Below are 144,179 nucleotides of genomic sequence, written 5' to 3'. Positions count from 1 at the left end.
AATTAGATATAACAAAATCCATATCGAAGGGGAAAGCCAAGGAAACATAAGAAAATGTGGTTCCTAACAATCATGTAAGATCTGGTAGACCACCAAAACTGTCACCATCAGGTCATCAATATGTAAAGCTTTCATCTTTAAGAGAGAGGAAAACAAACTGAAAAATCCATAGGTGTTTCTGTCCATCCTTCCACTGTGAGAAGACAGCTCAACACTGTGGGGCTGAAAGGGTGTGTAGATGTCAAGATTCCCCTTAATGAGAAAAGTAAATTAAAAAAGTAAAGACAAACTGACTGATAAACCCATTTGTAATTGGGATTACTTGGATTATGAGCTGCAGAAAATGCAACCAACTTCTAAGCCTGAACTTGGAGGTATGCAAAAATATTCTGGCAGATATCTTGAAAAAATGGAAAGCAAGTCTGCTGAAAAGAATTGTTATAGTTGTAATAAAGGCAAAGGGTGAAAGAAAATCAAATTATATGTGTTTTATGATATGATATTATATATTTTAGGATACCACATTACATTATTTTTAGCAATTTCTTCTTAAATATGTTTTATGTTTTTTTTATTGCACAATGAAAAATGAATGTTTTTTTTGACTGGTAATGATATAAAATAAAGGATCGTCTCTGATTTTTTGCATAGTATATAGTTACACTATATACAAGTGTAATGAATTACACTTAAATTCCACTTACTTTCTGTATCAACAGCTTTGAGTCTACACATTATCTAATTGTTTTAATGTCATGATATTAAAAAACATGGCAAAATGTAGTTAATGGTGGCAAAAATAAAGGATTTTAAAGGATGTTTCAATTCTGTATGGACAAGAAGTGTGGTATCAACTGAAAGAATCTGTACTTTCCACAGAATTTCTTATCTTTTTTCAATTCAGAAACACTCAATAAATCATTTCACTATAAGTCATGAGCATACTAATATGCGTACGGACGGTGCTTACGCTGACTCATGTGCTGCATGAGTATTCAGCACAGACTGATGAGAAACGTTAAAGTCCCTCCCTGCCAAAGATCCATCAGAGAGTTATTTATTTACATTCATTACATGAGTTCTATTTATTTATTCTAATTACATATGAATTTTGAATCCAAAACTATCCTGATTCACAGAAACATAAAAATGAGTTAACTGAACTGTAAAAGATGTGGTAAACCACTTCACTGTGACAAATGGCTGGAAACATGCACAGGCACAACAGTCGGACTGGGTGTCCCAAGGGGAGATAGACGGTCCGGAGAGAAAAAGCTGAGAATGAGACTCCACTGAATCTTCACTCTAACCAGTCAGGTCACTGGATGCGGGCTGGAGGGCATGTGTGTGTGTGAGGAATGGAGGGATGGAGGGAGGGGTGGATAAGCAGCAGTACTTGGGGCTGTGTTTACATGGAGCTGCCTCCCTATGGAAGCGAAGCAGACCACCGGGTCAGACCCCCCATGGAGGGGACAGTCAGAGAGAAGGAGCCCAGAGAGAGAGCAGGGCAGCTTGGCCAGGAGACACACAGAAGCCTGGAGGCCAGAACGTATTACTGTATATTGGTGTGAATGAGACTGCCGTACTATTTTAGGTGTATCTATTACAACTGTTTAATGACTGCATTGTCTGAGTGCAAAGTAAATGATCAGTTGCAGAATATTTGTATATGTTGTTATTAACACTGTGGACAGTCTTGATCTTACCAATAATAAGTTTCACTGTGGACTTTAAGCAACTGCACTGTGAAGAGAAACAAAATGAAATCAAGAATGAATTGTTCCATGAACAATAAGGGCAGACAAAGCCTGATAATACTGAACACTATCATCATATGCTATATTTTATGAGTCATCATTTCTTTCTTCTTCATGAAGTAAAACTTATTGCGTTATGGAGGGGCAAGAGCAAAGATTCCACATTATTAGTACATACTTAAATTTGAGAATATCATATAGGAAAGAAAACAACCTCACAGTTAAAATGGCATCAGGAAAGTAAAAGAACATTAGCTTTCATTCTAACTAATAACATTTCTAAACTAAATGTAGATTAAAGTGTAGTATAGTACAGTATATAGACCTAAACAGACCTATGAAGTGTAGTATAAACAGACCTGTAAAGTATTCAACTGTAAAGTACACACACAAATAAATTAAATATACTGTACTGCGCAAAAGTAAGACACCACCAATCATTTATTTGGTTTCCAGTTAAAACAGCTATTACGTACAAGTAACTAATTCTTATATCTATCTTATATCTAATCTCTTCAGATACCTCTGAAGAGAATAGATATAAGACAAGCCATTCACATAAGAATAAGGAATGATAAAGAAAAATAAGGAGTTTCTAAAAGTGAAGTTCCAAAAAATTATTTAAATATATATACAGAAAATGAGATTCCTAAGAACCATGCAAGACCTTTAAGCTTTCATTTTTGAGAGTAAATCAAGCTACATTCTAAAATAATACACAGCTGTTTCTGTCCTTCTGTCCTTCTGTCCTTCCTTCCACTGTAAGAAGAAACTCAACACGAAAAGACGTATAGCCACCAAGAAGTTGTTACTGAGTAAAAGAAATCTGACAAATAAGAATACAAATGCAAATCAAACAAAGACATTGCTGGTGTTTTCAGAATAATGGGTTGGCCACCTCAGAGTCCAGATCTCAACAGCTCCTAATTTGTTTGTGATTACTAGCATCTTGGGCTGAACAATTAATCGTTTTAATTGAAATCACAATTTGGAAGAGTGTGATTTTCCTTGAATCATATCCTACATTATTCAAAGTCAGACATTTTTAAGTCAAGAAATCTAACCTAATAATGCAGAGCTCATAAACTGGCAGTCTGGCACATAGTCTGACGGACTAGTAAAAAAAATGTCTGGAAAATTAGATTAGATAAGTTAGATTTTTCCTTCAAATGGTTCAGAAATGGAACCTAAAAGGGACTTTGGAGGTGCAGAAATAATATCCCTGCAGATTTCTTTGAAAAACTGAAAGCAAATCCCCTGAAAAAATGGAAGCTGTAATAAATGCAAAGGTTTGACACACTAAATACTGACAAATATTACTGACAAAGGCTTCTGTGAATTAGATTTTTTTTCTCCTCCTGAAAATTAAGAACTTCTGACTGAAAATGAAATAATGAAGGGTGCTCTCGATAGATAGATAGATAGATAGATAGATAGATAGATAGATAGATAGATAGATAGATAGATAGATAGATAGATAGATAGATAGACAGACAGACAGACAGGCAGAAAGAATAAGCTATATCTAAGTTGTACATCACTTCCACATACATTCTACCACAGAAAACACAGTTCAAAGCAGCTCAAACACAGTTGAAAGACAAATGTGTTAACATATTTCATTAGCACATAAAACACGATTCAAAGCATGTATACTGAAAAACAAGCTTGCGCTAATGTAGTGCGTTTCATTTATGTGGAAGTGATGTACACACATATGAACATGTCTTTGTAACTGATGCCTAATGAAAACCAAATAGATCTAACTTTATATATGAAGTATTGTGACTATACAAATAATGAAATATTAAACAAAGACTACATAAAAAAGCTTGCAAAGTTCTGGGACAAAGTTATAGCCCATGAAACCTTATTGCTTATGAAGATTAAAGTTAAGATGTACCAGAGCAAATGGAAAGGGTAAAAAGTAGAGAAGTGCTCATGATCCAAAAGGTACAATTTCATCCGTGAAACATGGTGTGATTGGTATGTTGGGTTATCAAGAGAATCAGAAGAATGATTTCCAAAGTGAAAAGAAATGTCTTATTCTACATGGATCCAAATAATTGCCTCAATGGGATGGCAATTCAGCTTGCAGTGAGCTACGGCCAATGACCATACTACTAAAGCAACTATGGTGTTTTTTGTAAATCACTTGACCTGAACCACTCAGAGAATCCATTTCTCTTTATAAAGATAAGAGGGTAAGCAAAAAGACCTTTTGAACAACCAGGAACCAGGAACAGCAATACTACAGGCTGCATCTGGTGATCCACGTGGTGCTCTATAGGTCACACACCTGGGGTAATCAATTACAATGGATTTTCAATCAATCAGTTACCATCATTTTAATTAGGATTAAATACAATTGTGAATCATGCAAGGTTCACCGCCAAATATAATTGCAAATACCCTCAAATTAAAACTGCCATTGTACACTTTAAATAAATCTTGTGCTGGAAACAAGTTACACTATTATCTGCTTCTTTATTTCTTCAAATAATTCTAATTCTAGTGATGATTACGTATAAAACAGTAGGAATGCCATGTACCTATTTTCATAGCATAACAGCCAAGTTGCAACCCCATTATAACAATTAGAGTTCCCATGCCCATTTATTGTAATTGCACTTTTAAATGGCAGCTGTCAAAACAGGCATTCTGGCTGGAGTCGGAACGATCCATGCCATGGACCATAAACGTGAGGTTGACCACAGCATACTCAGATATCATTCTTCACTGCACCTGACCTTGCTATACAGCAATGAATGGCATGCTCAGCTCAAACAAAGAGAGAGTTAGGAGGCAGCTCACTGAAATGGCTACTCTCCCAACTTTCTCCACAGTCATCATCATACTTGGCCTTCAGCAGGCTGAGGCCTCCAGACCAGAGAGGACCAGATGAGACCAGACAGAGGCACTCAAAATAGTGACGCTCATGAGACGAAGGGGGAGAGAGAAAGACACAGAGAGAGGATATGTTCTCTTTGTATGCCAGCACATGACATCAGAGCACTCACAACCTCCATTAGTGTCTAATAAATGAAGGGCTAACGAGGTAGGCGTGGGCGAAGTAGGTCGGGGGGGTCTCGTCTCCATCAGCTCCATCAGGAACTCTTTCAGGAGGGGCGTTGAGGGAGGGGACATGTAGGAGAAGCCCTCGCGGCCCATTAGAAAAATCAGCCAAAAAACTCTAAAAACACACAGCAGAGAGGGGCCAAATCTCCCTGGTGTAAACAAAAGGTGGGTGGCAGCCCCCAGAGCGGAGCCCTGACAGCCAGGGGCGGCAGTGATGAATTTGTGGAGTTATCTAATTTTCCACTGTTTTAATTAGAGGCCAGGTTCCATGAGGCCCGACAGCTGGCTTCTTTGTAGCGACTCCTGCGAGCCTGACAGAGAAAAATGTCTGCCGCCACTGCTGCCAAGCTCTGCTCCGACCTGGGCCCAAGCGAACTGCTGGGATCCATAAACTGCGGTCTCTCTCCAAGCAGATTGAGAGTTTTTTTTTCTTTTTTTGCTTCGCTCATTCTTTCAGCAAGTCGTTTCAAACATCTCACTCAGTCACTCTCACAATACGTTTCATTTGCTTTCTTTTTCCAACCGTGCTAGGACAGTCCAGCTAGTCTCATTAGCTGAGGTGTGATTAACTCCCCGCTCAGGCTAAGTATAGAAGAGGCACTGAGGGACAATAACAAGTTCTCCAAACCCCTAGCAGGTGTCTCATACAGTAACTCTACTTATGAATACTGTAATTAGGATGGTACAGTACAGCACTACAGAGCAGAAAAAGAATGGAATTGAAAGCGCAGGGAGTAATGACAGGGGACGGGGCAGTAGATGGTGGCATTCCCAGCACACTGGAACAGTGAGCGTGTCACGCAGAAGACGACCTACCAGAGAGCACAAACACAGGGTGTCGGCTGAACAGGGAAACACCCTGATGCCCACAGAGAACGTTTTCAGAGTCATGTCTCGGATCTTTCATCGTCTGTCCCTGTTCTTAATCCTTTTCTTTCTAGACTTTGAGTATTTCACTGTATTATATGTCTTATTTAGTTTTCTAGATATGCCAAAATAATAAAACAAATAAAAACTATATTATTTTGTGATATTTTTGGCATAGAAAATTGTCAAAAAAACATGTTACTGGACATAAAATTATAATTTGCTTCCACCTTTAAGACACAGTCAGAGGACAAATTGAAGAAGTTATGCGATATCATCAGGCTCTGGGGTCCAGATACTTTGTAGGCCAAACAAATTCCAGAGCAGGATGGCTTATGAGACTCCCACCACTTCAGTGCATGAGCTGAAAGAGGAAAAAAGGTAGAAGTTCAACCTGAACACTGACATAAATATTTGGTTTCTCCCTGCTTTTTATTTGAGAGGTCTGCATAATGAGAGAGACTGGAGAAAGAGAGAGCCTAGTCTCTTTTATTAGGCACCTCGATAAATAATTTTGTATCTGAAAATGACATCTAGCAAACATAAAATCTTAACCATCACTTTTATAATGTCACAAAAATTCTTATTTTCAATTTTCAATAATGTGGGTTTGTACGTACTGCTGTGATAGGCTCCAGCATCCCCCCGCGACCCTGACGGAAAAGCAGCTTAGAAAATGGATGGATGGATGGATGGGTTTGTACGTGGTTTAAACAGTTGAAATGAGTTGTTCTGACATAAACAAAAGCACAAAACATCACAGAAACATGGCTAATATGTAGAGAAACTCATGTACTTCAAGGAAACTGCAGTTTACAAAACCTGCGCAGCACCGGACATACAAAATACTGAAATTTGCTGTTAGCAAAAACTGTTGAAATTTCATATTTGTAATATTCACACCACATTTGTGGAAGGAGTTTATCACAAAAATGTATCTTTTTTTAAAAAAATAATTTTTTATTTGATACAAGCATTTGAACATGAACAAAGGTGAGATTTAAGTGATGTTTACATTAGTAGTTACATATGCTCATATGAATAAAAATTCAGTGATTCACAATTCAGTTATCCACAAGTAAAATAATCTAATTCGTAGGAAACCTTTGCTAATTTTGCTGTCCTAAGAAATCCATGTATCTACTGGTCTATTCATCATGAAATGTCAACACAATGTAAGGGCAAAATAATAAAAAATGGACAGCAACAATATTCTACTGGAGGTGTGGCAGAGTTTATCAGTTTCACAAAAATACATTACATACAGACTGAGTCTGCATTGCACATATACAGAAGATCATGATTACTGCTCATTATAACCTACTCAAAATTAAACTTTTTTTCTTTATTTCATGTTCATTTAGCCACAGTTCTGTCCTCTCGCCCAGTTTCACTCGCTTTATCATGATCTGCCTTGTCTCACTTAAATAAGTTCACTGAGCCATTTGACAGGGTGCACACCTACTGCAAATTACTCTGAATGATTTGCTTTACTTGTGGCTTATTTTGCAGCCATGGATAACTTATACAATATAAACAATAACAAACATATAAAGAATATGTTTCCAGTAAATTATACCTAAGCCATATTTTGGAAGAAATAAATCTGAAATGCAGAACAAAATGTACAGTATTTGTTGGCCATATTAAGTAAGCTGTGAATGTTCTCACATCTATTTTTCTGTTCTTTTTGCTCAGTCCTCCAAATAAATCCCTTAATAAGTGACTGAGGTTAATGAATTTAACTGAACTGAATGGAAAACTAAAACTGTATATAATGTAGTTATAACTGAACATAATATTATTATTATTAATAATAATAATAATGCCACAAATGAGAATTTCTTTTATAACTTTAGTCCAGAGCTGTAATTTAACTACCCCTTTTCTGGAATATGGGGTTTCTGAGAGACAGGGAATTTTATCCATGTCTCTCATATCAGTGGATATTATGTCTCTGAACACTACTTCAGACAATTTCCAGAGCACTGTATTGGAAATATTTTATGCGAGCCAGTCGTTTCATTTCTTTGGTGAAAAAAAATGGCAGATGATAAATGATAATCGTTTAGATGAAATGGTAGTTATATGTTTTCTCCTTACCTTTTTCTATTTGTTAAGTAATAAGAAAACATAAATAAGAAAGAAAATATTTAAGTTTTCTGTAAAAACATGCATGATTTTTGCTAATATGCAAACACTTATAAGCATTCCAATAATAACCATTACCAAAACCATAATGTATGCATAAATTTAAACATATTTAGATATATTAAATATTAACAGATATCAATGTGTTTTCTTTAAACTGTTGCACTAGTATTTAACTGTTGCACTAAATTGACCACATATATTTGACGCAGAATATACACATTTAGTATTTTCAGTACAGTAAATTGCATTAAGTTAAAGGAAAATTGTGTTAAAAGCCATGATGAATAAAGAAAGATTCTTATGAGCTTGTGCAACCTCAGACAGGTGCTTTATGACCTCAGGGGAGTAATTAATGTTGCTTTCAGCCTTCACCTTACACTGCCCTTCCTGCCCGCCTGGCTCAGGAACTTGCCTTTCCTCCACAATAGAATTACAGGACTTATGCTATGGTCCAAGGCCCTTCCAATTCCTCCTTATCACTGCTTCACATTGCATGAGCAAGCACCCCCTCATTCTCTCTCCACTCTCCCTCCCACCAAAGGACTCTTATCGTTGACGAAGTGGGAGAATACTGCAGGCAGCTTTGTCTATTGCATTCCTCCTACGCATAACGCAGGCCACGGCAGCTAACTAACTTCGACCTCCCAAGACTTTAACATGCTCAGGGGGGGCAAAAAAAGAGCTGTTAAGATATACAGTGCTATTCCATAGCGGACGCATTTCACTTTACTTATCTATCACACTCTTGCATACGCGGGTACATGCACACTTGCATACAGCAACAGACACTGAGCTTGTCTTGAGATGAACTATGGAATTCCACACAGTTGTGTGTTATGAAAGAGGATTACTGATGAATGTTTTCAGACTGGGAAAAATACACACAGGCAGAACACCCAAAGATGATGTCTTCATCCCTATCTGCGGTCTGAGACGGCACATATGGGCTTTGTCCTTTATTCCCCTCCTTGTTTTTTGGCGGTATGAGGTGATTGCCGAGGTTTTTTATTTTTTTTATAATGCTCTATAAATAGAGTATTCGCTGTATGGAGGATCAGGCGGCTGTGGGCCTAAGGGTGCTGTAGTCAGGTCATCTTGGAGTTTTCAAAGGAAACTGAAACCGCTGGACAGTGCAGGTGTTCCTGGCCGCTCCCCATGGCGTGCAGAGCTCCAGTCATCTGTTAGTACACATGAGGAGTTAGTGGCAGCAGCCAAAGGATGTTTAGTGAGAACTTGCCAGAGGTACAGCCTACGTTTCTCTCTACATGTTTATATTAACCTAGAGTAATGAGTGAGAAAGGATGGCCTCTGTCTACCTCTCTCCCTCTCTGCCTCTCTATCTCACCCTTTTTCGCTCTCATACTCCGCAACATGTGCAGTCTGCAGGAGGAAAACATGTAAACAGAAATAACTTAATTTCTGTCCCTGTCAGTGGTTCCTAAAACTTTTAGGTCATGCACCCTTTCCACTCAGTGACAAAGTCCGTGCACCCCATCACTTTTGTCGTACACACTTCCAGGGCCATTCATGGGGCTGGAAGCATAACTCCACAATAAGGTTGTCATGATTTATAGATTTCTTAGCTTTACCTTTTATTTGACAAAGTTTAAGCTTCAGCTCACAGCCATCACTTTGTTCCAATGTCAGCTTCAGAGTTAGGAACAGTTTCAAAATTACTTGAAGAAAATGCTTGCTATTATTATTATATCTGTAAGTACTTCTGTTGTTCCTCACAAGAACAAGGTCATCATCTTCATCTTTTATTTATATAGCACCTTTCTCATGCTTAAGGATGCTTAACAATCCTCAGACATGAACACATTAAACAAGAGGTACATAACTCACAACAAAAAGACAAGACTGTCAGGCATAAGTAGACATTACATTCAATGACACAGAAGAACAAATTAACAGAGATTTAAATGAGGATAAAGAAGATGCATTCCAAATAGACCTGGGAAAAAAATTACAATATTTGCAAGCTACTACAATAAATGACTGACCACCCAGAGAAGTCAATTTAAACCTTGAAAAAAAGAGAAGAATGCCTCATTGTAAGGTATGGGATGGAATATATAAATGGAGGAACTCAGCCAGACAATCAGTACACAGGCTGTGCAGAGCTTTGTATGTAATAGGAAGATCCTTGAATGGAACACGGTATGTAATAGGTAATAAGTGAAAACTCTGGAGGATGGGGGTGATATGGCCAGTCTTCTTAGAACATCACTAATGATTTGCTCAGAAGGATCATATGATGTACTTACAGAGCCACTACTACTGCCAAGAATAAGAATAACAATAACAAGAACACTATTTTTCCAATAATTGTGAGACGGTTTCTAACTACTAACTAGATGCAAGAGCAAACACAAAATTTACTGTCCAGTGTTGTCTGTTTCTCCTTAGCTTAGCCTGATTGTACAAGAGTTGAGACATTATAATGTTTTTCCCAAGAATCAAAGGCGTCTTGTCCATCTGAAACCTGATGCACTGGTATGACAGTGTCAGAAATTGTACACTATAACATGTAGGCAGCCTTTTGCACAGGCATGATATCTGCCCCTGCAACCCTGAGGGAGAAGCGGGTTGGAAAATGGATGGATGGATGGATGATATCTGCCTGCAGTGCCATGTGTTTAATTGGCTCAACAAACATGTTTACCGAAACTCATCTGTGGTAGGGGTCAATGAATGTGGTACTAATAGACCTGAAAAATTAAACATTTTATCTCAAAATCACAATTTGAAAAAGTGTCTTTTTCAGATCTCAAGAGTGGAAATTTGATTTATAGCCTAGTGTTATTAACATTGTCTTAAGTTTTAAAACATAGTGATTGTGCACTGCCTGTAAATAAGTTAGACCAATCACAAGTAACCAAATACCCACATGATGTGACACAACTACCCAGCACAATATGTCCAGCTTTGAAGCCTCAAGCCAGGAAAAAAAGTGCATATTCACGTCTTCATGACTAATATTATAGGCCTGGACCTTTATTTATAGAAACTGGTTGCAATTTAAATCACAGTCACAACATTTACAATAAGAAACAGCTTAACAGACACACCATTTTATATGCACAATTTGCCACATAGTGTTTTTATTTATTTATTTTTTATTGAGGTTTATTAAAGGCTTCTTAGTTGGTCTTGGACTAATAAAGGCTGTGCATGGTTTGTTATTTTTCAGTATTGTTAAGTCCATTTTAATTGCTTTTGAAAAACTTGTTTATGCAATTAACTGATATAATCAACAGTGAATAAACAATAAATCAAAAGCCCTATCGTACACATGTAAAAAATAAAAAATAACAGTGAACCAACCTCCAGTGGAAACAACTCTGAATCTGCAGAATGCCTTACGCCAGATCAGCTGAATGAGTACAGCAACCATCTGGGTCCCTCTGTAGAAAAGGGGGAAGTGTGCTTCTGGAGTGTTGCATAGTTGGGGTGCATCAGAGTTTGGTAACCACTGTTATACAGATAGTCAAGCAAAAAGAAAAATGTAATTATTGATTGTGGTACAAAAACATCATTCACATGATAATAAGCATGATGATAAGCTCAGGGGGGAGAATAATGTGCATGGGAGGAGTAAGCTAAAAGCCAGACCAATTTCACCACTTTCTTGCAATCCACATTCAAATTTTCCACATTTACCAGAGCCCCACTTTGATGCTCATATGAGGAATGCTGGGTGAGCATTTACACAAAGAGAGAAAGAGAGAAAAAGCAAGACAGAGCAAGAGAGAAAGAACAAGAGAGAGAGAGACCGAGAGAGAGACAGAGAGAGACCGAGAGAGAGACAGAGAGAGAGAGAGAGAGAGAGAGAGAGAGAGACAGAGAGAGAGAGAGAGAGAGAGAGAGAGAGAGAGAGAGAGAGAGAGAGAGAGAGAGAGAGAGAGAGAGACAGAGAGAGAGAGAGAGAAAGAGAGAGAGAGAGAGAGAGAGAGAGAGAGAGAGACAGAGAGAGAGAGAGAGAGAGCATGCTTCGTGGGCGTCCTTCCTCCGCGTGCCATCATTTTAACTGATTTGGATTAATGCTTTAATTGGGAAACACACACAGACCGTGAACATCTGCAGCCCATAGTGGAAGGGGAAGAACAGGGCCAAAACAAACCTCCACAGAATCAGGCCTCCGGATCCCTCAGAGAGTTCAGGGGCTTTAAAATGCCCTGGCTGAGACGAGCACAGGCTTAATGGTATAATATTGGAAATATATTTCTGCAAGGCCGCAGCTTGTTTGTGCAACAGTGCCACTGCCAAGCCGCAGTTAAACTCACATGGTGTACTGAGTCCAGCTCGCAGTGCCCACACAACCAGGCCCACATCAGCTTTCACAATGCCATTAACGTCCACTCACACAAAGGGAATCCAACACTGATCTCAGTTACAGTGCCCCTATGTAACATTAGCTTGTTAAAGGCATTAACCGTTAAAACTTTATAGGTACTGAGAGAATCAAGTGGTCCATCTGAATTACTCTATTCATCCATGGGACCTGGCAAAAAAAGAATTTTGTAGGGAAGTGAGAGTTCAAAGGTCATGCAAGCAGTGATTTTCAAGATGGCTAACCTTGACAGCAGGACATTTGAGCATGGTAGGAATCAGAGGGTCCTATAGCTCAGCACACAACTTAACACAGAGCACCCTGCAGTTTTTCACATGTGCCACAATGTATGGTCACATGGTGGGACTTAAAATTTTACAACAGAAATTTATACAGGTCAAATTAACTTAGATGGAGTCCAATAAAACAATCTTTAAACTAGCCTTGAAGTGCACATAAAACACTGGCCTCTGCTACTTGCTGAACATATGTGGAATATGTGCAATACTTTCAGGAAAGGTGACTTTTTTTTTTTGTTTTTTTAATCTGTTTTTTACTTTCATTACCCCAGTTATTTTACTATCACGATTCTGAATTTTTAAAGGACATCTCCAAATGCTAGGCTAGTAAATACTGAAGAATTATTTTTAATCTTTGATCTTACATTTAAAAGCAAGAACATTGTAACCCCCAATTACAATGTAATTTGAATGTTGTCTTGCAAATAATGTGCAGAATGCCTTTGAGAAACACACCATTAAAAATGTAAATACCTTAATATAAAAAAGCAACAATATGTTGTGCTGTTAAATGCACTTTTTCCGTATTCATGAAGAATGCTGCTATGTAGGAGTAAATGACTAAAAGATCTTTGGCTCCCAGAGACCACACTGCTGCAGACAACACAAACTATTTTCCTATCATTTTTTTTGCAAAACTTCAGCTCTAAACGTTATGGTGAAAAATATGATTAGTGACTCATTTGTACCTTTGCAAGTCTGTAACTGAGATGACTGAGGTTGAGACTTTATAAAGATCTGAAACCGAAGGAAACCTGTTTAAGAAAGTCGCTTGTTTTTCTCCCTTCATCTTGTTGAGCACTGCCATGTGAAAGTTCATTACTCTTTGCATTTCAGTAACTTCCCTACCACCAACATATTATAATATTATTAAGCCAAGAGGGTCCTATAGAGAGGACCCCATACATTTTTAAATGGAAAAAATGTGCCCAGTCTCTACACTCGCCCAATTACTATCCCAAAGATGAGCTGTACTTTTACTTTTTGTCGTTTTATGACTGGGCTGCTTTACAAATCCTATTTGGCAGAATTACTTAAACAGGGGAATGCTTTAGTGTGCTCAGTCTCTATCTCTAACACCCACATAATGTAAGCAAATTCAACAGAAATAGAACTGTAAGAAAAAAAATATTGCTTAAAATGTTGAATACTGAGCAAATCCTGGCACGTGTAACAAAGCAACTACTGCCAAGTGTGGCACAAGACATCTGGACAGACACACATGTGCATATTTGCAAACACATACATACAATAGTGGGAAAAGAAATAAAATAGTGCATGTTGTAGCATTCCACCTGTGTGAATTAGCTGCCCCTTGGACCCAATGCTCCAGTATATGTAAGAGAACAACCGGGTGGGTGACTTTCATTCTTCAGAGTGACCTTCCTTTGCCTGCCCATCTAAGATTTTCTAAAACACACACACACACAGAGTACAAGGAAGAGAAGGTCCCGATCCTACACAGAGAAAGAGGACAGAGAAGAGAGAGAGAGAAAGATGTAGTGGGGGTGGGGGGTGGGGGGGTGCTATCAGCTGTGTCCATGTGTCTACATAGAGAGGGGAAGCATGTTAATTACAAGCACAAGCGGTAACAGGAGACTCACAGGAAAATGAAACCATCAAGGCCCAAGCTGCTAAACGACAGGCCAAAAAATCAGACATCTTGGCATTGATTAATAGAGAAGAAGTCCTGGGCTTAGACTCTGACCACACAATCCAAAATGTATTACATCTAACCTTGGAAGAGTGAGGGAAAGAGAAAAACTCCTTGCTCTGGTAGTTTGACTGCCAAGCCTGGTCATGTGTTTCCCTGTGCTCTCCCAGTGTGGGTTCATATTCACCCCTTTGATCAACCACGGCCATAACATACTCACATCGTCATATCTAATCAACAGGCAAACACCACCCTACACCACACACACAACTCCCACTCTCTTTCACACACACACACACACACACACACACACACACACACACACACACACACACACACACACACACACACACACACACACACACACACAGAGAGAGACATCTCAAAGCCATCTGCTTTAGCAACACAGCACCCATAGATTTGAAAACTGCTGTTAATGACTGCTAAAAATAACTAAACTTAAAAACTCAGTTAGATTTTAAAGACCTGCGTGATAGTTGCTAGGGTGAAGTTTTTAGTTTATATTCTAATTTATTTCTATTTAATTATATTAGTGATCCACCGATTTTTTTTTTTGCTCTTGGTCTTCTTCTACAGTTGCAAGTGAATTTCACTTTTATACTTCACTGTTGTAAATACAAATAGTGTTGCATCGATACTGATACCATATCAGTACTGGTGCCAATATTGGCACTTAAGTTCAATATTGATATTGGCGATGGGGATACCGATACCTATGACCGACAACATGAAGCAATTTCTAATGCACACAGCTGACACGTCCATGCACTCAGAACAGAACTTAACACGCCAGTGGTGTGGAATGATAAGCGGCAGTAGAAATGCTCAAAGGAGAATCTGTAACGGCAGTATTTCATGGGAAAAACACGCTAATAGAGCCGCTTAACTGAATGGCTGAACCGATACTTTCAGTAATCACTTATCTGCTGCTGTGTGGTCACGTACAATCTGAGTTAATGTTAGTTCAGAATGCTATTATAGGAACTTAATGAACCACTGGACTCTCTGCATAATGATAGCCTTTAGCTTTAATTTAGCCTCCAGCAAAGCAGCCTGCTAGCTGGACCTGTGTGTCCATCAGCCCCAACTGTGGTGCACCTCGGTCAATCAGTTGTATTGCTCAGAGAGTGAGTATCAGTATCAGTATTGGTATCAGTCTGTATTTTAAGGATCAGGTATCAGGAACGTGTTGACTTACAAGGTAGAGTAATATTACAGGAGGTTGCACACTTTTAAGGCTTATTTGGTGTGAGATTGACAAAAACCAACCAAACTTTCTGGCTGAGATGAATTTACATATTTGTATGCAAGCCTGAAACAGGATAGTAGTTATATGACTGGTATCTGGAAAAGCTAGAAAACTCCTTTTGACATGGATGACACAGATAAGGTTATAGCCTATGTCACAATCTTTCATAAATAACACATCTGATTAGTCACCGCTTAGCTTATTTGCATGAAGTTCATCCAGAAGGAGAAAGCATCAGCAGTCTGATGAGGCAGTTATACTGTATGTGATCATTTTTTTCCAATCACTACTTAGGTCTCCCCCAATCACACGACACCACCAGAACAGGCATCGTCCAAATCATGTGAAGCCAGCTATTGCATCTTTTTGAACTGCTGCTAAAGTAATGTCATACGACAGCTGAGAGGAGGAGAACACTAATCGCTAGTTCTGTCGTCTCAGCTAACACACATTTACACTGGCTAGCATCATGCTGAGTGATTTGGAAACAGGGAGGACCATCCCACCCAGAGGCCAATTGTGCTGTCTTGGACTCCATGTCACAGATAACTGTAGCATCACTGGGGATCAACTTGCAGTCTCCTAATGATAAGGTCAATGCTAGTTACAAATGTACATTGTCATCTTTTATCACAATATGTATTCATCACAATTATGTATTACCTTAAAATTTCAGTACCCTTAAAGCACCTTTCTGGATATAGCTGAAAGATGAATAGTTTTTACAACAATATCACAATTTGAAAGTGTGCAATTTTCAAATCACAAAAGCTTCAGTTTTTATTGCAGCTTTCATTATCTTAATAACACTTAGTTAGTTAACTGCCTGTAGATCCATCTGACCAATCAGAAGCAACCAATCCCCTATGTGCTGTGAACATGGCAACACAACCACAATTAACAAGGGGTCTGGCACAGTGTTCAACGTTCAGGCCTCAAGCCAGAAAAAGTGGATACTCTAGTCCAGCTTCTCTTGGCCAAAAAACAGCCATGGACCTTAATTTATAGAAATTATTTCCATACTCAGGAGGCTATTAGTTAATAGAGAGGGCCACTCTGTTCATATAAAATGTTAAATCACTTAAAAACGTAATTTGCTTGCCCTCTCCTCAACCATCACATAAATGCAAAATCACCATCTCTAATGTTAAAAAAGCAGCATCTTCAGACATCTTCAGTCAGTGATGGTGTATGATTTACTCTAAGACAGTGGTCACTAACCATTATCCTGGAGATCTAGGCTGCATTATAAATAGCTTACTACATACTGCTCACTTACTAACTATGCCCAAAAGTAATACGTTGTATGCAGTATGTGACCAATGTAAATTTCCCCAGAATACATTCTGCATTCAATGCAATGCTGAAGTCACATCAGTCTTCTCTCTGATTTTAAGTTTGCTTGCTTTATCTATTTAAAGTTAGCTAGTTTACTGCACAGAATACCAAACCCACACTAATGCATCTGATACAACAAAGCATAGACCTCTGAAGAAGTTAATTAGCTGGAGCAGATTGTGGTTGGAATCAGCCTTTGCAGGAAGGTAGATCTACAGGACCAGGACTGGTGACCACTGTTGACAAAATATAGCAAAACGTGTCTTCTGGAGCACATCCTCCCCTGTCTAAACATCTACCCTAATAAAATAATACTGTTCTGTACATGAAATAATAGAGCACATTAAGTGCTCAGGCAGGAGATGTGTTTAAGATCTTACTTTAGGTTATTCATCATTTTCCTATTAATAGTGTTCAAGTGCAGTTTTTCTGAGATATTTTGGAGAATTCTGTTTTGGATTATTGTCTTTAGCTTAGCTAAAACTAAATTCTTTGTTGGCTAGCTAGCTGTTATTTTCTGTAATTTATGCCCTGTCCTCCCTAAATTTTTAGTCTCCAACTACTGCTGCTCAGAGCCTGCTGTTTCTCTCTCACACACACATACACCTAAGCCTTCATCCACTACTTTTAGAATGCACAGAAAACCCAAGTGAGTCATTCTGAAGCTTTTCACTTTTCGCTTTTTTTGCTGACCTTGTCTCAGCTATACTGCTGCTCTTCTCAAGGCACAACCTGAAAGTTCAAGTCCTGGTAGGTCTGCCAATCATCTCACCACCCAGCAGTACATGCTTTATAAAAGCACAACACTTTATTAGCAGTGGAGGTCAGGCCAATTAGAGCAGTCAGTTCTGAGCCTGATGGAAATCAGCTCAACAGCAAACATGTCAAAACCTCTCACACAAGTATCCAACACCAGCCTTAAGAGACATCTACAAAAGGTCAAATATTCACCATTCCACAAGACTATCTCTGTTTGTCCAAGTCATAATACAGCCTGCAGCACAACGTCCCTGAGTGTTTTACAGAAAAGGATCCCCCTGAGCCTCTGTAAAAAGAAGTCAATATACATCATGTGGTCTTATGTCAATGCCTGTAAATTAAGACTGCACAGTGAACAGTGAGGCAATTCTGTCGTCATACTCACAAGTGAACCAAACCATTCTAACCACATTAGTTAAATTCTCAGGAATTCCACAAAATAAGATGTAAAACTTTCCATAGTGTGTATTATATCTTTACTATGCCTTTTCCACTATCTTTACTATATCCGCTAACCCAAACTGATGTAAAAAATACAGATTAAGGACACCGCTATGACAGATTATTAATAATTCAGTTTTTTTTTATGTAGATTTTTTGTGAAACATACTACTTTACATATTTATTAAGCTTAAATGTTAAACATTCCCATACTCATGTGTGAGTTTTTGCTTGTCATAAATAGTAAATTGAGAGGCACCATATCCTACATCAATGTTTCTGGTTGTTTACATTATGTAAAGTATTATTCTTCTTTCAGGAGCCATCTGCATAATGAAAGTATCCCAGTAGAATCCAGAATAGCCCCGTCATATTTAGTGAACTGAATTTAGTAATTGAAATGGCTGAGATCTGGTCTGGTTTATTTCCTCTTGGGGAGTGAGCGACAGAGCTGCAAGTACTTCTCAGGCCCTAAGCTGCCACAATGCTTGATTAGGACAATAATTATGCTTAATGGATTCATTTATTTGCCCTGAAGCCACCATGCTGCAAAATAACATATAAGGATGCAGGGAAAATACACATACAGACTCCCTCTGAGACATTTTGCACATTTCTACAGGCTTCAAATCAGTGTCCTCGTCATCCATCTTCTGCAGAGTACAATGAAGGAAAATACCAGCATGTGGAAATGCAGGGCGGGTGAAATTATGGGTGTTAAAAAGTGGCAGGCAGAGGCGGTCTCTTGATGCCCATTTCCTGCCTAAAAATAATCTGCCAACATGGGCCGATGTAATAGGGGCACTGGTGCCAATTTAAGAAAATGAAGCCCGTTCAATGTATGGGTCTAGTAACCAAGCAACAACATTAAAGTAGCTACTGCTACTCATGGCTAGACAAATTTTGTCATGAAATACAGAATTTTCTCTACCTAAGTAGTCAGTCTAATCAGCATCCTTGAGCCAATAAGCATTCTTGTTTTAAAATCTTGACCGGTGATTGGCTGTCTTAACTGCTTGCTGTAAACACGTTATTAACATCAGCACTTCTTGATTAGTCTGCACTCAGATTCGTCAGTAAATATACCCACTTTCTTCACCTCACACTCATTGCTATTTTAAGTCACACCCACTTTTGGTTTGTAATTTAAAAGAAGGCATCAAAAAAAGAGAATCATTCAGGAATCTTTATCAAAATTAAGGTGCCAGTGCCTGTACAATTATTTAAAAAATAGTGATTCCCAGCCTTGTTCGTGGCTGTTGTAAGCTTATGAAGTTAATCTTTCTAAAAAATACTATGTATATTATTATCAGCATCCAATCTGGTACTGATAGACTCAAATTTAATTTTAAAATGTATGAGCTACAAGATCTTTAGTAACCTCTGACCTTTATTTAGGGTACATTGTTGGAGTGATGCATGGAAACAGACTCCGGATAAGTGACCTAGAAAATGTGTGTGTGTACTTTATTGATATGTTGATTAACATATAAATAATTTCATAAAAAAATATGAACTATGAACGGCCAAATTTGGTGATTTTTAAAATTACATAATAACATGTTATTTTCATGCTAAATGTTGATTTATTGCCATAAAGTGAGCAACTGCTCAGTGGCAATTTAACCATGTCTACAAAGAGTGCTATAAGAACATAAGATCATAAGAACATAAGACCTTGAATGTCTTCATAAATAATTTTTTTAGAAGTGTTCATTACAATATAAAAGACAAGCAAATTAAAACAAGCAGTTTCAAAGCAGTAATGATATATTATCAGCAGGATTTTCACAGATATTGGATGATTTTAACCAGCCAACTGATATACAACTTGAGCCTTAATTTGAACCAAACAACGTCTAGTTTCTGGCTTGAACTCAAGTCTCATCCTTCTTTCTATGTGCTTAAGCCATATTAAATCTCTACGAATGAGTCCTGTGACACTCCCATATTAATCTTTGCATTTATGTACATGGGTACTCAGGGCTGGTGTATACAGCAACACTAGCAGTATAAATTACGTGTTGATGTATTAGAGAAGACTGACTCAGGTGTTTATCTGGCCTTGTTGTGATTATGTGACCTCTGACCCCTGTTTATGGGCAAAATTAGACAAGAGGAGGAGAGAGGGAATAATGAGTATGAAACAAGCAGCAAACGGATAAACAGAATGAAGTTGTATCTAGTACTCAGGGGAAAGGCCAGAGCAAAGATGAGTCATTACACAGCTATTTCCCTAAGTAACACACTGCTTGTGGGCTCACCATTACACAGACACACACGCACACAAATGGACACATACCTATGACTTAAACATAAGGACGAGAAGGCAGCAGCTAGCTCCAGACCAGGAACCAATGTGGCTGGCTCAAATACAAACACATACAAAAGTAATCCTTTATTCATTCTCTCTCTCTCTTCCCCATTTCTGTCATTCACACACACACACATACAAATGCAAAAGGATCCTCTTTCCCTTCTCTCACACACATTTTCCTTAGCCCAAAGTGCACTATGAACAGTGCAGGGTCTCTGGTGAGCAAGGGGAAGCGATGTGTGGGGTCTCGCGTGCAGTGCTTGGCCTGCTTATTGATTTTCAAGCATGAAGCAGGAATATTGTCCAGGGTTTACTTTGCAGCGCTTGCCAATGGTTTCCTCAGCCTCCTCCCTTTTCACTCCAGAATCGTTTGCCGGCTTCTCTGCGAAAGCGGCCACAAGTGGAAGGTTGACCTCGAGAGGCTTTTTGAATGACAGCAATGTGCACACAAGAGCTTAAACCCAGGCACCACCAATATATAAATACATAACCACATATGCAATTTTGCACAGATACACATAGCATAGATTGCAAACTAATCAAGATTTCTCTACAGTGAAATTCTCCATCTGCCCTTTAGATACATTAAATTGTCTTTTCCTCCCTCTACCACATAAGGCTTTGAACAAACAAACACACAAACATACATACATTTTGTTAGTGTGATGTTATGTTAGAAAGTATATCAATGCAAGGAAAGCACTAGAAGACCGAAGGTCTGATGTCAGTCTAATGAAAGCCGGTGTTTTGGCATGCAAGCAAATGCAGATGTGTCTGAGGAGCACGGTTTTGATTTGAAAGAGAACAAGCTGCAGTCTGACGCAGCTCATGACCTGCAATACAGCTGCACAAAGAGCGCTCTTGTAAGCCTGTTCATATTGTAAAACAGCCTATGTGCAGTTTATTCACTAGAAAATTTCCATTGTGTAATTATATATCTGAGAATTGGCTGAAAATTCTTTGAGTTCAAAATCTTTAAAAATTGCAAAATGGAGTGCTCCCAAAGGACAGACATACTGGCAATTTTTCTTTTTGTGGCCTCTTTCAGCTTTTAAATTCACCATAATTTCTCCAGGATACCATCAAAGCCAATGTGTGTCTACATATATTTATGACACTGGGATATATTTAATAACACTAGAAGACAGTGGTCCAGTTACTAAAACCCTCTTACGGCAGACATGAAAGCAAGACTAAAGAAAACAGCGGTTGGCTAGACCACTGAAAGAACCTGCTGAAAAATGTGTGGAGGTGCCTCAGATTCCATGGGCCAGGAATAATACTCCTCTGCCCAGTGAAAGTGAAAAAAAAAGAATAAAAAAAAGTCTCATATTCATACATCACACTTCAGAGACTCACAGCCACTGAGGGCTATAAGACTGTCTACACACGTCACTCTGAGAGGGCGCCAAAATTAGGCAGGAGCTCTGAAGACTGACAAGCAGCTCAAGCTTGGCTGTAATTAAATATAGAATAATACAGTTTCATTGATTTATGCTCCCATAAGAGCTTATGTTTTACTTCTGCTCTTAATTCAGTTTGACACCAGGCTGTGCTGCATGTTTAGAAGTTAGTGTTACTGGTTACACTACATATATTTAGAGATGGCACAATACCACCTGAAACCTTGGATACTGGTTCCGATGCTGAGTATATAATTCCTCTTTAACACGTACTAAGCTTGTTATTCAGTTTTTAACTGAAGCACTTCAGATAACAATGAAACAGTGTGCTATTTCAGGCTAGATTTTTTACAGGATTTGATCAAACTGATTCTTCATTTCTTCCATCTAGTATCCAAACCAGCATTTTCTCCTAGTACCAATACCATTGATAAACCAATATGCTTACATATATCTACATATATTACATCTACACATTGTTCCTTCTACAATGTTCACTGCAGCTTGTTCTACAATCAGTTGCATAGTAAAATGTGATGAACATCAGGCAAATATTTTTGCTATTGTCTTTTTTCTTGACACCAGTGGCATTAATGTTTAATTTTGTAAATGTATCTAATAAAACTGTCTACATGCCATAAACCTGAATATATGGCAAAATTAAGACTAGCTTTAACTTTTAATTTGATGATTTGGCAGAACAAAAAATACAAATGCACCTGGGTACATTCATATTCACAAACCACAAATGGATGTGTGAATGCACTCACTCTTGGCCTCGAAAGCTAATCACCCAAATTAGCCTGAGAAGACAGAAAACACTAGCGAGTGTGAATCACCTCCGGAATGGCAAAAACCCTTCAGTATTCCCAACACACACGCAGGCCGTCTGCTGGGGTGCCAACTCAAACAGGTTGCCGGCACCATGCCTGTTTACCCACCCCTTAACAGAACCCTCAGCAGGACCGTGACTGTTTCGCAATTAGGTTCTGGCCATGGCACCTACATTCCCACAAGAGCCACACATCCCTGCTAGATACTAGCTCAATTAAAAAAGCACCATTCTTTCTTTCTCAGCCCTCTCCCTCTCTCTGCCAGTTCCCCTCACTCCCTCATTCATCTCTCCAAACCATGGCCAGAGAAGCAAGTGCTTTTTCTCCTCCACTTTCTTTACTTTTCACTAAACCTTCAAGTCTTCTATTGAGAGACGCGTCAGTGGACAAAGCTCTAATTTGGACAAGCGCACAAAGGAAAACAGAGTGAACGAAAGCACATTAAATGAGGGACGGTTTGTGAACACATTGTTTTGGAGTGTTTGAGTAAGACATCATGAGTCAAACCAGGATTGTCTTACAATTACTATTCTTATGTGCAATACGATACTGTGACGCAAACTGATGGAAAAGACTAATTGTTAGATGCTAAAGAGACATTTGATATACATGGGGATTGATGTAATGAATAGTTATAATGACGAGAAACAAAGTCCTAATGATTCTATGGCATAACCAATTCTGCCTGTACAAATCTGCATGACACACAGAATAAAAAATTGCAAATGAACACAATCGGTAGGTCGTTGGTGTCCACACCACAAACATGCTAATTACTGCACAGACAGCCAAGTATGATACCAAAATCCCATACGTTTCCCCACAGCCATTCAGGAATATCCATACAAATACAGACATTCTAGCTTTGAAGCGGGTTAGTACTGTTACTGTGTAGCTGCGTGGAAATGACCTATGTGAGACCAGCTGCGCTGCCAGACTTACCCCTGTGCGTCTGCGTCTGTATGAGTCAGTGTTTACATGCTGATGCCAGCAGCGGTGGGGCTTGTTGCTGTCCATGTGTTCTAGGTGGGCTAGGAGGGAGGCAGAACAATACGAATCAAGACCAATTACATTTCCAGTGAAAGGGGCTTTTTCCAAATTTGCCTCAAATCAAAGGCTGTGTCAATGGACAACATAGGCCCTGCTTTGATGAATTACAGAGCACACTGCCCACAACCACTTTTATTTATTTATTCTTTTTTGTTACAAAGTTGTATTTTTCATGAGAGTAAAGCCGTGTAACCCTTGAGAAATATACTGTTTTCCTCTGAACTGTGCTAGATAAGCATAATGTGTAGCCTGTGTTCGGCAATTGCATTTAACAAATTACATATAAAAAAAAAAACAACAACAGGTGACATCCAAAATATTAGACATGCTGGATTATTAGATGTGTATATGCTAAGCACCTTAACTGATAATAATCTCAGGATTTTTGTAAAATAATTGAGACATACAGTTTGAGAGTTTGAGTCACTTTGTTTCAACTAAGGACTCCTGTTATTTTAACTCAGATCCCACCACTGATAGGTAACAACACTGTAAACCCAGGGGGGCGTTGTCAGCACACAGACTCACTCACAGACAGTCTGTGACTGTGAGACACAATCAACCTGACCGTTTCTGAGCTATGTTTGAGACATTTCTCACCTCAAGTCTCTAACCTAGGTTGGTCTCGAATTAACCTCGATAGCCTGTCTACATAAAACAGCACAGAGATGTAGAAAGGAAATTAGAGTGAATTACGCGTTCTTTGTCCTTCCTTTTACTCACGGTTTATATTGCAGGAGAATATGTTTCAAATATGAACATTCTGGCATATCTACATTTAATATCAGATAAGAACGGTACACATTTATAACGTTATGGGTACCTAGCTTTAGCTTACCTTTAGCTGACTAATTTTCTCCCTTCTCAAAAATGGTGGCAGTCAGCCGGAAGGGGTGAAACCTAGAGTAAATCAAGTTGCCGGCCATTGTTAAAAATACATACAATTTCATGTCAGCGTAATTTTTAGACGGAGCTTTAGCATTTTCTGCTACTACTGCCTCTCTGTAACCTGTTATCCTTGAGGAAACGCTGCGCCACGTGAGGTTCAGTTCATTGGCCGCACAGCAGCAGGTAACTGGCTGTTTCCCACACACTTCGCTGCTGTGGTCCCGGGTTTTTCCGTGATATTGTGTTCAGTGAATTCACAGAGTATCTGCAAACTGTTCAGTCAGCTCCATATCTCAAAATCCTGTCTTTTCGCAGTCTTCATGTATTGTATTTTAATTCAACGTAAAGGCGAAGTCAGAGAGGAATGAGTGATGCTGATCATTTTCCTTTTGATAAAGTAATAGCCAGGCTGATATGCTGATACCAATAGCAATCACTTTAAAAGTATATTTGTACACTTAAAAGGGGAACCTTATTGATTACTGTAAATGTGGACGTCAGAAATGTATATTTGAAAGGCTTTTGCGTTAGTCTTAAATAAACTGCCACATAAACAGAAAGTTTAGTGGAGTGAAATAACTCATCTGCCATTACTGACCATTCACTCCGTCTCCTGTGCCTGTGTGTCTGTGTAAGAAGCAGGGAGCAGAAGGAAATGTAGTTCTTGTCCTGCAGTTATTTGCTTATTTTTTACTCTTTCACCATCAAAAACACATTCATTTTCATAAAAAATATAGATGTTTAGATCACCATTTTAAAAAACCCCAAAACAATGTTCTCAGTATTTCACTTCATTGATCACACTCACTCTCAGTGTCAGGAGCCTTTCTAGAAGCCTTAGTTTCGGATCAAGCTATAGACATAGATTTATATATACATGGATTTATACAACTATTTTATGTCTATTTTTTATTTGTTTGTTTATGTAGATTTTTTGCCACATATTATGCTTCATATGATAAAATGCATAATTTACTCTCTTCTTCCATATTTTTGGTTTCTTCCAAAAACAGTATAACACATATAGTCATATACAAAAGTTTTGGTGCCCCTGGTAAAACTACTTGTTTTGTTGATTTTATAAGTGAAAATGTCTTAACACATCCTCTGTGTTACTGTGAACACACTTCTGCACATTTTAACATACAGTAACTATTTATTTGATAAATTTAACATACTGGCAAAAAAACAATAAAACAAAAAGGTTCTGGCACGCTTTGTATTTTATGTTTTATTTTTTACAATACGCTAAACTCAGCAAATAAATAGAGTTTATGTACTATAGTTTGCAGAAAAATGCTATGTTTAAGTTTGTTTCTTGGAGTATATGTTTAAACATTTTCCCTTGCAAAACTAACAAAACATAAACAAAACTTTTTGTGTACAACTGTACGTACCCTGAATACAAAGATTAAAATTTAGAATTGTATAGAGCAATTCTTTTTCAGCGCTGACAGGAAATAACCACCCGTAGTTTCACTTGTTCTTTTATTAATTGACTATGATTTGCTCATTCCCACTTATACATGTAACTTCTGCTGGCTGATTAATTCCCATATCAGATCTACCATAGCAGAGAAATGAGCTTCAGCTTTTAAAATCACCATTTGAGTCTAATACATGGCCCATTACCAAATGACCATCCATCACCTGTGTCAGTGTGCAGACATGGAGTGGAAGCTCCATCAGCAGCGTGTCTCGGCCCTCTCAGCCTCTGCACCATCAGGCTTCCCTCACTGCCGCCCGCCATCCATGCCAGTATGCTGTGTTTACCTCAGCTGTGTGCAACGGCGGAATAGCCTCAGACCAAAAGCAGCTCGGCTACAATTGATCCAAGCTGGAGAGATTTATGCAGTATCTCATTGAAAGACTGTGCTTTCTGTGTTTGTTTCATGACTGAAGTGAATTCATATTGTGAAGTAGCACAGAGAACATATGTTCAATGCTGAAGTTTTTTCTGTAATACTGACCACAATTCTTGTTAGTATATGGACTTCGGATAATAAAAAACAGCCTAAATCACTCTGTGTCTGAAGATTTACCTTTTAAGCTGGACTAATCATAAGTTTAATGCCATTCAACAAAGCCAGAAAAGATGTTTCCATGCGAAGTCATCATTATTCAAACCTTCCTGCTGGCTGAAAACTCCCCTAGATATTTGGGTGTAAAGTTTGTTTTGTGTTGGCTTGTGTTTTCATTTAGCCTCACAAGTAGTAATATTCTTATGGCCTGGAGATATTGGTCACAGTTTCACGCACCGTAATCCTCCAAGCCAGTATGCATATAAACATCTTCACAAATTTTATCTATGGGTCACTTTTACCCAACAAGGCACAGGATACAAATATAAACTTTTCACCACATATGAAAAAAAGAGTGACTCCCAAAAAGTAAACAGTGTTCAGGGGTGCCTTTAATTAGAGTTTAATCTCAGACCTTTTGCCCGAATTAAGGAGTTTGAGGAGCTACTGCGGTGTACTCTGATTACTTAATAATATGGTGATAAACACAGCCATCAATCAAGATCCATGACAAACCTTACAATTCAAGAGAATTGGCCCAAATGAGAGCTGCTGGCTCTTTCATTGTGTCAGTACGTTAGTTACAAAGCGGAGTGTTAGGCTGCATTCACAGGTCACTGATGGGCTACTCTACTTATTCTTCAAACGAGGAAGGAACAAACACAGGATAAATTGTCGAATGTCTGTATGTATTTATTTAGTAAAGCTCACTAAGGCTCTCATTCAACACTTATGCAATAACAACTGTCTAAGGCAGGCAGGACATTGCATTTTAATCACAGACACAGACCACTGTGGCTTACTTGTTTTAGTCCCTGAAGTACTGCATATTACTCAAGAGCTAAATTTGAAGGGCTTGAGAACATGCGCTGCTTTGAGAGGGGGCAGGAGTGTAAGTGCTAACAATGGAAGAGTGCACCTTTTACAGATTTGTTTTTCTGTGACTAGTGTAGCAACATGAATGACAGTCACAATTTCAGAAAAGTCAATGGGAAAATTTCTTGAACTTTATTTGAGAATAGCAGAATTTGAAGTACATTACCATGGAAAACAGGATACATAACATTACATTACATATCAAAAGAACACATTTCAAACCTTAAAGGACCCATATCATAAAACTGTCTTTTTCAAATAAAAGAGTTTAATGTAGTGTGTAATAATAGTTAACGTTTCAAAATGCACTGCTGACTCCTGAGCCCATACAGTCAAAATATGGAAAGTAAACATTTTAAATTCATTCTTATGATGTCTGCTCTGTTGGCACAGGGCAGGCAACCAGAACAAAGGTCATATACATATATCACCTATATTACATATACCTATCCATATTTATTTAAAGGCATAGTAAAAACAAAACTGCCTGTGAGGATTCTAAGAGATGGAGATGGTCATGAAATGAACTTTGACTGTTTTTGGTCCATAAACCACCACTGATGTTATAGGTACACTTCGGACAAAATAATAAAATACAAGAGAAATATAGGATATGGGCCCTTCAATACAACACATATTTAAATATATATGTATATAATGTAAATCGTGTACAAGCAGTAATGAGTAAATAAGCTCTCCCTCTTTCACTCTCTTGCTCGCTTTTAGCAGGTCATAGCTCTTTTCCTTCCTTGCGTGACTCTGAAATATAAACACACTTGGGGGTATGACTCATCACTATTTGTCCAATCAATCACAAGATATAAACACATTTGAGGGTCAAGGGTCAATGGCCCAAAGCATGACCTGATGCTATAACCTAGTGTAGGTCCTTACATACCTGTACTTTTTTCACTTTGACTCCCAACATCAGCTCCGTAATGTCTGGAGGGCATTTCAGGCTCATCCAGTACTCATCATCCAACCTAGCAATACAGCAGATGAAAAAAAAAACAAAAGAGCAAAGTTAATTTCAAATGAATGACGCCCCTCACAAGCCTCTGAGTCCCAACAGCATAGCATAAATGAATTTCATCCTTCTCTATAGAGCAGCAAGTTGATTTACAAGTAATGAAAACCCTGTTTATGAGAGTGTGCCAAGTTACCATTTCTGGCCATTGGCAGTTTTTTTTCACAGTGTATAAGGAATTTTGCAGAAAGTAGTGATCAGCACATTGCCCAGGACTAAGCCGTGTGTTAGTGGAGGTGGTGGTAGTGGTGGTGGAGAGGGGAGGGGAAGCGCTTCCCGAGTGGAGCAGATCTGAAGAGGGGCCAAACATAATCCAGCATCAATCCTGGCCCTGTCATACAGCACTCTCCTGGCTTTTCCAGCACCATTGTTATAGAGCAGGCCAACGGAAAGAGGCCTGGAGCAGGTGGAAATAAAAAGCCCTTTGACGGGTTCAAGCTAAGATTCCCCGTGTGCTCCTTGTGACATTTACACAAACCCCAGGGAGCAGGCGCAGGCTGTCGGCAAGTCTGGAGACACATGTGCGTGTGTATGCACATACGCACACATAGGAGACACAGACAGACAAACACTTACAAACTGTCTGATCCTGGCCTCTGAACCTGGAATCTGTTCCAGTGACTAAATCCAAAGCTCCACAACTCCAGGTCTTGCACATGTATAATATGGTTGTGTTATAAAATGGACAACTGGACAATGTACAGACATTGTAACTGTTGTGTGTGTTGAGCATGATCATTTACTTCACTTATTCATTCATTTATGAGTTAGTTAACCTCCCAGCTAACATAGAAAGTCCAGTAGACAGTAAAGCAAGTATTCAAAGTAATGAACCTAATGCCTATGAACATACTACACCTGACATAAAGTCCAGGTAGATGTCTTACAAAAACATTCTGTTCTGAGCAATAACAGTCTTAACAATGTAATTGATGCTGGCTGAACAACTCATGTTAGCTCACAGGTAGAAAACTAAAAAGTTCTCTCTGGGCTTGGAGTGCCATTTAGTACATTCAGCCATGATATCTCCTAAAAAATCTTTGAACACTCTGAGGCCCTGCCTTTCTTCCTCTAATCTAGAAATTGCATCTGACTTGAGTGTAGAAATGAATCTGACTTGCTGTTGTGCCTTCGTTTTTCTCTTTCTGTGGGAGCAGGGTACTGCGTCCTGGCGTGCTTTGCGTCACACGATGCCAGTTTGGTCTGATGCATCACTGGGACCCCCTCTAAGCAGGAAATGCTCCCAGCCCCTTTTCCCACCCTGGCCTTCCGCTGCGGGGAGCACACATTATGGGCTAAGTTACGTTACCATTCTGAGGTATTCCTCAACTCCTGATCACCATATGGCTATAGGTTTCCCATAGACAATAGGGATAGGCCTTTGATTTCAGTGCTATGGATCCTGTACAACTATCATGTTGTGGGCTGCCAAGGCTTATTTGTTAGATATGGGATACGTACCACAAATGAAAACTACACCACAACTCCTCCTCAAAATGGTTTACCCACTGTAGATTCCCACTCCTCACACCATGTTCAATCTGCAGCTATTCTATAGGTGGCTCCTCTATGCAGTTTAAAAATAGCTGAGCCAAGCTGGAGAGGAAAACCTTTGGGAACTGAGAACAGGCATTGCACAACGACATCTTCTATTGTTGTTAACTGTTTGGGAATTCTTAATTGCTTTTTCCGTATCGCCTCCCCACAGGAAAATCCTCCTTCAGAGAGAGAGTGGGGACGAGGCACCATATATATATATATATATATATATATATATATATATATATAGAACACAAGCTAAGCTAGTTCCTGCTGTCATCAAATCATGCTGGCCTAAAGTGGTCTAACCTGCACCACAGAAGTGTGTGGGCTTCTTAGTCTCACGTTCTCTGACTTACAGCCTCTTATAAGTCTTCTTGGTTAGAATAGATGTATCTGTGGTGTGTATGTTGATTTGTAATGACCAAAACACCATGTTTTATTATAGGGGGCAACAAAACGAACACATTAGAGTGGGACTTGTTCAGCTATACTTCTAATCGCCATGTGGAGCGAGGGGAGCTCAGCCCACAGCACAACTTATCCATACACACTCAGTGATCTTCTGCAGTGCATGATAGAGAGAGAGAGAGAGAGAGAGAGAGAGAGAGAGAAATGTCAATTATACAGTGGTTTCTCTGGTATTTTCACCGAGGGATAGATTTCAGTGATATGCTTTTCTTTTCATACGTTTCAATTATCATTAGTGTATAAACTTGACAAGAGGCAGGCAATAAAAATGCTGATGGAACTATGAGATGCAAAAAAATCATTGTTCAGCCCCACTCCTTTTACTCCCTGTACTTAAAGACAATTACAAATACGCACATATCAAAACTATGTATAATGAATACTTAAGAGAATGGTTTGGATATCTAAAAGAGGTCACAGATGTGTGCTTGTATGAGCCTCACCCGCTTGGTATGCTAATGAAAATGTTGCAAAGGTAACCGGCATTGTTGAATCTACTCATGCTGTCATTACATGTACAGATTTTAAGGAGAGTATGCAGCCTTTTCAATGACAGGGTGTACAACAAGAGAATGAACTGTGGTTTTCTTTTACAAAGAGATCCATGACCAATAAATGAACTTAGCCTTTTAAATGAAGTCTCTCTGCTTTTCACAATTAAAAGATTTTTATGTGTGTACCATTGGAAATTATTGCACAGTGAAAAAATGAAGATGACATATTTTGAATGCATTGTTATTTGAAAATGTTAAAGTAACAGAAATTGATAAAATAACTCAGAATTACATGAGAACAATACACTCCAAACCCAGTGGAGACCAACACTGTGAGATTAGCATTAGAGTTTTGTGGAAGGAGTTTGCGTCAGTTTTGAGCAACAATATAATTATGCACTGTAAAAATAAGTCCTAATTTTACAGGAAATAACCCTTAAATATTTATGGTAATTTTCTGTTTTTTTGTTTTTTTTTAATTGAGTACAAAATTCTGTAAAACATCTGTTAATGCACAGCCCAACTACTATTTTAAGGATTCTGCCAATCATTTTTTTTTTACAGAAAAATTACTGTATTATTTATACTGTATTTTTCTGTTTTTTTACATTATATGCACATTTCTGGGAAAAGACACTAATTATCTGTAATTAAATAGGTAGCACATAATATAAAGGTTTATGTCCATACTAACAATTTAATGTTTTTCTTTGTATTTTAAAAGTAAATCTTATTAGTTTTAGATTTTTGTATAATTTTACATTCAAACTCTGTAATAGATACAAACTTAACAGACATGTTTCATTAAATGAAACATAATGCATAGTCTTTTTTAAAAAGTACAAAGCCACAATGCTCTCAAGTTTGCAACTTTCTGGCCACACCCATCCAGTGATGTGATGGGGAGTTTGAGCACATATATGACAATTAATCTGAAAAAAAGTAAAATGAGCAATGCCAAAGTCAGAAAAACTAGGCATTGCAATAGTCCAGGTGGGAAGCAGGAATGACAAGCTCTAAGACCTTTAGAACAGCAACATGCTAGAAAGTTTAAACCTCAAGACAACAGTGAACTTTTTGCACATATTTAGTGTGAACTTATTATCACTTTCTGCTTGTTGATGGTAAAAGCTGATTACCTGTGAGCACATTGCTGAAAAAACAATGATCACTGCACAACAAAAGGTTAAGAGTGGGTTAATATTTACAAAGTCTAATATATCTTAAAAATAATTTCTATTCAATGTGTTGCCTTAAACTGTAATCTGCGGTTCAAAAAATGACAATGCTATGATTTCCAAACTCCAGAACTTGGGAGTAAAAATGTTATAAATGCTTTTGCTATTTTGTATTAGTAAAGTTATGTCGTGGACTTTACTTATATAGCACTTTAAACACAACAAGGTTGATCCACAGTCCTCTGCAGAGGAAATGGTGAACAGAAATGAGAAAATTACTATCAAACATTATTAATTTTTATTCTTACACAGCAATGAAAACCTTATTTCAACAATTAGTTAAATAAAAATATAAAAATACACTTATTTTACTTAGTATACGAAATACACTTATTTTTTACTTATCTTTTCGAAGTCGTATTTTTCTACTGTTGCTATGCTCCCACGCTGTAACAGTTCCTATTGGCTGTCTCACCGCGTTTCTTTGAGCATGATTGGCTAATCTGACTGTCATCCAGGAAACTGGCCAATCACATCTGAGCGCGCCCTTACCCGGTCAAATTTGAAAATCCGTTAGAGCTGCTTCCCACTCGGTTTACCCCCCACTTGGATTATTTTTACATAGCTTGTCAGATTCTGATTTTGAGCGACTTTGAGTTGAGGACTGTCAACACAGAACCAAAAACTGGAATATGGACAGAGAATAAGGTCAGGCGGGATCTGTGGCAGTATCAGGTAAGAAAACCTCCTGTTATTCTCGGTAACGTAGCGTTAGCTGTGTTCAGCCCGTCCTTCAAGTGAAGTTAGCCAGACAGCAGCAGCAACTGTGGCCTCTGCGTGGCTGTGCCCTCTGTGTGATATAAGCAAGACTGTTGGTGGTCTCTGTAAAATTAAAAATATGGTGAAAATGTTAATATCTACACTTAATATCTGTCCGTCTAACGGCTAGCTAGCGTTACCGAGTGGTGTTCATCGCCCTCAGTGAGCTGAGCTCGCTGTCAGTTCACGTTTTATGATATAAACCGCGCCTCTTTGGTTTTCGTTTCATTTTCGTTTAGTTCTCACCTATTCAGTCTGTTGTTCAGTGCAGTGTGAAAGCCGTATACTGATCATATTTGTCGTGAACCGAAAAGCGAGGTCACTTAGCTCGCGGCTAATCGACGTAGCTAGCTAGGTTAGGGGTCTAGTCTAGTGCCTGATTCCTCAGAAGCAGATTCTCAACACGGCAACATGGACCGGTAAACTAGCGAACATCCATCCCACAACCACCGCAGCTAAATAAACCCCTAAAACGCAGATGAACAGTAAAGTCACTTCTGCAGATAAAGTGGAACTGAATCAGGAAATGGAATCAGAAAATTGACTAAAACACATATCAGTCTAGGCCACAGCATTGAGATTGGTTTAGATCCGTATAATTTCAATAAATGTAAATATTTGGTCAACAAACAGATTGACATCAGGAGGGACTGCATCCTAAAAAGCCTTGTCATATGTTTGAACGAAGATCAGTCTTTTTTCAAGCAATAGTTGGTCCATTTATTATAATACAATTTACATGTACATGTTTATTATAATACAGTTTACGTGTATAATTGGTCTGAAGTTATTAGGTATAACTAGATATTCAGGGTATCTCAAGATACCCGTGAAAATTACATCATGTGTTATTTACAGATTAGTAGTAAATTTGCTGCATGTCATGTAATTGGAGAGATTAATAGTTTACCAAAAGATGCACTTTCACTAAATCTGTGCAATGAAGTGAAAGCAGTAGTTTCGTGAAGGTTGTGCTGTGCAAGCTTTAGAACTGACAAAGTGATGTTATGATTCCAATCTAATGATTCAGCTTTATTAATTGCCATGATCAGGTATAACCAGGAGGACTCTTTGATTTACTGACTTGATTAGACTCTGAATTTTGCAGGTAGAACACATAGTGCTGAAATAGCATCTCAAAGTTCATTCTTGGAAGAAAATTGATGTCTAGAGCCATAAATATGTAGTTTACTTAAGGTTTTCGGAGGGACTCAGATGAGGTCAACATGCCACTACATGAAAGTGTGCTTTAAAAATGATCGATTGATGGAGTGCCTGCATGTTCACCTTATTGGAGTCCCATTGGAATATGAGGTGCTACTTCAACATCAGCAATATGCATTGTACCTGCAGTTGATTCAAAATCTAAATCTTATCTAAAGATGGATTACTTTAGGGTTATTGTTGGCAATTGCATCAGTAAATTAGCACTTTAAATTCCTAATATTACTGGTACAAAATGAACATCAGCTAACATCTGATTTTGATTGAATTTGAGCTGATGATGGTGAATAGGTAAGCTAAAGTTGTGTTTTTCGCAAGCCTTGAAAATGCAGATTCTGCTTGTCCACTTCTCTGACCTGTCAGTGATTGTGTTTGCATTTATGTTCAGGTCTGTCATTGGTGATGCAGAGAAGGATGCGTGAGTGAACATTGCGGATTTACACAATTTGAAGAGACAGCAGTGAGGATGATGCTGAGCTATGGGACAATGCCAATGTGATAGGGGTCAACAGTTTTGGAAATGCTTTCATCATGGTATTTGGACTCCTTTATGCCTTTGTTTTCAGCTTTCTGACAACTTGAGTTTGTCTAGAATATCTTGATGAATTTGGATGGACACCAGCTAAACAGAAAAAGTTTCACATGTAACACATTTCTTGTGTTACAGCTCAGGTTAAATTTTTTTAACCGATAAACTGCTTTGAGTCTTTATACTCATGTTGGTTTTTGAAATTGTAGTTGTCTCCGTGCTGTTATTTGAAATGGCATTTTAACAGAGTTGGTTTTGCACTATAAATTCTTGACTAAGCTTAAGGTGGAATGTTAGTGTTAAGATATCAAACCCCTCAACACCAGATAGGACACCACCCACCACATTTATATTACCTAATTTTCCTGTCTCTTGTAGGACTGACAGTCCTTTGTTTTGGATTTGAGCTAATGGCAGTAAATAGCTAAGCTACAGTTCTGTTTTTCAACAAAGCTAAACTTTTTCTTGACACTAATTTTTATATAAATTGAATCTACTGAATCAGTCAACAGTTGGTAAAATTTGCATTCCTTTTCTTACATCATTAGAATGATATAGTTTAATATTTTGTCTGCTTGAATAATTGACAGGTTGTTCAAGTTGTGACTTCTCGTCCATCATATCTTATTTATTTCTAAAGTGCTTTATTTGCTGGGGGCACAAATTTGGCCCATTTTTGAGTGGGTAAAATGAATGTGAGACTTTGCCATTGCTTGAATGTTATTATTGCTGTCAATAAATAATGTCTACAGAACTTGTAGTGCTTTTACTTTGTTACAGGTGTTTGATTGTAGTAATAAAAAAAACATCTGTTAAAGAACTTTTGGTGTGCTATCACTATTGAATGTTTTTGATCATAGTAATTTAGGAAAAATCTGTAAAATAACAGTTTTTATCTTCAGAACCGTTTGTGCTTTCATTTTATTGAAGGTATTTGATCATAATATTATAGGAAAAACCTGTAACATTTCTTTCCTGCAACCCCTTTATTGAAATTGTAAAATGATTGTTTTTGTACTTTTTTTAAATTAAGATATTTTACTTTAGTTTTATGGTTTATGTTTGTCATTTGATCGTTTTTTTTTTTTTTACTTTTTTTTACAGTGTGAGGACGCTGTTTGGGTGGCACAGAATGCGTGCTTTCATAAACACGCAGTAAGGTAAACATGACAGCACTTCTGATTTTTAATGTTTTTTTCATTGACTTTGACATGGAATAAGCCTCGCTCCCACCACAACCTGACATTTGGCTCTGAGGACTGTCTGCAGCGCGCTGAGAATCGGTCGCCACTAGACTGACATTGGCAGCAAGACATGATCAGAATGAAACCACATTTTGAATTATTTTAGATTATCTTACAAGCGCATTTGAAGCTGTCCTGGCTTCATAACGTAAGTCTGACAGCTTTATCCTGTATGATGTGGATTTATGTTGAAACACTTAGGCATGGTGTTGAATTTTGCAGCAGTGAAAAAAACGCTTACTTTTCAAAACTTTCAATGGAAATACTTAGTTATTAATTTACAAATGTTTTTATTTCATTTCAAACGGACATTTATATGTAGAATATAAGATTTGGTGAATACTATATACCAAACATATTTCAAAATTATTAGCATTTTTTTAAAGCGCGTGGTAGAAACCATTTCTAAATGTATGCCAGACAGATGTTTTTACCTTATCGACTAAAAGAAAACAACTCGTTAGGAGATTGAGTGCTTGGTACTTTTTCGGGATGACAAGATAGTGAAGCATCTCAGCCATAGAGATGCTTTTTTGAGGAAACAGGATTCATTGAAATGAATAATTTTGCCCTCTTAGGCTCATCTTCATGAAGGGAGATGCTGGTGGACGGATCTTAAGCTTGGCTCAAAATGAAAGAACTGCGAATCCTTTATTTTGGGCGATATGCTGCACGTGAAGAACCCCCTTCAGATAAAGCATGCAAATAGCCTGTTAAATAGTGCAACCCTGCACCCTGGAATACCATGCCTTAAATTCAGTAAATAACCAATCTACCCAGCGCAGTTAACCATGAGGAACGAACAGCAGACTGTATGTGATCTAACCTATTACATGATGGACATCACGATAAAAAAAAACAAACAAACAAACTGGATTCATTTTTGCAAATGAATGTCAGAATCTACTGCTTATTGGCTGGACAGTCAAACACAAAAGAGATAATCTCTGGCCTAGAACAGGTATCTACACAAGTACAGAACAAAATAAAAATAATACTAAATAATTAAATGTCTGAGAGAGAAAAGCGCAGGCACATGCAGAGAGCGGAGCTTTTTGGGGAATGTGGCTGGGACAGAGGGACACGGGGTCATATCTGCTCTTCTCTATGGCTTTATGGTTTAGCTAACAGTCATATGATCAATGACCATGTCGCCCACTTAAGACCACCCCGAAGATCTCTCCACTCTTGCTACTATTTTTGCATTGTGTACGCTGAAACGCGAGATAAAGAGCGCCCAGTATTGATAAATAAGCTAAACACCCTAAGCATGATCAATTATTATATTATATTATATTATATTATATTATATTATATTATATTATATTATATTATATTACATGCTGTGCACGTGTATTATTATTTAGGGCCATTTAATTACCATAATGACACGGTGCTCTACAGCAAATTAACATCATGCACAGAGCTCTGACAGCTCGAGCCTGTGAAATCCTAATGAAGCTTGGAGAATGGGATGCAGTGCAGAAATCACCAGCCAGAAAGTGCTTTGAAAGTCCAATGGCAAGTTCTCGCCAAGTGAATTAAAAAGTGATCGGGGGTGATTGCGCGGATGGGTGGGAGCCCCAGCTGAGCTCAGTTCAGGCCAGCGCGCGCAATCAGCCTCCTGCCTCTAATCCCGTCCCCTCTGCATTCACATAAACACCACTGCAAGGAAAATATACACGGCCACCTACTGAGCGAGTGAAAGTGATGAGGAGGTGGGCGCCCACTCCAGCTCCATACCAAGCTCAATGGCAGTTCAATGGCAGCGCAGTAGCGACTGAGGGACGCATGAAACCAACACTGAACCGGACTTTCACACCAATAAAGGAGAGACAGGTGGATAATGCAGGTTATTTAAATGTTTTTCTTATAAATCAGTTTGTACCATGAAAGGTTAACAAAATATTTTTCCTGTCATGGAAAAACAACATAATTTCGTAAATATAAAATAAACGTTTTAGTGCATGAAGTAATCATTCCAAATCACAATATCCGAGACTCACCATCCACCTCCTCAGAATCTTCTGCATTTATGCTGTTTTCAGATGTGGGCAAACGTTTGAACACTGATCAAATCAGATTTTTGTTGATTTGAAAGTGAAAATAACATCCTCCACAGAGAACACACTTCTGCTATGTTAATACAATATTACTGTTAATTACCATATTGAGGGAAAAAATAAAACCTAAAATGGGACCTGTGCAAAAGTCATGGGACGTTTTCTTTTCCCCCATATGTGTTAAATGTGTTAAACTTAGCAAATAAATAAGTGCCGTGCAAATGTCATATTCAACTGTTTTCTGTGTGAATTAAGTTAAATTTACCTATTTTCTCTTCATCAACCAAACATGTAATTTGATCAGGAGTGTTCAAACTTTTGTCAGTGCTCTTTTATGGCCGCCTGAACAACCCATGAACAACAGCATCATCACTCCATCTACTTTCAAATTACTTAAACAATCTCGTGGAACTTATAATAAAAATTCATTTAATTTATTATTTTATCTGTTATCTTACACTCTCTTCATTAAAGAATGCATTCTTCCTTTGTCCAATAAAGATCCATGTCCATCTATTTAGTCTGCACAGACCCCCCCACCCATCCACACACACCATTCCCAACGTATATTTGGGTTCATTTAGGTGTCCTCTCACTGAGGATTCTGCTGTTTTAAATTGTCTCTTGGGATGAAAGAATTATACCTAAGAAAAAATGCCAAGCTTCTAAGAACAATAGTCTTATGTATTCCAATATGATTTTTTACCTTGTCCAGGTTTTGCCAATCTTGCGGACATGTGAGCTTGACCACCATGTAGAACAACAATGAACTTGTGGACCTGCACACAAACGTTCAGTTGATTGATCAGTCTGTCACAAGACTTTTCAAACAACTCCACTGCACCCTTTTGGTGAACCTCTCGGCCTCTGAGTGCACAAGAATGATCTCTCGACTCTGTGACCATTTCATTTTTCAGAAACAATTCAAACTATGGCTAATTAATTTCATAACAGCTACACCTCACGGTGACAGAAGTGCAGAAGTGGACAGCTTCTCAGTAGCAAGGAGGGAGCATCTAAACAGATTTTTTTTAAATGTGCACTTTTACATTTTGACATTCATTCTCTCCTCGAGTGCAAGTATGTTTACTCTCTTACGTCTGTCCATTTGCCAGGTTGCAGTCAGTTTGTGTATATTTTGTACTACGCTTGATTCCAGCTTCATCTGCTCTAGATGAAGTGCATCTTCAGTGCCCACAATTAGGGCCAATGCGATCTCTTTAACTTATCTCAAGCAAAGTTTGAATTGCCAGCAGATGTTGCTGGACTGACACAGAGACGTATAGGCAATATGAGCACTCACTTACTGTATTACTCTCAGACAGAGGTGGGTAGAAGCCTAGAACATAAGTAATGATTCCCACAGAAGTAAAAGTAGCTACTTCCAGTAACCTATAGAACTACATTTTATTAGAACATCCAACATATGAGCACAGGTACTGAAGGTTGTTAGGCACTATTATTCTCTTTTTAGGATCCCTTTGATCAAATCTAAAATGCTAAAGCTCGAAAGTGATTGGTGTGAGCAACAGTAAAGCAGTCTGTGTGCTGTTAAAAAAGGAATTAGGAACTAAATGTGAAGGAAAAAAGTCAAATGTATGAGCACAGATAGATTTATTTTTACCTTAGTAATGTACTTTACAAGAAGCAAAAGTATTAATGTTTGAAAACATGAGTGCATGGAAATGAGTGGAACTCAACTCACTCACCTCTGCATTCAGATCTCAGAGGCATTTTCCTTTGTAAATTAATAAGTGTAAGTATTTGGAGGGACCTCCAGTTTATTTTTCAGTTTCTGAGTGCTATTCACCTCTGGAAGGTATAGGCCACAGGTTTTATATATATATATATTTATATATATATATAAATATTTAAGACATTGCCAGAAGTGAGAAGGTCCATTTAGTCAGTAGCATGCAGTTGAGCAAATTTGTTTCTGAACGTTATAAATGATTTTACATCTATTTAAATTCAACTGAGTTAAAATGAATGTATACTTTTTATTTAGTTCCGATTAAATCATCTGGTTTAAGTGACTAAATTCCCTTTTTCCATTCTGTTCTACTGCTTTATCATTTCATATTTGGCCAAAAATATTCCCTGAAGAGAAAAGTACCTTTCAGTCTCCAACTCCTGTGCTGATTGAATAATGAAGGTTAAGGGTTTTCTTCTTTTTCTTTTTATTATTATTATTTTATTTATTGATTTATTTATGTATTGATTTATTTTGGTACGTAATTTTGTGTTTCTCTTTGTATTTTTTTATTTCTCATTTCACTGAAGTAATAATAATTTTACCTGATAATAATTTTAGACTTTAAAAACGTAGTGGACATTGTGAAGTTGTGCGAATATGTGCAACATTTGTTACTGCCACTCTTATTCATATCAGTAAGCTAAATTATCAAAAGTTTAAAAGAACATGTTAGAAGAGTTATGGGAATCCACTAAAAAGCTGATATAAAAAAATCTAGATTCCTGCCATTATAATCTGCTTCAGGTAGTGAACACTGTGAGCTGTAATTCCATAAAGATGTGCAGCATCGTTCTTAACAACGATCCCGTTTTTTTTTTTTTTTGGTCTAAAGGGAGCGTCTGAAATATTTGAGTGCAATGAACTTAAAATACTTTGTTGACAACTTGAAATAACATTATTATGTTAGCTGAAAAAACAACGAACCTAAGATGACCTTAGAAAGTTGTGATAACACAACGATTCTATTATTTTTACAGTGAAAATAGTCAGAATACTTAAATATGTACTGTAAACTGCACGACCTGAGACGTCTTTCGTTTATAACAACAGGAGAAACAACGAGTAGCTCCACAGCATCGAAGCATTTTTATTTCATGTAAAATGTTGCTATTTAAAGTAAAACAAATGAAAAAATGAAGTATTTATCGTCTTACTGTTAAGCCAACACATTGCTCAGTGCTTTAGCACGCAGTGCTGCAGTGTGAGGATGAGCTGAGCTTCATGCTGTCAGATACCTCTCACAAGATACTCCACAGATATTTCACTGCAGGACGTCATGGAAAAAGCGCGCGCACCGATGTAACGTGCACGCGCCTCACACGCTCGGAAAGATGTTAAAGCAAAAATGAACTAATCATCGTCCTCTGTTTTTTATTTCCATTAATGTTGTTTATCGTTATTGCTGTTAGTGTAATTATTTTAAATATCCGCAGTGACACAGACGCTATGTACGCCATGCTATTTACCACAAATACACAACTCATCCACACCATTAATGTCGAACAACACGAATAAGCGTGATGTTTACTGGAGGGATTAGTCGATATCATAACTTACAGCGTTGTCCTGTCAGCTATAGGAGACGCTGGGTTCGTGCCCCTCTTATAAAATAGGTAAACATTAGAGGACCTGTCCACGGACATTAGCTTTTAGTGGGCATGTCAGAGAAGGCCAGCGGGGTTAAAAGAGTGTGAAAGAGGGGCACTGAACTAAGGGGAGTGAGCTGAAGGCTGCCGTGTTTTAATTAAACGCAGGGGACAGGAAGGCCTGGGTGGTCCACTGTGCTTGAAGTCCGGCTGAAGCATTGTTTCTTTCAGTATACATTCACTTACTTGGGTTTCAGACTCAGTCACAGCAGCATCGTGTTTTATTCTTACCTAAGCCTTCATACTATCTCCTTAACGACGGAGGACTGTGTATTTTCCTTTAGGCCTCCAGTGGCACTACGTCACACAAAATTTCTGCCAAAAGGGAAATGTGAAAAAGTAAAGGAAAACAAAAAACGTATCAAACTTTTTTGCCTATTCTCACTGAAAGCAGGCGATACCAGTATTGCAGTGGTATCATAGTGCAGTAGTAACATAATGGACATAACCATGAAGAGTCTGTTATCATATAGGTTATAATATTAACCCATTCATGTCCAACAAGTAAATGCCTATGATGTGAGAAACATGGCAGAAATTGTACATGTGACCGTTTAAAATGACATGTCATTTTCAGATTTTTACTCACCATCAGATTCCGGCCATCTAATGTTTTAGGTCAGTAGTCGTGACCAAAAGGCTGGATTTAAGAAGATAGCATAAAAACTCGCCTTTTAGCCATGTGTCTTGTTAGATTTGAAACGACTCTTGTTGTGCTCAGAGAACATTTAGACCAGATGAAATAAAACAAATAGATATAGACATTAATGGATTATTATTATATTATAAATATTTTAATACACTTTTAGAAATAAAGATGCTGTTCAGGTACATTTTTCGTCCATCAAGTTACAAACAACGTAAATATACGGTTAAAGGTACAGGAGTTGTTTTAACGTCCAGTTGTGAGCCTTAAATACGTGGAAAAGTACATATTTGTAACTTTTCATAACCTAATGTTGCAAAACAGAACTTAGAAGACATAGTGTCTATGCATTATCAATTAGGTTCCCTGACTGAGGGTACTGAGATGTACCCTTGAGGGTACCACCCCAGTGATAAGAGGGGAATTACCCCAGTGTCTGCCTTTATTGCTGGCAGTGTATGTTACAGTCGACTCGGCGTCTTCGACAGAAGAATAACATAAAATAAATTAAAATGAAATGAAGGTGGAATCTCGAGGTGTGAGGGGGTTAAAGCTCAGTTAAGCCCCTGGCCTGATAGAGCACCTATAGACTGTGGACTGGATTAGCCCGAGCTTGGCGCTCTCTCCGGGGAACGAGGCGCTCTTACAGCACATGTCGCACTGAACTATTTTATTCGTGGAAAGATGCATACTTTCAATTTTCTTTTATTATCAAATTTCCTTCCAACTTATCAGTCCTCGTGTTCTCTATTATCATATCCCTGCTTATAAAACAGCAACGCAACGAAATCCCCAATGTTCACTGAACACTTACAGTGATTAATTGACGCCCACAGTGTCCAACCGGACACACACGAGGGCTGTAAGAGTTCGCTCAACGCTGGGCATCATTATCAGTATAAAGCATTTTATTATGTATTATTCTAACGGACCATTTCAGAGCGTGTATTGCATCGCCTTCCGCACCGCGTCTGCACTACACGAGCACCTCCACAGCAGCCGGTACGTCCGCACTCAGCGCTGGAGTCATCCTTCTCAAATCTGATCCTCTAAAATACGAGGAGTTGTCTGAATTCAGGTGACAAGCGGACCTCGCGCGCCTTTAGACTCACCGATGAGTGATGGACGAGAGCTCGGTCAGCGCGGAGCTCTAGCAGTCCTCATCCGAGCTCCGTCTGAGCTCCAAGCTCCGATCCGGGGCTCCGCTCTCAGTTTCAGGTTCTGAAGGCTGAAATCCTCGCGGCTGAAACCCGCACAGCAGCCTCTGCACATTTAGGCTTAAATACCGCTTCAGAAAAACAGCTCTGCGTCAAACGGACCCATTGTATCGGGACGGGTATTAGCAGCTCTTGTGGGGCTTTTGCTTGATTTTTTTATTTAAGGAAGGCCAGGGAAAATGTTTACATTTTGCAGTATAAACATCCTGCCCATGTTCCTGTCTGTCTTAAAAAGAAAATGGGACCATGCTCTCCACTGCATTAGGCTAAGTAGCTGTTTTTCCCTCTCTAAAGTGCTTTTTTGAGATTGCATTTGATGCAGAATACAGATTTTAAGAACTCAGTGAGCGGTCAGAACACACTTTCTCGGCTGGAGCACCAGCACTGACAACGTGCTACACATTTCTACACTGTGGACAACTGAATGGAGCAAATGTTCTAGTTTTAGACCAAACTAGGCCATAAGTAGAAGTGAACTACTTTACCAATATATAATCTACTGGTAGCCCACATAAACTGGCTATGTTGGGTTACTTAAGCCTATCAGAGCGCATAACAACCTGCTCGGTTAATCAGTGCACATTTTCTCCACATTGACATCTTTTGTGTGTGTGTGTATATATACACACACATATATATATATATATATATATATATATATATATATATATATATATATATATATATATATATATATATATATATATATATATATATATATATATATAACCTCAATAAATATAATCAATATAATAAATACTACTAGCCAGTTCGGATATTAATATCAATGTAAATCTACAGAAAACCACACAGCACCCTGATTCGACCCTCCAATACAATATTTTCTATAGATGCGCTTATATGCTGTATGAATTTGTACGCAATTCCAGCTTAAAGAGAAAAAAACAGACAGAATCAGGCAGCCAGATGTTGATGGCTGCTCAACAGCAGGGCTGAAGGAGGAGGACACTTCAGGGACCGCGGGGGGGGGCGGAGCATCGCGCGCGCTTCTGCCCTCCTCCTGCTCAAGAGCGTGCAAGGCGCTCATGGCTACACATAAGTAAAGGGCGATCTCCTGAGGACAAGCTGAGAAGAGAAGAGAGAAGAGAGGAGAAGAGTAGGAGAAGGAGCTGGAGCCCTAAGCAGCCTCCCCCCTACGTTTTTTTCTTCTACTGTTCTTTTTTTTATCCCCCACCCCTTCAATGTGGACTGTGCTATCTGCGAATCTGCCCAGAAGAGAGAAGACACTCCTCGGCGAACTTTCTGTCCTTTTAATCCTCGGCGTGTTCGTTTGGTCGCGCATCTGCAGCATGATACAGAGTAGACTGTAAGGGAGTTTTTCTCTGTCGTTTCTTTTTGGTTCTGCGCTTTCGCTACCCAAGAAACAGTTTCACAGTGAGGGATTTCCGTTCCTGCTGAGCCCTAAATGACGGCCGAGGTCCAGCAGCCCTCCGTGCAGACCCCTGCCCAGAGCAGCCCGATGTCTGCGCCAGAAAAACCGGCGGCCATGGACGCGGCCTCTTCAGCCACGAAGACCAAGAAGACGAACGCGGGGATCCGGCGCCCAGAAAAGCCGCCGTACTCCTACATCGCTCTGATTGTTATGGCCATCCAAAGCTCGCCCACCAAGCGACTGACCCTCAGTGAGATCTACCAGTTCCTCCAGAGCCGCTTCCCTTTTTTCCGCGGCTCCTACCAGGGCTGGAAGAACTCGGTGCGCCACAACCTGTCCCTCAACGAGTGCTTCATCAAGCTGCCCAAGGGCCTGGGCAGACCGGGCAAGGGCCACTACTGGACCATCGACCCGGCAAGCGAGTTCATGTTCGAGGAGGGCTCGTTTAGGCGCAGGCCGCGCGGATTCAGGCGCAAGTGCCAGGCGCTCAAGCCTTCCATGTACAGCATGATGAACGGCCTGGGCTTCAACCATCTCCCCGACTCGTACAACTTCCAGGGCGGCGGCGGGGGACTGTCCTGCCCGCCCAACAGCCTGTCCTTGGAGAGCGGGATTGGGATGATGAACGGACACTTGGCCAGCAACATGGACGGCATGGGCCTGGCCGGGCACTCCATGTCCCATCTGTCAGCCAGCGGCGGACACTCGTACATGGGGAGCTGCACGGGGGCCTCGGCCGGCGACTACCCCCACCACGACAACGCCGCGTCCCCGCTGCTGCCCAGCGGAGGGGTCATGGAGCCCCATCCCGTTTACTCGAGCCCCACGTCAGCCTGGGCCCCCGCCCCGTCCGCCTCGCTCAACAACGGAGCGTCATACATCAAGCAGCAGCCGCTCTCGCCCTGCAACCCCGGGGCGAACCCTCTGCAGCCCAGCTTACCCACGCACTCTCTGGACCAGTCTTATCTGCACCAGAACGGACACAGCACGAGCGAGCTGCAAGGTAACTGTCTCGTTTTGTATGCCTAATATATAAATAATATAAAGATAAACTCTGTAAAAAGAGGAAAGCGCTCTGAGTTTTGAACTGACAAAACGGGTTTTTTTTTCGTCTAAACTAAAACTTTGCATTATGTTACTCAACGTGTTTATTTGAGTTGAATAAAACCAATAAAACCGCCCAGGACATTGTTAAAGTTTAACTGACCCACATTTTTCAGCAAACGTGATATACATATTTTGCCTATTAATAATGAGACGTTAAAATGATGAAATTAAAAATATAATTATATATATTATATAGTCCTTAAAAGTAATGTGCTAACCAGTAGCGAAACACAGGCCTCATGTGATGTAATTCAATGACGTTTACATTTATAGCACAAGTCAATACTTGCATTGAATTAAAAATAATCATTTAAAAAACAAAATGTAATTATTCTTTGCCAATCAGCACCTCCCCACTTAATGCAACAAGCCTGAAACCAGGTATTCAGGTATTACAGGCCAGTCATCACCCACTAAAGCTGACTTTTACACGTGAACGAGTCTATTTACAACTGATTTATTTTTCCTCCTTAAGAAATGATACTCTTTGCAGCAGCTGCTAAAACTCGAATGAATTAATAAAGTGAACCTTATCACATGATGGCTCATATTACCTGAATCTGCTGCTGTCCTACATGGTCAAAGTGTATTTTAATTTCAAGACGATGTTTTATGGCTAATGAAGTCTATATTTTGTTCACGGGAGCAGGTAGAGCTCGGCCTTCTGCCTTGGTTAAACTGGACCACAGTAAAAGCTTAAGATGAACTCGCTCCTTTTTATTCCAAATCTCTGTTTAAAGCGGTTTCAAAATCCGATACAATACCGAACACCAGCAGAGGAGCGCGAACAGCCAATAGGCAGCGAACGGCTCGCGGAGTCCTGCGGGAATCGCGTGCAAGCCGGACAATGTCCATTAAGATACCCCACCCTGGGGGCAGAAATAGATACGGCTCTCATTAGATGCCACATGAATCCAGAGTCTTCACCACAGATCCACTATTATCTGAATCTGCCGCTGATTTTTTTTTATAGTCTAATAGACAGCAGTTGGTCCCAATCTATCAAAGTATCTCTCAGAATAAAATAGACTGACGATGAGTTAGTGTTGAATGTAAGTGTTTTAATGAGCCTGGATATTTGCAATACACTTATACAGATAGTTAGAGCGGACAGCGACATTACTGAGCTTTGTGTCCAGCCAAAAATCCAAAGGTCATTGAGTGTAAATAAACGAATCATGACTTTGGTCTCAGTCTGTTCCTGGACACGCAATCATTAAATTACAAACACGTTGTAATAATAATAATAAGAAGAAGAAGCAGAAGAAGAAGAATACTACTGTTATTAGTATTAGTAGTAGTATTGTTGTTGTAATATTTGTGTTTTTATACATTATTATTCTAAAGCATTAAACATTTTGAAATGACCTACTTTTGCCCAAATTGCTGCCTAGATAAATATTAAATAAATAAGTAAAAACTCATTTTAATTTGGGTGTATTTTACATGTGCATATATAAGAGCCCGTGTAAGTGCACAGGTGACATTAGACACAGAGAAAAATATATAATAACTAATTCAAATTAAATTATACCTTGGGGTTTCTTTTTGGTGCATGTATGTTACATCCAGCTGAGGGTAGGTGAGCACCAGCACAGCCTGTAACGGTAAATCCTCTGTGCGTTGTCCTCCCAGGTATCCCCCGGTACCACTCGCAGTCCCCCAGCATGTGTGACAGGAAGGAGTTCGTCTTCTCCTTCAACGCCATGACTTCCTCCAGCATGCACTCGCCCGGGAGCGGCTCCTACTACCACCATCAGCAGGTCGCTTACCAGGACATCAAACCGTGCGTGATGTGACAGCAGCTGTGAGGGGGAGACGCCAGCCGAGCACTGCTGAAGGAGATCCGCTGGAGGAGGGTCTCAGGCCCCGTTGGAGCGCAGTGAGGCTGAGGGCTCGCTGGAGAGAGACACGGAGCTCCGAACCACTCAGACAAAACACACAAACCCACGACGAGAAACTCGGTACAAGGACAGGACAGAGCGCTTGCGCCCTGTAACCCGGGCGGGTGAAGACGGAGCACGCGGGCCAGACTCTGCAGCAAATAAAGACTAGAACCTGAGACTCTCGCGCCGCCCGGTACCCGCTCTGCTGGCGGATCACTAACACATCAGAGTGTGAGAGAGTGAGGGAGTGTGAGAGAGAGACTGGCCTCAGAACACAAAGCCCCGGACCGGGACGAGCCCATTTCCAGTGGAAAAAAATGGTCTTATGTATTTTTAATGTTATTTTCAATTCAGGACGAGTTGTTCTATATCTGATCATAGACCATTTTTATTATTATTTTTTATTATTTTTTGGTTAATTAGTGTAAGTAAATCCATTAGACTATCATAAATAAGGAAGAAAAATGAATGAAGGCACTTTTAAACGTCAAAGCGCAACTTATTTATTCTGTTTCTATTTTGATTGTATAATTATAGCCATAGTATTGAGAACGCTTTATTGGCAATATTTGTCAAGACGCTGTCTTTATTCAGTGTATAAATGAAGGTTAAAAATGTAAGCACTGTTGTTTCGGTTGGTTGCTGTTTTTCTTAATGTCTGAATATCCGTATTGACACGAGTCATTTTCCAGCACTGTAAAACCTGTCTATAGTGTAGGGAATATGTTTTAGTAGCATAGGCTTCTTTTTCCTGTTTCGATGTCTTTAGACATTCGGTCATGTACGCACCATTTGTATAAAATTGTATAAAAGCAATAATGGCATGCAGTTTGAATTAAACCGTTCAAAAACTTCCATACGCAAACACAGTTACCAGATTAACTGCAGACTCCTTCCTGAATGTGGTTCACTGGTGGAGGTACAGCGCTGACAGGGCAGGAAGATCTTTTTTAAAACGCAAAAACACATTTGTTTCGTCACCTGTTCCTCCGCCAGAGAAGCCGAGCTGAAATCCGTGTATTCATAAAACTAAATTACTTTAAATCGAATAATTTTAACAGCTGTTTAAACAAAATGTGGATTTCAAAGTGATACATTTTGGTAGAAATAACATCATCCTAGAAACATATGTAGTTTCTAATAATTCGTCGTCATTATTATTATTATTATTATTATTATTATTATTATTATTATTATTATTATCATTATAGCCAATACAGCCCTGTAGCCCATATCTGCATTATTCGTAGAAACCTTTTCATCAGTGACAAAGCGAGGATGAGCTGCCTGCGTGTCCAAAACAAAGATGTTTTGTGTTCCTGACCGCCACATGTTTTTTTTTTTTGTTTTTTTTTTTGGCAGTGATATTGCACTTGCATTGGATCCATTAAACTGACCACAAAGCTCGCACTCTTATTATAGGCTATTATAGTCCACCTATTCCAGCCAGTGTCCTGCCCTCTCAGACGTCTCCAGTTGTTGCAGATGGATTGCTATATTTATTTCTCTAAGTAAAGAGCTGCACAGCCAACACAGTATGTCCATATGCAAATTAAACTGTCAAATTCATTACCGGGGGGAGCGCTGACACTGCACCGAAACTTTCCTCTCTCTCTCACCCTCTCTCTCCCCTCTCTCTCTCTCTCCCTCTGACTCTCATATTTAAGAAAGGCTTTTACACTTTCAGGAGAACATCGTTCACGACCTTTGACCAAACAGTTCAGTCCAGCCAAAGGTTTCCATAATGTGATTGTTGGCAGCTGCGTTCACCTTTTGAGTTTGGAGTTTCAAAATGAAGAAAGTCCAGAAGAGCTGAGCAGCCCGACTTTTCAGAGTGGTGAGCGCCACCTAACGGCCGCGCGCTGAAAAGACATAGTGTGAAGACGAAGAAGGACAACAACAACAAGAACTACAACATCAAGAAGCACAACACAACAACACTACAAGACGAAAAAAATGTTATATAGGATTGTGTGAAAGTTGTAGGCACTTATATATGAAATATATAAAATGTTTTATATATGAAAATGTTTTTTGGGCCGCTCGCGTTTATTTGTTAAAAAGAAAACACTAATATTAGAATAAACGCAGTTAAGATTAAGGCAAAATGTAATGATGATGTATGTCAATGTGTTCGTATAACCGTTTTCAAAGATCTCCGGAGGCCCAGTATAAAATGTAGTTACACTCTAAAACGGATGTGTTAAAAAACACAACGCTTATGTCTCCAACTAGACACATCAGTGTATTGAGTCAGAGACACCACACTTTTAACACAGAATATGTTGAAATATTTCTGTGGCACGGAGAACATGATTTGTGTTACTTTTAACTTTGAATGTGTTAAATCAGAAAACAATTTCACACAAAAAGTGTTAAAACAGGTAACGCAAGTCAGTGTGTTGTTATTGACCACCGCACCTTTTACAGTGTATCATCCAGTATCAGCTTTGGCTTCAACACTTCATCATGACCAGTCAGACAAATCCACACAACTGCTGAGAAAGTCGAGGTCAAATCCGGGACCTGTATTTATCACAGCTCACATAATATCAACTACGTTTCTAAAAACAAGAACTGAAGAAATGTTTTTACTTTTACTGCATCAATATTCAGATGTATTAATTATAATGTTATATGCTGTTGTAAAAAGCAAAAATCACACTTTGTTTTTAACTACTCTTAAACAATTGCAGCAAAGTGCCCACAACTTTACCTCAACATTTTGAGCCAACTGAACGTCCAGTAGTTTAAACATTTTGCTTTGCTCACACTACAAAAGCTATATATATATATATATATATATATATATATATATATATATATATATATATATATATATATAGCTTTTTCGAGTGAGAAAATATTGAGGTAAACAGGTTACATTTACAGTGAATGCTTTTTTCAGTCTGTAGATTACGCTAGAACTAAATTATATAGGAATACTGCTGTATTTCGAGATCTTGGAAAATATAGGCTACTATTGCCATACCAGCCTACCGTCAATTTATTGTAATAATAATAATAATAAGAAGAAGAAAGTAACGAAGTTTAAAAGCTTGCCCTGGACAGAGGGGTGACTATAAGATGGACTTTATCCATCGAAACTGATCTAAGTTAAACAAACAAATATAAATAAATAAATAAATCTCAGCTTTCGTCCCTCAGCAGCCCTACAGCGCATTTTGGCTGCTAGAGGCGAATAAAGCTCAGTTAGGCTCATGAGGCTCCCACTCATGTTCCATACACAATGAGACGAAACCCGCCAGCAGACAACTGGACCTTCGCGTTAAGCTTTGGAGGATAAAGGCTTGAAAACAAGCAGCGCGATGTCAGCTCCTCACATCACTCTCACTGCGCTATCTTTACACTAACCGCTGCGCTGGGAGACATTACAGCCCTGTGAGCTGCTGGGGCAGCGAGCCCAAACTGCCCCGCAGCCTGTGGACCACACATTCATCCCCTCCTCAGGACATTAAACAGAGCAGCTCGTCTTGGCTGAATAGCCAAATAAAATTCTTCCGTGATTCACAGCTGTTAGTCAGGGAGGCTTCGCGACGGCACCATAAAAAGCTCGTACTGCAGCTCAACACGCGCGTTAAGCTCACGGCTGCAGCGGAGCTATGAGACACACACAGGCCAGATCCTGATGGAAGGTCCGCACAGCCCCGAAAACATCTCAAACAGGCTTGCGTATAAGCATCGATACAAATGAATAATCCTCCGCGTTGGAGTATTTCCCAACATGTGCTCTGGCATTTTTGAAATGCATTATGTAGCCACAGGCATATGTGACGCAGAACAAACTCAGCCTACTGTTTGAGATGGTTCCAGGCCTAAATGGATCCTCCATCAGGCTTCATAGTGTTTATTCGCTCAGCTGGACATGTCAAAGGCCTTAACATGATTCCTCATGACAGGAAAATGTTGCAGACTGTGATTTACTGGTGTTACTATGACAGCATGAACCTTTTTACTTAACCCTTAAACTCAATGATTATTATTTGGTAATATTAAGGCTTTTTGTGGATCAGATAGAACAAATTACCTAAACTAATACGCAGCATTTGTAGTTATGAGAGTACGGATCCACCAACAAGTCCTTAGAGTTTAGAGATTCAGAACTGCCTTGTCAAAAAAAAAAAAAAAAGTATCACTTAAATTGTAAATATCTGCCTCTTGCAGCCTACAGTCTGAAATGATTTCAGGCCTGTGTGGATCATCTATCAGACTTCAATGTGTTCCTTAGCTCAGCTGGTTATGTCAAAAGCCTTAAAATGATTTCTTGATACAGGAAAAAGTTAGTGTGTGTTTTACTCTTATAGAAAAAGGCATACATTGGCAATGAGAACTCAGAATTTAACCCTGAAACTCTAGGCCAATTATCGGGTTATTAATCTTAAGACCTATTATCCAGCAACTACTTTTGTGACTACTATGAAACTAATATACAACCGTTATAAGAGTGAGGTACTGAAGACGGGATCCACCAACAGGGTGTTAGAGTTTAAGGGGTTAATCAAAGCTGTTCCACCAAAGATTCAAAATTATCTTCCAAAGGTTAAACACAGAAAGCAGGAGGCTTCATCACAGACCACCTTGTAAGCGTATTTTGAATTCAATTTTCACCCCAAAGAGCCTCCCTTGAAGCATACTTAGTCATGATTATCATAAGACTCATAACAAACTGCAGACTGTACACTGATAAAGTAATGAATCTTAAATAACGGATCTTCAGAAGACATTCCTCAGAACTGAATCATTTTTATCAGCCACTAACAATTTCATCAAAGCTCACAGCTTAAACACTATTTACCATAAAAGGATCAGAAATAACACAGTTAAACTTATTTCCAGAATTGCTTTATTTTCACGCCCACATGCAAAAACTCATAAAAAATTACATATTTCTGGAATCACCAATGATCTAAGTAGGTAAATTTGATATTTTTACATATTTACCAGATATTTTCTCCCAAAGAAATCTTGCATTTTCATAATTGGTGTTGACCTTCTCTGAACCTTTACCCTAGCTAACTCCCCTCTTTGCATGGGGCAGTAATGCTGACGACGGTGGCTGTGGCTGTTGGTGGGTGAGCTGCTCCTTTGGCTTCCTTATTCTGGGGCCTCTGCAGTGTTTGGTTAGGCTTGTGGCCGCCCCGCTGGCTCTTAGCTCGCTCAGCCTTCAGGGTGTGGCCGTTGATAGAGAGGTCTTGCAGGGTAGTCAGGGCAAGGTCAGCTCCTGGCCCATCACTGTACTCGAGGAAGGCCCTGTGCTGTGCCCCCTGCCAGGTGAGCCTGAGGGGCACAGCATTCCGCTCTCTCAGCACGCTCTTCAGCTCACTCACTCGTAATCCAGCCGGGATGCCTCCAAGGTAAAGAGTGCTGGAGGAACCATGAGGATGCTCCTGCTCCACAGTGCCTCCCTCAGGTCTCTCAGCTGTATTTTCGATATGCTTATGTTTGGGCTCCTGTTTGGGTTCACGCCTGGGCCTACTTTTTGGGTCACGTTTAGGGTTGGGTTTAGCTTCAGGTTTAGGCTCTGCCATTGGTTTATCGCTTTCAGCGGAGGATACCTTTAGTGTGACGTCCTTGCCAGCCTTCTGCTCCAGATCTTGCAGTTTTTTCAGGATGGGAATTTTCTCCAGCATCTCCGCGTCTAACTGCAGACATAACAATTATATTGTTTGTGGGTTGGAGAAAATGGGGCAGTGGCTTTGATGATGAATTCAGTGAGGTTAGTGAAAAAGCTGGAAATAACAACACCAGACAGAATCATATAAAGAGTAAAAAGACCTCTGTCCCTTCGTATCCTTAAAATTAACGTATCTAATATACTTACAAAACACACATGGACCTTTCTTTTATTTTATACTAAATCAGTTAAAACTTGACAAAATAACTCAAATGGGAGGCACTGACATCATAAAATGCACAAGCATATTTTAGGAAAATGTTGCACATTTGTACATTTTGAACTTTAATAACTACAGCAGTAACTCATCGTTATCAGGAGAAATATTTCACTTCCCCCACAGCTATATTAAGATGTCTTTTCTGATCTCCAGGGGAAAAGTGTTATGACCATAGCCAGTTTTGTACAGGATATACACGTCCTATTGTTCTTACAGTGACCTCTAGACTGCTCCTGTTCCATGCAACAAGAACAGCTATGAATGCCAGAAGAGCAGAACCACAAATCCTTTGTATGATCACATACCCTTTCCTTTATTCAAAAGGCTCCAGACTTTGGCTGACTAAGATTTCTCAAAGCCACCATGGAAAATGTACACGGTCACTGATCCACCCAAACAACAGCCACGATGTACAGACTGCGGCCATATAAAGAGAACAAATATGATTTATGTGAACACCCAAAAACAAAGCGATGAGACACATGAGCAGAATCTAAGGGGTTGTTGTGAGTACACTACAAGCTATAGAGTACTGTAATTCTAGTTGTGAATTCAACAGATTGAACTTAAGTATTAACTTTTTAAGCATTAGTTTGAAGGATTTGTACAGTGTCAAAAAAAACTAACAAACAAAAAAAAAAACTCACAATGCATTGAGTTTTCTCAGCAGCTAGCTTTTTTTGTATCTTTAGTAATTGCAGTCATCTTTTTATGCCATTTGGCAGACACCCTTATCCAGACTGGCTTCCAGAGGTAAGCTAGGGCAACATTAGAAGTCTTGCCCATGGATGCTTATTGATAATCTAATGACCAGATGGCTGATGTTACCATTATCATTTCTATTCCCTGCTCAGGACAGAACCAAGAGCCCACAAGTCTCTGAGAGACTTTTAACACCACAATAGGTACCCAAGTAACATTATTACATTGTAAGTCATAATGAATGATGTGTCTGCCAACTGCCAAGTATCCTCTTTTTTGAAAGAAAAAGAAAAAACATGTTTTATTGGCAGCCTAATGTTGGATGAATAAACACATCTAAGTTGGTTAAACAAATTATCCTCAAGGATAAGGATCACTACAAAAGCAGCTGTTGAGAACACTAAAATTTTTTAATGCGCGTTATCTAGAAATGTTGAGTGTACTTATTACTGAAACTGAATACTTTTACTCTTAATTCAATTAAGAGATGTCAGAAAGAAAAAATATTTGTTACTTTTTGGGTTTTCTTTCAGACTTTCCATTTAGTCTGGCACATTGTATTACTTTTTAAAAATACATTCTTCAAATTCATACGGACATTAAATTGCCCAGAATTAACAAATTCATTTTTGCACAAAGTACCAGTTCTGCCCATTAGTCTTTGCGCCACACACCACCTGTTAGCAGAATATCTTTGTTATTACAGATATCGTAGCAATTTAGTTAGTCATGCAGGGCTGGGTGCCAGTATTGCTGGGTAAGATGGGGAGCAGGACTGCAGTGAGGGAGAATGAGTGAGGATAATGCTGTGCAATGCAATGGTTATAACAATATATATGCAGAGGTTATCATTAACAGAGGGATGTTAATTAGTGTTTAAGTGTACTTGAATTTTAGAATAATGTAAGAGTTTGTTTAAAACAGTAAAAGAAAAAACAAGTTAAAAGTAAAAACAAAGAATATTAACTAATCGGAGTGAATTATAGAGTGATCAGCTCATTACTTTAATGTAAAAAAAGTTTAAATTGAATCTATATGCTTGTATTTGTACTTGTATTAGATACTTTTTTAAAGTTTTGACACAGTATCCATATATTCAATTAGGTATTTTCCCTGGTTGTTAACAACCAAAGTGATTTTAGTTACCTTTGACCAAATGATTCCCTGTGGTTTAGGGAGCTGACACTCAGTCTTGATTATCCTAGTTGGAGTGATGATATAGTCCACAGTGAGGTCATGACTCTCAGTCAGTCCTTCTGGAATGTCCACAACCTGTTGGACATGATAGTTTAGTAATTAGTTTAATATCTTTCTCAGTAAGGTCATGGTCTTTCCAGTGATTCTGTGCACATTTTAAATTCATTTACAAACTCACATACCAGGCAAGAAAGCTAATCAATGTGAAAAACTGGCAGAAAATGTATTTAATTTGTGACAATGTAAAACACTCATTAATATATCTAAATATTTTGCAAATCGTCTGTGTGCTTACATAAACATTTGCTGAGGCAAGCATTTTGCATTATAATATATTATATATTATTAGGGATGTCCCGATCAAGTTTTTCTGCCCCTGATCCCGATCCGAGTCATTTAATATTGACCAACTTCACTTACACTTACAGTATATTTTCCTAGATAATACTATTACACAGTGCACAATTCAAGTACATTACGGTTTGATTAAACTCAATCCAATGTATATGCTTCACAACTGAATAGTTCTGCAGTGCATTAAGAAAAACATTGTCTGCATCCAAGCTATATTTTTATTTATTTACTTTACAAAATAAGTAAACAAACTAAAAGATGTCCTTATAAATAGCTTGGATAATTTCCATTTAGTCCAGCAGTGCAGTAGTAAAGCCAGAACACTCAAAATGAGTAATATAATTATAATTCCACTTTAAAGTGTTGTAATCATGACAAATACCAAAATTCAACCTAGTGCAGCATAATAGTATACAAAAATGAAAATCAGAAATCTCAATTCCCCTTAAGTGGTGTAGCAGCTTAACTTGAACATTTAAAAAACAATATACATTTCCATTTATTTGAGCAACAGCATTACAGCAAAATATCAAAATAATAAAGTTGCATTGTACTTTTCTTTTTTGGTATCTGGGAAGGCCATTTCTTTAAGTGCTTTTATTGGACTGGCTACAGTTTTTCCTTTCTCTTATTCAGTTATGTACACTCCAAATGAAGTGAAGGGTTTTTTGAGGGTTTTTTTTTTAACTCTGCCGTGTTACCGGACAGCCACGGTTCGTCTTCTCAACAATGACGTTTGAGACTGGACTAAAGAGTCGCTCACTGTCCACGCATACAGGGGGCACAGAGAAACGTGTTTGCAATAGCAGCCAGTGAGGGAAATCGAGATGCAACACCGGCTTTTCATCAAACGTCGAGTCAATCCAGTGCACCGTGAGGCTAAGTAATGATGGGGAAACATCAGAACTAACAGCACTACAGCACTCACATCTGATAGAAGACTTCGAACGTGCTCAGGAACCTTGTTGTAAAGCTCCAGTATGGCCGTGTCTGTAGGGCATAGCGTGGCCCCAAAAGACGGCGAAAACTTCTTTTCTACCAAAGCCATAGGCTTGTCATCCAAAGCGATGAGCTCGGTTACTCTCTCAGTAATCTTTTTGGCCACGTCGCTGTCTCGGGAAAACGTCTGTGTTTGCTCTAGTGTGTGTTGCTTTGGTGCAGCCTTTGCCTGAGTTACTCGAGTAAACTCACTGTATTCCGCTAAGTGTTTACTTTTTAGGAGCCATATCAGCTCTGTTACTACTGCCTCACGAAATGCTAGAATTGCATACATTACACATGACTATTGGACTGGTTTCATTCTCCACTTTATTTTATCCACACAGTATTTCCACACGCCACACATTTTAGCAACGTCCTGCGACAAATCGCACTCTTCGCTACGACACCCATGTGACCACTGACGTAAAGCACAGGATTGGGCATAGATTCATGTTCAATTAAGCCGATACCGATCAGTTAAAATGCCTTGATCGGCCCCCATACCGATCTTTAAGATCGAATCAGGACATCCCTACATATTATCCCAACTGTAACCTGGCAGGTAGTGCTGGGTTCAGTTTTCTATACATCGATGCATGGAGCTTCTGTAAATGGGCTAGGGTTTCTGACCTGACAGTCATGAACAATAGTCACAACCACAGTGGATTCATTCACAGCTCCCATGGAGGCCATCATAGCATATTCCATATCTGCATATCCTTCTCCTTTCCCAATTCTGTAACCTAAGAGGAAAGAAATTCTTATTACTGATAAGAAGATATATGATCTAAAATACTTTTATCATAATTGAGAAACAGGCTTACCTTTCTCAGACACAGCTACAGAACCAACCACTACTAGATCCACTTGAACTCTTGCATCTAAACCAATTGGGACACTGAACTTTTTAACCCCCTGGACAAAACAAACTGTATGAGTGACACACTAATTTATCAAGTATACTGAATTGTGAAAAGGTAATAAATAGAAAAGATATAGTATCATTTAAAAAAATAGTATCATTTAAAAAAAGTACAGTGTGAGTTAATGTATAACCTGGGAGGTGGAGCACACTCGCAGATCCTCCTTGGTTGCATTTTGCGGGGGAACAATTTTGTTAAACAGTCCAGTGCGCAGCCGAGGCGTCGGGACCAGCAATGTTTTTCTAGCCTAAAAAATAGACAGAAGCACATTAGCTGAAATGAGAATTACACAAAATATAACCCAGACGAAATGGCACACTTCATATAGTATTCTCTAGAAACCATCTTAATTTAATTATCCATGCAAAACACTCTCATTACAATTACACAAAGGTGTCAAAGGTACCTGCAGGGCAGCTAACCGAGCCCCCTCCAGTGGTTTATCTGGATCCACCTTGACTTCACTGGTTTTGTTGAAGACGTCTAAGGTTACAATCTTATTGCAGGCCCCATAAGCCCCCTGAAGAGAAAGAAGAAAGTGGTGTGAGAAGGTCACTTACAGTGAGTGTGTGAAAGCGGGCCTGCTCCTGTGGCCTGTCCGGGTTTACTTTGACCACCCTGCTGGACTTGAATTCCTGCAGGACAGGGAGCCTGTCACAGGCCTGGGCAGCTGCCTGTCAGCTCAAAACACACAATACACCACATGACTGAGGAAAACAGTTAGACATCACATCAATCAATCAACCATCACATAGACCTCTTTAAAGTACAACTACTTCATAAACACAGGGGCTACCTTGAAGTTTGGAATTCTGTGGTGCACTGGTCTTGGGAAGTTGGCTAGGTTTTTCGCCTCGATGTAATCCCACACTTTTTGGCGAATATCCCACTTCGTAGCCCCTTTAACCAAATGAGTAAAAACAAGTGGACGCATTTTAGCTGCTGGAGGGAAAACCACACGCTCAACAGAGTCCACATACATTCAGATAACAACAGAAACATTGACGGTTACCTTGACTTATATTAACAGCTTGTTCCATACTTTAGTGCGCCTAATCTGTTTTACAACAGGACTACACGAGGATGAAATGCAGACATGTCTGTCTTTCTCTACGTTCGTCCATAATCTAAAAATTCACAACAGCAGCTGCTCGCCTGTCAAATTACAGTCCAGTTCATTCTACGGGACCCTACAAAGGTCAAAACGCGTTTCATTTTTCCCCATCATGGTGCAAGGGTTCTAACCGCTCTCCCTGTTGTTTCTATTCTTCACTGTGTCATTTTTTGAGTTATTAAATTAAAATTGTAATTTCCAAGATAAGAATGAGAGAAAACAAGACTTTCTTACAATGCAACATTTAGAGTGTGGTGACATTACACGGCATTATCTACTTGTTTCCAGTAGGTGGCGCCAAATACAAAATAATCATCATTTATTTGCATCGCGCTGGTCTGTCCTCGGGAATTATTTCGTCACGATTAGCAATGGAACAGTGTCACGCCATCATCTAACGACAGCCTACTGCACGAGACAAATTCTATATAGTTATTTGATGAATGACATGATATTATATTCATTTTCATTTAGGTTTGCATTAATCAAGTAGTCCAAATGATGGCAATCAATCAATCAATCAATCAATCAATCAAACTAACAAACCGGTGAACAGTAATATAAAACAAGGACAGGCAGTACTGAATCGTCTTTAAAGGGTCATAATTTTCCAGCATGACCAAACGTAGAGACAAAGTCAAGCTTTGTGAAAGAAAACCTCATCAACATGATGATATGATCATGTTAGGACAGGTGCAGCCATTCCTGTTTGCATCTCATGTTGAAAATCAATGAATAAATAAACATCTAAAGTCAGAGGCAGAAGTAATTGCAGCACAGATGTCATAAACCAGTAAAACATAATAACATTAAAAAGAAAAAGGAATTAGTGAATGTTAATGACTACAATGTAAAAAGAATATTATGTAATACACTTCATAAAGAAGTGCAATTGTCATTTGCTACCTACATCTGTATATGTGACGGCCTGGTCGCATAGCTTCCTTTATTCCCCTTACAGCAAGGTCACTTATATTTCACTTTAGAAGTGTGTGAAAAAAGTATGTTTACAAGTAATAACTTTTTTTCACACATAACATTTTAATACATGAAATGTGTGCAAGTCACATTTCACATGTGAATTTTATGATTTTTTTGTCAATGCACACAGATCACATTTGTCAATATGAAATCAATATGAAAACTCTCTCATTACACTGACATCCTTCCAGCTTTAAAAAACATCTATAAAATTGAATCAGAAGCTATTTTTTCACTGTTATAATTTGGCTAAGTAGCTAAGCAGGTATTGAAGTAACTAACATCTGTAGTGGATGTTCTTCATTAAAAGAACAGGAACCATATGGAACATAATTAAATTACGAGTGGGTGAATCTTTGCAGCAAGTGATGGTAAAGTGAGTTGTTTTCCCCAGAAACATAACCTGGAATGCATTTTCTTAAAAGCTATCCTTAAATCAGTTCAACCTTATCAAATATCAAAAAACAGTTTAGAATGAGGAATCCATTTCCAAGAGTCCATACAACTGTGTGCTTCAGTAAATCCAACCAAATTACATGCTGGCATGCAATCAGTTCAGCCTTTTTGGCGTTTTCATGTATGCATTTATAGTTGTTTCTCTGTATTGAGTCCATTAGAGGATCTAGAGTCCATTAGAGGACATTTTGCCACTAAGCTGCTCTCCTAGTCATCCTGTGACAGATGATAAGTTTATGCACTAACACCAACACTGTTTTCTTAACATTATATACACACTTGCAATATTATCTACATACATTTCTTTTAATAGGCACAATGTATCCAGGCTAGATTCTTTTCACACATTTGAGGGCCCATATTATGGAAAAAAGTTATCCTTGCTTTTTTTAAATAAAAAAACTTATGTGACACACTATGTGAACATTGCTAAAGTTTCACAAATATACTTATCACTTCACAGTCCATAAAGTCTTTATTTCAACACTAAGCTGCAAAAATAGTCTGTTTTAAATGTGTTTTTGTCACATACCACAATGTATTTACATATATATATATATACACACACACACACACACAATTTGGTAAACAGCAAATTAGCCCCAACCATTCATAAAGTTAAAAGGAATGTTTCAGCCCCAAATTCTTTTTTTAAATTAAGTGCAATGTAGGGCAGACAATCAGAACATAGGTAATTTGCATATACAAGTCTTTCACACTTGTTTTGATTGTAAGGGAAGAAGAAAGTTTGGAAAATAGGTCATGGAAAAATGAATTATGGTCGATTTTGGTACATAAATCCCACACTACTGTCATGAGTGGGCTTGTAAGATACAGCCTCTACAAAAACAGACACAAAAACAAGTAGTATTTATCTCTGGACAATAAAACAACAAAATCCTTTCAAAATCTTTTATTTCGACTGCATTTAAATAAATAAAAGATAGAAAAAAACAGGTGTAAGGGCACTCTGGGTGAGAGAACTGAAAGTGTGTGTGAATAAGAGTTATGCGGCTCATACGGCAGTTTGTCAGAGAGGTGCAGACACCAGGCCTGCTGGACCCTGGCCCAGAGTCTGCCTTGCCACGCTGCTCTCCAGGGGCTTGAAGCCCAGCTCCTCTACAGGAATGCCAAAGGCTTTCAGCTTCGCCTCATATGTCCTCAACAAGTCATTGTGAGCCTATGGGAGAAATGAGGCTATTAGGGTAACAGTCTTTAACCTCTTGAAGACCTATAATGTATGCAGCTTTAGAACTAGGGCAGCCCCTACACTGACAATATTTACTTGACTAATGTAAAAAATATACACTGATTTTATGCAAATTCTACAACAGATGTGTAGTTTAAAAAATGACCCAAAAATAATAAAATTAAAAAAGCAAGGTTGCTGTTGGACCCACCTTGCAGACACGAGCGAGTTCATACTGTAGATCCTTGATAGCAACATTCTTAGAATCCAATACCTCCTATAAGCAAAAGCCAAAGACAATTAATCAGAAACTAAACAGAAAAACACAATTTTACCCATGAAACCTAAACACATAAAGAACAAAAATAAGTTTTTGTTGCTACACAACCAAACTCATAAGTTCATTTTCATGCACAGGAAATTTTGGTAAAGAACTATACCTCAAGCTTACGAGTGACCACGTTGAGGGCAGTGTGGTCTAAATTTGATGCAGAAAGGACTTCATTGAGCTGGGCCTCTTTCTTCTCTAGTGTGTCTGTAAGTGCATCCAGCTTCCTCTCCAGAAGAAGGTTCTTAAAGCCACTCTTCTGCTGCACCTCCTGGATGGCCTTGGTGAACTTCTGGTACAGCTCATCACGCTCCAGCTGTACCTGAGGAGAAAATAATACCTTACAGACTTTGACTCAAATTTTGTAAACTAAAATAAAACACCACATTCAAGCAAAGTCCAGTAAGAATATTATTTTTTTACATTTCTAAAACTGCAAGATTTAACACTAAACAACGTCTTACACTCTTATGCAAGTGAAGAATATGTCCAATAGTGTTCATACATACATGTCAGTATTTTTTCTCACCTTACTGAATCTCTGCTCTAATACTTCATGTTCCCATTTCAGATCCCTCATTTCTTTGTCTGCCACCTTAAGTCGAGCTTTGGCTCCCTAAAGGAATTAAATTAGTCCATTTAGGATTCACTCTCAATACATTTTTAGTACTTTACTACCTGTAAGACAAGCTTAAATGCAAAATTGGCATGCGATTATGCACCAAAAGAATAATATTGAGTTAATGGAAATCAGTTCAATTTTCAGTAGCTTCTATATTGCAAGTGCTACAGAGCTCATAAGAGACTTTGAATTATTGTGTATACCGCCAGTGAAGCTTTGTCTTTATTATAATTGGCAAGCTGTTTCTGGAGCTCTGTAACTTCCTCAGTGGCCTTCTGCAGAGGCTCAGTCAGACGCTTGTTCTGCTGCTGCACCTCTGCCATGTCCTTCTCCAATCTCTCCTCCTTTCTCTTCATTTCATCCACCTGCTCCTGCATGTAGACAGAGGGAAGGCGAGTGAAGCGCAGTTATGGCATGCAACGATCAGGAAGCTACAGAGAAAAGGTAAGCACAGATAAGATTACAGTCATGTTATAATTTTAGTGTTATCATACCTTAAATGAGTTGATGAGGGCTAGGTTGTTGAGAGTGATATCATTATAATAGTTCTTAATATCACTGAAAGCTTTCTCGTGGTTTTTCATCAGTGTGTTAATCTGGCTGTTCTTCCTTTCCTCTATTTCAGAAATTTCAGTCTTGCGTCTCTGATCTTGCTCCTGATGCAGTGCCTGCATTTTCTTCTCATATTTAGCCTCTATTTCTATAAGAGGAAAACAGCATACTTTCTGTTAAAGAGCTGCTAAAATACAGTAAAAGGGTGAGATATGGTAAATAATAATGTCATAGCGAAAAATCATCTACACATAGTTTACATGTGATGGCCTGTCAAAGAAACAGCTACTGTCAACACAGTACCTCGTACTTGTCTCTCAAAATCATTCCTCAGCTTGGTAATTTCTTCATCATGTTTCTGTTGGAAGAAGGCATGATCATGATCATAACATCAACAGAAAAGATTCATAATATATTGGCTTATAAAAGAAGAAAAAGAAACAGCTTGCACTTACGTGTTTGAGGCTCTTTATAAGATTCTCACTGGAAAGCTCCTGTTCTTTGAGGTCCACTTTCAGGGTGCGCATGCCTTTCCGCAGATCGTTCTCCAGGTCTGCGTGTTCTTTTTGCATGAGTTTGGTAGCAACCACTCCCTCTGTCTTGAGCTCTGCAATGCTGTTTTGTTGTTCATACAGCAAGTGTTTTACCTTCTGTTTGTACACCTGAAAATCAATATACCAATAGACACCAACAAGTTAAGATATCTTTCCTATTAGACTGCACACTGCATAGAAACACAAAATCACCACAACATCTTTTTGCCTTACAAATGAATACTCATTATCATTCTTGATACCTTGATCTCAACTTGATGGCGCTCTTCAGCTTCTTCCATTTCTCTATCCCTGTTCCTGAGATCAGCCTTCTTTTCCTCTAGCTGTCTTTTAGTAATCTCCCAGAAGGTATGGATTTTATCCCTTTCGAGTTGGAAATAGTTACGCTCTTCCCTCTCTCTGTCCAGTTCCTCACGCAAGCGGACAATGTGGTCTTCCAGCTAATAAAGCAGTAGTAATAAGTAATTCATTAGTTATGGCACATAAGTGTAATTAATGAAATCAACTGCAAAATTTATTTGGTCAGATGACCACTGGCTTATATTATTCTTATCTTATGTCCAACATCATTGCCCTTTCCTGATGAAATTCCATGTATTTTGAATACGGTCATTAACTGTACCATGACACAAGAAAACATGAAATGTGACAAATACTTTTTTATTGAAGTGGATTTAGAAGCTTGGCATATCGAGTGAACCTTCACAACAGAACATCCAAAACATCTAAATCTTCTGTTTTCCAGGTGTAGAAATGAGGTCTTTTAAATTCCATGTATTTCCAGACTTCCAAAACCTATTTTACTTATCAAAACGCAATGATTAGCATTACTGGATAAATTAATTCCTTGTTTTAATAGCTGGATAATTGTCCTTAGACCCAAAGAGCACTTTGGATACTTTAACATGAGATCAGTTAATGTAACTGTACCTGCTCCTTCGACATGTCCTCTGTGGAAAGGCCATCCACCACTGTAGGGCTCTTGCCCTTCGCTGCCTTCGCGCCTTTCTTTTTTGGAGGCTGAAATATGAATACTTGTAGGCTGAACGTTATAATGACACAGTCACGCATTTAACACTAAAGTAGGCGCTACGAATGTAATGTTGGTAAGTTATATAGCGTTATGTTGTTAACGTTAGCTAACCCAAGCAGGCTTGACTATCTTACACTAACTGCTGTAGACTTACAACGATTAGCTAGTCAGCTAACTAACGCAGGCTATCATAAAAAGCAATACCTAGCAATACTAACGCTATATCTGCGAAGTCCATTCATACTTACCATGATTTTATCTATCTAGTTAAATATCGTCCTTGTAAATGAAGAAAATGTGTAACGACGTAGCTTTTGTGAAAAGTTTGCCAGCGATTTCACTGCTTCGCTGTTCTAGTGGTCTGTACACGACGCGACGGCGTCATGGCAACAAAGGCTCCATTCTCGCGATACGAGAATTGGGTGCGTGGGGTGCATTTCGAGTACTATGCGAATGTGTGCTTGAGCGGTGCGTCGTTAATGTTAAAAGGTCGATGTAATGTCTGGTTGGGTACATTAAAGTATGAATAGAAGGGAAGGGATAATTCATAGTTGACTAGAAACCGGTTTTGGGTGAAGTAGATTTTAAGTCTTCCATTCTAACAGATTAAACAGGTTTGTCCACTAGAGGGCAGTAACAATATATGCTAAGATTTTATCCCAACGCCTTGGACTCGGCCACAGCTTAACTAATTATAAATCGCTATCAAGGTCCTTCCACTGTGCTTTCACGCGTTTTAGTGTTTTCTCTATAAAACCAACGGTAGACAGACTGCCGTTTGCCTTGTAGTTAACGACACACCAGCAAAACGAATGCTGTTCACTATTGACCAAGGGTATTAGCTAAGTGGTAAGGTATTAATGACCAGAGTTGGAAGAGTAGCTTAAATCCATCATCAGGTTTAAAAAAAATATTTCTTTTGTCAAATAATGACTTATTAATGTGAACTTTCACTGAAGAACCATAGAACTGCAGTAGAATTTATTAGTATAGTATTGATCAGCATACAAAGGGGTTTGTTTGGGTCTATACTTCTGTTTTTAATGCGTTTTATGTCTCAAAATCTCAAATCAGAAGTGTGAATAATCACCAAGTACAGACACCGAAGTAGAAAGTGCACTCCTTCATTTACAGATGTAACTAAACAGAAGAAAAGGTACTGTCATTTGTGAGAACTGGAGAGTATAAATTCATCAAAGTATGTAACTGAGTAAATGGAGTTACCAGGAGCTTAGTTTCAACGCACAGCTGGCTTAAACTACTGACCACTGAGAGCATGTGGAAATTTTAAGCTTTTTGTACTATTTAACTTTGACTGACAGGTGAATAAGTCTTATCATAGTTGTAGACAATATAAGCTGTCACTGAAGCAGAGCTGGACTTTTGCAAGCCTTCCTCTACACGGTGAAGGACAGTCATGAAAAAACAGTGTAACCGGTTATAGGATGTAGATACATGATTAGAAGGCAATTCTGCCATTTTTCAAATTGACTGCATATTTCAATCATTAATGTGTGAACAGAGCAATTCAGAGGGATTTGTTGTGAAATATGCCATTCTAGTAAAATCTGAAAGTGTTCATTAAAGGGGGTAGAGGAACAGATATCTGCAGCATTTAATACCTCTAAACGCTACCTCACAGCAACTAATGCACACAATAGTAATGGATATGTTGCCTAATACTGCCTACTAAAATCTTTGGGTAGAGTTGGTGGATGATAGTTTATTTCTTTCTAGACAATGTTTTTTCTTGCATGGTAGAACATTACAATCCTAATGGACAGATGGTACAGATGCTGAAGAGCAGACTTGTTGGCTCAGAGATTTCCCAGTTATCCTGAAGATTTCACTGCAACTGTCATGCTCTGTTGTTTTTTCTCAGTGGTTTTACATTAGACCGTGGTCATTCACACATACCCCTCTAGCCCTACAGTACAGCGAACCGTACCGTATTTAACATCTAACACAACTCCCTCTTTCCCTCCCCTCCTCAGTCTGGGCATTCAGCCAGTGTGTCCTGTATGCTCTTTTTATGTGTGTGTGTTTCTCTTTCTCTCCCTTTCTCTCTAGATCTGTCTGTATTCTGCATTAGCCAACATTCACAATGCACTGCTTACGGAGCAAAGTGGCTCAGTGATTTGCAGAGTTTATCCGGCTCTACCCCCTCATTCGCCCACTCCCTCTCTCTCTCTATCTCTCTCTCTCTCTCTCCCTCTCTCACTTTCTCACTCTCCCCCTTTCTGGCAGGGAGCAGGCTCCGCTCACTGAATGGCTGGGAGTGTTGAGGATAGGAGGATCACTAGGCATAAAGAGCCTCACTGATGCTTTGGTGGGAGTTGGTGCTCATACTTACAGTCTCTCTCTTTGTTTCTTTCTCTCTGTGTGTATTCTGAGTGCTCCACACCCATGTTGCTGCTGTAGACAGCAGCTTCAGACTCTTGGCTTACTGGATGGAGGCGCAGGGAGGGGCAGGTAGCCCAGGTAAAGACTCCTTTTCTGTTTTCTCCTCTTAACTCTTTCTATCCACTGCTGCTTTGCTGAACTTACTGTCTTTGTGTAACAATTCGGGTGGAATTTTGATAGCTGTGGATCAGAATACTGTTTGCTGTATTTTTTCACTGAAAGTCACATGAAGTCGATTGGCAAAGTATGACGGAAGGTAAACTGTGCCATTGCAATTGTGTAGGACATTTGAGAATTTGCTAAAACAGTTTGTGCTTATTCTTTTGTTGCATTCCTTTGTTTATACCTGCTGTGAAATTATAAGTCATTAAAGCAAAAACAGATGTTCAGATATGATGGACATATTGTGGCTATTGTGTTAAGATGTCATAAATTCTTTTTTTTTGTTCTGATCCAAAAATTGGAATAAAGTGTTATATTACATACATTAATATGGGCCTATATTCTAGATTTTTCTTGTACTTAATGTTTTCCTTATGATGTTTGTGTGGTGTTATGCACCAAAACCAGTCATAAATCATTTTAAATGTCTACTACTATTTACTCCTTATAAGTTCAGCATGAATGGGCAGAGGCAAACTGCTGTGGGCTGAAGCAGATATATTTAAATATGTTGTTTTTCTTGACCTTACAGAAACAGTACATTCAAAACAAGCTGGCTTTGTGGCTTAGTTTCCATTTAGAGACTGTATAGACTTGAAAGTGAATGCTATGTCTTAACATTTTAGCAATGTTTACTGTTTTAGCAGTGTTTACTGTTTTTTTCCAACAAAAAAAGTGAGGAAAATTTAGTTTTCTACACTGTTGGCCCTTTAACGGTCAATGTTAGTTTTAACTTCTCCTGTAAAGTGACCATTTTGACGATACAATGTTTTATTATGATAGTGTTGAACATTTTCAGCAGGCATACTTATATTCCATTAATTGGAAATGTCTTCTGAACCCACCTGAAGAATGGCTTTTGGAAGGCATAGGATTTGATTTCTCATTATGAAAAGATTATCATTTTGTATGTGAACAGTAATATAAAACTCTGAAAGTAGTTCCACCGTACACAGCAGAAATGTTAAGCTTGGATGAAGTTGTTTTAGATGCAGAGTTGATTGTGGCCACCGGGAGGGCTGATTCAGTGTCAGTCATGCATGAACAGGGCAGGTCATGCCACTGTTTGCTTCTGTTTGAAAAAGAATTTTGTCTCAGCCCATTTTACTGTAGCTACAGTTACATCCAATAGGTACACACGCACTGTGATCTCTCTGCCACAGCTGAGCGAGGAGCTGGTACAGTCTGCCTGTGATATTCCACATAAAGACAGGTAGACAGGCTCACCTCAGGCAGGTGATGTCAAATATTTGATTTTATTCAGCTGTTTTTCCTAGTTACTGTTAGTACAGTTAGAGTATGGGTTCTTTTTTGGATTGTTCAAGTGGCCATAAACACTGTTCAGCCAACTTACTCTCTTAAAAGTACTTGTTCCAAAAAGTGTTCTTTGGAATGATGCCCAAGAAGAAACCTCTTCAGTGGGTGTTTCAGTGGTTGTTTTTTAGAGAAACATTTGATCAAACAATCAAGCATGTGAGTTTGAAGAATCTGGTAAAGTTTGTAAAGTTACAATTTTTATTACAAATTATACTATCAGCAGAATAATTTAAGCAAAAAATAGAAGCATTGAGATATTGAGATAGCATTTCAGATGATCTCAGTATTTATCCCTCTTTAGCTTTAATGACAACATGACAGTTGAACAGTGGCAGTAAACTGATTGATATATATATATATATATATATATATATATATATATATATATAAACTGATCAGCTGCACCTGCATGGCATCTGAGCACATGCTTCAATGAAAGATATAAGACTAAAAAAATCTGACCTATGCGTACAAAGGCCTTAACATATTTACACATGCTTAAACTTGAACAAGGACCTAAACAACTGTGCAAAATCCTCACCATTTCTTCTTTTTTTCTTAGTTTTTTTTAATAATTCTAAAATATTCTGTTGTTTATTTTTCTAAGTTTAAATAAAAAAAATCCCAGATTTTCAATGTGGCCTCAGACTTTTGAACCCCACTGTAGTTCTATAGGTAACTACTATCTGTTAAGTAAGTACTATCTGATAGATAGTAGACCAATAGAAAGGGTCTAGTGTTACTTAGATCTTAAATCTTGGTATATTTGCTTAATTAAAAATGAAGAATGTGTCCTTTTCCTGTGAATTTACCATTAAGAAGATATAAGGGTTTGTTCTTGCATCAAATAACCTTATTAATGGAAGGAGTAATGAATACCTGGATTCAAATGGAAATAGAGAGAATTTGGTCTCTAAGCTTCGTAGCTACTAACATTTCCTACAGGTGGTCCAATGCTGTTTATTTGTTTATTTGGTTTGTTTATTTGTTTTTTAAATGGGTCATGTGTACACACTTAAAACAGAGGTGCCAAAAGGGGTTCATTGAAATAGAAGAACCACTTCTGGTTCTCTATAGCGGTGGTTCTCAAACGAATCCTCAGGGACCCCCAGACATTTCACATATATTTTTTCTCCAACCCAACTCACAACACATTAGAATAGAATGAATGTGGCCTGGGGGTCCTAGGGTCCAAGAAGACCAGTTTGAGGACCACTGCTCTAAAGAACCTTTTGGTGAATGGTTATTTAAAGAACCATTTTGTACGATGAGGACCTTTTTAAAGGTTAACACATTTGCACACAATGAAAACTTTCCAGATAATGTAATATTAAGTTTTTCCCTAGAACTGTAAGTCCAAGCCATGAACTATTTAAGAACCATTTAAAGTGTATTATCAGCATGGACAGAGACAGAAGGAGTAAAAGTTCAACATATTTATACTAAATAAATTAAGTTAAAATACATTATCTGTTTGCTGGTCAGTCAGGTCATTACCATTATTGACTTTAGGGAATGCTTTAGGATGAGATTAGACATCCCACATTCTCTTGGGAGACTGCAGATTGTAATTGAAATTTAAATTAGGATGTGGTGATGACAGCCCTAAGCATACAGAATATTAATAATTATGATGACCCCTGACTGTCACTCGAGAAGGTTGAAGCAGAAAAGTGGCAGAGTAAAAAAGAAAATATTCATGCAAATATCAAATACATATGAGAATGTATGATCTAGGAAATATGATGAACTGAATGGCAGCAAAATGTGACTTCTGGGTGGAAAATGAAAAAAACAAAGCATAGATTATACTCTATAAGGAGTACATAAGTCTATAAGCCACTACCACACAATGCCCCATACAAGAGGCACTCCTAAAAATAATCATTTCAACTTCGTCATCCATGTTATAACAATTTTCATCCTATGTAAATAACAGTGATGAAATATTTGCATCATTGTAACAGTATTCTTGAAAGCTATTAGCATAGAGTGTCAAGTAGTGAAGGATAACAAGCTGCCGCTTAATCAGAAGACCAAACCGAGGCACTACTCTCTCTATCTGTTTTGATTAAAGCATGTAACAAATCGATAGGCTGTGAGGTGTCTCATATCCACTCTGAAATTGGAATCCATCTTGTTTATTCTGTGTTGGCCCTCTCCCCAGCCCTCTGGAGCAGTGCCTTTCTTCTCTGCATGAGAGCCTTGCTGGGGCACTACACTGTTTCACTCCCGTGATGAGTTATAATTAATTGGAGCTCCACTTGTGCTTGAGCAAGAACTGAGCCCTATGTAATCACACTTAACACGACATTTACCAGTAAGAATTTAGTCTGTTTGTACCATAGGGATGTTAAACATATGTTAGTAGACGCTCCCTCTGATAGAAAGGGATAGAAGCTGCCAGTGAAGGTCAGAGTAAATTACGTATTCCAGAGCAACGGCAACAGAGAAGGCTCAGTTCAGATCTCTTTCCCTTACCCCTTTTCTTCACAGTTCAGTGCAGCAGAACTGCTGAGGTAGAGATGTGAGCATGAGACAGTGGAGAGGGGAGGGAGAGGGGGAAAGCGAGAATAGAGTTTGGCTACATATTTTAAAAAACTCTAATTTCAGGCAAAGCTGTTGTGTGAATGTGGTAAAAGTGTGAGTGTTATAAAGGATTAGCTTGGCTGTTCAATCAGGAGAAACATTTAAAGACCCAGTGAACCTAAATCTTTGTTTTTCTAATTAGGTTAATCCTGTTTTTTTTTTAGGGTAAACAGTAAGTACTTACTAAGATACCCTTAGAATAATGTTGCTGTGACTAGTGAATGACCAGTATAATTTACCACATTTTCTCCTCTCAGTGTAAACTGGGCAGTCCTAATCTTGGGTAATTCTTCCATAATTACCAATCTTTACTAATCAAAAGTCTGACATCTCTTACCCCACCCACACAAAATAGTTTCAGTCAGAGAGAGACTTAGTGAGCTAAAGCCAACCAAGCATATAAGGATAATGTTTGTTTGTCCATTACTTCATTCATGTGTTGCTTCATCCATTTGTTTGTTCATCCATCCACCTGTCCATCTGTAAATGTGTTTGTCAGTGACCAGTTACCATCATATAAAAGATTTTCAGAAAGAATTATTTTAGATCTGTATGAGTGGCAAAGCAGGCTAGGCTAGCCATACACAAACAGTTCTCAAATAGCTCTAGACAGCAGTTTGTAAGCGTCTACACACACACATTTTCTAAGCCTCCTCTCCCTCAGGGTCAAGGGGGGTTGATAGGGGGTGGCGATGGTAGGGGGTGGTGCTGGAGCCTATCCCAGCAGTCATTGGGTGGAAGGCAGGATACACCCTGGACCAGTCCACACCAGTCCATCGCAGGGCAGACAGACAGACATACACATTCACACACACCTAGGGGCAATTTAGCATGTCCAATTGGCCTGACTGCACATCTTTGGATTGTGGGAGGAAAACAGAGAAAGAGGAGGAAACCCATGCAGACACAGGGAGAACATGCAAACTCCACACAGAAAGGACCCTGGGCACCTGGCCGGGGAATCGAACCAAGGCCCTTCTTGCTGTGAGGCGACAGTGTTACCCACCACGCCACCGTGCCAAGCTGCATTTAATAATATTTATATCTTACATTCTCATTCAAGCTCGCTGGAGGTTTAATATAACACTTAGGTTTAGTATTTCTGTTGCTTTTAACTTAGAAATATTACAGCTATAAACCAAGAAAGTGTAAGACAGTGATCCAGAGCACAAAAAAACTGCAAACTCAGTTATCTAATATCTCTTGTTAGACTGAGTACTGTTTAAAGTTTTCAATATCAATACCAGCAAATATTTCAATACTGATACCTTTTTTGTTACTTCACAAACCAGAAGCAGGTGTGGCTTAAAACAGAAATGTGACGTACTGGAAATTGGTATATTTACTATATTACTATTTAAAGGCAGTACTGAATTAAGTAATTTTTTGACACTCTGTAGTACTGAAATAATTTGGTCATTACAATAAAGATATTTAATGCCCAATCTGACTCTCCTATCTAAACTGTAGACTTAAATAGCCTATGAACTCTTAAATATGCTCCCTGACTACTAATATTTTCAAAAATACAGAAAATCTAAAGCTTTATGTTGTTCTGTTTGTTAGTTTGTTTGTTTCTTTGCTTTTCCAACACATATTTTCATGTGTCAATCTTTATGTCTCAACACTCTTAAATGTGTCAAAAAATATTGAAATAGGAGAACTACCTTTGGTTCTCCAAAAGAAACTGGATGTTTTGTAAAGAATTGATTTGTAAATGAGATGTGAGATAATGAAGAAACCAGTTTAGTTAAAGTTACCTCCACATGATATAAAAGTATTTGGAAAGTATTTGGAAAGTATCTATTCCAAGTAATTTTTGATGAACAACAGAAAGTTAGCTATCTGTTGACACCACTCCTCTATTTAAAGGATCATTGTCCAGAGTGCCAGTAAAACTGCATCGTATTTCACCATCCATATTCTATTTAGTCCCGAGTGCCAGTAGAACTGCATCGCATTTCACCACCCATATTCTATTTAGTTCCAGCTTCTTGTGTTACTTCTTGATGTTGCCAACACTTGGGATTGCCACATCTATCACTTCTCTTTCTCCATAGTGCACAAGTGGTATGAAAAAGTGTTCTTCACCTCATTGAGATGTCAGATTGTGTCAGATGGAGAAACAGGGGATCATGGAGATCTGTGATGCAATAAATCAGGGATTATTAACAAACATTCTGTTTTGGCTTCTGAAGCTGCGCTGAAAATTACACTGATTTCTGTCATCCTAAAAGGATATTAAGTGAAAAGAGGATAACCTCAGAAAGAGGATCAACAGATCAAATTCACCTCACCACCCAGCAAAGAATCTTTCACAAGTAGTTCCACTTACAACTAATTACGAGGATCTTTGATACTGGCTTTCTTCAAAACTCTGAACAAAGAGGCATAAATTGTGGCACTGAGACATACTGTGTGCATATATATACTTATATATTGTGTATTATATGCATATTATGTATGTATGTATGTATGTATTTTGTGCATAGTATAGGTTTCAAACCCACCCGTAGAGCAATTATTTACATTTACATTGTCTTTAATGCACACAAACACTTCAGATCCCACATTATATCAGTGCTTTGTATTATATATTTAGTCATATGCAAAAGTTTGGATGCCCCTGGTCAAATTATTGATTGTTAATTAACACATCACCTACAGGGAACACACTTCTGTGCATTTTAATCCACTTTTACTTGCTGAATTTAACATATCACAAAAAATAACAAAGCATATGTGGTTATAATGGTACATTTTAGATTTTTGGTTTATTCATTCCAACTCAACTAAAAAAAAATCCAGAAAGTTTGTTCCCTGAGAATGTGACTTATTTTCACTTACAAAACATGTAATTTGACCAGGATTGTTCAAACTATTGCATGACTGTAAATGTGTAAATCTGTATAATAATGGTGATGCCTCTCAGTTGTGGCACACTGTGTAAATGGTGTTGAAAGGATCCTCTGATGGTTGTTGTAATTCTTCTACAGATCCCAACAAAGATATCCAGAGACTACTGAAGCCCTCCAGCTCAGGAGAACTATCTAAAGAGCCTACCCATCATCCCCCAGGCGAGGAGGAGGGAGTTATCCTGGGACACACATCAGGGCTGCTGCATGTCTCTGAGAGAAGACGTGAGTGCAGGGGTAAAGCGGGTGTGGGAAGATGAGTCCTGTCATGTTGACTCAGTGTACATTTCAACTCAAGTAGACACACAAACCAAGCGAGCGACTCAGCAAAAAGCTGGTTAGGATAGAAACAGAGTTGCTGAGCAGCAGTGAGTGACTATAAGATTACTTTAGGATTTAAATAGAACATCATAAACACCTTTATGATTGTGCATCAGGAGACTTTCTGATTAATGATTAAACATGGCCTTGGACTAAACTGCACTATTTATGCTCCACTGAAAATTGCCTTAAAGGAATGGTTCACAGCTTTCCTTCATATCCTACAGTAAGTCAGCCATAGTTGATTAACCAATCTTTTTTTTGTGCTGGAGTTACAAGGCTAAGTAAAGAATTGACTTAGACATTGAATTAATATGACGTTTCTAATTTGTATTTCCTTTATTCTATGGCATTTTTGATGTATTGTATAGGAGTTGAGCATGTTGTTCCACAGAGGTGTTAAATACATGCTAGAGGGCACTCCCTCTGATAGAGAAACATAGAAGCTGCCAGTGGAAGTCATCATGACATGGAGTAATGACATCATACCCCACCAATTAGCATTGTGCAAGCTGCTTACGTAAGTCATCAAACACTTACCTCAAACTGCGTCACGTTAATAATGATAACAGGCTTGCTTGTATGTTTTCAGAGAGTGTATGACATTCTGCTATCTATAAAAATGTAGAAAAGTACAGATGAAATTCTGACTTAAAGGGGAATTCCACAGAGTTTTCCAAAATTGCTGCATGATTCAGTTGTTGAGATGTAAACAAAGTCATGGAGGTTTTTTGATGAAATGGTGCATTGTAGAGAAACGTATTGACTCCAAAGTTTGTTACAATGGTGGTGACAGGAACCAGGTATTTAATATTTAATATTTAATTTAACATTTAATATTTTTTGTAATTTACTATCCAATATAACCAATGAACTTCTACATTTGTCTTAAGTTTTTATATTTAATGTTGATTATTGGAAAATATAGGCTTCCATGAATGATATTTAGCCTTGGTGTGTTAGTGTGTGTTGTCCTGGTCTGAGTGGATCAGACACAGCAGCACTGCTGGAGTTCTTAAACACCTCACTATCACTGCTGGACTGAGAATAGTCCACCAACCAAAAATATCCATCCTGTGGGCAGCATCCTGTGACCACTAATGAAGGACTAGAGGATGACCAACACAAACTGTGCAGCAGCAGATTAGCCATCGTCTCTGACTTTACATGTACAAGGTGGACTGACAAAGTAGGAGAGTCTAATAGGTTGGACAGTGAGTGGACACAGTGTTCAAAAACCTCTGCAGCACTACTGTGTCTGATCCACTCATACCAGCACAACACACACTAACACACCACCACCACGTCAGTGTTACTGCAGTGATGAGAATGATCCACCACCCAAGTAGCACCTGCTCTGTGAGGGACCATGGGGGTCCTGACTACTGAAGAACAGGGTAAAAAGGGGCTAAAAAATTTGGCAGAGAAACAGATGGACTACAGTCTGTAATTGTAGAACAACATTGTACCTATATAGTAAGTGGAGCTGATAAAATGGACAATGAGTGTAGAAACAAGGAGGTGGTGATAATATGATGCCTGATCTCTGTACTCACATTCCGTGTGATGTAACATTTCACATCAAACAATTGTGAAGTACCTTTTTTACATATTAACAATTTAATTGCACACAATATTTATAAAATCAGTGTAAAATGACTGATGTTAATGTTTTAGCACAGTATTTCCATTACTTTCATTACTTGTTGCCTACATTACACTTTAATACACTTTGTAGCACTAGTGCAAAACTAAAGAAGCAAACTTAGAGTACCAAATGTATTTTGGCCGATTGTCTGCATTTCTGATATAGGTATTAATGTGAACATTTTGGAGGGACTGGGCAAATGAGCTGAACAGAAACGAAATGGAAGGTATCTGTACATAAACTTGGCTCTAAATACTGAACCCTTAAAATAAATTTTTATGTAGTACTTTGCAAAATGAAATCTCTATGTAAGCAAAAGACACAGTCAAGAAGATATAAAGTACACCCCATTCAAACTTGTTTTACCATATTAACAGATGAAGACATTGAATCTTCATTTAAAGTGTTGATAGATAAAGGTGATATGAGTTAACAGGTGACACTTATATAATTGAAATAAACAGTAATGTAATTTGTGAAAAAGTCAGACTCTGACGTATATCATTACTATTATGTGTCAAATTGAAATAAGGTGCACCCAGTCAAGTGATAATGACTACATCATGAACACCATTAGAAAATATCTTTGAGGAGTGTTATTTAAACCTCAGATATCTGGTCTGGTGTGTGTGTGTGTGTGTGTGTGTGTGTGTGTGTGTGTGTGTGTGTGTGTGTGTGTGTGTGTGTGTGTGTGTGTGTGTGTGTGTGTGTTTTTTTTTGCTAGTGAAGGGTGTGACATCATTATGCCTAGATCAAAATAGCTCTCTGAGGCCTTCAGAAAGAATGATGCTTATAATTCTGGGAAGGGTATCAATCATTCCACTGTCCAGAACATCATCTACAAGTAAAGAAGACTTAAAACCAGTGTCAACTTGTCTAGGCCAGACGTCCCAGCAAATGCATGCTGAAAGTAGACAGTAAGATGCTAAATTAATTCTCTAAGAACCCCAAAATATCATCACAGGATCTGCTGATAGCTCTTGCCACTATTGATGTAAAGTACATGGACCTACTGCTAAATAGATGCATACATGCACCTTCCTACATGCACCAAAATACATGCACCTACCGAAAAAGACTGCTCAAGTTTGACCTACATGAGAGGTGTGCCAGGATGAAGCTTTTGCTGTCTAAAAAGAATATCAGGGGCAAAACTAAAGGTTGCTATTGAAATTGCTATTGTGCTATGGACAAATGAGTCAAAGATTTGTTTAGCCACAGTACCAGAAGCCATGTTTGGCAAAAACCAAAGACAGAACGTCATCCCTGTAAAGCATGGTGGTGAAAATGCCTCAGGGTCTGGCCAACTATGGGTTTTTTTGTACTAGAGAGTGCTTAAGGAGAATGTGATACCATCTATTAAAACGTTGAAGCTGAAGAAATGGATTTTCCAAGAGGATAATGATCCCAAACATACAAGTAAATCCACTAAGGAATGGCTGAAAAGGAAGAAATTAAAGATTATGGAATGGCCTATTCAAAGCCCATCTGAATCCGACTGAAATGCTTTTGCGATATTTGAAATGGGCTGTATATGCAAGAAACCCCTCAAACATTGCACAGTTGTGAGAGTTCTGCAAGGAGGAGTGGGTAAAAACTTCTCCCAGTAGATGTCAGAAATGGGTAGAAAGTTTTGCCAAATTCAAATTTCCATTGTTTTTTTGTCTATAACATTACATAGCATTTATCTACACATACTGTTTAACTGAAGATCAAATACTCATATGGCCGCATATGTTATAAAAGAGAAAATGCAGTGGAATGTACTTACTTCACATGACTGTATGTTGTGCCATGAGACCAGCATTCCAGTAAGAAGCTGAAATGACATCAAAATTCTGCAGCTTAACTGGATGTAAGGTCTAATTTTCCATGTAGTCAACAAAGTTGACTTTTAATATTACTACAAAGTGTGACTAAACATGTACTGCCACATCAGAGTCTCATGTAAACAAGGTAGGAGAGAACGGGCTGGTTAGTAAACTCAAGTGGGATTAATCTGGAAAGGAGCAGGCTCCCAGGCCTCCTCCCTCCTCCACTGGGACAGGGAGACTGCCTCAAGGCATTACACAGTCCAGCCAAATTTGTACTCACTGTCCACTCTGACTAGCCTCCAGTGCCCAGGGCTAAAAGAAGCCATTGTGTGCCTACAGAAGAAGCACGCTCTGTCTCTCTGATACAGAGACCAAAGGAGCAGATCTCACAAGGCAGCCTTTATCTTTCAAGTCTAATAGCACACACTCAGAGAGAGAAGACCCCAAAGCCTCCACTGTCCTGCCTTACTCCAAACGGATCCGTACCAGCACCTGCCATGCACTGGTGTGAGAGAGACAGACAGCACAAAAGTAAAAGCCTGTCAACAAATAAAACCATTACCAATTATAGTACAAGTGTTGAATCAGTTCAGAATTGAAATTGCAAATTAGTTATAGCTGATCTTTGGGTGAATAGTTAAGAATGCATCAACAAGCACCAGGTCTGCTAGCAAGATTCAATAACAAAGGTGATACTCCTTTTTTTGTAGGATAGTGACAGACTTGTGTATGACCTCACAGTTCAGTTCTTGTCTGTAGCTGCTGATTCATTGGCCTCCTATTTCCCTTGCCTGATTATTGGCTGTCTGAGTGCCATTGCAGGGTTCTCCACTGTAATGATGCAGCCAGCTCCTAATCAGACAACAGAAGTGCAGCCAGACAGACTCAATTATTTCGAAGAAGAAAACAACTTTATTTCATGTTCTCCCAGCTCATTCTCTCTTCTTTGTCTTATCAATGTGAGATACCCAGAAGTTTCTTGTCTAACGTATCATCTGGAATGCATTAAGAGGCTTTGTCTTTGCCCATTTAACCTATTTAAAATCTTTCTCCAGATTAGCTGCGTACATTAGGCTCTATAGCTTGGTGGCTAAGCCAGGCATGTCTTAGTCATGTTTCAAATTAAATTAAAAACACAGTCACTCAGGCACCCCCCATTGTCCAAACACATCTGAAGTAGTACACTTTGTTTTCGAGGCAGCAGACATACTGGAATTCCTGGTGTTCTAACAATTTGCCCTACCTATTAGTGGGTCCTAACGAGCATGTGCACATCCCATTCTTAATGCATAGGGTTTAATATGATGTCAGCTCACCCTTTGTAGCTATAACAGCTTCAACTCTTCTGGGAATTCTTTCCACATGGTTTAGGAGTGTGTTTATGGGAATTTTTGACCATTCTTCCAGAAGGGCATTTGTGAGGTCAGACATGTTGGACGAGAAGGCTGACTCGCAGTCTCCGCTCAAATTGTGCAAAAAGGTGTTCTATCGGGTCGAGGTCAGGAATCTGTGCAGGCCAGTCAAGTTCTTTCACACTAAACCTGTTCATCCATGTCTTTATGGACCTTGCTTTGCACATTGGTGCATAGTTATGTTGGAACAGGAAGGGACCACCCCCAAACTGTTCCCACAAATTTGGGAGCATGAAATTGTCCAAAATCTCTTGGTCTGCTGAAACATTAAGAGTTCCTTTCACTGGAACAACTTTTCTCCTGAAAAACATCCCCACACCATCATCCCCCCTCCACCAAACTTTACACTTGGCACAATGCAGTCATACCGCTCTCCCGGCAACCGCCAAACCCAGACCTGTCCATCGGATTGCCAGACAGAGAAGTGTGATTTGTCACTCTAGAGAACACGTCTCCACTGCTCTAGAGTCCAGTGGAGGCACTGGATTTGTTGCACAGGTGGCATCCTATCACAGTACCATGCTGGAATTCACTGAGCTCCTGAGAGCAGCCCATTCTTTCACAAATGTTTGTAGAAGCAGTCTGCATGCCTAGATGCTTGGATTTATACACCTGTGGCCATGGAAGTGACTAGAACACCTGAATTCAAAGATTTGGATGGGTGAGTGAATACTTTTGGAAATATAGTGTAGCTTATTTTTTTACAGTGAATTCAATCTTACCTCAAGTCTGTTATTCAGACTCAGCATACTATTATATAACCTATCATAAAGTGCTTTAGGCTATCAAAATATCCTTCCTACAGTTTTATGTAGGGAACTACCTATTGATATGTGCTATGACATTTTGACAAGGTAGCACAATTTGTCACTGGTCTTTTTGGTGTGAGGCTTAACCCAACTTGGACACCAAAGTGATGAAGCCTGGCTGAGGAGCCACCTGACACAGTCAGCTGCATCATATGGAGTCAAAATCTCAAAATCAGAATCAGAACCACTTTATTTTGCCAAGAATGTTAGACATACAAGGAATTTGTGTAGACCAGAGCACATGGAGTGTTAACAAGTATTTACCTAAGGGACAAATCAAAAACAAATACAGTAAATAGATAAATATAATAAAGAAAATGAAAGAATAATGAGATAAATATAATAAAGAAAATGAAAGAATAATGAAGTGCAAATGTGAAATGAGATGTGTGCACATCTGTACATATGCATTTGTAAAGATTAATAATTGTCTTCTTTTTTGAGCTACAAGCTGAGCTGGATCAGCTGGTAGTGATAGCATGATTGACTGTAATATTTTCCTAACTGCAGTAGTGTCTGACAGTCGGAGGTATGAGTATATGGGATGCAAAAATGAGACAAATGACTTGACAAGTCTGATGAAGCTAAATCTGGCCTCTTAGTCAAATTTCCTATTCCACCTTAAATGGTGCAGCATCTGCATTCAGGTGCCTGTATAGGTGGCAGAGTGTAACTGCTGCTTCATTTAAGGTGTAACAGAAAATTTGAACAAAAAGCCGGCAAATGAAAGGGCAACTTCAGCTTTGTATAAAATCTGATGTGATTGAGCATTTATAGGTTTTTGGTAGAAAGCTATATTGCAATAGGTTTATCTATATACACACATACATTTTCTAGGCTGCTTATCCGTCTGAGTGGTGGGGGGAGCTGGAGCCTATCCCACCAGTCATCGGGTGGAGGGCAGGATACACCCTGGACAGGTCACCAGTCCATCGTAGGAGGTTCATTTATATATTGTTTAGTTTTATTTTTACTATTTACTAAAATTGTAAAATATTTCAGGCTTACATGGTTCTTTAAATGGTTCTTGGAATACATCATGGGATTGAAAGTATCTCTCACACACACACACACACACACACACGCACACACACGCACACACACACACACACACACACACACACACACACACACACACACACACACACACACACACACACACACACTGTAAGATACACAGAATACCGAAACATGAAGTATATTCCTATTTATGGTTCAGTGGTTCAGGTTGCACAAAACAGTGTTTGTGACACAAAGACAATAATAAAATCTACAAATTCTTCAAAATAGATCATGTTTTTTACATATCAAAATAAATGTCATGACAATATTGAAGAATTATATTGTTAAAAGAGAAAAATAGAGTCAGAATACAGCTTCTTTTTTCTCTCTGCATTAAAATTTTAAAGAGCTTATCCCTGCTTGAAGCAGACTAGGACAAGAGGCTGAAATCACAAAGCATAATGTTGTACAAAAGCACCTGAAATGGCAGCACTGTTCCCAGACATGAGTCAGACAGCTGTTTTGGTGTTACAGAGGAGGAAACAGCCAGACAGCACAGAAAAACATCAAACAACTGACCGTAAGAGGAAAATACATTCTTAGAACAAAGACCTGCAGGGATGGTGCATGTAAACAGATGAACAGATAAGTGTGTATGTTCAATCAACACTATTTTGTCTTTCAGTTTATTTTGGTTTATCATTTTATTGACATACTATATCAGAGGTCACTAATAGGCGTACCTCCACACCTCCAAATTTCAATCTTTTGAATGACGTTGGTGGCATTATCCCAATTACTAATTTAGTCTCATCAGCATATGAAACATGGATCCACATCTCAGATGTCCACTTTTGATGAGTTAGTGCAGATATTCTTCTTCTTTTCTTTATGCTTTTCTCAGTAATGGCTTCTTGACAACCACACATCCTTTCAGACTCATAGCATTATCCAATGCGAGGATTGACAGAAACTCCTGTGGATTTTGTCAGCTCTAAAGCAAGAGTGGAGCTTGATTTTCTTGAAGATGAAAGTGCTGTTCATCTGATGTTGACAGTTTGAGTGCTCTACTAGGTCTTGCACAGTTGAAAGACTAATTTATTTCTACATCTTCTAATAATTTTGCACACTTTTTTAATTTTCCTTTGACTTTCTAATACCGTATGCAAGTGGATTATGTTATATCTTCTCAGAAATATTGCCTGGAAAATGAATAACTTGTATTTGATGGCAGATTTGATTGATAATTAAGTAAATGAAAGGTAGTCTCTTATTTTATTGTATTACTGTATTTTATTGCTGTAATGTGAAAATGACATACACAGTTGGATCAAGTTAATTCAAAGCACCTGTTCAGGTTCACAAAGAGCATGTGAGCACTGTACACTCACATCCAAACAAAACACACTCTGTTGTTCTGCTTTCTCTCGTAATTTGTTTAGATGAGAGCAGCCTCCGTTCTCCATCTCCCACAGACCTTGCTGGGAGGTAAAATGTGTTACTGATCAATTATTCAAGCAGAGGCAGGGATGGGTGCGGAGGAGAGGACGGGTAGAGAACGTTTTGGGGTGAGGGGGTACTGGGAAATAAAATAAGCAATGGGGGATGAGAGAAAGCGGCACAATCTGTTTCAAACGTGGAGAATGAGAACTTCTACTCTCCTTAAATCCAATTCTTCTTAAATCTAATTCACTAGCTGGATTACTTTCTTTTTCTTCTTTCTTGTCTCGCTTTTTCTTGATCTTTTTCTCTTCCCTCCCTTCCACCCCCTCCCTCTAAGGGGGGCTCAGTGAGAGACAGCCGTGGGCGAGCATCTCTTGGGAGATCTCCTGGGAGTGTTGCGCTCTCTTTCTCTCTCTCTCTCTCTCGCACACACACCCACACACACAGACACACAGACACACAGACACACACACACACACACACACACACACACACACACACACACATACACACACAAAAGAGGTATAACCCAATTTAAGGAGCATCATCCCACCCTAAGAATTCCCTGTTCCTTATGTCTTATAAATATGTAAAATTATTGCTGATAGAATGTCAAAGCCAAAGTACAAAGTCTTTGAGTACAGGCTTTGTGCTTCCTGTAGGGCATTCGATGTGCAACAAATACCCAATCTTGTTTTACAACATGGATGATAGAAGAACTGCTGTTTTAGCTTAATTTGGCCATAGGGAAGCATTTTGTAAAAGAACGCTATTTGATTTTTCAACCTAATCTCAACCTAAATACAGTTAATTACCACAGACAATAATTTCCCTGTACTTAGAAAAGAAAATTTGTTTATAGTTCATAATTGAAGCCAATGACAAATTGCTTCGGGATCTGCCTGTTGATTTCTATTGCAAATGTATTTGCTGGGTTAGTCAGTGGGTTTTCAGCTCTTTACCAAGCACAACAGAATGCCACATATAGAGATTAGGCTGAAAACTGATAAAGTGTTCCTTTAAAGAGCGCATATCATGGATTTGTTCCTAGGTAAGGACAAAATCTACACACACTCAAGACCACATTTTAGATCTGTCCAGTCATACTGAAGTAACATGGAGTGTTTTAGCCCAGACTGCTTTCTTAATGAAATAAAATACAAAAGGGCAGCAAATCAGAACAGAGATTGTTTACATTTATAAGTCTTAAATTTCTAGTACCATAAACTTTAGTTTTTTTCTTTTAAACACTGCATTTACTGTGTAGTGCTTCAGCTCTGTCGTTCAGAAGTCTTTTCTAAAATGAAAGGCTGTGTCAAGCCAGGTTTTTAGTAGAGGTTTACTTTTGTACATTTCAGTGTTATAAATTATAATGAGACTCAAGGCTCAGCTTGCACTCACACCCCAGAAACTCAAACTCAGACTCACACTCCAGAGGCACAAGACATGTGAATGTCTCTGCCTCTGCATATTGTAGAGGTTCTACACCATTTAAAGGTTTCATACCACAAGCTATTTAAAAATTTTTTTTTTGACCGTAGACCAGGCTGGAGGCAGATCTGCATCTCAGTGAATGACTTATTTACTAGTTCAGATTTATAATCATTATCACGGCTTGTTTCTGAGACTCCTAATCAAACGGGTTTACCTTCATTAAGTCAGGCCGTTCACCATGAGCGAGTGTGACAGGGTGGAGGTTGTAAGCTTCCAGCTGTTCAGTTGGAGGAATGAAAATGTGCATGAAAGCATTTGACTCCTCTTCCATTTCTGATCCACACTGTGAGGGATGAAGACTCATTAACAGACTTCAAACGGTTTAGACCCTGCCGCCTGTCTCCTTCTCTATCTGTCTGCCTGTCTAACCTCGTTACCCACGCATAGCTGAAAGTGTACGGCTTTAAGACAGGCAGGAGAAGCTACTTATATGGCTTCAAAGCATGCATTATGCAGAAAGGAAAGCACCTACTGTGTTATATGACAGCAGGAAGGACAATGACTAGAAAACACCCTTCATATTCCAGCAGCCTACCTTTTGAAGCTTGAAAGAGTCATCAGGAACATCAAGGCATTAGTGTAATGGGCCACTGTACATCAATAAAAACTCACTGGTCTGTAAATGTTATTTTATGAAGTTGATCTACTTTCATTGCTTTTTTCAGGTGACAGAAATGTCTTTTGATGTCATTACTTACAGAGGAATCACTGTAAATGATGTTTTGATTTAACCATACCAAGGATGTCTCACATATTATGTGAGCTTGGTTTGCTTGTTTGTCATAAATAATAGTATTAAATATATCTATATGTTTTTGAATTTTTTTTGTATGTTGCAGCATTACTTCTGTTTTATGGATTCACCTCATTTTGGTTGGAGGGTCATTGTTTTTTAATCAATGCTACTGCTATATTTAACAGAGGCATGCTGAGAGAGAGCAGTTGCACCTTCAGAACAGTAACAAATGAGCTCGGAAATAAAGGCCACCACCCAGCCTGTGGCTACAACAGCCTGAAGAGAAGAGCTTTATTAACACAGCAGAAATATCATGTCTCTTAGAGGATATGACAGGTGAACACTGTGCAGTGCATAGCATTCCTTAAAGAACTAGGTATTATACAATGAAAAATTGTGCACTGAATTTACTTCCAATACGTGATTCCAGTCACATCCATGTAAATAAAATATATATCAACACACCTTTGTTTTTTGGTTTACTTATTTTGGCAGTAATTTGACAGTGAAGGGCAGTAATAGGGAATTTCTCCTCCTTTGCTGCAGTAACAGCCTTTCCTTATCTGTGAAGCCTGTACACCAGATGTTGGAACAGTGCTGTGAGTATTTGATTGCTTTCAGCTGTAGGATCAAAAGTGAGGTATTGGATGATTAGTTCTGTATGACAAACAGCACTCTAGCTCATCCCAAAAGTATTGGATGGAACTTCCTTCACTCTAAAATGCAGTTCTACTGCTCCCCAGCCCAGTGCTGGGGGTCTTACACCTTCAGACAAGGCATTGAGTATGTGTGGCTGCTCCACAGCATCCTGTTCTATGGGCAGTGTGTTTCTATAGAGAGCAAGCACAACTGGATGCCAATTTCAGCAATGATATTATAATATTCTATCATAATAATAATGTCATGATATAATGACAAATAATGCTGCATGTTTCTAGCACAATTCTTAAAACAAGAAGAAAATCTGTTAAATAATATTACTATAATAATATTATTTTTACTAGTAAAAATGTCTAAAGTTAAATAGTCCAATAACAAGCTTACAGCAATCTCAACATGTGAAATGTTAGATATATCTATTGAATTTAAGATAATGTCACATACCAAGATAGCATTGCTTGCAGTGTACATTTCTTTTTTTTTTTTTACAAAAAGATCAAACATAAAGAAGGATGAAAAGGCACAGACACAGGGTTATTCATGTAACAGTCATAAATACTAGATGACCCAGGAGTGGAGGGACTGAGGCTGTTTGGAGCTTGAAAGTGAGATGTGTCCCAAAAGCCTCTGTTACTGTCGAGCTCTGCTGAGGAATAAGTTTGACATGACAGAAGGAGACTGGCCAAGAGAAGAGGGACAGAATGAGAGACAGGAGGACCAAGAGGAAGACCTGGACATGAATGGGACACTGAAAGTGTAGGTGCTTCAAAAACGAAGCAGTTAACACATTCCCTGCTTAATAAACTATTTAGCAAAACAAATGTTTCCTCACAGAGCCAGCACCCTGAGTGTTTGCTTCTCATAAAATATTGCTAAACACAACTGAAATGGAATGATGTTTTCTCCTGATTAACTGCCAACAGAGATCTAACTGGTCCGCGCTGCTCTTAAAGCCTGCATTCTGATCATGCTTATCCGTGCTGGTTTAGATTTAGGACCTCCGACATCCCGAACAGGTCTTTTACCTGTCTGTCAGAGGAGGAGCAACAACTACTTGAATACGCATTTTAGTTTAATCCAGTTTAAGCGCTTTCTACAACATTGTCATTAAGGAGAAAACTGAGAGGAGCCAAGAGAACTCATCCTTTACTGGGCTGCACTGGATAGTGTAGCCATGATACAAGTAATATATGTTTACAAATTAGATTAAAAGGATGCACTCGGACCACACAGAGCAAAGGTCTGTGAGATAAGCCAGTAACCACTGTAAAAATTTTTATTAAATTAAATTTTTTAAGTTAATTTTGAAGCCTACTGTTCACTCTTTGGTCCATAAGCTCCATATATATGAACTAAACTACAAAAACAATCCATTTCAAATGAACTATTTTTGTAACATTATGAAATCCACCACATTTAATAATATACCTCTACTGAGCAGTTTAGCCCTGTCCATTCATGCTGAAGTTATACAGAGCTAAATGTATTTGTAGAACATAAAGAAACAGCTTAATTGTTGAGCAATTACAAATCATGACAGACATCTGCGAATATATTTGTTGAGGTGGGAAATACTCTGAGACAAAAGAATTTCAGACTGAAGAAGAAGTGAGTGTATGTCCAAATTTGTTGAAAGAACTGTTTATCTTTTCAAACATCTGATTCAGAACTGATTTAGTAAGAACAGGTATGCTAGTACTAAGCATTCTATTGCTGTATTGTTACAGAGCCCCTGAGTAGTGTGTCTTCCCTGGAGGTGCACTTCGACTTGTTAGACCTGACAGAGCTCACAGACATGTCTGACCAGGAGCTGGCTGAGGTTTTTGCTGATTCTGATGAAGAGAACTGCAACGAGTCACCTGCAAGTGAGTCTGACATTCACATCACACTGTTAGCACATCCTGTACTGTACACAGTTTTTGTTTGTGGGTTATAATAACAGATGTTTAGCTGGACAGTCCAGTCTGTCTTATCATTGCTACCTATGGACTGTAATTTCGTTTACTCCTCAAACATATTATCCAAAAGGAAAACTCAGACAGCAAAGCTGGATTCATATTTGGCAAAGTGAATAAGAATACTCATGTGATTAGAACACCAGACTGACATAGCATGTCTTTCAGGATCAGAGTCATTATAGATGGGTGGCTGCACACTCTAACTTTATTAGGTAGACATTCATAATCCAAGATCCTTCTGGATGCTGGATGAGCATTGATTTAGATGCAATGCATAATCCTAACCTCTGTATGACACTGTATGTCACCATCCTTGGATGTAAGAAGCAGCAAGGTGTGTGGGCATTTGAGCCAGCACTTTTCATACTAATTCTCCAGCACTTTTTGATTGAATTCATCTTGACTTTATTTGAAAATATCCACCCAAAACTCACGGACCACTGATCTGTAGGTATGATCAGACAGGTAGTCAAACTCAGCAGCAGAGCCAATAAGAACATTCCCACATCAGCTGGGTACATAGTGTACATTTGCCAAAAAGTGAAAGTTTCTGTGACTTTGTGCTTAATGAGAGAACTTGTTGTAGCTCAGTAATCCGGTCAGCATATTTTTTTTTACTGTGTTTTTATATTTATCACATGCATAGTTTGTTAGTTGTATTGTGAACAGCCTAACCATTTCTGTCCATTCAAATCACACTAGCTACTAATATCCTTGAGAGCCTATAATGCATTAATATATTAAGCTGCAGCGTCTAGAAATATTATAAAACCCAGTGTTAGAAGCATATTTATACCACCATTAGCTTGATGGTAACTTCGCAAATCCCACTGGCACAGTAGCATAGTTATTTTTTGTTTTGTTTATCAATAATACCACCATTAGCAGGTCTACTTACATAGTAAATAAATAATGTTTTCTAAGGTAAACATTTATGTAAATTTGCATGGCTGGTACATGGCCATGATTATGTGGCAAACATAAAAGTTTTTAAAGGACTGGAATATATAATGTAGCTGTTTTAGTATGTTGTCAGTCTGGACTCCTACACAACTCTCTGTAAAGGTTGCACTACTTTATAATAGGAGTTCGCAACTCCAGTCCATCTTCAACAGGCCTTTAGGATAATTATACACAAAGTGGGCATTCTTCTACTTCACATTCTTTCTTTTCTCTCCCCGTTTTGATATTCACTCAATTGATGAAAGAAGTGAAAGACAGGAGATGCCTTTTCACTAAAGCTTAACCCAAAGCATTCTCAAAACATACAGTATGTCTGAGCATCAGCCTTGTAATTGGGAGATCACAAGTTTGATCTCTGGTGATGCCACAGCCTCTTTAAGTGAGTAGGGTGCCCCCTGCCATCACTCAGTACAATGCTAGCCAGCGCAGGCCTCTGTTACCTGACATAACAGAATTAGCAGTTCACATGTTTCAGAGGAAGCAAAAGAAGTAGAATTGGGTGATAAAGAGGCACCTAACAAATGGTTTGAATTAACAGTGACGAAATTGGGGAGACACCTGCACAGAAATAAACATACAGTACAACGGCATTATTTAAAAGTTAGTTATTCCATGGTTCCTTGGATGTTTGGTGTATAGGTTGACCAAACAAAGACAATGCTTCCCTATGCCTAGTCCCTTATTCACATACATGCATTATACTAACTTCTCTTCTGAACCAAGACTGGTTGTGTGCTGGGGTTGTCTGCAAGGTTCTTTTGCTCTGCATAATAGCTTCTATATACTCATCCAGAGCAGCTTCTGCTTCTCTACCAGAATCGCTACCTCTCCTCTGCCACTTTGTCACCATCTATCATTCCTTTGCCTCCTGTCCTTTTAAATGAGTGCTTTCACCACAGAACAATCATAAGTTGACCTGTAATCAGATGAAACACTGCTCTACATTTCTGCTACTTAATATTCTACTCTTGAACAGAATAGCAAAGATCAGCAATTCTGCATCAGCCAAAGGTTAATGAGATTAAACCAAAACAATGCCTTTTACTACAACTGCCAGCTACTCAAGTATTTAATTATCTATTCAAGATCAGCAGTGGGAGTACATGCTGTATTTTTCAGCATTTTAATTTTATTGATTGCTGTGGTATATTTTATCAATAATATTTCTTCAAATTATCTCCAGTTGTTGGTTACATTGTACTTCATAAAAGTAATCCTATGAAAAGGGTACAATCATGATTCGTATTTGTCATAACAGCACTTTGTCTTTAGAGTCAATTTTGTAATCCAAATTTATCAGAAAATCATTCATAGAGTTAAACTTTAGAAAAGCTAATCATGTAACAGAGAACAAAAGAAATGGTCATTCTAACTCATTCATCAGTACTCATATTTGTTTAATATGGAAAAAAATTATTCTCAATTTTACATCACAATCATTCTTAATTCTGCTTGCAATTGGACATATCAAACTTCATTCTTTCGAGTTCCCAACCTTAATTTGCTGAAAAGATACATATTGTAATGGTTCTAAAATCCAAATATGTACACAAATAAATTATATATAATATAATACACAAACTTATTACACTTGACAAAATAGAAGCTGAGTGAAAATGAGAAGCATTAATTGTTTACTTTTCAAACACAAGAACTGAGCCCTGTTTTCAGCACATTGTTACATGTCATATTGGCGCCAGGACTCTGAGATATATTCCTAAGAGCTAAAAAAGGCAAATGTCTACCATGTCACTGAACAAAGTCACTCTGGATGCCTGAGGGAGAATGTAGGCACATGCTTTTTCTTTTCACAGGCAGTATTGAATAGCATATAAACAGCACAGAGAATAGCTATTTGCCCAGTACAGTATGTGAATGTATGTGAGAATATGCGGACAGCTGTTTGTCCGTCACTCTAGCAGTACTTTGTATGCGTTTAAGCATATGTTAGTGTCACATACTGACACCCCGACTGCCTCTGGCTTCCGATGAAGTGTCACATCACCACCCCTTTAATTGCCCCTTACCCTTTTCTTTTAAGAGACCTACTGTTACAGGAAAAAAAACATTACTCCATAGCTTGTGCAGTGCCATATATAACTCTAAAAACTTGATTACAACATTGACATTGCTGAGTAATATTGGACATGTTTGGCTTTTAACAGTGGTGATGAATTAGGTCCCCTGGCTCCCATGAACAGAACTGGCTCTTACTGCACACTGGCATGCTAAATGGTCATAAAAAGCACAGCTGCTGTTCGCAACTGCACAGTAAATCTAACACTCACAAAAAGGTAGAGGTGTAAAGCCTGCCTTTCATGCTTCTGATAGTGAATTTATTCTGCCGTGAAATCTGCAGTAGTAGAGCAACCGGCATTATTCCCCACCACTGGTGCCTAGTGGGAGTGGCTGTGGGGGTTGTTGGCTGCAGGGGGTAATAGCAGCAGTGGAGGGGCTAATACTAGGAAAAAAAGACAGTCAGGCAGACACATTACAGTACTGCTTGAGAAGGGGTTTTTAACCTCACCTAATTATATACTGTACTTACCCTCAGCGCACATAAGCTTTATAACGCCAATACGCCTCATTCACCAACCGTTCTTGAGGACAAATATCTTCTTAAAACCCACTTATGCAGTTTTCATAAAGATTCTGACATTTGCAAATGTTTTCTTATTTGGGATTTGTTCTTAGAAAAGAACAGAAACCATGTACAATTAAGAACAGAACTTTTAAGAGAAAAGTTATAAAGATATTGGTGAATGAGGTCCATTCCTATACATTACAAAAATGTCCTTACATTAAAGTACAATGACAATAAAAGCATTTCTTCCTTTTTCCTATAAACTAACCAGTTAGAAAATGACAAGTAGTTTTGTCATTTCCCTTGTAATTGCCCTCTACATTATGTGAAATACTGTGGTAAAACACTGTTTTAAAATTTACATTAGCAGATATTAACATTTTTTCCTCCTCCTATAATATACGTCCAGAGACAGAATACACTACAGTTCAAAAGTTTGGAATCACTTGCAATTTTTTATATTATATACACTATAGTATGTTGTACACTGTAGATTTAAATATTACACTTAATTAAATATTACATTTAATTAAACGGTTTTGATTATAATACCATATTTCAAGAATTCTGTAGACAAGTTATTAGGTAATAAATAATATATTGTAATTATCTATTTACCTTGCATTTTTGTCAAAATTTTTTTTTATTAATTTTATTACTTAACTCAGTTCTTGATGTTATACAGATTGTTCTGTTATTCTAGAATCTGAAGACTGAAGACTGATCATTTGTTTGTCATTCTCGAGATATCTAACAGAATGAGTATACTACAACCCCAATTCCAATGAAGTTGGGACATTGTATAAAACAAATAAAAAACAGAATACGATGATTTGCAAATCCTTTTCAACCTATATTTAATTGAATACACTACAAAGACAATATATTTAATGTTCAAATGGATAAACTTTATTGTTTTTTGCAAATATTCACTCATGTTGAATTTGATGCCTGCAACACATTTCAAAGAAGTTGGGACAGGGGCAACAAAAGACTGGGAAAGTTGAGGAATGCTCAAAAAACACCTCTTTGGAACATTCCACAAGTGAACAGGTTAATTAGAAACAGGTGAGTGTCATGATTGGGTATAAAGGGAGCATCCCTGAAAGCCTCAGTCATTCACAAGCAAGGATGGGGCGAGGTTCACCACTTTGTGAAAAACTGCGTGAGCAAATAGTCCAACAGTTTAAGAACAACGTTTCTCAATATGCAATTGCAAGGAATTTAGGGGTTTCATCATCTACAATCCATAATATAATCAAAAGATTCTGAGAATCTGGAGAAATCTCTGCAAGTAAGCGGCAAGGCAGAAAACCAATATTGAATGATCGTTACCTTTGATCCCTCAGACGGCACTGCATTAAAAACTGACATCATTCTGTAACGGATATTCCCACATGGGCTCAGGAACACTTCAGAAAACCATTGCCAGTGAACACAGTTCGTCGCTCCATCTACAAGTGCAAGTTAAAACTCTGCCATGCAAAGCAAAAGCCATATATCAACAACACCCAGAAATGTCGCCGGCTTCTCTGGGCCCGAGCTCATCTGAGATGGACTGACGCAAAGTGGAAAAGTGTCCTGTGGTCTGACGAGTCCACATTTCAAATTGTTTTTGGAAATCATGGACATCGTGTCCTCCGGGCCAAAGAGGAAAAGGACTGTCCGGATTGTTATCTGCTCAAAGTTCAAAAGCCAGCATCTCTGATGGTATGGGGGTGTGTTAGTGCCCATGGCATGGGTAACCTGCACATCTGTGAAGGCATCATTAATGCTGAAAGGTACATACAGGTTTTGGAGCAACATATGCTGCCATCCAAGCAATATCTTTTTCAGGGACGTCCCTGCTTATTTCAGCAAGACAATGCCAAGCCACATTCTGCATGTGTTACAACAGCGTGGCTTCGTAGTAAAAGAGTGCGGGTACTAGAGTGGCCTGCCTGCAGTCCAGACCTGTCTCCCATTGAAAATGTGTGGCGCATTATGAAGCACAAAATACTACAACGAAGACCGCAGACTGTTGAGCAACTGAAGTTGTACATCAAGCAAAAATGGGAAAGAATTCCACCTACAAAGCTTCAACAATTAGTGTCCTCAGTTCCCAAATGCTTACTCATTGTTGTTAAAAGGAAAGGTGATGTAACACAGTGGTAAACATGCCCCTGTCCCAACTTCTTTGGAATGTGTTGCAGGCATCAAATTCAAAATGAGTGAATATTTGCAAAAAACAATGAGGTTTATCTTTTTAAACATTAAATATCTGGTCTTTGTAGTGTATGCAATTGAATATAGGTTGAAAAGGAATTGCAAACCATCGTATTGTTTTTATTTATGTTTTACACAATGTCCTAACTTCATTAGAATTGGGGTTGTATAATAATTTTATACATGAATCAGCAATCATATTCACAATATGTAATTGAAAATATTGATTACAAACATTTGAACATATATTCAACAACATTTTCATATAGCGTCATATTCATTTTGAAAACCCTGAAATGACAGTCATCATTAGATGGTAGCATCACTCTTGCTACCATTTTGCAGTAATCTTTGAGCTACAATATTTACTGAGCCCTAATAAGTAGCTTATTGCAGAGCAGCTTAGTTATAGAGCAGCATTAGCCTGCTGCACTCTGCACACTCTCTGAATCTGTCTCTCTGCTCGGTGAGTTATGGTCACCATTAGCCATCTGTGGGTACTGGCGCTATCTCCAGGCCTCTCCATTCACCTTTATGCACAAACTCCAGTCCCTTCCCTCCAGACTAAACAAAGAGCTCTGCACTAATATAGCGTGTTTCCTCACATCAGGAGAGGCCAGATGCATCTCTAATGAGGCAGTTAAAATGTGCGTGCTCCTGACTGCACATGCAGGTGCAGGAGCAGAAGTAAAGAAGAAGGAGGAGGAGGCAGGAAGAGGAAGATAAACACAGCCTACACACTATTTCAGATGATTTTCTGGACCAATGACAGCATGGCTAGTCAATGTCTGGTCTGTTGTGATGGTTAAGCCATGTTTTCTGTGGAAATTGATCCTATTATGGAAATCTGAATTTCCCTTGTTTTTGTCTAAATATCATCATCATCATCATCATCGTTAACCGCTTAGTCCAGATAGGGTAGCGGTAGCAGTTAAGAGAGCAGTGAAACTTCCTCCAGCTCATTCCCAGGGACCCTAAGTCATTCCCAGGCCAACTTGGATATATAATCCCTCCAGCAGGTCCTACTACGACCCCAGGGCCTTATCCCGGTAGGCTGTGCCTGGTACACCCCCACCAGGAGGCATCCGAATCAGATGCCCGAACCACCTCAGCTGGCTCCTCTCAATGCAGAGGAGTAGCGGCTCTACTCTGAGCTCCTCCCGGATGGCTGAGTTCCTCACCCTATCAAATAGAGTGTAGCCCGCCACCCTGCGAAAAAAGCTCATTTCCGCTGCTTGTATTCGTGATCTCATTCTTTCTGTCATTATCCACAGCTCATGACCATAGGTGAGGGTCAGGATGTAGACCAACTGGTAAACAGAGAGCTTTGCCTTATGGCTCAGCTCCCTCTTCACCACTACAGTCCAGACCGCATTACTGCTGCCGCCTGTCCCAGTCTGCGGCCGATCTCACGAGCCCTCTTCCCATCACTTGTAAACAAGACCCCAAGATACTTAAACTCCTCCACCTGGGGCAAGTCCTTTCCCCTTACCTGGAGTTGGCATGCCATCCTTTCACGGGCTAAGACCATGGACTAAGATTTGGAGGTGCTGATCCGCATACCAACCGCTCCAGTGAGCACTGGAGGCAACCATGTGATTCAGCCAAAAGAACAACAACATCTGCAAACAGCAGAGATGCCACCCTCTGGGCTCCACACATAATGCCCTCCTGACCTTGGCTATGCCTTAACAGTCTGTCCATGAATATCATGAACAGGAGTAAAGACAGGGCACAACCCTGCCGGAGCCCAACACTAATGCGGGTCCGACTTAATGCTGAGTATACAAACACAACTCTCACTCTGGGAGTACAGAGATCGAATCACCTGAAGTAGTGGCCCCGGTACCCCATACTCCCAGAGGACCTCCCACAAGATATCTCAGGGAACCCGGTCATAAGCCTTCTCCAAATCCACAAAACACATGTAGTCTGGGTTGGCATGCCATCCTTTCATGGGCTAAGACCATGGACTAAGATTTGGAGGTGCTGATCCGCATACCAACCGCTCCAGTGAGCACTGGAGGCAACCATGTGATTCAGCCAAAAGAACAACAACATCTGCAAACAGCAGAGATGCCACCCTCTGGGCTCCACACATAATGCCCTCCTGACCTTGGCTATGCCTTAACAGCCTGTCCATGAATATCATGAACAGGAGTAAAGAGAGGGCACAACCCTGCCGGAGCCCAACACTAATGCGGGTCCGACTTAATGCTGAGTATACAAACACAACTCTCACTCTGGGAGTACAGAGATCGAATCACCTGAAGTAGTGGCCCCAGTACCCCATACTCCCAGAGGACCTCCCACAAGATATCTCAGGGAACCCGGTCATAAGCCATCTCCAAATCCACAAAACACATGTAGACTGGGTTGGCAAATTCCCATGCCCCCTCAACAATCTGGTCCATTGTTCCACAGCCGGGATGGAATCCGCATTGTTCCTCCTCAATCTGAGGTTCAACTATTGGTCGGAGTCTCCTTTCCAGCACCTTGGCATAGACTTTCCCAAGGAGGCTGAGCAGTGTGATACCCCGATAGTTGGCACACACCCTCCGGTCCCCTTTTTTAAAAATGGGGACCACCACCCCGGTCTGCCAGTCCAAGGGTACTGTTCCTGAGGTCCATGCAATACTGCAGAGGCGCATCAGCCAGGACAGCCCTACAATATCCAGAGCCTTAAGCATCTCCGGACGAATATCAACCACCCTCGGTTTCTTGCCACTGAAGAGCTTGCCAACTACCTCAGTGACCTCCACCAGAGAAATGGAGCTTGACACACCAGAGGCCTCCGGCCCTGACTCCTGTGAGTCTTTTCACCAACCAACAATATCCTCATTTGATGTCAGAGTTTCTCCACCCTTGCCGAATACACCTTGGGCGCAGCCACCACGACCATTCCTGAGTCGCCAGACAGTTGTCCAGAACCTCCTTGAAGCCGACTGAAAGTCTTTTTCCATGGTTTCACCAAACTCCTCCCACACCCTGGATTTTGCTTCTGCCACAGTAGCAGCTGTCACCTTTTTTGCCTGTTGGTACCTATCTGCTGAGTCGGGAGTCCTTCAGGCCATCCATTCTCTTTCTTCAGCTTGACAGCCTCCCTCACCACCGGTGTCCACCTGGGGGGATCTTGGGTTACCGCCCTGACAGGCACCCACAAGCTTTTGACCACAGCTATGCCTGGCAGCTTCCACAATGAAGGTTTTGAACAGGGTTCACTCAGACTATGTCCCCTACCTCATCCGGGACATAAGAAAACCTCTCCCGGAGGTGGGAATTGAAATCATTCCAAACATGGGCCTCTGACAGCCATTCCCAGCATCCTCACTATTTGCTTGGTCCTACTGGGTCTGACCATCAGTCTTCCCTGCCATCTGAACCAACTCACCACCAGATGTTGATCAGTTGACAGTTCAGCACCTCTCTTCACCTGAGTGTCCAGAACATATGGTCCCAAATCAGATGAAATGATAGCAAAGTCAATCATTGACCTTTGACCCAAAAAGCTCTGGTACCATGTACACTTATGAACATCCTTGTGTTCGATCTTGGTATTCGTTATGGACAATCCATGCCTGCCACAGAAGTCCAATAACAATTCACCATTCGGGTTTAGATCGCGCAGGCCGTTTTTCTCAAACATGCCTCTCCAGGTCTCCCAGTCATTGCCAACGTGAGCATTGAAGTGTCCCAGTAAGACTATGGAGTCTGTAGATGGGACCCTTTCCAGAACCCCACCCACTTGCTCCAAGAAGGCGAAATACTCTGACCTGTTGTTTGACATTCCACGTACCAAGAGCCAGTTTCTGCCGCAAGGACCTAGACCACGAAGGGCCTCCCCACAATCTCCCAATGGAGTATTTCCATTTTACACAGCATAACATTTCTAGCATTTACAATACCAATTTAGTGGCCCAGGATACTCACACACCAATAGCGTGCATTATAAAAATCACATGAGACGCTACTCGTCCAATCAGATCTGTGTATTATGATGTGCGCGGCGACTCGAGTGAGTGACGTGCACAGAGGGGAGACATGAGGCTTGAAACGGCGGTCTGAGAAGAAAACGAGTAAGAGGAAAGCCAAATCCCATGCTCTAAAAAGGGAAAAGGGGACAACGAAAACAGAGCTTTTAACCATCAGTGGACAGAATCATACCTGTTTTATTCTACCCATGGGCAGTTCGAAACCAATATGTCTCACATATTCTGAGACTGTGGCGATTATTAGAAGCAGCAATGTGTAGTGCCACTACGAGACAAAACACAAATCATTTGAGCAAACAAACCTGCTCAAGTGAGATAACAGAAAATAAATGATCTAATAGCCGATCTACCAGAATCCTAACGAATATTCCCTTAAAGTTGCATGGATTTCGGGTCAACATTAAAAACCATTTACTGCCGGTGAAGGAGTGCATGAGTGCGATAGCTGAAACCTTACTTGAAGGAAAACACAAAAGTCTTTTGTGGGAAAAAAATAAAGCAAATACCTATGTCAGCACCATCAACCACAAAGAAAACTGAAATATTAACAGAGGATGTGCTAGCACAGCTGGATGAAGCAATTCATAAGGCATCATATGTAAGTTTAGCTGTAGATGAGTCCACGGATGTACCTGACAATGCTCAGCTGTTAGTTTATGTAAGGTTCTTCAACAATGAAAGAGTTCTGTGAAGACCTGTTAGGTGTTACAACCCTACAAACCAGTACAAGAGGAGAGGACATCTCCCTAGCCATTAAGCAGATTTACTTGTTCTAAAATTAAGCACTTTAAGCTGCACTTTTTTTCAAAAGCTTTCTGGTTTTTTTTAGATGCAGCCCTTGTTTTCACTTGAAGTGAGAAAAGAACATTTATTTGGAGTATTTGTTATTGTTCCAGTTCAGTGTGAAAACTGACAATACAAATTGTTGAAATACTAGTAAATTGTATTTTATTTGATTTGACATTCAGTTGCTAACTACTGACTTGCTGTTGATATAACTACTAGGCTACTTCAATATACATCTTATGCCAATGAGTCATACTTATGATGTCCTGGACCTTTGCTTGAAGAAATTTTATTTAAATGGACCTTTTTGAATTTTAATTAAAGACCCCTGGTCTAAATAAAAAAAATTCATATTGTGTTTCAACATTATTAAAGTTTCCAAAAGTACCTTTCACTCCCTAATCCATATACTAAAAGACTAGAATTAATTATTTTTGTGATGACTCACGTATACATATATCTGACTTTTCAGCCTACAGCAGTTTAGTTCATAAGTGTTTAGTAAGTCATAAGTGTTTTTGAATGAGAGCCACTCCTGCTGGTCAGATCAGTGGTCATTTACAGATATATCATATCTATGCCTTTAAGACACAGTAACAAAATCAGCCAGTTTAATTCTACTAAGCAGTAAAGAGGGGACTGAAATATGAAGTCATGTGAAAACAAATTATGACTGATTTTGTTAAATAAATCAAATGACTATTTATGGTGGATAAACCCATAAAGGTCATAAGTGGACCTCATTGGGGAAAAGACAAGAAAAATGCAGGATGTAGGTGGAAAGCCAAAAAGAGCATCAATCTTCTTGTGGTTCGGTCTGTCTCAGTGGGGCTACAGCAGTGGTCTATAGAGTCAGGAACATAGCGCTCTAGATGCACACGAGCATGACCTTGTCTAGGATTCAGAAACACAGACCATGTACAACAACTCCAACTCTTGGACAGAGAACAGACTCAAGCTGTTTGACAGCTGTCTAATACCTCTGTCTATTCCTATGTTGTTCTCTCTCTCGCACACGCACACACACACACACACACACACACACAGCGTTTGCCTCACAGTCTTATCTTTCACCTCTGTCATTTGGTCAGTTGCAATGAAAAGTATTTTGTTTATCGACTTCAGTTGCATAAAAACACTCTCACCCTAATTAACTGTGGTGGTTTGAATTCAGGGTGGCACGGTGGCATGGTGGGTAGCGCTGTCGCCTCACAGCGAGGAGGGCCTGGGTTCGATTCCCCGGGCGGGTGGCCAGGGTCCTCTCTGTGTGGAGTTTGCATGTTCTCCCCGTGTCTGCGAGGGTTTCCTCTGGGTTCTCTGGTTTCCTCCCAAAGACATGCAGTAAGGCTGATTGGACATGCTAAATTGCCCCTAGATGTGAGTGTCTGTCTGTCTGCCCTGCGATGGCGACCTGTCCAGGGTGTATCCTGCCTTCCGCCCGATGACTGCTGGGATAGGCCCCAGCATCCCCCCGCGACCCTGATGGAGAAGCGGCTTAGACAATGGATGGATGGTTAGAATTCATTCAAATATATATGTATAGCACTTTTTACACTGCCATCATCACAAAGCACCTTTACAGAAAGTCCAGGCACCAAGTGACCAAGCCAAGGGAACCGTGGAAAGAAAAACTCCATAAGAGACAACCAATAAATGACAATGGATAATGTGATCAAGCTTTCTCTTTAACAGAAGAATTTGGTATGTTCTTTAACCCCTTTTCATACTAGCCATAAAATTCAGTTTGCACCTTTTTTGGGGAGGTCTCTCAGATGAACTGTGCTTTTTTCAATCATGTTGATGGAATATATTTAGAAATGTGTATGATTACATACCCATAAGCTTTCTGAATTTCTGTCTTTGTAAGTAAGTCGGTTGTGCAGTTGTTCTGCCTGTTTTGTCTCAGTAGGGTCAAAGTTTTGTCACAACAGGAGGTTCTCCCCCCTTCTGTTTCACCCCTCATTGCTCACCAGCAGCACAACAAAACATTGCACACAACAGAGAGCCAACAGTGTCCCAGTTGACTACTTAAGGCCAAATCAGAACATTGTATAATACAGATAATGTAATTATACAAAGCTAAAAATTAAGACTTCTTGACAGTTTGTATCACAGACTATTTTTTTAAACAAGTAAACAGATGAATAAGAATATAAACCCCCATCAGCTGTGTTTTATCATTACTTTGATTAAACTAATCAATAATAAATGATCTTATCTGCACATAAGAAAGCCTCATCCATCTTTTACAAAGTGATTAAATCATGGTAGCACATAGAAAGCTCCAGTATAAAATGATGTAACTGCTACATTGCAGGTTGCATTACTCCTCTGGTGGCAGATTCAAAGAATCAGCATTCTTTTTTGGGGGCCTGGTAGGAGCTTGTCTGGTTCATGGAGTATCTGATAACAGGGTTGCAGGGGAAAACATTTCATTTGATTATATTAATTAAACATATCCAAGTTGATTTCCATTCCACCTTTGTAATGGATGTTAATGGGTCTGAACAAAGAAGCTAATAAATCATGCGGTATATTTGCTCAGGCTTGTCATAAAATATGATTAGTCAGACAGTAATTGACCCATCCAGCATTTCTCTCAATCAAATAAGAAACTGCAGCACACAGCACTTCTTTACTCTTGGTCTCACCAAATACTGAAGTTCCTCCTTGGTGTATATGGACTTGGAGTATATGACTACCAGATCAGGCATAAACCCTGGAATATTGGACGTTTTTGTTCACCTATTGAATGCAGCTATGAAGGCTTATGTGTCAAAATGTGAAGTAGAGCACAAAATACACAGATAGAATAACAGCATTATTTGAGCTTGTCCAACTTTGCAGTAGTTGCTTCCCTTCACTTTTGTGGCTGGAGCATGCATATGTCAGTTGCATAAGATCCAGACATTACTGAAGAACACAGTGGTTGGAATCCAGACCTGTTTGCATTCTCCTGTTTCAAGTCTGTATTTTCTCTTCCTCTCACCCAAATTCTTAATGCTTAGTCTAAATCTCAGATGAGGGGAGTGTGCACAGCTGTTGTTGCACATCTGCTAAATCTCAGATTATTTAAAACTGTAAGCCAAACCAGCTTATCATCAGGATCTATTTCATCAAGAGTTTGTTCTTGATGACTGCCAGGCCCTCAGCAAAAAATCCTGCATCACAGACCAGCACCAGAGCTGAAAGGTATTTAGCAGGCGCAGGCGGAGTGAAGGAAGAACATTTGTATTCCAGTGTGTTTTTGGTGTGAGTCAGGGTTAAAAGGACTCCACAGCCTCTCTCTGGCAGCAAGGACTGTTTGATGTAAATGCAACTCTCTGCATTATTTACAGCCATCTTCTCTGAGTAAGGGCTTCATTCCACTCCCTGCTGATTTATATAACAGTGGAGTTATGAAAAATAAATAACTGAGAAGTGAAATTTGTATTTGATTTCAGCACCACAAGAGGGAGTTTATGTAAATTGTTCTTTTAGAATCAAAAGCGGTGCCACTTTTCTCTAAATGTATGTGATAGTGTAGAACTGTCAGTGAACAAGCTTTTCATCATACTTTTGTCCTTCAGTCAGTAAAGAAGCATTTTCTCACTTTACTCATGAGATGAAGTACACGCTCAGGCACGTGCACAGTTCCTAATGACTGTCATATGGGATATCTGATTATTCAGAACAGACACAGACATTCTGTGCATATGACGTCTGTTTGGAGCAGTTGGAGGCCTGACTCACCACTTTCTAATGCTACCTTACAGCACAGTCTCAGTCTCTGTTTTTCCAGAACAGAAACCACATAGCAGTCACACGGCTAGTTAGATTAAACGCTTGTGAATTAAATACCATACAACCACACAATAGCCACACAAAAGGACATTAGAAAGGCACAGAAAAGATGCATCTTTAAAACATGTATAAATGCACTGTAATCTGCAGGTTTAATCTGCACTTTAGCCCTGGAGTTAAGAGGCTAACACTATTAACAAACACTAGAAGTCAATAGTCACCCAAAATTTCTCTGTAAATCCTTCCTCAACCAGCTTACATTCAGGTCTTCATTAATGTTGGATAAACTTGTCAGTGTGGTTCATGACACAGTGTGCCTTACTCTGTATATAAAAAGGAACACTGTCCTAAACCACTTCAACAAGTGTCCTTGACCTTAATGAATAGTTGTATGCAATTTGAGTGAGTTGAGAGAAGTACTGGGGATGTATTTATGGAGAAAAAATTTGAGTGACTATTGACTTCTAGCGTTCATTAACAATATTAGCCTTGCAGTTTCATCTGGGGTGAGTGGAATATTGTGTAAATTTGATTTGTTGCTGAACCAAGTTGCATATTGCATGTTAGGGTCTCTGATCTAGCTGATCATTTTCACAGGTAGGTGGGGGCTGTGGGAGGGCGAGATGAAACATGATTTTATTGGGTAAAATTACTTTCTCCCTTTTCGCTGGTGCACAGTCATACAATCAAAATAAAAATGTTTTAGATGTGGGCAAAAGTCATTACACGTTAATGGAAGATTGTGAGACAGCAAGAATTTTGCCTTTTTAAATGATATGATGCATTGTGTGTCATATGACCAGGGACACAAACTAACAATGTAAAGAAAAAAAAACATCAATAATCTACAATAAATGAAAAAGTAGCACTGAAGTGGATTGAAATGGTTGTGTTTAGAGCACTAAGGTGTCCTGCATGTGTGATTCTGACTTAAGGATGCAAAATGAGTGCTGCTATATGGCTGCATGTGTGTGGTTTTGAATGAGTGCTGATGTATGGCTGCATGTGAGAAACAGTTGAGGCATAGAGGAGAATAAGCAAGTGTCTGGTCGTCTGTCCAAGCCCAGACTGATCCAGGATCCATATTTATGAGCCGTCACTCAAATATCACATAAGCAGACTGTATTTGAAGCTGAGCTGATTGGAATTCAAAGCACAAATCTGATGACCTGTCAACTGTCCAAGCGCATGTATACAAATAATGCAATGACGTAAAATGATGAAAGACCCACACACACAAGCCCTCACAGCGAATTAAAACAAATACAGATCTATGCACAGCATGTTAACATCTGTTGCTCATGAATGTGTTCCCTTACTGTGTGAAACACATTGGCTTTCATTAAAACCCTGCCTGAGCCTCATAAATCTCTGTGAGATCAATAGCATGATTTTGTGAGTGGATGCAGAGCACGGCTTATGGTGCAAGGTGAAATACAAGATTACATAATGAAGATTTATGATTTCAGAATTCACATAGAGGATATTAGTGGTTATGTATGTATGTATGTATGTATGTATGTATGTATTTAAAACTGTAGCATTTTGGCAGAAAAGCCCAGTTGACTTTAACAAATATAAGTCATGGAACATTTGTCTGGTCTCATTCTTTCTTGATGAGATGTAAATTTAAAATCACTATTAAATAACTAAATCTGACCTTAATCTAATCTTTGGAAAAAAGAATATACCAAGATGTGCCAATTATCTAAAGCCAATAATCTCGAGCCTAAAACCGACAATTTGTTGGTACACAGTGCCATCTTGTGGTTTACAAATGCCACGACGTCTCCACTGAAATTAGCTCATACAGGGATGGCAGTGGTACATCATTCAATAACAAGGACTTCTATTGCTCGAGAAAAGAACAAAACAGATTGAAGCTTTGGAGAACATTTGGTATGTATCGTTTAGTCTGAAAGATTGTGTCCAACATACTCCTACTCCACTATGTACATGATTCTCTGTGAAACACCACTAAACATCTATACATACAATACTGTAATGTCCAAGGCTAACCTTCATTTACATAATTTTCAGTCAAAATGGCCATTATGTACAAGTTATTTTTCAGCACCAAGGGAAAAAAGCACATTTTATAAAACATCATTAAAAAAAATACACAAAAGTCATAACAGCTTTGACTATTCTCAGAGGACTTTAATACAGATTTTGTTTTTTAAGAAATCTGCAGAGATATTTTTCCACACCTCCAAAGTTCAGCCTTAGACTGAATCTCAAACACATTCAGTGTTGTGGAGATTTGGACTTTTTTCATTGGTCAGTCCATTGTTCTGAGAACACTAACAGCTTCTTTGGTTGATGTGCAAATATACTACTTTTTGTGGATGTTCTTTTCTCAGTAAAGTCAGCCACACATCCTTTCATAGCCTCTTAGTGTTGAGATGTCTTCTCACTGTGGAATGACAGACAAACACCTGTTTTTTTTTTTCAGAACTGAAGCAAGAATGGAGAAGACACTTTTACTTATTTTCCTTTAACTCCTCCCTCGTTCCTTACTTAAGGGGATTAACATATCTGAAATTCTCATAAATCCCTCTGTTAACAATGACTTGTAACTAACGGCTGTTTTGACTGGCAATGAAATAAAATGTATGGTAGTCTTTGATTTTTGCAGTACTGTACTTTTGCATTATCATTACACACTATACTGAGAACTCAGAAATGAGAGGAAGACAATGAAATGCAGATGACAAGCACATACACAAAAAGGCACATCAAAGAATAAAGACTGAGAATGACGTCTGTATTTCGTATGCATGCCCTGTAGAAATCTTTTGCCTTATGGAAGAATTGAACTGGCAGATGCTTTCTTGCTTTCTCCCTGTCTGCAGTCCAGAAATAACTAGGCTGTGACAGACAGGTGAACCGTGAGCATACTACTAGAACGAGTCTGTAAAGCTGGCGCTCTCCTCTCCCTTTCCAAATCTCACATGGGAACATGTCAAAAACAGACAATATCAACAACAAAACAATATCAGTTGCATTGTTTTAAAGCATTGCATTTTCACATTTCTGATGAATCACAACAAACAGAAGTTTATAGAGTATCTAGTGGAAGAATTCAGTATATTAATCACATTAATCAGCCTGCATTCATCCCATGCTTACAATCGAAATGTGCTTTCCTACAAAATCCACCAAAGCTGCTGTGATTTTCTGACTTAACTCTCTGTGTGTGTTGACAGGTCACCACCACCATCCCCCTCCGCTGCACCGGGGCGGCTATATGCGCTCTCCCTCATGGACACGCTGCAGTAAGGGTGAGCCTACAAGGGACAGAAAGCACCACAGCGACTCAGACAGCGCTGACCCGCACCGCAAACTGGAGCGGCCCAAACAGCCCTGAGAACAGTAGCACACACTGGAATGGCCCAAAGGAAACACAACACTGAAGGACAAACAATGCTGGGCCACTTGGACATACTGACCAATGGTGCTAAAGACACTAAATTGTGCTCTCCCTATTGCATCCATATGAACCATATAACTACAGAAGATTAGGGAGAAATACAGACTGATACTGACAAATATCTATGTCCACTTTGAGTTAGGCCTATAACATCTCAAGGGTGTACTTTTGACAGAGTACTGTGGCCACTTTTTTGGCATTATAGAAATTCAGTTTATCACAATGTTGCATAGGCAGAGAGGAGCTAAACTTTGAGAAAAGGCAAGAAAAAAAAGGCCAGATCAAGAAGAACAGAGAAACCATATCATTTTCATCTGTTTTTGAGTGACAAGCAGAAAAAAAACTAATCACTGTATAATTTATTGCCTTTAAAAAGTAACAATGATCTACCACAATGAGTGACTGTAAACATGCACCATTAGCAAGGCAGAGGAGAACCTAAGCAAAGCCTCTAGCTTGACTGTGTTGTGAGACATGGATTCCCATAAACTCAGACCTCAGATGCCAAGTTTTTCCACAAACATTTCTTTCAACACTGTGTACTCCATCAATAACACATTTTAATCCTTCAGAAAATAAAGATTTACAAAAGCAAATGGTTACAAAATAAATTTCCGGTTTCCAGGCAAAAAATACTCTATGATACATGAAGCTTTCTTTTAATCTCTAGGCTTTGGAAATTTAAAATCCTATCAGATTTCAGCCCTGCACAATAAGAATTATATGAGAACTTTGATCTGGTCTTTGTTGGGACTTGGGATTCCTTAACTAATGCTAAAATCTCCAGAATATCAGAAGCATTTCAGGTTTCAGGAGAACAATGTCTGGGGTGTTCTGTGCAAATGTGAAACCCGTTTTTAAAAAATTACATGATTTTTTTTTTTTTTGCCATTAAAAGCTGTTACTCTAATGAAGCCTGTTGGTAATTAGCCTAACAATATAAGCCAATGTGTTGTTCCTGTTGTTGAAAATACAATTACCATCAGTCATCAGCAGAGACTTAATACTGAGACCATAGCAGTAAATAAAAACATAATTGCTTTTTCTTGAAAACCAAATTGTAAAGTTTCTCACTGCTATAATGACTATACTGAGTTTAAATGAATCAAGCTATTTTGTATTGATCACTTTTTTAAGTACAATGCACATTTTAGTGCTATCTCAGCCCTTAATGACCAGAGCTCAACACATCACCTGCTTACAAGCACATTCATGTATATCAATGAGATGGATCAGAGCAAAGAAAATACTGCTGTGCAGCTATTCAAGGAACTTCTCAGAGTAAGTTTGCTGTTCTGGGATCACATGATATCTTTTCCATAATACTGAATAGAATAACATGAAACCTTATATTAAATCAGTGCTACTAATATGAGATGCTTGACAAATATGAATGCAGGGATTCGGATAAATAGAAAAAGAAAAAGAAAGAAAAACAAACAAACAAACAAAAAAAACACCACCACCTCATTCATGAATAGTGTGTTACTTCTACAACTTGTCTAGCTTTTTGGGCACAGGACTAATAAAAGACGAAAAAAAGAAGGTAATTTAAGCTTTGCAAAAAATTCAGCTACATAAAATGTTAAGGGTCATAAAACACCAATAAAATCCATGTTTGGTGGTATAAAACATGCTAGCTTTTTTGCAAACAACTCAAAAGTGTATAGCCCTGTAGTTTCAGCTGAGAGTAATTTAAACGGTTTACTCATGGATTGTACGCATTCTTTCTAAATAAAAAAGTGTGATGTAGTTCGTAAACGCTGTTAAAATTTCACAATTTACCATTCACTCCCTGACCCAATCTATACATGGTTATTTGGCTGCAAAACAACCCATTTTGGTTTCATTGCTTTTGTGCTATGAACAAAAAACCAAAACACTGACATTTCCTATTTAGCCTACAGCAGTTTAGCCTGTTCATGCTGAAGTTATAAGGAGTGTTTCAGAAGAGATAATTTACATACATCAGCCATGAAGATACAACAACAAAAACACTCTGGTTAATTGTACAGGATAGAGAGAGGTTGGAAAATGTTCAAGTAGAAATTAATTATTTCTGTATTACGTACAAAATAAAAAAAGCAAAAATGTCAGAAGTGGACATCAGGAGAAATACAAGATTTAAGCTAATTTAAGCTCAACAGACACTGCCAAGTGCTGCTGCTGTCAGTCAACAGCTTCACTTTGCTATTGCAGAAAAATCTTATGATGCTAAGTAAAAGCAAACAGTAAAGCTGGCATTCTAAATGTAAATTCAGCAATGAGGAATTGCTAACTGCTGTCAATGGTAACACACACTTTACAGTACATAATGACAAATATCTGCACAGATACAGCATATTTAGGTCACAGTGTTCCCATTGTCACATTCTCACACTGATCTAGGCCATGAACTAGTTTTCAAAATATTCATTGAAGTCTTTTTGTGTGAACACAAAAGGATATGATCTGAAATTCATCTTTACAGGTTTTAATAGTCAAGTTACATCATTTTAACACATTGCATTTTCACATTTCACACAGTAGAACACCCTGCACAAAGCCACAAAGGCATAACAGTCTGCAAAGTCCAGTTAAATCTTATGTCAGAAATATCTCTTTACATGATTTTCTGACATAAGACATTACCACAATTGCAATGTCCTAAAATAACAGGAAAAGCTTCAGCAGCTGGATCAAGGAATTTGAGGAAATCAGCATGAAATGGAATATTTGTAAAAACTGTCAGTCCAAGATTAAGGAAAGAGACAGATGGACAGAGTGCCTCAGTGAGGTAGACATACTTGAATATTCCTGAGAAAAGACCTGACACATGCAGGAAATCCAGGATCTACTTCCAAGTCTATTCGATCAGGGTGGTATTTACCTCCTAAAATGGCAGGAGACACAAGTCCATAGAGGACTAGAAACACACTCTTAGTAGGCACTCTGTGAAGACTGAATTTTTATGCAGAGCATATAACAGCGTAACAGGTCTTTCTACAACAAAAGAAAAAGTGTTCAAAACTCTGCTTCTCAAAAATACTGCATCCCTTTCAACACGAGAAGCCCAATTTTCTCTTGTAAACCAACTTCATAAAGTAATAGCCAAAACATACCAAAAAGAAATAATCTGAAAATAAAAGAATAAAGTCAAATGTACCATAAAAATACACAACACAATCATTTACAACTACTCATCAGGTCATCAGCACTTCCTTCACTCTGATCATGACCTGACTAGAAACAGACCTTTAAACAACTTTAACCAGAAACATTTAAAAGCATTACAAAGTGCATTCATATAATACACAGTCAGTTCATTGACTTTGCTACTTACAAATACTCAAGTCATAGCTGTATCATAACTAATGTCCAAAATAGACAAGACACAGTGATTCCATTACAGTGCTTTAAGCTTTCTGACTGAGGACAAAAATACAATGTACAGTCAACACAACTTTGCCAACTCAAACTTATTACTTACCGCCACACTGCAATGACAGTATTCAAAGGGAAAATAGCACCTACTGCCTGGAATGCAATAAAGTCATTGAGTCAAGCACCAGAGTAACACTGAAATGTGTTTGTTCTCCAGTGAAGGCACTTAAATTCCAGACTAAATATTAAAATCTTTGCATCTATAAAAAAAAAAGAAAAAGTGAGTCAAGTTGTTCACTGCGCTTATGGAACTGACAACAGTATGAGGTTCATTGCATCCCAGAATCAAAGCTTTCAGTAACACATACACACACACACACACACACACACACACTTTCTAAGCTGCTTCTCAGTCATGGTTGCAGGGGCTTTCAGTAACAGATTATTTTAAACTTTTTTGAGTTTCCCTTAAACAAGAAAATCAAAGCAACATGCCATGAACACATTCAAAAATTAACGATTGCACACATCCGGTCAATGGAGGAATCTCATCACTCCTCCAATATGATTACTTACAGTTACAAAAAGTGTGTCTGTAGCCAAAGTCCTTCTCCATCACAACTCTCAATCCCCCTTTCCTCTGTTAACCCAGCTAGAGCTGAGGTCTACAGGTACACTGCCTGTTTCTGCTGCTGTGAGGAACCACCCTTGCTCTGGTTCCAGTCTTTGAGGCCCTCTGGCAAGCTGATGTCTTCTTCAAAACTACCAGTCTCCTCCAGAAACTCCTCATAGGTAGACTTCTCTTCAAAGGGCCTTGGGCCTAACAGTTCCATCATGTCAGCCTTTTCAAGAACTTCCTTCTCCAGAAGGCGTTTTCCCACCTGAGAGATGCATGAGGGTATTACACTTAGTCATCCATTGAAGTTTTTTTATTGAAAACTGTGCCATATCAGATAGGCTAACCTAGGCTGCAAAATACACCAGAAAAACACCAATGAATAATCATAACTAATAATAAATAATCAATAAACATCATTATTCAATGAATAATGAACCTCTTCAATGAATAATTTGTTTTGATTTAATTGGTCTTCATTGTAAAAAGTGACATCCCTAGATTACAACTGCTAATTGTGGAATGATGAATGGGGTCCCAAAGTCACCTTGAATCAAACTACAAGTAGAGACCAGTTAAGACCAGCTGCAAATATTACATTTAGCCCTTTTACTGTCCCATGAAAGCCTGCTAGGTGTCCCATTTTGGTGTTAAAATTGCCATCTATAAGGGCTCTCTATGTGTTCTTAGCACTGCCTTTGGTGAGGTCTGCATTGTCTCACCACATGAAGCCAGCGTTAGAGCGCCTTCTGGGAGAGGCCAAAAGCCTACTAATTAACATACACATGCTCTGAAGGGAGAGAATGAAGATTTGTTTGTGTACTGCTGGAGAAAAAGTTAGAAAGTGGAAGCTGTGATGAGTTTTATTTTTTTAGTTTTGAGTTATTTAATATTGATCTGTTGTGTTTATTAAATCCCAAACAATTGTGGTAAATGGTCTTGATCTAGATACCTGCTCCACCAGTTCTCTCTTCTCTGTGATGAGTTCATGGGCCCTCTCAAAGGCCTTGCTGATGAGAGAGCGCACTTCCTGATCTATGAGCTGAGCAGTAGCCTCACTGTATGGCTTCTCTGACACCAGCTCGCCCTGCCGAGGGAGATCAAATGCCATCTGACCCACCACGTCACTCATTCCAAACTGCACAATCTGTGGCATAAGAGACAAACAGATGTTTAATGCAAGAAAACTAAAATTCAAGCAGAGGTGGGTAATTCAGTTCCAGACAGTAAAAACCTTCCCCAGGATTTTGTTCTAAATTCCTGACTTCTCTAGTGAGCTGAAAACACCAGTAGAGGTGTCCAGACTGATGAAATTCCTGGGGAAGATTTTAACTTTTTGGACCTAAACTACCCACCTATGCAGTAAAACTGATTTAGAAACCAAATTAACAAAACAGACTCCAACCTGAGCGTAAGCAGACTGTGTGACTTTTCTAAGGTCATCCTGTGCACCTGTGGTGATTCTGCCAAAAAACACCTGCTCTGCTACGCGTCCTCCTAGCATCATACACATCCGGTCAAACAGCTGTTCTCGGCTGAACAAGTACTGCTCCTTAGAAAGATACTGAGCGTAGCCTAGTCCTTTTCCTCGAGGAATGATGGACACCTGAAGCATTAAACAAATAAAAGGAATATTGAGCCACATATACAAAATATGATCAAATATATTTTGTATATAAACAGGCGCAAAAAGCAAAACCCTTTAAATATAAACCCGTCAAATCTATAAAAAGACAGTATCTGCATGAATATAAACGGTTCTGTAGGGATATTTATATTGCTACAGTGAATACAATAACAGATGACATGATTAATACAATCAACTACTATTAAAATTTAGTACAAATGTGCACTTAATGATAAACCCACACAATTGCAACCAAAACCAAGAAAAACCTTCAAGTAAAGAGAAACTGATATCTTTCCCAATAGGGACAAAAATTCTGAGAAAGCTTTCTTAAATCAAATTATGAAATTTACCCAGTTTAAAATAAGTAAAATGGGTTATATGAACTGCATGGGCTATTTCCGGAAGGCATTTATAGTTTTTGTACAGATTACTGTTTCAAAAGGGGGTTTCTTTCGCAATGTACAGTCACAATGAAACATTGTATTTGAACCACTAATGAAATTAAAGAAATGCACATATCTATGAAAGCAGGCCATTATTTTACTTGCCTATTTACTCTGAATTCCCTAGCTTCTCTGACGAACATAATTTTATTAAACGTTTTTGTTTATTAAAACTGAAAGAAGCAGCATAACTCATTCAGGAGGGAAAATAGGCTAAAATATGGTGTGCGTGCACTGCTGTGAGTTACCCTATAAAGTTTGAAAAGTCAGAGGTGTCGAGGATCTTTTCAGACCACATCACATGTCTTTACACATTAACGTCACACAAACAGGCTCAGAAGGAAGATCAGGCTCGATGCTTCAGTCTCAATGTAATATCAATATTATACTGATGAAGATATGATGAAGAAAACTCACACCATCAGAGGACAAGTAATTCTTAAAGTTCTCTTTCATGCTTTAACATGCTCATAAACATCTAATTTATCTGTTCATGGGGAGTCCAAAGCACAACAGATGTTACAAAATGTTCTTCCACATGTGTTTCCACCAGAGAGGTCAACATAGTTCTTACATAGTGCAGCTTCAAGTGCCTTGTGTTGTACTTTTAATTCTAATTTGAAACTACTAACATTTTACCTCATTAGTATAGTTCAATGTTTATGCATATACAAGTCATTATATTATATATTATATGCCCATAGTATGTCAATCCTGTTTTTACCTGTCACTAAGAAAAGATTGTGAAATGAACTAAATGAATTTGAACTATAAATAAATGAGAATAATGTAATCACCCAAAATAAATACAAAAAAATCTTTTATTCCTTACAAGTCAAATTCTTATGTAATGACCTATAGACACAAGCTGATTACCACTAACTCTGTTCCAAATAATTGTCTTTTCATTTGTCCACAGACAAAACAGACAGTGCTTTTATACCACATGTACCTTTAGTAGTGGGTCAGCATGCTCCAGAAACCAGCCCACCACTGCATGACCAGCCTCATGGTATGCTACAGTGGTTTTCTCAGCAGGTTGCAGCACCTGGGTCTTCTTTTCCAGGCCTCCAATCACCCTCTCAACAGCCTGCTCAAAGTGTATGGAGGACACGGCTGGACTGAGGTGACGGGCTGCAATGAGCGCTGCTTCGTTGCACACATTGGCAATATCAGCACCTGCAGGAAGACATTTACATAATTATTTTATACATTTTTTTTGTAACATTATTTGAAAAGGCCAGCTACTCAGTGACTCAGTGTGTGGACATTTAATGACCAATGGCCCAACTTACTTAGAGTAAAATCTTTACATTAATATCCATTTAAAGTTAAAAACACCTTTCCTTTCTCCTATAAAGTTATCAATTTTGATATATGAGGCTGTGTTACAACATTGATGATAAATAATGCCTACATAGCTCTTCTCATCTCAGTTCAGTCATCTGAGAATTCAAGACTTGTAAACTTGTGATGCGAGTCTGAGAACTTGTCTCTGCTGTTCTTGAATAGCTGTCAGTGTTATTCAGCTGTGTTTGAACAGCACATGAATCATCAACAAAACTGATAAAAAGAGGGAATAAAAGTATAATTCATGAAGATTCAAAGAGATAAAGAGAACCTATTTAATATTTTCATACTTTAATTTCAGTAAGTTTCTATTATAGGAGAGCAACTGCAGTTCATTGCCAGTCTAAAATCAAAAGAAAATAAAAGCTCTGTCTCACCCGTGAAGCCAGGTGTGAAAGCTGCCAGTTTTCTGGCCAAGGCATCTGAGGTCAAGCTGGAATCCAGCTTCAGTGGTCGTAAGTGCACTTTAAAAATGGACGCCCTTCCTTTAATATCAGGATGTCCTATTTTGGACAGACAGGTAAAGGAGGAAAAAATGGAAAAATAGTGAAGAGGAAAAAAGAAGGGAGGGCACTTTATAACACCTGGAGGATGAGAACCATTTGCTTTAAATCTGACAACAGTTCCAGTGTTTATATGAGGGCTCTAAGAATAACTAAGAACTTTAAGAACTCTTCCTCTATTTTCTCACACACTCCCCCTCATTTTCCATGCCCCAAAAAGGAATGTTCCATTGTGCAAGTTGTACTAAAGTGGGAGCAAAGCTCTCCACAATAATAGATAAACCATTTCAACCACCGTGGCATTCCCACCTAACAATGAAAGCTGCTGACATAACACAGCTGCACCAAACAGCTCCTCAGTTCAGTGAGTATGAGTGTACTGGGATGCACAGGGAACCCTTTTGCCAGGCTGACTCAAACAGGCAGCATAGGAATTCTGGATGGCTAAAAGTTAATCGTGCCTTCAGAATAAACAAATCTGGAAAAATAATTTGGGGGAAAAAAAAAAAAGCAAACAACAGTAAGAAGAAATATAGGCCATACCTATGTAGATCTGCCTGTCAAATCTTCCAGGTCTCAAAAGTGCAGGATCTAACACATCCATGCGGTTGGTGGCTGCCAGCACCACCACATTAGTGCTGTTGTTGAAGCCTGAAGGTGAAGAATACAACAAAAGCGCTTTCAAATTGGCAAATGTTGATAAGGAATTTTAGACTAGTTTGAATATTAGACACACAAAATTGATGGCTACTCTACACCCTAACACAACCACAAACTTACCATCCATCTCCACCAGCAGCTGGTTGAGCGTGTTCTCCTGCTCACTTTGCCCACCAAAGTGCCCTCCGCCTCTCTTCTTGCCTACAGCATCAATTTCATCAATGAACAGAATACAAGGAGCATGCTTTCTGGCCAGGGCAAACATGTCCCTTACCTGCAACATTTAAAAGATAATTACTTAGAGGCTTGCAAATTACTCAGAATTCCAAAATATCTCACATATGAGACAAAACAGTGATAAAACCTTTTTTTTTTTTTTACTGTTGTAAGAACAATGTTACCCTTGAAAAGACAGTGATAAAATTATTCCTTACAACCTCGAAGCAAAATAACTGTAGGAGAGAACAACTGAACTAAGCAACACTCTGATATAATCTCTTGTGCTCCAAGTGCAGTTCTCACCCGCGCTGCCCCAACACCAACAAACATCTCCAGAAACTCAGAGCCATTAACTGTAATGAATGGAACTCCAGCCTCTCCAGCAGTAGCTTTTGCCAACAGAGTCTTTCCAGTGCCAGGTGGGCCTGACAACACTGCACCCTGGAAGACAATTGCCAAACAAAACAATCACAAACAGCTAGAGAAAAGGGGAAAAGCAATGACAAATCTTCACTGATTGGATCATTATACACTTGATTCATGCACTGGCTTTTAGGCACTTCATGACGTAAATTAGATTCCATGAGTCAGTTCTCTTATGGATCTGGTTCTTGGACAGCTTGAGAAAGCATCCAACACACCATAACAAAATCCACCATTACACATTACCTTTGGCATTTTGGCTCCAAGGTCCTGGTACTGTTTTGGGTTCTTCAAGAAGTTAACAAACTCCAAGACCTCCACCTTGGCCTCCTCACACCCAGCAACATCCCTGAACCTAACATTGATCTTGTTTTTGATTATTTTAGCTGTGGACTCAGTCATGCTTAAGGGGTTGTTTGCTCTCCTGCCTCCGCTCCCTCCTGCTGTTGGTCCCCGTCTCAGAGTGAAGAGCAGGAAACCAACCAGCAGAACAGTCGGGAGCATGTTCATTAGGAATGACCTGTTGTCAAGTGTAATTGAGGCAAAAATGTTAGCAAATATGTTTTATTCAATCATTGTGCATTTGCAATAAGGAATCTGTAAGGAATTAACAAGTCTATCACGTAATTTACACTGCTGGAATACGATGCTAAAATGTCTGCATTTCATTAATTTTACAACATTTGTAACTATATAGAAATATATTTATATATATATATATATATATATATATATATATATATATATATATATATATATATATTTCCTCCACTAATCCAGGTACAGTGGGGCAAAAAAGTATTTAGTCAGCCACTGATTGTGCAAGTTCTCCTACTTAGAAAAATGAGAGAGGTCTGTCATTTTCATCATAGGTACACTTCAACTATGAGAGACAAAATGAGAAAAAAAAAATCCAGGAAATCACATTGTAGGATTTTAAAAGAATTTATTTGTGGAAAATAAGTATTTGGTCAATAACAAAAGTTCAACTCAATACTTTGTAACATAACCTTTGTTAGAAATGACAGAGGTCAAACGTTTTCTGTAAGTCTTCACCAGGTTTCCACACACTGTAGCTGGTATTTTGGCCCCTTCCTCCATGCAGATCTCCTCTAGAGCAGTGATGTTTTGGGGCTGTCGCTGGGCAACACGGACTTTCAACTCCCTCCACAAATTTTCTATGGGGTTGAGATCTGGAGACTGGCTAGGCCACTACAGGACCTTGAAATGCTTTTTACGGAGCCACTCCTTCATTGCCTGACCAGTGTGTTTGGGATCATTGTCATGCTGGAAGACCCAGCCACGTTCCATCTTCAATGCTCTCACTGATGGAAGGAGGTTTTGGCTTAAAATCTCATGATAAATGGCCCTGTTCATTCTTCCCTTAACACGGATCAGTCATCCTGTCCCCTTTGCAGAAAAACAGCCCCAAAGCAAGATGTTTCCACCCCCATGCTTCACAGTAGGTATGGTGTTCTTGGGATGCAACTCTGCATTCTTCTTCCTCCAAACACGACGAGTTGAGTTTTTACTAAAAAGTTCTATTTTGGTTTCATCTGACAACATGATATTCCTCTTCTGGATCATCCATATGCTCCCTGGCAAACTTCAGACGCCCCTGGACATGTACTGGCTTAAGCAGGGGGACACGCCTGGCACTGCAGGATTTGAGTCCCTATCAGCTTACTAATGGTAGCCTTTGTTACTTTGGTCCCAGCTCTCTGCAGGTCATTCATCAGGTCCTGCATGTAGTTCTGAGATTTTTGCTCACCGTTCTCATGATCATTTTGACCCCACGGAATGAGATCTTGTGTGGGGCCCCAGATCGAGGGAGATTATCAATGGTCTTGTATGTGTTCTGTTTTCTTACAATTGCTCCCACAGTTGATTTATTCACATAAATTGCCTATTGTAGATTCACTCCCAGCCTGGTGCAGACTACAATTTTCTTCGTGGTGTCCTTCGACAGCTCTTTGGTCTTGGCCATGGTTGAGTTTGGAGTCTGACTGTTTGAGGCTGTGGACAGGTTACTTTTATACAGATAACAAGGTCAAACAGATGCCATTAATACAGGTAACGAGAGGAGGACAGAGGAGCTTCTTACAGGTCTGAGAGACAGAAATCTTGCTTGCTTGTGGGTGACCAAATACTTATTTTCCACCATAATTTACAAATAAATTCTTTAAAAATCCTACAAAGTGATTTCCTGGATTTTTTTCTCATTTTGTCTCTCATAGTTGAAGTGTACCTATGATGAAAATTACAGATCTCTCTCATCTTTCTAAGTAGGAGAACTCGCACAATCAGCGGCTGACTAAATACTTTTTTGCCCCACTGTAGATAGAGTCTACTGCAATCTCTACATAACAAATATTTATGCATTATAATTTGTATCAGCACTGGCAAATAAATACATGAAAAATTTGTATCAGCACACAACTGGCATATCCCTAATAAGCAGTTCATACTATTAACCCTGATGTACTCACCCATCACTCTCAGTGCTGTATACCACCGGAAGTTTATGTGGATCCTCTAAACCCAGCTCACGTTCTGCTTGCTCCAAATTCCTTTCAAATGTATCAACAGTGCCAATGTTGAACCAAACATAATTCTGCAAAGAAAAGTACAACAAAGGCTGAAACCAAAAGGTGCATTCTGAATAGTACTGAAGTTCAACTTGTGTGACTTAAAAATAGTAAGAAACCAGAAATCATAAAAAATTACATATACATATTTTCCTAGAAACTGAAAGCAAGATGGTGCTATTTGGCCACAGTTTTAGTGATACATCATCATTTGTATGTCATTTTCTTATCTGATTTTCACCACTGTACAAAACAAATACTTTCTCACAGATCACTCACCACTTCTGATGTATTTACACCTGGAACAGGAAGCACTCTCACATATTGTTTGTTAACCACTTCAAGGCGCTCAACCTGTTTATTAAAAAAAAATAATAATAAAATAAAAATAAAACATTTAAATCATAATTCATAACAAAATAGAAAACTTATTCTGATCACAGCAGTGTGAAATGTCATTAAAAACAGAAAGCAGTCATTTGTAAATTCTGTTTGACCTGTATTAAAATGAAAACAGTACAAAAATAAAATATGAACTTTTTTGCCAATATGTGCTAATTTCCAGCTTGATGCCTGCAACACATTCCAAAAAAAGTTGGGACAAGAGCCTGTTTACTGCTGTGGTGCATCACCTTTCATTTTAATATCATGTTGGGGACTGAAGACACAAATGTATCCAGTTTTGAAAGCAGAATTTTTGCAACTCTTCAGCTGGAAGGAAGAAAGAAAGGGGAAAAAAGTGGCCTTCATTGTTGTACTTTGCACTTCATGATGCACCACCAATCTAGTCCAGTCTAGCACTTGTACTCTCATTATGGAGCCATGTTGTTGTAACATGTGCATAATATTTCTTTTTAATAATATTTCTGTCACCATATTGAAATAAGCACAGATGTCCCTGAAAAAGACAGCATCTAAAAGGCAACAGATGTTTGCTCCAAAATGTGTACATTTCTTTCACTGAGCTTCCAGAAATGTACAAAACTGCTGGTTTTAAATGCAGTGTCATCCGAGAGACCAAAGGTCATTGGCATTCAGTTGTGGGTTTTGGCCTTGCAAAGATGTTTCCAGATTCCCAGCACTTTTAATAATATTATGCTCTGTAAAGGGTGAATACCAAAAATCCTTTTGGAACATGTTGTAGGATTCAATCAACAGAGTTTATATTTACAAGAAAAAATGAAGTTGATAAGATAAAACTTTCAACATTTGGTCTTTGTACAGCTTTTCTTTGAATATAGGTCAAAGTGAACTTACAAATCACTGCTGTTTTTATGTATTCTCCACATGCAGTCCCAACTTTTTCAGAATTGGGTTTGGTGCATGGTGTGAGTGTATGAATATCACCAATTTACTGTTCACCATTTACTGCATGAAATTAAGGGAGTTAACTTCTCTAAATCATAATGTCAAAGTTTTAAGCTTCAGTAAACTGTTTCTTACCAGCCCTTTGGCAAGGTAATAATTAACAAAATCCTTCCAAGATATCTCTCTTCCTGTGTCTCTGAAGTGCAAATAAACGAACACTGACAGCATTCCAGCTCCTGCAATGATGACATTCCGGAAGTCCTTTTCATCCCATGGGAAGTCTCCCTATTACATAATCAAAAAGCAGGGATAGGGGGTTGGGGTTTATGTATTACAAAACTGTTCGCTGTAACAAACGTCCATAAACAAAATTGTGTCTACATTGGCTGCCAAATTTAATCACTCAAAATAGTAACTGATTTGGTTAAACAGAGACTTTTGGTTCATTTAATGATTTATAAAGTTTAGATTTGACTAATTTTCAAACCGATATTTGATTATGTATTTATTGTAAGGCAGAGGAGCAGAATGTTCAGGTGGCAGTGGGTTATTGTGGTAAAATGGGTGAATTTTATTTATTTTACAGCATTCTTAATCACATACAATTAAGCTCTGTAAAGCAAAAGAAGACACTTGTCTACCTATCAGCATTAGTCCATTACTGTGATTGCAATTTTCCATTACTTTATTTTTATGAAAAAATGCTACTTACTAAGTAGGATAGAGTAATTAAAAGATGGAAACTTACTTTAAGGATGCGGGACCACCGACTGTCATCTTCCTTTTTACCACCCCCACCTCTTCCTCCTCCACTTGCTCCACCTCTCGTTCCCTGGGCCTCTGGCTGATTTGATTTCACTGAACCACGCAGAAGTTCACATGACAAAACAAGAGTAATAATATTTATATAATCTATTGAAAACCAAGAGTGGCAGGATGTTGCAAATCTCATAACTGAATAAAAAGTCTCACAATTGTAGTTAGACAGTCTTACCCTTGGGTTCAGCAGCTGACCTATTAACACCGGGGGCGCCTGCACTTTTTGGAAAGAACTTCTCAAATCCTGAGTAAATGCAAATAACTTTTAAATAGTCTAAAAAAGAATTACAATGAATTTGGTGAAGCTGAATGAACAAATGCATTAAATGCAATTATAGTGGTTCCCACTTTTCCTACTGTTTCTTGGGGGTTTAACAGACAATACATGTGCTATGAAAAATACCTTTAGGTGGTTTGCTTGAGAAGGCACGCAAATGTGACAGCAATGTTTCACTTGATCCCAATCTTAATTTCATTCGGTGCAGAGAAACATTCTGGAAAGACAGGGAGAGGAAAAATATTAATGTTTATGTTTACTGCTGTTAAACATCAGCAACTCTCAGAAGCAAAGCGTTAAGGGGCAAACAACATGATGTTCATTTGTTTATGAGCGATTCCACAAATTGGGTGCCATGTGTCCCACTGATAGTCTATGTTCAAATAGGCACATAAAAGATTTTGGTTTTGTACATGGTACATGCTGTAAAGTTCCTTCACAGCAACCCCTATGCCTGTACCAGATAAATAAGCTAAAACGTTACTAATACCTAGCTACAGAAACCAGCAGTGCATTATAACTAAAACTTACCTTAAAATGTAAAGATTTAGATACTTCAGAAATTCTGTCATTTTTGCATTAATTTGTGAATCTGTTTTACATCTCATGCTTGGAATACCCTACATTTTTAGGAGTCGTCCATTACAGGTTATGAAAAATGGGCACTGTGGTTGTGTCCCTCAATTCAACTTTGTTACCTAAACACATTCATTTCTATGAAATATCTGTAATATCTGAAATTCACATAATCAGTTTGCATTATCCAAATTTCCTAAAGATCAAGGAAAGAATAATAGTAAATACAAAACTTCCTAAATGTTATGAAATAACAATTTTTCTCAAATTTATGTGTGCCATAATTGTTGCCATTCCTAGTGATTCTCATAAGTGAAATTTAAGTGAAGTATATTCCCCATCCTTGAGGTCAGAACATCTCACAGACTTTAATAAGATTTCACCCACATGAAAATAAAGTTGGGGGGGGGGGTGCCAGAAGAAAGCCTTTTCTGTCATGAACCAACAAACTTATGCCCCTAAAGTATGCCATCGTTACTGGATCTTTCAGTGAGACCAAAAAGGTTATTCTATCGCTTGTAACAATCGAAAAATGCAAGGTGAAGGTTTAGTGTGGCCCTCAAAATCAGGGCAGTTCGTAGGCAAAGTTAACCTGGAAAGATGGTCACTTCCAAAAATGAAGGCAAAAGTCTCACCCTAACAGCTGCGCTGTTCGTGCTGAATACACAGCTCCCTCTCCTCCAGGAGTCCGCCCAAAACTTCATAGAGCCTGCAGTGGTGAACCGCAGGAGCCGAACCATCTTACAGCTGGGATAAAGTTTCATCGTAAATACGAGGAAAAGACGCTCTCAAATAAAAAATTAAATAATTGACCCCCCCCTCTGTGTACACACCGTTAGTAAACAAATGCTGGAGGGCGCCCGGGTGCTGCCTGCTCAGACCGCATAATCGTACCGAGTACGCGGCTTAGATCCTTTTATTTCCTTCCCTAAAATTACTAGGTGTTACACAACACGACAGTCTCTCTGCAGTTAATTTAATATTACGGTATTTTTTACTCTTCACTTTCCCTGACGCTAATCTTTGTAAGCAGGCAGCCAAACAGTGGCACAGCGCTTTTCTAAGGCCCAGCCTACTACTCAGCCGCGATTGGTTGCCACGTATGACGTAATAACGCTAAACAGAGCAAACGTTTATTTAACGTTACATTGATATATTATTATATAAAGCGCTAAAATGCAGTAAAGCATGTTAAATAAATGCAAATAAATATTACCTACACTCTAAAAATGTCAACATCTCCTGCCGTTTTAGTTTTGTTTTACCCTTTTTAATCTTTCTTTGTACATATACTAATGAAGCTTATGTTTTTCTTGCTTGTAATTATTTGATCCTGTATATTAATATCTGATATAAAGTATTATTGAAATCTCTATTTCATGTATTGTCATGCCAGTTACCGCATATTTTTCATGTTTAGCTACGATTATAAGCTAAATCTTTTTATCCTTTATATGAACACCATAATTACTATTCATGTGTATATACATGTTCATATTGTTCCAATTAAAAATATATAATTAACATGTCACGAATATCTCACACAAACTGTGAAACCTAACTAAGGAATAAATACATGTTAAAATACTCTACTAAACATGCAAACAATCAAATATAAGTCCGTTATTCTCAGTGGATGTTTTCACGTAGAAAATAAAAAAACATGACCAGGGTTATTTAAACTTTTGCACATGACTGGAGCCCAGATATTTTGATTCATTTAAAAAACAGCCAGAGCATATTTATTGTTGTTAGTTTGTTAGTATTTTACTTGCTGGACATCATGATGTAATCAACATTACAGTTTACTGATGTAAATGTAACTCCACAACATCTGACACCACAAGGTCTCTGGTACAGTTGTCACAGGAAAACAAGCAATTAAATAACATGCTGAAACATAACACAGCGTATTCCATATTATTTTAGAACAAATAATTATAGAGTGCATAAACAAAGCCCATTCTGAGGAATCTCCAGCCTCAAAATAAAAACTTACTGATTAATACAAAAAACTACTCTTACTGCTGAACATCATACCTTAACCTTGTTCCTCCTTACATGTTAATTGACAAACCAGTAACAAATTTAATGCCAAAATTAATGTGCCAAATATGGCAACATGTCTTTTGCAGTTTTAGCAACATTTGTCAGTCATATGACAACATAATCTTGATAATGTTCAATAATATGAGGGAAATCTTTTAGTGTTGATCTTGTGCTTGCGCTATTTTGTAACATGTATCAAACACTGCCAGGTCCATAGAGATACACAATAGAGATAAACACAGAAATATATTATGAAACACAACCATAAATGGATTTTAACCATACACCAGACCCATTCATACATTTAGTTATGAATATCAGTTATATGGTATCAGACCTTCACAAAGCACAAGGTGTTAAACTGTGTCTTCACAACACCTCTAGCGTTACTTTTTTTAGATAGTAGTATAACTTGCATACATGTGTGCAAACAAGGCCTAAAGGTCCTTAGGCATGTTGAACTCCTATTCAGTGCCTTTTCTGCCTTTAAGTGAACATCTACTCTGATCACTAAATACACCTCCTTGTTTCTACACTCCCTGTTGTATCAATTTCATTTACCATATAACTGCACTTTATATTTCTACAATTACAGACTATATAGTCCATCTGTTTCTTTCCATACTTTGTTAGGCTCCTTTGTCTGTCCTTCAGTGGCCAGGAGCCCCCAAAAGACCACCATAAAGCAGTTATTTTTGGGGCGATGGATCATTCTCAGCACTGCAGAGACACTGACCGGTATCAGATCAGACACAGTTGATGAACTACAATCTGTAATTGCAGAGCTACAAAGTGCACCTATATGATAAAAGGACATAGTAAAATGGACAATGAGTGCAGATACAAGGTAGGTGTACTTGCTGAAGTGGCCAATCAGCGTATGCTGTAGTGTGGCAAATCATCAAAGATGCAAGCACAGCACAAAAGCACAAGACAACAAATAAAGAGAGGCCAAATATATGGAAGAGCCAGACATGCTCTAGTCCTGTAATGTAAGCATGCTCATAATGTCAGTTTTAGCACTGCATCAAGTGCTATCACAGTGACAAGCTGCACTACCACCAGCCTGCTGCGCTACAGCTCCACCGGCTCCTCTTGCTTACGTTCCGTCATTCTGGCACACCGTGGACATGTCGTAGAGTTGTCATAATAACAGTCTCTGAGGGGTATTAAAATAGCATCAACAAGTAAGTACTTTTCAACAAGTAAGCCTAGTTCACCAAGTCTGAAAGCCTTTCACACAATGTGCTAAAAAAAGCTGACAGTTAATGACGGCTTGATGAGAGTAAGGAACAAATAAAAAGCCACCTATTTTATATATTATCCGGATTTTAATATGTCGTTACAGTGTAGTGTTTAAGTAGTAGGGATGTCTAATTTGTAGATCCAATTAACAGAGGCCAATAAAATATTATGTTAAAACACCATACTGAAACTTCAGATGTACATAGTTTAGATGTTATATCAATGCGAAAGTGCTATCTGCTTATGGTTGGTTTATGACTAATGCAAACATTGAATTTTTGACTGAAATCAAGAATTAACTGCTGAATTGAGCTTCAGAGTTTAGTGGCTTATAATGGATAAAAATCGTATTGGTAAAAAATACATAAGACTTGCCAAAACTGATACACAGTGCTCAGAAGTAGCCTTAAGACACTTTCTGACTACAATTTATGTCTTATTTATTACTTTCCGATCTAATAAATTATTTATTTGTATCCATCAGAAAAGGAAAACAACTAGCAGTAGCTTTCAAATTTACTAATTCAGACTCTGTGATCCTGGTAATTTATTGAAAAGAGATTAAAAGTTCTTAAACATCAGCAGAGACAAACATCGTGTCTTCTCTTCATATAGTTAGCATTTAGTATTTGATTTAGGTCAGTGTTTCGTTACACATCCCTTTTTTTGGATGACAGCATCATCAAGTTTTCTAGGTATTATGTGCATGAGTTTTGCATAACTGATGCTAAAAAGGCTTGGGGGATTTTCACTTTTGAATGATCAGATTGAAGCACATTTTGAACACTTCCTGTCTCTTTTCGGTACATTTTCATAGTTGATTTTGGAATTCTTATTGTATCTACAATCTTTCTCAGACATTTTGTTACAAAGAGGCAAGATCTTTTTGACATATTAATTTAACATTATTGCATATTAGCTATATTGTCGGGTTTTCTAAAGCACTGTTCAACAGAATGTTATTTAGAGTCAGGGATGGTGGCTTTCCAGGACTAACTTTGGTGATCTAGGATTTGCATGTCCCATCAGTAATAAAAAATATGTAAAAGCTTTTCTAGGTTGCTATATCAGTTGGACCTAAAGTATTGGTTGATAAGTTACAACATATTATCTGTTTTAGACAATTTCCACAATACCTTGCCAATTTAAATAATTCTACATAAAATACAGGAATTATAGATGTCTAAAGCCTGACCTGTGGAAAACAGCTGAGCAGTCATGACACACAGAGGTGTGGCTGTCAAACGGGAAGAGAATGTCACCCTCCTTACAGAGCTCACATACGAAACCTTTGGCTTGGCATCTCTGCAAAGGAAGACAAGAGGAACGTGATGAATACAACAGTACTAAAAATAATCTGAACAAAATTATGTCTGTTTATTTAGTCGGTTATTATGGCTAGTTTTCTGTATGTTGAGCAGAAAGTACTGAGTCAAGTGAGTTAATGTAGGGAATGTGCAATTTTTTACACATTCTGTTTACACAATTTATTGAGCAATACTGTACAGTTAAGGGAGTGATGAATTGCGCAAAGATCCACATAAGCATGATAGGGGATGATTTCAAAAGGGTTTCTTATTGAAAATTCTCAATTATTAAGAATTCAATGTATTTGTTGAATATGCTTCTAGAATAAAGATATGATAATTGACTATGATTATGAAGAGCATTAAAATGATAAATATGAAAAACAAAAAAACAAGCTCCTTCTGAATAGTAACGTATGGTCTTTGCATTCCAGACTACACCACTGTCATACTTCTGATTACCCACCTCACAGTCCAGTTTGATATGTTTGGCGAAGGTGGTGTGAATCTCAGTGAGAGAGCAGCTGAGACGACCGCTGGAGATATCAATCAGGTCCTGTAAACTGTACATGTCATCATTCTCCACAAAGTGCTGCCGATCTTGAAGCTAAACCAGAAGTGCATGAACAGACACAAGATAAGGCAATGAGGCTTTTATGATGTTTGAAATATGCATGAATGTGATGTGCTGTGGTAAAAAAAAAATCTGTCTTCTGGTTTAGACAAAAAGTTTGTCACTTCCCATTTTTTCACTTGAAGTCTATTTTTTGGTGCCTGCAATAACCTACTTTCATAAGAAAACAACTTCTGAAACATCTGCTTTCCCTTTTTGCATAGTTCATTGCTTGCCTGCCATTTGCCTTTTCAGATAACTTAACTTTTAAGTTTGCACAAATTAACGTCTCATTACTGTAGGGGGAAAAAAAACTTGTATCTCCATTTTTATCTTAATTAATTTTAAATAAATTTTAAATTTGTCTTTACAAATGTATTTTTACACATAATTTGGAAATACCAGCAGCCCTTTACACTGTATGAAAATTTCAGGATAAATAAACCAACACAGATGGTTCAGAATTATTCAGAATAAAATCTCTTTACATTAACTGACATATTGTTGAATGTTATTTCTTTCTTCTGTAAAGTTACTATCTTGGAGATACAAGGTTTGATCTGACAACAACAGTAAAGCATGCAAGTTGTTGTGAGTTGTACATATTTGTTTTTGTCAACTAAATACTTGACTACCAAACTTTTGCCTTCAATGGGCAACTTTCTTCAAACTGAGCCACAGAAAACAAGTTCATATTTTAGACTTAGTATATTTTAAAAGTTCGGTTTGTTTATATGACTTACTGTTCCTAACAGTAAGAAGGGTTAAGCAAATTCTTCTTGTTCCTATTTATTCTTATTTCTACTGTGTATGTAGGTGGTAACACCTCCTGCTCTGAATGATTCTACACTGAAATTTTGCTTACATAACAGTGTTAACTTTTCTACACAAACATAAAGTTCATGGATTACATGCCCACATTGCCCTTGTGTAAAAAGAGGTGTATGATAATGGTAATCACTGTGTCACATTTTAGTTCTTCTCAGCACCAAAAGGTGGCACCACTGTGGCACGTACAGTTTACTCCCATTTTGCAATTCCATTATGATAGCATGATAGTAGATTCTTCTTCCCTCACCGGTATTTCCACAAAACAAATTAGGAATCACTATAGTCAATAACACTTTTTCTTTTCTCAAAAGCACCCACCTGCAGCAGCAGTCTGGCCTCCATAGCCTCTTTACAGGTGATAAAGTAGGGCTTCATCAGCAAGATGTCCTGACGCAGCTTCTATAATCAGGGAAGACAGTAATCACAGTATAGTACACAACAGTCAGATAACTTTCTTTTCATTGTTGCCATTCTAGTCTCAGAACTAGGAACAGGACAGCATATGTTCTATAGATCATAAAAACAAATTCTCATGACTAGAATCCAACTAATATACTGTTTGGCTCATAAAATTGGCCAATGTCAAAGGGCCCATAACAGGGAAAACTAACTTTATTGATTTATTCTACATGCATACGATTTATTACATAAATATTGTTTAAGTTTCAAAATATACTATTCTCTCCCCAGACTATACAAGCCACATACAGGAAGTAAGATGCAGAAACAGCATGTTTTGAATTTACTGATTTTGTGATGTCAAGAAAATCAACTCATTTACATGTAAATACTTATGCAGCCAATAGTAGTTTAGCCCCACCCATTCATGATGAAGTTATAAGGAGTGTTTCACCCTGGACTGCTTTTTGAATGAGGCAAAATACCAAGAAACCATTGAGAACAGAGGTCATTTACATACATCAGTCTTTTAGGCACAGTAACAAAAATAACCTATTCAATTCTAAGGCATCAAGAGTGGCTGGAAACAGTCATGTAAAAATAATTATGACTAGATTTTCATAAAACAGAAGTTTTGGTTCACTGGAGCTAACATAAAACTGTATTATACCTTTAAGGTTCTACATATTTTTCAATTTATGTAATGTATTGCATACTGTTATGCACTAAGAAACTTGTTTGAGACTAACTAAGCAAACAAATGTTTGAGAGATATTCATGATATTAACCTGCTTTAAGGTTACAGTAATTTACTTATTTATAGTAAATTATAGTTATAGTAATTAAAGCTATATTAATTACTTATAGTAATTAAAGTTATAAAGTAATTTACAATTGGTTTGTTTTACATTTAGTATTTAAGAGTGAAATTCTGCCATGTCTTTAGCCAAACCAGTGTCTGTTTTAATTCCTGACTATTTTTGTCCATAGAAATAATACAATTCTACACAAAAGAGTTTTAGCTCCTTAAGAATGGTATTAGTTACAACATATTTATATCAGTCTTATGTATGTCTAAATATGTATGTCTGTAAAAGACCAGCAAAAACTCACCCTGATTTCCACCAATTCCTCCACAAAGTTAAAGAGTAGTGGGTTTATCTCCTTGAGTTTCAGCACAGGTCGGGAAATCATAAGAGCCAGATAACGCATGGATGACCGGCACACCTGTGCATAGCAAAACAGGTGAGGCTTATGACAGCACTCACAGTGTACTGTAGCCTGTATGAGTGTTTAGCCAGATTGTGTTTCCTCCAGTTCAAACAGTAATAGTGAGTTGAGATCTTCCACGGTCTCACATATATGATGAATTATCAAGTTTAGTTTCAAACAGTTCTTTTTATTTTAGCAGCAAACTCCCATCTCCATTACAGATATTTCTCCTGATTTTTCAAAATTTCTGCATAACTGTAGGTTAAAATGTAAATGAAGACATTCTGAACCGTATGATGTGAAAAAGAGCTGTTTAATGTGAAATGCTGCATTCTAGAGCATGGGTGCTCAATCCTGGGCCTGGAGATCTACCACCCTGGAGAGTTCAGATCCAACACACCTGGCTAAAAGATTCAGATGCTCCTGAATACCTTCATTAAATGGATCAGGTGTGTTTGATTAGAGATGGAACTAAGCTGTGCAGGGCAGTAGATCTCTAGGACCAGGATTGGGCACCCCTGTTCTAGAGAAACTTACTGAGTCAAATTATGGTGCTGGTGATGGGAACTAGTCTGAACTGTCCGAACTGTCAAAAGCATTTAATGCAACTTAAAGCTCTTTCACATAAATTTATTGCATGAAATCGTTATGAATACACTGTCTGATGTCAGAGAAGTTTATGATTTGAAGTTGATTAAAGGTCTAAAAAGGTTTATAATCCATTCATGTAGGTAGTGCAGGGTGTTGTAAGGCACAATAGACCCCCCAAAACAGCATATTTTTCTGATTTAGCGCTACTTTGGTACTGCTTTACCATAATCACCATCACATGTAAAAACCCAGAAGACATTTGTAGGTAATATGTGGTGTCCAGACTGGATAAAGGGGTGTCTGGCTATTGTTTCTCTCTCTTCCTCTCCCTCTGTTTGTCCCGTATGTCTCCTCCTCTCTGTTATAGGTTGATCTCAGTGTCAATTGTCATTAGAGGCTCCATGTCTACCACTCGTCAATCAATCATCGAGGAGGCTTCTGGCTGGAGAAGGGACCTGAACTTTAAAATCAGCCCAGCAAAGCTTGTCGAGAAGCCTGTGTTCTTCGTGTGCTCAAAGCTGTTTAAAGAGCTACTGGTCTTTGTTACACAGAAGCTCTGTACTTTTCTTTTGCTCATGTAGTTTTGTATGTATCTACGCTAGCTTTGTCACGCCAGTTGGCAATTTGTCTTGACCACGTTGGCTTTGTGTTTCGAGTTGTTAAGTCACATTGGTTTTGTTGCCTTGCTGCTTTTTGAAATTTAGCTAAATAGGTGTATTCCCCTTAAATATTAATTTTTGACTAAAGCCATGCACAAACATGGCCATGGGAAACGTAAACTTACCTTCTTAGGCTCAAACTCCCAGTTGTGGATAACACGAGCAGGGATGATAGCGGTATCATTCCAGTGGCAGCTGCTGCAGTAGTACTGGCCAGTGTAGTCACACTGCCTCGCCTCGCTAGGCACGCCTCCTGCAGGACACAATACAATACAATCTCACCTCAAACATCAACATCATTTGATTTTCTACAGTACAGCATTGAAAAGTTAGTAGGAAGTAAAAAAATGGATGAAAAAGTGCTACTAAAATATATAAAATTGTCTAAAAATGTATTAAATCCTCAAAATTCATAATTATTCACAATATAACCAAATAGTTACATGCAAGCTAACTTGTATGTCCTCTAAAACAGTCTCTTCATCAAAGAACCTGCTTCGGCCTCCACAATGATATGATTAACACTTACTGAGCGAGACTGGAGCTCTGCATTCGGCACACCTGTAATCCTGTTTGTCCAAGCCAATCTCTGGGCAGATGTTCAGTTCATACTCTGACTGGTGGCTCACTTTAGACCTCACACATGGCTTTGTAATGAGGTTCATACATTTACTATGGCAACGGTAGTAACACCCTGAGTGGAATAAACATCAGAATTGTTTACAGTTAGGAAATTAAATTACATGATAATTGATGACAAAAACATTAGCTTATTAATATCAGCATAAAATATGACTACACATAATTCCCCAGTTAAACATCACTGACTATGAATATGCATGAAAATAAATTCAGTTTAGTTAGCGAGCCAAAAATTGGAAAGAGAAACACAAGCTGTGTTGCCCAGCTACCAATGCAATGAAACCAAGAAAGAAATAAGGATGTTACAATTCTATGCACAAAGTATAAAGTATTTTCTTTGTAACTCTTCTTTAGTTCCCCTGTGAAACATTTCAGGGAAAAGGTTTTTTAAAGCATGTAAATGGGCCTTTGAAACAACAGAAATAAAATGACTGGCCATTTATACATGAAGAAAAGAAAGAAATGCCTTAATTTATAAATCATTTGCACTGCAAATTTAAAAATAAATATCAATGTTCCCTTCTCATAAAACACAGTATTTAATGGGTATCATTATTATTAACAATTATTATTAACAAGAAAAAAAAGATACTTAACAGAACTTATTAACATCTGACAAAAGTTGTAACACTACATTTCCATCTATATTTAAACTACCGTAGACGGCACGAAGAGGCATTGAGCAGTCTGACCTGTGCAGGTGTACCATGTTTGAATGAGTCCCCAGATGATGGTGCTACACTTGTCACACGTCTGTTTGACACTCTTGCTCTTCTCCTTAGAGAAGCGATGTTCCAGTAGGATCCGCAGGTTGGGCTCATCCTCTTCTGGGTCCTATTGCATGACATGTACCACACCCTCTGAGCTACAATACTGAGCATGTCTGACCACCAGGGATGTAAATCTCTGACTTTTTTGCTTAAATTTTATTTTAATTATAATTCTTTGAAAATGACTCAATACATCATGAAATCTCAAATTTAACATTCAATTTGATTCCATTTGATTGTTCTATTTATTTGAATATTCACTGAATACATAAATGTGACTGAAGGAACTATTTGTACAGTAGTGTACACAGACATGGAATACATTTTTTTATATTTTTGGAACATCTAAAAATGAAAATTACATGTTATAGAATATTATTACACTCAACTACAAATATGATGAGTTAGTGGTTATTTAAATCTAGGATATATTTCTTAAACATCTGGTTCTGACACCTAGAAACATATTACTTTTTCTTTATTTTGTGTCACTGTGGTATGTTAGTGTGCTGTTCGTTCTCTTCAAGGCGATCATTCAAGACAATCTGTCATCCCAGCTCCTATTTCTTCCTGGCTCTAACCCTCTTTCATCACACATACACCTGCTACTAGTTTATAGACTCCTTCATATACTTCTTGGTTTGGCCTTGTGGCTTGTGAGTTCTGAGCCACATTTCTTTTCCGTTGATGTTTTCCCATGTTCAGACCCTTGCTTTTTCTCCTGCTTTTGTTCTATGGATTTGCATAGTGTGTCTTCCTACCTGTTTTCTGACCCTGCCTGTGGTGACTATTTGAATTGAGCTACTGAGCACATGTAGCCTGCTTACACGCCTCTTACAGTACATGCATACTGTCTGTAATACATTTGTAACAAATTTATCTATATTATCATATTGCGCTCCCCTATCTAGTTTGCTTCTGAACCAATCCATTATTAATAGTTTAGATCTGTAATGACGAATTAGATACTGTATGAATCGCTGGTCTAGTTTAAATTTTATGTGAACAAAGGTTTAACTGCTTAGGGAGTGCTCTTACCCCTCACCTTGCACATCTCTCTCTCTAATTTGACCTTTGCAAGTAAGGGTATGCATGTTAAGACAAAGGACCTGTTGAGAGTTTTTTTTCTCCATTTTATCCCTTATTTTAGTCATGTTTTCTTTTCCTGTAATCTCTTTTATTAAATGTTACCTTCTCTCTATTTTGAATTTCAATGTGAGGTCTTCTCTTTGTTGGGGGTTATATCACACCACAGAAATTATGAATGGGTGTTTTTCAGACATTTCTAATGACATTTATATTTTTATCTTAGTCATGCTAAGATAAGCAATTGATTTAAACAGTCCAAAATCAAAGCCATTCAACCACCACCTTTAGGTGCATATATAAAAGCCACAATGCACAATTACTTCCCGACTAAAAGCCTAAAGTAGAGGTTATGGTATCTGTTTCATACTGGCACTAAAATGAACTCTTAAGACCTAAATTCTCTAGAGACAGACAAAATTACAGAATATGCTTAATTTCTCAATTTCTTACACGAATACATGTAAATTAAAACCTCTAAAATGCTTTTGAAAAAAGAGATGCCTGATCACATAAGCAGGAGAAAATGCCTCCATTGTTCAGGTCTTTCTGCCAAGCTGGTGAAATGGTGTCAAAGGAAAGGAAATCAGCTGAGCAAAACCACTGCACATGCAGGTTCATATATATGCAGGATCTTCATTATAACCTGAAATCAGTGGCCTCAAAGTGAACACCACAAACACATGCTTCAAAAGATAAACAGAATGACAGACAGACTGATACTCCTGTCAAGAATTACTAACAGATAAAGACAAAAATCTTACCTTCAGTTCTTGTAGTTTGAGACGCAGATGAATGAGTTTGACCACAGTGTCCTTCTGTCTCTCTGAGTGCTCTGGTAGTTCCAAGATCAGCCTCTTACACTCCTCTATAGCCTGCTTCAGCTGTTCTATATCCGAGGCCACAAAAGAACCCTGAATGCACACACACAAACACACTTCAGCAACATCAATACAAAGTCACACAAGCACAGGAGGATTTATTTCAACAGATATTCTAAAGCTATTAATTATTGTTGTGAGAGGTAGCCTTTAAAATCACATTCATACAATCTGCTTTCAAAAACAAAAAAGTGGTTTGCCCTTCTTGAAAAAGCAGAACCAGAACCTTGTGCACTGCGAAGCAGATTTCAGATCCTCAGCAAGTCACTGCGCTTTAGCATGAAAGCCTCTCAGTTTGCATTAGCAAGACGTAGAACACTGTGCTCAGTAGAAGTGAACTGAACACCACTACAACTCTTTACTGGCACTGACTTCAGAGAACACTTTACACTGTTCCAGTGTTCCACTCCACCTCTGTTCTATTTATTATTCATTTGTTCTCGAGTGTGCAATCTATAATCTATATTCTTTCTGTGCAATAATTCTTAGATGTGCAATATCACTTGACTCTATAAGCTATCCAAGGAATGTGCAATAACTAACTGCTACCTCACTTGTCTATTGTCTGTTTAGAATATATAGTTTTACAGTCCTTTTTCTTTATATTTAAGATTATTTTATACTTTTTTCCCTTAAATCTGCACTTTATATATTTTAGCCTTATGTTTAATTGTTTTGCATGTAGAAAGTGCCGTTGGACTGCTGCTCAATTTCCTTGTACACTGTGCAATGACAATAAAGGCATCTCATCTTATCTTATCTTAGAAAGGAGTAAAGTACATACCACAGGACGAGAGAAGTGGTCCTCAGCCAACCCCAGATCCATGGCCCTGTCGGAGCTTTGGCTTTTGGTCTCGGTGGAGAACAGCTCTGGCCTTACCTCTGTGGAGACGGCAGCGTTTTAGCCTACCTTTAAATCTCACACACACTGCCTAATCCCCTCCTTGCACTTAAGGAGTAATCCATGCCTACAGTAGTAGACCCACTTACTGAAAAACACACAGCCTGTTGCATACATCTCCACTAAAAACATGCTGTAACAGCAATGCTTAGTACAATCATTAACCTCAGAAAGAATTTTTTCAAGGAGTTAATAGGTCTTCTGAAAATTGAAACTTAGTGATAAGAGTTGAGGTTGGATCCTAAACTTAGCTAGACCATAAAATGACATGTAACAACCAGTGATGACACACATGGAATGCAAATAAAACCACAGTAAATGGGGCATGCAAAGTTTAAATAAAACCATAAATAGTAAAAGAGTAAATTCAAATAAAACTATAGACAAACTCTCACTTTGAGTTGGATTTTTAAGTGAAAAGGTCAAAGAAACTGAGTGTAGGCCTTGGCATGTGGTTACAGAGAGCAGGCCTTCAAACTCTAACTCAAATATTTTTGAAAATAAAATAAAAAAATAAAAATAAAAAAGGCTTCTTCTTCTTGTAAATAACTAACTCTTTAGACAAATACTTTTTTTTGGACTGCAAAAACACCATGATCTGCACAGGCAATGAAACAGGGAGAAATATGTTAATGTACTGCGCAATGAATTACGTTTCTTAAAATTGTGAAATCAATATACTGAGGCCATGAGAAACTGAACTGACATTTTTGAGTTTTTGACATTTTTTAACTAATACCGCACAAAATTTATATGTTTTCATGTTTTTATTGAACACAACCTGTGAACATTCACAGTGCAGGGTGGAAAAAGTGTGTGAACCCCGAGGCTAATGACTTCTCCAAGAGCTAATTGGAGCCATGGTTTGGCTGCTTTGCTGCCTCAGGGCCTGGACAGATTGCTGTCATCAATGGAAAAATGAATTCCCAAGTTTATCAAGACATTTTGCAGGAAAACTTAAGACCATCTGTCCACCAACTGAAGCTCAACAGAGGATGGGTGATGCAACAGGACAATGACCCAAAACATAGAAGTAAATCAACAACAGAATGGCTTCAACACAAGAAAATACGCCTTCTGGAGTGTCCCAGTCAGAGTCCTGGCCTCAAAACGATTGAGATGCTGTGGCATGACCTCAAGAGAGTAATTCACACCAGACATCCCAAGAACATTGCTGATCTGAAGCAGTTTTGTAAGGAGGAATGGTCCAAAATTCCTCCTGACCATTGTGCAGGTCTGATCTGCAACTACAGGAAACGTTTGGTTAATGTTATTGCTGCCAAAGAAGGGTCAACCAGTTACTGAATCCAAAGGTTCACACACTTTTTCCACCCTGCACTGTGAATGTTTACATGTTGTGTTCAATAAAAACATGAAAACATAATTTTTTGTGTATTAGTTTAAGCAGACTGTGTTTGTCTATTGTTGTGACTTACCAGAACACATTTAATGACTTATTTTATGCAGAAATCCAAGTAATCTCAAAGGGTTCACATTCTTTTTCTTGCAACTATATATATACAGTACTGTGCGAAAGTTTTAGGCATCTAAGCAAATTTTTAAACAATTTACCTCAGCTGTGAGTTTATCACAATATACATTAGAATAAAGTCATAGTCATAATTCAAATAAACATAAAAACAATAAAAGTTAACAAGAATTTAAGAATTTCTTGGGTCCATATTTTTCCTTGATACCTTTACAGCCACCACAGAGACTTGTTAATATCATCAATTACATCATGAACACAATTTAATGAAACACTGATTGGTCAAACCGGGAGTTGCTTTTTAACTACATATAACACTGGGCTTCCTCGAGGAGAGGTTTGAAGGGGAAGAAAAACATATATATATATATATATATATATATATATATATATATATATATATATATATATATATATATATATATATATAAAATCATTATTAATTAGGATTCTATACATTTTGTTCATTTAAATATTAACACTTGTCTCAGCAAATACACACATACTACACAAATAAATAGATTTTTCAAAATGTGTCTTGGCTGCCTAACATTTTCGCACAGTACTGTGTGTATGTGTTGTGACAGTCACTTTTAAGTGCCTTAGACCACGCACATGTGCAATATAATGTATATACTCGAGAGAGAGAGAGAGAGAGAGACAGAGAGAGAGTGTGGAGATGCAAATAGGTATATGTATGATATGTATATATCTGGTGGTTAGCTCTAGGTTGTAGCCTGTATGTTCTGCCTACTGCTGTTATCCTGGATTGTGATGAGTGGAGTGTGGGTGCTCCCCAGCCCAATAAATGGTCAATACACCGCACCTGCTGACTCCGCCATGTTCCCTTTGGAGGACCGGGCAAGTACCTGTCTACCCAGTAGCATCTCTCTCCCCGGGAGCGTTCGCCCCACCAACCGCAATCACAGTGTGTGTGTGTGTGTGTGTGTGTCTGTGTGTATGTGTGTGTGTGTATATATACCAAATATATATATATATATATATATATATATATATATATATATACATACACACATATACACACACACACACCTACATTAACTCAATACAATTGTGGCCAAGTCTAGTCACCTTAGAGGCTCCATAGCCATGCATCACAAAAGTAAAATATTAAACTACAAGTAGGTTAAATCTTACCTGCATAGACCTCACAGCACAGCATGGTTTCAACTTTCCAGTGTCTCTTTGCACTAGAGATGAAACCAACTAACAGTTCCAGTTCATTTAGTAAAGTGCGGTTGGCTCTCGGTCTTTTTGTGACACTCAACAAATGTATATAACCAGTCACAGTGCAGAGCAGCGTAATACAGGAAATACCACTGTTCCTGTTTCAATAACTATGTTTCTATTTCAGTTCACTCTTCTTCCTTTCACATCCTACTAACATCTACCAAGTGTTAAGTCTGTCCCCTCATTAGCAACCAAACTGCACAACAGTGTCTACTGATCTGATATAATTTCACTGTGGAATGCAATAGAAAAAGAAGTGAAGAACTTGACTGACAGGACTAAATGCTTCCTCGATTATGCCTTGTTTGTTATTTGGCTCAGCAGAAAAGAATCACTGAATTGTACAGCAGACACGGATGGAAGTCTCCAGTTTCGAGACAAAACTCAGCACTTTTTAAAGTAATGGTATTTAGTCATGTGTTTAGAGGTTTTACACATGATTTGTCAGGCAACCCTTGACAAATACAAAATCAGTTCAGGCATAAAAATCTGCATGCATGTTGTTCTTAAACTGTAAACACATACCATTGTTTTAAAAGTTTGGATAGACATATCAAATGAATGGTTTTAGTACTTTTCAATTATTTTCAAACACTTGTACAATGTAGATTTAAGTAATATAAACCAGACCTCACATGGCATATGTGGCTGTTTGGTTATGTATTTATCCTGTATTTTACAGCATATAAGTATTTTGGAACCAGCAAGAAGTTATTAATGGAAAAATACTATAGAAATAAACCATAACTGTATTGCTCTTCTTTAATAGTAATTCCTTGTGAAAGTATGATATTGGATGACTACTTTAAAATTTGAAGGAATTCACATATATTAGCTTAATTATAAAGTTCACAAGACTATAAACCTACAGCTTAATCTTTTAATGTGAACACATCTAAAAAACAGTTTTTAATCATTTAAATAATAATAAGCCTTGCAGCCTCGCAGAGAAAGTGGTACTGCAGGACATTTTCACATACAGCTTCTCATCTCCCATAGGCACTCACCATGTTTTGGAGGGATTTCTTTTGTGTCTGTAGTGCCATCATTTTCGTCCCTATCAAAGGGGTTGACATGACCCTGGCGGAAGCGAGCGAGTCTCTCATCGTATTCCATATCACTGGTTACACCTTTATGGGACAGATATAAATTCACAAACGGACACAGTGTGGACCATAAGTAATGGGGCAGTGATTAACTATTTTGTTTTAGCTCTGTATTCCAGCAAACTGAACTGGATTTAGGCAAAAGTAAGAGTCAAGGCAACAAAAGGCATGCCACTGTCCAATTAATAAGGGTGTAACAATTTTAGAATATGGGAAAAAAAAAAAAATAAAAAATAACAAAAACAGCATATCAAAATGTTCAAGGTTTGCACTGTTTATAGCTTAATTGTACTGTTTTATGATTTCACTATTTTGCACAAGGACTTTTGTTTTGAAACACAAGTCTCTAATCTGTGTTGTATATAATTAGAGATGTGTAGTAGAACTGTCAAGACATTTTAACGCATAAAATACAGAAAATCAAGTCGAATCTTGACCTCTGAATCGGGAACCAGACAGAACGTTAAATATGTACCGTTACACCCCTGCAAAGTGCACATGAACTGTAATGTGCATCTTGCTGTGTTTATATTTTAAGTATGTTAGAATATAATATGAGAACATGCTTTCGCTCTGCGTTCAGTTCATTCAACTGCTGTAGCACAGGGTCTGATTTCTTTATGCTATTTTGCAGGGATCTGTTACAATCACAAATCCATCACTCAAATGATATCAGTCACACCAGTGGTACTGACATCTTGTTATAACGGAAAAGCACAGTAGGGAACAGCATTTCCTCTTCATCTAAAACCTGTTACTGAAATGGCTTTGATTTCTGTCCCAGTGCACTTGCTGGCACAGCCAGTATCTTAGTTACATAAGTTAACGTTAACACTTTATCATGGATGGAAACGAGTCGTAGACGCTTTAAACATGAAATTTGATCTATGTCTCACTGTGACACGAGCTTGTAGACGTATATTGACATTATACGTGTCTATAAACGAACTAGCTTATGTTAACTAAGCTAGCTAACCTAATTCGCATTAACCTGAGATTGCTGTCAGCATTTAACGTAGATAGCACTAGCCTGCTAATGTCAACAAACCACACAGAGCGCAAAACAGGCGAAATAAACTGATGCATTTATATGAAATAAGTCCATATTCACATGTAGAAGGAGACAATGCTAACATTAAATTATATCCTGCAGGCTAATAAACTGTCATAACCCTTTGTAGCAGCATCAGCTAACGTTGTCTATCCCATTAACTTTAGCTGTAGCTATAGCTAGCAACAAGCAGCACATCACGCCATGCAGTTGCTTACCTCATATTGATTTAACACCAGCACAGTAATGTAAGGACATAGTTCATGCGACACTAAAAGATTATTAGTGTTGGACATCCATATTTACACTGATGACAGCCTGACCAGTGAAATTACATTTTTAGTGCTCTAACACAGTGGCCGAGCTGTAGACAATATTTCAGTGAATGTGTGCTCCTCTAGTTTGTGTACAGTGACCTCTGGTGTGTAAAGTGAGTAAAATAAACTGGCCAGAAACTGACCACTGATGGAGGGAGGACTACACACATCTCGTTATAGCCATCATCTCTAACAATGTGGACCAACAAAGTATGTGTGTCTTTTAGAGTGGACAGTAAGCATATACAGAGTTTTGAAACAGCAAGTATGATTAGAGAGTGCTAAGAATGATCCACCATCCAAGTAAGAACCTGTTCAGTGGTGGTCTTGTGGGGGGTCCAGTGATGAACAGGGTAGAGAGAGGTAACAAATTATGCAGAAAAACAGATTGCAATCTGTAATTGTAAAACTAGACAATGCACCTTTATATTGTAAGTGGACTTGATAAATAGATGAAGCGTGTGAATAGAGGATATGTTTTGCCTAATAATGTGGCAGTGAGTGCATGTGGCTAGAGTACCTTAAACCACACTCATGTAAAGATATTGTTCATTTAATTAAATAGTGACTTAAGTAAAGTTAAAAAACTGAATAAAGAAAATAAATAATTAAAGGTCTCCTTAAGCACTGCTGTGTTACAGTCATACACCTTTATAGTATTCCTGACTTTATAGAATTCCTGACCTGGATCCTAAAATATTGCTTTCCCATTTTAGTGCTTTTTATCTGTTCTACCAAACACAGTTAAGTTCAAGAAAGAGCTGCTAATTCGCTGTTTGCTTGGATCAGATGTGTTAGAGCAGATAAAACACCAAAATATGCAGGACAGGGAATGTCCAGTACTGGGAACAACTAGCATTGGAAAGTTTGTGCTATTGTTCTGTTTTCATTCGACATCTGGTCTAAAAAAATGCTAAGGCTTAAAAACAAGACGTGAGAAACAGCCAATCAGTCAAGGTGCTGAACTAAAGTACAAATGTACTTGAGTATATATAGTTGATAACTATATCAGATACGCTGACATTTCAACATACACAAACTATATTTCAGAACTGCACCAAGGGATATTGTATGTAATAACAACAACAAAAATGTTAAACTTGCAATGATGTGTTTCTAAAGGAAATTAGCTATCTTTAATAGCTATAAAAGCCAAAAGAGGAGCAGAAAAGGGAAAAGAAGTTCTGGAGCACAATGATGAGAGGAGAAAATAAAGACTTAAAGCAAAACTTTGGAATAAAAAAAAAACAGAATGTATGAGTTTCAGAAACATCAATTAACACTTTCTCTTGGACTTTTTGTAAAATCAGTTGTGCTTTGGACACCTTGCATAAGTCCATAAATCTGATGGTTGCATGCGCATTGAAACAGTATTTAAAGAGAACTCAATCAAACCTTAATAAAGGATGTCTTCTGAGCTGCTGTTGAATTGTCTAAAATTACCATCATATACATTATATTGCCCAAAGTATTCGCTCGCCTGTCTTTACACACATATGAAATTGAGTAACATTCCATTCTAAATCCATAGGGTTTAATATGATGTCAGCCCACCCTTTGCAGCTATAACAGCTTTAACTCTTCTGGGAAGGCTTTCTGCAAGGGTTAGGGGTTTATGGGAATTTTTGGTTATGCTACCAGTTTTTTGACCATACTTCCATGCTGGACCATGCTTCCAGAAGTGCATTTGTGAGGTCAGACACTGATGTTGGACGGCAAGGCCTGGCTCGCATTGTCCACTCTAATTAATCCCAAAGGTGTTGAGGTGTTATCGGGTTGAGGTCAGGCCAGTGAAGTTCTTCCACGCCAAACGCGCTCATCCATGTTTTTATGGACCTTGCTTTGTGCACTGGTACGCAGTTATGTTGGAACAGGAAGAGGCTGTCCCCAAACTGTTCCCACAAAGTTGGGAGCATGAAAATGTCCAAAATCTCTTGGTCTGCTGAAGCATTAAGAGTTCCTTTCACTGGAACTAATGGACCGAGCCCAACTTCTGAAAAACAACCCCACACCATAATCCCCCTCCACCAAACTTTACACTTGGCACAATGCAGTCAGACAAGTACCATTCTCCTGGCAACCACCAAACCCCAAGTCATCCATTGGCGGAGAAGCGTGATTCGTCACTCCAGAGAACACATCTCCACTATTCTAGAGTCCAGTGGCGGTGCTTTATGCCACTGCATTTAACGCTTTGCATTGTGCTTGGTGATGTAAGGCTTGGATGCAGCTGCTCGGCCATGGAAACCCATTCCATGGAGCTCTCTAGGCACTGTTCTTGAGCTAATCTGAAGGCCAGATGAAGCTTGGAGGTCTGTAGCAATTGATGCTGCGGAAAGTTGGCGACCTCTGCGCACTATGCGCCACAGCATCTGCTGGCTCCGCTCTGTCATTTTACAATGCCCACCACTTTGTGGCTGAGTTGCTGTCATTCCCAATTGCTTCCACTGTGTTGTAAAACCACTGACAGTTGACTGTGGAATATTTAGTAGCAAGGAAATTTCATGACTGGACTTGTTGCACAGGTGGCATCCTATAATGGTACCATGCTGGAATTCACTGAACTCCTGAGAGCGACCCATTCTTTCACAAATGTCTGTAGAAGCAGTCTGCATGCCTAGGTGCTTGGTTCTATACACTTGTGGAAGTGATTGGAATACCTCAATTCAGTCATTTGGATGTGTGAGTGAATACTTTTGGAAATATAGTGTATCTTCATCAGTATAACACTGATTTTGCTTTATAGCCCTAAACATCGAACCAGACCTTCTTTTTCAGCCTGTGCTCATGTTAATATGTAAAGATGTATAACTTTGTCCATGAAATTCCCATGAAATCTGATATAATGTCTTACATATTGTTTCAGTGTTTACAGGGTGCATCCATGTACACTATATAATATTCTTTCCCCTCCTAACATTATAGTAATGCTTCTCCTTTCAATTAAAAATTCACATAGTACAGCTTTAAAGTGAAAATAAACATTTGTCTGAAATGTTGATTTTTGGCTTTTTATTTTAATGTTAGTTGAATGTGACTGAAAACAATTGGATATAATATAGGAGCAGTGGTACTGAGCCTTTGACTGTACACAAATAAATTTGGCCATTATTATAACAGTCTTAGAAACTATAGCCTACATACATAAAAGTGGTTCTTCAAAGGTTCTTTAGTAAAGAAAAATAGTTCTATTTAAACCATGAAAACTCTACAGCAAGTTCTCCATCAATCTGAAGAACGCTCCCTTTAATAATGCAATGGGTTTATAAAGTGTTCCTGGTACTATATAGAACCATTTTCTTTACCCTTGAAGAGCCATCAAGTGTCTGGAGAGGCTCAGTCCAGGGAATCCCTAGTAAAGAGAACAAGAGAGGATATGATTTTTGGAAGAACTGCTTCTCAGAAATGTCTTTCAGGTTGATTGGCCACAAGAGGGCGCTCATTAGAGTCCAAAACAAATGGGAAGCCTATGAAGTGCAACACAGCAATTTGTAAATTGTTAAAGTCTGTTTGGTGCTATTATTCTTAGGTGTAGTCTTAGTCTAAAATAAAATGATAACTCTTCAGAGATAGTCAGAGGTGTGGCCAATTGCAAGTAAGTAGATATGAACTAAAACAGGAATTAGAAAGGAATTAGTAACTAAATGTTGACTAAGTGTAACTGAGTAAAAGGTAATTATTTTCCTAAAAAACATACTTGATTAGAAGTAAAGGTATTATTGATTTAAGATACTCAGGAGAGTACATAGCCATGAAAAAATTACTTAAGGATCTTATATTCTTACATTCATGAAATCAGTCATGATGAACTGAAGCCATGCTCTCACCACATTGAAGCTAGTATGTGTCAGCGAGCATCTGTATCTCAGGGTATTTGGCTGCCTTTGAACTATTGATCTGTTTCTTCATCTAAATGGTGCAACGTTAATGCAGTCCTGAATGATTTAGCAGCCATTTCTCTTTACTACAGGAAATTAGTCCAGTAATGTGATTCATGTGCTGTAGCTAACAATTACCTTTTAACCCGCTGAGTGCTTAGAATCACTTTCTGAGCTCCAATGTGTTCTGCATAATGCAGGGTTATTTGCGAAGGAAAGTGTAATATAATAAGTTTAGCTGATGAATTATAGGTGGAAGTAAACATGTGAGAGCATGTTTTGTGTGAAAATATTGCTAAAGCTTAATGATTTTTTATTGACATTCATGGATCCATTTTTTGCTGCATTTATAAGCTCTACAGTTTAACAGGTGAGAAAACAGACTTAACATATTTGTAAACACATGTTTCATCTTGTACATGAGCAGGAAGATGCTACCAGGAATTAAGCTGTAGGCATTCAGCCCATCCCTTAAGGATGCTGCGTATCAAAAGATTTCAGTAGAGTCAGTGTGCTTATCAAAGCCTGCTCTGTTTGTGTGTCTGCTTCGTAGGCTGTGCAAACTGCTGTGGTGTCAGCATGTGATCTTTCTAACTGCTCCACTTTGTCGCTGCCAAAAGAGAGAGGGGAAGGGATCCTTTGAGAAAGTGTTCCCTCTTCTCGCTGTGTTCTTCATTTATACTCTGCCTGAGGTGCATGTCAGCCTCCAGGGACTGCTGATATATTTAAGCACCATCTAGGTCATCGTCTCATGGGCCAGTCATGCAGTGGTGGCCTTTTTATAGAAACTCTGTATTAACTTTATTCATTTTCTGCAGGAAAGATGTCCTTAGTTGGCTCTATTACAAATCAGCAAATATATCAGGATAAGGAGATCAGAGGCTTAGGGGATTTAAGTATAGGTTCTTCATTGGAGGAAATCATTACTAAATTGATCCTTTTGTGCAAAGGGAAATGTTTCCATGATGTCACTTAGTTGGAACCAAAAACATTTGACCTTCCCGGCTCCACCCACAAGTGTATTTATTGATAAGCTTTAAGCATTTGGCGGGAATCTCATTCAACCTAATGAGAATCGAAGCATACATAATGTTGAGTTTCCAGTTAAAAACAACTACACTAAGTTAGTGTGTCTGATGTGACCTCTGACATGCTTGCAAAATAAATATTGTTTAACAACACTCATTTTGTTAATTTTACAAAAACTGGGACAATTCCTTATTTTGTGAAAATTGTGAATAGCTTGTCCAACGTAACAACAGTAGCTACAAAAGACGCTTCATTATGTTACTTGAAGAAATTCACAGCTAAGAGCATCAAGTTCACTTGAAACATTTCTTTATTTAAGTTTGGTCAGTGGACAGTTTTGTCAACAACAAATACAGTGTAATAAAGAAGCTGTTATTGCACAGTAAAGGGAACTACTGTTTTTTGAACTGGCACTAATGGTTAATATGAAGGTTAAACTACCAGTGAGAGATTAGATTGAGATACTTTAGCCAGCAGCACACTTGTTCGGGCTGTAGAGCAGTTGGTGTATATGGGGGTGGATTTTGCTACTTCTGGATTGTTTCTTCACTTTTGGACCTGGGCTTCAGACTCCTCATCATCATCCTCATACATCTCTCCCTCTTCTTCAGCTGTGGCATCCTGGTACTGCTGGTACTCAGACACCAGGTCGTTCATGTTGCTCTCAGCCTCTGTGAACTCCATCTCGTCCATGCCTTCGCCAGTGTACCAGTGCAGGAAAGCCTTACGCCTGAACATGGCAGTGAACTGCTCGGAGATGCGCTTGAAGAGTTCCTGTATGGCCGTGCTGTTGCCAATGAAAGTGGAGGACATCTTGAGCCCCCTTGGAGGTATGTCGCACACAGCCACCTTCACATTGTTGGGGATCCATTCAACAAAGTAGCTGCTGTTCTTGCTCTGGATGGCCAGCATCTGCTCATCCACTTCCTTCATGGACATGCGGCCTCGGAACACTGTTGCCACAGTGAGGTAGCGGCCATGGCGTGGGTCGCAGGCAGCCATCATGTTCTTGGCATCGAACATCTGCTGGGTGAGCTCGGGTACTGTGAGGGCGCGGTACTGCTGACTGCCTCGTGCTGTTAGAGGAGCAAAACCAGGCATGAAGAAGTGCAGACGAGGGAAGGGGACCATATTGACTGCTAGCTTTCGGAGGTCAGCGTTCAGCTGCCCTGGGAATCGCAGGGAGGTTG

General features: G+C 38.6%; 7 protein-coding genes and 2 long non-coding RNA genes across 13 annotated transcripts in view; 2 read left to right on the top strand and 7 right to left on the bottom strand.

Annotated features, from left to right (window-relative positions):
- Positions 1-23,453: 23,453 nt before the first annotated feature.
- Positions 23,454-24,641, bottom strand: LOC108427663. The gene is made up of 3 exons (XR_001857875.1): positions 24,563-24,641; positions 24,392-24,453; positions 23,454-23,534 (listed from the first exon to the last, which is right to left on the bottom strand). It is a non-coding gene; the product is annotated as an uncharacterized LOC108427663 (long non-coding RNA).
- Positions 24,642-27,447: 2,806 nt separating this feature from the next.
- On the bottom strand, positions 27,448-43,311 carry LOC108413531. Its single transcript, XR_001856800.2, has 3 exons — positions 43,087-43,311; positions 28,237-28,321; positions 27,448-28,097 (listed from the first exon to the last, which is right to left on the bottom strand). It is a non-coding gene; the product is annotated as an uncharacterized LOC108413531 (long non-coding RNA).
- A 951-nt stretch (positions 43,312-44,262) lies between these two features.
- foxf1 (forkhead box F1) lies at positions 44,263-48,446 on the top strand. The gene is made up of 2 exons (XM_017687201.2): positions 44,263-45,587; positions 47,327-48,446. The coding sequence occupies exons 1-2, from the start codon at positions 44,618-44,620 to the stop codon at positions 47,488-47,490; spliced, it is 1,134 nt and encodes a 377-aa protein (XP_017542690.1). The 5' UTR covers positions 44,263-44,617; the 3' UTR covers positions 47,491-48,446.
- Positions 48,447-52,418: 3,972 nt separating this feature from the next.
- mthfsd (methenyltetrahydrofolate synthetase domain containing) lies at positions 52,419-58,833 on the bottom strand. 2 transcript variants are annotated; one of them, XM_017710177.2, is made up of 8 exons: positions 58,662-58,833; positions 58,446-58,549; positions 58,210-58,323; positions 57,783-57,896; positions 57,551-57,641; positions 57,357-57,469; positions 55,341-55,466; positions 52,419-53,240 (listed from the first exon to the last, which is right to left on the bottom strand). In XM_017710177.2, exons 1-8 carry the CDS (start codon positions 58,687-58,689, stop codon positions 52,611-52,613), a joined length of 1,320 nt encoding a protein of 439 aa, XP_017565666.1. In that variant the 5' UTR covers positions 58,690-58,833; the 3' UTR covers positions 52,419-52,610. The 2 variants fall into 2 exon arrangements, with proteins under 2 accessions (XP_017565666.1, XP_017565581.1); XM_017710092.2 differs by lacking the exon at positions 58,210-58,323 and adding an exon at positions 58,056-58,169.
- Positions 58,834-61,098: 2,265 nt separating this feature from the next.
- On the bottom strand, positions 61,099-64,867 carry gas8 (growth arrest-specific 8). The gene is made up of 11 exons (XM_017688846.1): positions 64,727-64,867; positions 64,376-64,465; positions 63,688-63,885; positions 63,347-63,553; positions 63,195-63,249; positions 62,834-63,039; positions 62,543-62,710; positions 62,247-62,333; positions 61,830-62,039; positions 61,601-61,666; positions 61,099-61,380 (listed from the first exon to the last, which is right to left on the bottom strand). Exons 1-11 carry the CDS (start codon positions 64,727-64,729, stop codon positions 61,231-61,233), a joined length of 1,440 nt encoding a protein of 479 aa, XP_017544335.1. The 5' UTR covers positions 64,730-64,867; the 3' UTR covers positions 61,099-61,230.
- A 1,834-nt stretch (positions 64,868-66,701) lies between these two features.
- LOC108434966 (dysbindin domain-containing protein 1) lies at positions 66,702-106,363 on the top strand. The gene is made up of 4 exons (XM_017710486.2): positions 66,702-66,959; positions 73,946-74,089; positions 86,931-87,068; positions 104,684-106,363. Exons 1-4 carry the CDS (start codon positions 66,929-66,931, stop codon positions 104,842-104,844), a joined length of 474 nt encoding a protein of 157 aa, XP_017565975.1. The 5' UTR covers positions 66,702-66,928; the 3' UTR covers positions 104,845-106,363.
- Positions 106,364-107,364: 1,001 nt separating this feature from the next.
- On the bottom strand, positions 107,365-120,879 carry LOC108434843 (AFG3-like protein 1). Of its 2 annotated transcripts, XM_017710367.2 has the most exons (17): positions 120,516-120,879; positions 120,318-120,429; positions 119,233-119,323; positions 119,005-119,073; positions 118,759-118,868; positions 118,146-118,295; positions 116,982-117,056; positions 116,604-116,728; positions 114,361-114,634; positions 113,995-114,132; positions 113,593-113,746; positions 113,356-113,463; positions 112,687-112,812; positions 111,912-112,138; positions 110,292-110,492; positions 109,839-110,033; positions 107,365-109,151 (listed from the first exon to the last, which is right to left on the bottom strand). In XM_017710367.2, the coding sequence occupies exons 2-17, from the start codon at positions 120,420-120,422 to the stop codon at positions 108,936-108,938; spliced, it is 2,364 nt and encodes a 787-aa protein (XP_017565856.1). In that variant the 5' UTR covers positions 120,423-120,429; positions 120,516-120,879; the 3' UTR covers positions 107,365-108,935. The 2 variants fall into 2 exon arrangements, with proteins under 2 accessions (XP_017565856.1, XP_017565784.1); XM_017710295.2 differs by lacking the exon at positions 120,516-120,879 and having other exon boundaries at positions 120,318-120,506.
- Positions 120,880-121,397: 518 nt separating this feature from the next.
- On the bottom strand, positions 121,398-138,170 carry def8 (differentially expressed in FDCP 8 homolog). Of its 3 annotated transcripts, XM_017710613.2 has the most exons (12): positions 137,984-138,170; positions 136,616-136,738; positions 132,752-132,849; positions 131,851-132,000; positions 129,923-130,064; positions 129,118-129,282; positions 128,714-128,841; positions 127,240-127,353; positions 126,046-126,126; positions 124,750-124,890; positions 124,172-124,281; positions 121,398-122,890 (listed from the first exon to the last, which is right to left on the bottom strand). In XM_017710613.2, exons 2-12 carry the CDS (start codon positions 136,722-136,724, stop codon positions 122,806-122,808), a joined length of 1,323 nt encoding a protein of 440 aa, XP_017566102.1. In that variant the 5' UTR covers positions 136,725-136,738; positions 137,984-138,170; the 3' UTR covers positions 121,398-122,805. The 3 variants fall into 3 exon arrangements, with proteins under 3 accessions (XP_017566102.1, XP_017566184.1, XP_017566265.2); XM_017710695.2 differs by lacking the exons at positions 136,616-136,738; positions 137,984-138,170 and adding an exon at positions 135,516-135,642; XM_017710776.2 differs by lacking the exons at positions 132,752-132,849; positions 137,984-138,170.
- A 5,111-nt stretch (positions 138,171-143,281) lies between these two features.
- Positions 143,282-144,179, bottom strand: part of mc1r (melanocortin 1 receptor) — a 16,087-nt gene continuing 15,189 nt past the window's right edge. Inside the window, 1 exon segment of the mRNA XM_037540196.1 lies at positions 143,282-144,179. This exon segment is cut by the window's right edge and continues 432 nt beyond it. Within this exon segment, the coding sequence (XP_037396093.1) occupies positions 143,536-144,179 (644 nt within the window). The 3' untranslated portion in view covers positions 143,282-143,535.

This window comes from Pygocentrus nattereri, chromosome 7, assembly GCF_015220715.1.
Source record: "Pygocentrus nattereri isolate fPygNat1 chromosome 7, fPygNat1.pri, whole genome shotgun sequence".
NCBI lineage: Eukaryota > Metazoa > Chordata > Actinopteri > Characiformes > Serrasalmidae > Pygocentrus > Pygocentrus nattereri.
This window is presented reverse-complemented; position numbering and strand designations above follow the sequence as displayed.

Bases quoted from the DNA above. Each gene is read 5' to 3' on its own strand.
- foxf1 (XM_017687201.2), top strand. From the start codon at position 44,618: ATGACGGCCGAGGTCCAGCAGCCCTCCGTGCAGACCCCTGCCCAGAGC. The intron at 45,588-47,326 runs GTAACTGTCTCG...TTGTCCTCCCAG, and splicing joins CAGCACGAGCGAGCTGCAAG to GTATCCCCCGGTACCACTCG.
- mthfsd (XM_017710177.2), bottom strand. From the start codon at position 58,689: ATGGAACAAGCTGTTAATATAAGTCAAG. The intron at 57,470-57,550 runs GTAAGCCTGTTT...CTTTCCTCTTAG, and splicing joins TGTAGCTGTGTCTGAGAAAG to GTTACAGAATTGGGAAAGGA. The intron at 53,241-55,340 runs GTAACTAAAATC...TTATGTCTGCAG, and splicing joins AGGGAATCATTTGGTCAAAG to TTAGACGCGGAGATGCTGGA.
- gas8 (XM_017688846.1), bottom strand. The intron at 63,554-63,687 runs GTATCAAGAATG...ATTGATTTTCAG, and splicing joins GCCATCAAGTTGAGATCAAG to GTGTACAAACAGAAGGTAAA. The intron at 63,040-63,194 runs GTACTGTGTTGA...TTCCTCTTATAG, and splicing joins TTTTGAGAGACAAGTACGAG to AAATAGAGGCTAAATATGAG.
- LOC108434966 (XM_017710486.2), top strand. From the start codon at position 66,929: ATGGAGGCGCAGGGAGGGGCAGGTAGCCCAG. The intron at 66,960-73,945 runs GTAAAGACTCCT...ATTCTTCTACAG, and splicing joins GGGAGGGGCAGGTAGCCCAG to ATCCCAACAAAGATATCCAG. The intron at 87,069-104,683 runs GTGAGTCTGACA...GTGTGTTGACAG, and splicing joins CTGCAACGAGTCACCTGCAA to GTCACCACCACCATCCCCCT.
- LOC108434843 (XM_017710295.2), bottom strand. From the start codon at position 120,446: ATGAAACTTTATCCCAGCTGTAAGATGGTTCGGCTCCTGCGGTTCACC. The intron at 118,296-118,758 runs GTAAGTTTCCAT...ATTATGTAATAG, and splicing joins GGTGGTCCCGCATCCTTAAA to GGAGACTTCCCATGGGATGA. The intron at 113,747-113,994 runs GTGAGAACTGCA...TAAATGTTGCAG, and splicing joins TTGGTGTTGGGGCAGCGCGG to GTAAGGGACATGTTTGCCCT.
- def8 (XM_017710613.2), bottom strand. From the start codon at position 136,724: ATGGAATACGATGAGAGACTCGCTCGCTTCCGCCAGGGTCATGTCAAC. The intron at 132,001-132,751 runs GTATGTACTTTA...GTGTGCATTCAG, and splicing joins ACCACTTCTCTCGTCCTGTG to GGTTCTTTTGTGGCCTCGGA. The intron at 129,283-129,922 runs GTCAGACTGCTC...TATTCCACTCAG, and splicing joins AACATGGTACACCTGCACAG to GGTGTTACTACCGTTGCCAT.